At 39.2% G+C, this 144,179-nt stretch overlaps 1 protein-coding gene across 1 annotated transcript; it reads right to left on the reverse strand.

Moving 5' to 3' along the window:
* Nucleotides 1–13,165: 13,165 nt before the first annotated feature.
* On the reverse strand, nucleotides 13,166–75,893 carry ERICH1 (glutamate rich 1). Its single transcript, XM_041477451.1, has 6 exons — nucleotides 75,836–75,893; nucleotides 60,837–61,031; nucleotides 46,628–46,762; nucleotides 21,170–21,547; nucleotides 18,262–18,456; nucleotides 13,166–13,750 (listed from the first exon to the last, which is right to left on the reverse strand). Exons 1-6 carry the CDS (start codon nucleotides 75,855–75,857, stop codon nucleotides 13,677–13,679), a joined length of 999 nt encoding a protein of 332 aa, XP_041333385.1. The 5' UTR covers nucleotides 75,858–75,893; the 3' UTR covers nucleotides 13,166–13,676.
* Between the last annotated feature and the right edge of the window lie 68,286 nt (nucleotides 75,894–144,179).

Here is a 144,179-nt window from a genome sequence, read left to right on the forward strand (position 1 = left end):
TGAGGGTCAGAGCAGTGAGCATTTGCACTTAAGTAGGATCCACTGGACTTAGCCTGGAGTTCTCTCTTCAGAGATCACATTTCCCAGGGCACAACCCTAACAGCTCACTAGACCAGATGGAATTTACCTAAGAGCTCTAAACCAACTGAAGGATGAAATAACCCCACTGGGAGCCGCAGTGTGTAACCTGTCCCTGGGAATCCTCTGGGTCAGGGGATGGGAAGGTGGGGAAATGACTAATTGTACAAAGGATTCCAGGGGTGATCTGAGGAACTACAGATGAGTGAACATGATGCCCTTGTTCAGCAAATCAGTAGAAGCCACTGCAAGGAAGAGAATGAGCAGACACATGGAAAAATATATTGGGAAACACTCCATTAAGCATCCCTAAAAGAAGACACACTTCACAAACCTACTGGCTTTTTTTTTTTTTTTTGAGGAATTGGAAAATAAGCAAACAAGGTGTATTAAAGCACATTTTTACAATTGGATGGAGTAAAAGAAAGCTCTTAAAAAGGAAGTGTCATGAGCTAAGAAGATCCTAATTTAAATTAACGAGCAATTAAAAAATATGAAAAAAAAGTAGGAATATGGTTTTCCCACTGGAAAGAAATCACCAACACAATCCTTTGGGACTTTTTGGCAGGATCTGTGCTGCTCAGCAAAGTCTTAAATGACCTGGAAAAGGTGATGAATAATGGGAGAACAGAGACTGCTGATTCCATTACAGTTATCACAGGGATTAAAATCAAAAGCTGACTGTGCAAAGCTGCAGAAAAGCACCATGATCATGCACAACTTAAGATAAAATGGCAGATAAAATTCCACATAGGATATCGTGAAATGGTGGACATAATTACATAAACTGATAAGATCTGTTCATAAATTTAAAAAAGATACCATGAAGATGTCAGCTCCTTACTCAGTGAGGGGTCAAAAAAACAACTAAATTATTTGAAAAGGACTAGAAAACAAACCAGAGCACACTTCAACAAATATGTGGTGAACCAGCAGTTTTAATAACATGGGCAATTTTTTTTCTCTCATCTTTAAAAGAATGAAGAAGATTTAGAAAAGTTACAGGAAAGAGCAAAAAAGGTACAAAGAGAAGTAGGAAAAGTTTCTTTATGAAGAATCTGCAAACAGGCCTCTTCAAGTTGCATGTGTCCTTCCACTCTTCTTTCCTGATTCCCTCTTTCATCTGGATGGAGTCCTCTCCCTCTCATGTTACTGTGTTGTTACCAAAATTTCCATAGTCTTCCCAGACAAATCAAGGCTCAAAATACAAGTTGTTGGGATTTTCTCTTCTAACTCAGAAGGAAGGCTTCTTCCATCTTCCCATATTCCTTCTCCAAAGCTGAAAATGAATGTGGATTCACTGCACTAAGATACAAAGGTTAAAAAAAAAAAGATATCCTCTGAGATTTTACCTCTTTCCTGCATCACAGACTTGTCGACAAGATTTTTGCGGATTATCAGACATTGACTTCTCCAGTTTGGATGCAGAGACTGCTTTTAGAGCAGAGCTTCTCCATGAGTTAAGAACTGCTGTGGCAGATTCTCCCACCTGGAAGTTACTTTCAGAGCTGGCTGTAAACTGCCCCTACTTCACTGCTCAAAGAAATCTCAGTCCTCTGCTTTTCCCCGATGGTGAGGTGGTAGTACTCTTTAAGCATGTTTCACTCTTGCCTCTCATGTATGGGAAGCTGGAGTCAACTTCATTTGAAAATCGGAGTACAATTGCCAAGGGGTGCACATGCCGTGATTGCTTCATCTTCAGACTTACCTCTGACTAGTTTTGAGTCGGATGGAAAATCACTCCATCTTCAGAGATGTGTTCGTGGATTTCCACTCATTTGAGTGGGACAGACAGTTACTGAGCAAGCCCCTGCTTCAGTCCTTGGATCATACCTATTCAAAGACCTGAGCATTCAGTTCAGGAGGAACGGGATTCATGGGCTGTGGATGGGAAGCTGCCCTTTGCATAGGTTCTACAAAGACTTTCCATGAAGTGCAGATCAGTGCCTTCCTATGAACTTATACACAAAAGCCTTTCCCTGCTAGAGATGATTTGTTTTTCACAGTGTCTGTAGAAGTGTCCAATTATACAGATTACACAGATTTCTCCTTTGCTTGGTTCCTCACAGCCTGAAGCACTCATCTTCATTAACTTAGTGTCACATATTTTAGCGAGCATCAGAAACCCAGTGGAAGGCTGAGTGTAGCACTGTAGAAAGAAGATTGCTAGTCACTATAAAAATGCAAAGCACAACCAAGAGAGGGTGCTTTAATTTCAGATAGACAGCTGTAAAATTGCTTAGCAAAGATAGTTGGAAATTTGCGTGTACTTCTTCCCAATTGCAATGCAGAGGTGAATGGCTGTGTACTGATAAAGCCATCTGTCTTGTGGGTGCCTGGAGGAAGCCTCTGCACCAAAGCAATATTGCCAGTTTTACAGTTAATATCCTGGTGCACAATACTCTTGAGCTGAGAGCTGGATTGCAGACATTTCTGCCTTAGGGCACCCCAGAGCACAGCACCCCCGTTGTAATGACTCTTGTTCAAAAGCTCAGGCTGCTGGATTGGCAAGGGGATGAGGAATGCTGCAGGGCATAATGCATTGCCAGCACACCATTCCAAGCACTGAGATAATACTGAGGTCCATGGACTCAGACTTGAAGCCAAAGAAGAGAAAGAACAACTATCAGTGGAATGCTTTGGTTGGGTAGGTTTATCAGGTGGTGTGCATATCCTGGAGTGCTGGTTTTGACTGGGGTAGGGTTAATTCCCAATAGCTGCTTTGGGGCTGTTTTGGATTTGTTCCGAAAGCAGGGTTGATAATTGTGTTGGGTTTGTGTGGCCATGTTCTGGTAATGCAGGGGCTACAGCAGTGGCTTCTGTGAGCAGCTGTCAGAAGCTTCTTCCATGTGCAGCAGAGCCAATGCCAGACATCTCCAAAATGGAACCACTGCTGGCCAAGGCAGGGCCAGTCAGGAATGATGGTAACACCTCTGTGATAACATAGTTAAGAAGGCAAAAAAAGTTATTGCACAGCATAATAACAACAAGAGAAGAGCAGAGTGAAAATACATAAGAGGAACAGCCCTGCAGACACCAGGGTCAGTGCAGGAGGGGCAGGAGCTGCTCCAGGCACCAGAGCTGAGATTCCCCTGCAGCCCATGGGGCAGCCCATGGTGAGGCAGCTGTGCCCCTGCAGCCCATGGGGATCCACAGGGATGCAGAGATCCACCTGCAGCCCATGGAGGAGACCCACACTGGAGCAGGTTTGCAGTGGGACTTGTGACCCTGTGGGGGACCCCGGCTGGAGCAGCCTGTGCCTGAGGAACTGCATCCTGTGAAGAGTGACCTGTGCTGCAGCAGTTTGGGGAGGACTGGTGCCTGTGGGATGGACTCACATTGGAGAAGCTCATCGAGAGCTGTCTCCTGTAGGAGGGACCCCAAGCTGGAACAGGGGAAGGACTCCTTTCCCTGAGCAGTAGGAGAAACAACCTGTGATGAACTGATCACAACCCCCATTCCCATCTCCCTGCACTGCTGGAGGAAGACGTAGAGCTGGGAAGGATGGAGGGGTGGGGAAAAGTGCTTTTAAGATTTATTTTACTTCTCATTATCCTGCTGATTTTCTTAGTAATAAATTCATTTAATATCCCCATGTTGAGTCTGTTTTGCCTGTGATGTTATTTGATGAGTGATCTCTCCTGGTCCTTATCTCAACCTGTGAACCCTTTGTTATATTTTTTGTCCCCTGTCCAGCTGCGGAGGGGAGCAAGAAAGAAAATTTGGTGGGTGCCTGGAACCCAGCTGGGGTCAACCCACTACAGTAACACAAGGATATTTCCACTGTTGCTGAGCATTGCTCCAACACTCAAGGCCTTTTCTGTTCCTCACCTCATCCCAGCAGTGAGGTGACTGGAGGTGCAGTGTTGGGAGGGGACAGCTGATCCCAGCTGATGCAGGGGATTTGGGGTCATGGTCAGTGTGCAAAGCTGGGGGAAGGAGGAGGGGACCTTTGCAGTGATGGTTTGTCAGTGTTACACATGAGGGAGCCCTGTTTCCCTGGGGATGGCTGAACCCCTGCCTGCCTGTGTAAGTGATGAATTTGTTTCTTTTGTTTTCCCTGTGCATGTGGCTTTTGCTTTACCTATTAAACTGTCTTTAAAGTGTCCCTTCTGCTCTTCTGATTCTTTCCCCTGTCCTGCTATCGGGCAGAGGGTGCTGAATGTGGTTAAACCACAACACCTGCACATTCACAAAGAATGACAACAATTTATGAGCTCAGAAAAAAAAAAAAAAAAAAGGCAAAATCTGGCCTAGTTTGGATTTCCAAAATATAGTTTATGATTTTTGTATAATTTTAGTCTTTTTTCCTTTGGTCAGCTTCAAGCGAAATACCATTCAAGAGACTGCTGTACAAGGCAACTATGAGTTTGGGACACCAGTGATTCCTGTGATCGCCTTGTACAACTGGAGCTGCACCAAGGTTGACAGAGAGAACCCATAGTTACTTCTCAAAAGACTAATGATCCTTTTGGAAATACTTGCTCAATGTCATCTCATCTTTGTGACTTTTACTTCCCAAGTTTTCCACTGCTCTCATTTGAAATTAAAAGTCTCAGGTTACCCATGAGAACGCTGTCAAGCACAGAGCACTGTGGGTCTGTGGCTCACCATCACAACCTACAAGGGAAAAGCTACACTTGTGTCTCCTCCTCTCCTGTTCACACCACCTCAGTAAGCCACTGTTGCCTGCTGCTTGCCAGGATCTGCCCATGTTCAAATTCTCACCCTGTGCTACCTGCAGGGTTGTTTGAGATCACTTCTCATTTTGCAAGGCCTTGCAAGTTATGGAAAAAGTTCACGGAGAGGGGACTTTTAGAAACACAACAGTCAGAAAAGTCTTCATGACTCAGGCAGCCTGACAAAGACACCTGAGCGGATTTGGCTTGATAATGAACCTTGATGTTTTTTGCTTATGGAAAAAAGAATCAGACTGCAAGAAAGGATAGTACCAGGACATTTTGACAGAAATACTGCTTTTGTCCCCCTAAGACTTCCAGGGTAGGGGAGAGTTAAGGAACCTTTTGGAATCCTGCAAGGTGTTGTGCATTAGCAGTGAGCCAGCTCCTGGGAGCTGAAGGTTCTATGCTGTTTGTCTGCAAGGTCTTATACAGCCACAGCTCAATTAATAATTCTGATAAATCCTTACATTGATCTTATCTTGGGGTTTAGATAGCCAATGCTGATACTGACATTTAACATGCCTGTGCTGCAGCCTAGGAATCTGCTCAGACAACTGCTTCTGTAAGGAACTGAAAATTTACATATCCCACTATAAAACTGTGAATGCAAATTCACAATCACACTTCTACATCTCAAATCTCTTTTATTCATCAGCAGTTAATGAACTCATTGCAGGGATCTTTCCTCAATTACCAGCCAGAAGAAATGCAACACAACAGATAATACAAACAATAGACACCTTTGTAACTGAAACTGTGGATCATGCCTTGCAGGAAAAGAAAAAAATATGAATGTTCCCTTGATGTTTAAAAAGAAGGAATCTTACACAACCACCATTCTTAACGAATGCAAATCATTCCCTGCAGAGCAACAAATTGAAAACACCTAAGATAAATTTGAGAGGCTATTTACTTTGAATATTTTTCAGCTGTTCTCCTTCCCCCTAAACATATTTTAAAAGACAATTTTAGAGGGTTTTTTTTGTACAGTGTCTTTAGTTTGGGTTCTTATCCTTATCTGAAAAACACTAAATCATGTTTTTGAAGAAAACTGAAGAAACTTAAGTTGTTGACAACTATTACATCTAGTGCCACATGACTTTCTGATCAAAACAAAAAGCACATAATATAATAAATACATGTTAAATACATTAGAAATCCACTAAATTATTTCAGTTTTCTGTTTTCAAAAAGAAGGCACAAATATGGAATCATGACTGAATAATGTTATTTCTCTTTGAATCCCATAAAGATTAATACTAGAAATGAACATGTTTAGCATTTTTACTGATGATATGGAAGAAAATGTAATCATTGCTGGTAAAATCTGCAGCTGTCACAAAGATTAGCAGATAGTCAATACTAATGAAAGCAGTACAGGCACACAAAATGATCCATCATTTACTAATCTAGACATACTAAGAAAAAAAATTCAAGTTAATACAGCCAAACAGAAAAACTAACATTTACAAAAATGAAGTATGGAACCAAGGACTAAAGGATAACAATAAATTTCATGAGTACTTCTCTACCATTAAAAATAATTTAACATGGTCTTCCTATACAATCCTGTGTCAAGAGGTTGATCCAAAACCAATGAAACAGTGAATACAAAAGTCAGCGCTTCTGAGATTTTAAATGAATGCTAAGTTTCTGTGCTCAGTTCCAGCAGGCTTGTTCCCTAAATTGTGGGGAAAAAAAAGGAGAGAATGTATGAGGGAGCCACAAAACCAAGCTGGAAGCTACAGAAAATGCTTTAAATCAAATAGTTTAAAGAGATAATACTTACAGTGACAAAAAGAAGGTTGCCTTGTAGCTTGATTAAAAAACTTTAAAACTTTCACAGAAAGTAGTGGCTAGGGAGGGACTACTTAATCTAGTGAAGAAAAGTATACCAAGAACTAATAGCTGAAAGTTAAATCTAGACAAATTGAAATTTAAAATAAGGCACATGATTCTAAGCATGAAAGTGATTGAGTACTGGAATAAATGACTAAAGAAGTGGCTAAGTCTTCATTCCTTGATGTCCTTAAATCAAGCTGGCCTGTCTCTGTACATGACTTGCTTTAGCAAAAACCACAAATTTTGCCTTTGTCAGACTGGTCTTCATCCTGAAGTAAAGGGAAAATTTATGACCAGAGATCTAGATGGGGTCAGAGAAGATAATCTCATGTCCTTTTCAGTCTTTCCACGAATCTATCAATTTACTGAATGAGTATAGAGAAAAAACTTTCTGACTTACTTTTGCCATCTGGATAACAACGTGATCCATAGCAAATTGTAAATCATATAGTAATAAATGTATGTCAGAAGCCATCAAGATGAATATATTCTTGCAATGCCTTCTAATTTAGAAATTTAGAGTTATTTAATATTTTACACATTAATTTTATTCTGGGTAATTGAATCAAGGTGAAAGGGTTAAGTAGACAGGCTAAATGAAACACTGTGCCATGTACTTAGTTTAATATGGTGGGAAAAATCAATGAACTTTGGTCTGTCAGCTTGCAATCACAGATTTAATTGAATAACATGTCAAGTATTTTAAACTGTTTACTAATGTAAATAGAATCCAGCACTATAACCATGGTAATAAGCCAAGCATCTTTCCCTGAATTCCAATCAGATTTGAACATGACCTTCATTTTAAGCTCCCACATGCCAGAGATCAAACAGTTATCATTATGTCTACAGAGTTCAGTGATTACTCCTGTGATTCTCAAGAAACCATATTTGGTATTGATTCCTTCTGTAGCATCCAGGTAATGGTTGGTCAGTTTGATATTTCTAGCAATGGTTACTCTTTCTTTGAGCACTTATAGTCACTTCCACTTGATTATTATCACTGGGAGGAGGAATGAATCACACAGCAAACTTTTACTGAGTCTGCCTGAGAAATGGTGGAGGCTTAGTGTACAATCCCATGCACAAAGGGAACAAGAACAGGAGAAGCATCTCCTCAGCTTGTGTTGTGTGAACTCCAGGCACAGCTGTACAACAGCTCCTTACTCTTTTTCTCCCTTCCCTTTTTATCATTCCCAGGCAGTAGCTTCCCACAAGAAGACATGAAAGCATGAAGGAGAGGGGGTCATGGCCCTGTCCAAGCTGAAAGAGCTTGCCACTGCAGACCAGTGTCAGGAGTAGGTAATGTTGTGGCCAAGCAACATGCACATTCCTGTCCTTTTCTCAGGTGCAGTAAATTATCTGTTTTTCAGTCATTTTTTCTTTTTCTTTTTTTTTTTTTTTTTTTAACCAGACCCAGATGCCTGCAATGCAGATGTTTTTATGACTAACCTATTTACGCTTTCATACAAGTCAACAAAAAGCACTAAGTTCTCCCATTGGTACTATTGTTCCAGTTCTAAAATAGATGTCTAGCAGCAGTCAGTTATATCCAGCTATTTAATCCCAGTAATTAGGAAGTTCTTTAGGATAGGCAGTTCAGATGGTAAAAGCTACACTGTAGACATCTGAAGTCAGGAGGAATGACTGCATGTTTCCAAGCTCTCCTTAGCAAGATGCAGAAGAACACTGCCTCCAAAGCACCTGCTGGGGAGAACCAGGTCCTCACTTTACCAGACTGATCACGTGTGCAATGTAAAATTATGAAGCCACTTTAAACTATCAGCAGCCTTGCCCACAGGTTCAATCACGTTCTCCATTGTAGACAGCTCAATTACATTTCCTGAGCACACTGTCATCTCAGAGGTGATGGAACTGGCTGCACTGGTGCTGTGCAGCAGAGCAACCCTGCACCAAACTGCTACTGATTTAGGAATGGAGAAAACAGCAGAGAAAACAGGGAGATTGATGTGGGAGTACACAGACAATAAGGCAACATTAGTCAGCACAACAGGCAGTTGTCCTAGCACCTTACTGAGCAGGCTTGGGGGTTTGGCAAAGGTTTTGAGCAGGATCACAGCAAAGCAGAGCTTTAAAGAAGGAACAAAAGACAATGGAAAGATTGCGCTGTACAGTTGTGGAAAGGACTATGGGGAAAAAGCACAAATGTGTAAATCTGAAGTATGGCAAATGGGTGATGGAAATTAATACCAGAGGCTGACAGGGATGGAGGGATCATCTGTGCACTGAATGAGGGATGGAGAGGACTGGCAAAGATCTTGAAAGTGAAGAAAAGCAGCCCCTATTTGATGCAACCTATAGCAGCATACAGTTGATGCAAAAGAAAAGTTCCTTCTGTTTTTGTGTACTCCTCTTCAATCTTAGATTACACCTTTTTTTTTGTCCATTATGTATCCCCAAATAGGATGTAGCCTTGCAGTAATGTAAATAATGTAAAAGAGAACTACAGCTTGCTTATAGACTTTATCAGAGTATGGAGTTCATTAAAATGACTACAGACTACTAATTATACAAAGTTAAGCACTCAACTTAGAGAATAGCCTTATTAAAGCTATATATTTAACCTTCATTGACTACGGTCCATATGCAGTTTCAAATAATCATTGAATATATAGTTTTTTTACTAGATTCTTAGAGACAGTAAACAAATACAGCATCTAAATTTCTCTTTTCTAAAATACGTACAAAATTTACTCAGATGCAATGCAGAGGATATAGCAGTAAAAAGTGAAGCTTAATTAGCTGCATAACCACATGCAATACAGCCCTCCTTAGGAGGAATCCAGGCAGGGCTGATGCAATTAACTACAAAACCTGCACAGCTAAAACCTGAGGTTTCCCTAAATTTTAAATTTAAGACATTTTCCCAATCCTACAGATTGCCATCTTTTGCACTACCACTTTCAATTATTATACCAAATATGCAGCATACTGTACATGCACAACACACACCTCTTTTCACTCCATGTCTGTGGACTGGTTTTATGATATACATGGTATTATTAGTAGGTGAAATAAGTTTTCTTTGGTGAAAGGCAGCTTAAAAATCTTCTGTCTTCATGCAGCCATTCACCACTTTTTCGTTCCTTGTTTTTTTTTAGTTTTTTTCTAAAGTTATTTTTTCCCCCAGATTTCAGACATTCAGCCTATTGAATAGTAACTTCCTACATGAGTGCAGGAGAGAAAAGCCAGCTGTCATGGAAAACACATTAAGGAATTTATAACTCTGCATGACTGTAAAGCACTACCTAAAATATTGCACCAATTACAAGGCAGTAAAAATCTGTAACATTAGAGATTGATTCCCATATTATATATCCACAAAGGAGAAAAATTTAGGTCTTACAGGCAATTTTAAGAATAAAACATGTACCTATACATAGAGATAATGGCTTTGAACTCAGACTCTTGCATACAAGTGCACTGACCAGCTTATCCACTACTACAGACGTCTCAAGTGACTTCAGCCCCTGTGGTCTTCCTTGTACATGCTGGTAAGGGACCACTGCCTCTCAGAGCAGATTTCTCTCCCACTGTGCTGCTGCTCCTTACTTACTGTGCACTGTTCAATAATGTAAACTAGAAAGTCAACCCCTGAAGATACATGCAGATTACTTTCCACCTTATCCTTAAACTCTTCTTACTCTTGGAGTCCATGTAGGTTTTAAACCCAAAATTTTGAAGTTCTGTCTTCACAGAAGTTTGAAATATGCTAATAACAGTGTATGTGCAGTTTAGCCAGAAGCATTCTGATGCAAAATCCACTTAAAAAACTCTTCTATGTTTCAGTAATTCCACATGATGCAGCACATTCATTAAACGGAATGATGCTGAAGAAGAAAAAATTCAAGGCCATCTCTTTTACCATTTATAAGTTTAGCATGACAGTCTAAAGGGATAAATATTTCATTGCTATGCTGAAGGAGCCATGTATAGTGAAATGAAAAACAGTGTTCACTGGTGGATATTAATTTAAATTTTTCAGTTTTCATATCTCAGCCACATTGTGATACCACTGCTTAAATAAACCTGAGAAACTGTAAGGAGATTGAGCACCATTTCTTTAGAGAAGCCATGCAGAAGAGTGACTAGGTATTAAAAGTGTGATGTATGAGATCTTTTTGTCTGCAAATAGAATGTCAAATATGCACCTGCTGCCATTTTTAGTACACTGCCTAATTTAAATTACGAGTAACGTCCATTTCTTTTGCTTTTAAACTAGATCTTTCTGCTGTGTTCTTTTGTGCATTGCTTTTAGGTGTCTTCATGCATGTTGCAGATCAGCACACCACTGTCTGACGCATTTGTTTCAGAAACAAATACACTTACGCAACTGCATTTATCTACAATGACAATCTACGATTTATCTTCTTGAATTTGGTCCAATTTTCTAAACTCTTAGCATACTTTAACCTCTTCATAATCCCTGTTAGTGCAACTGTAGCAGGTTTGGTAAGTGTGAGATTCAGCTCCTCTCACAGGTCATGTGCAAAGACACCAGATATCACTGACTAATTGGCTATACTCAGAAAATGCTCCTGGGCTTGCTTAGCTGGGGCCAGCTGGTTTCTGCACAGAATGTAAGGCTCTTAGAGTGGTGAAAGCAAAGGGGAAAAGACAGACCGAAAGTAATCTTTTATCCATTATTACCTGGTTCAAGCAAAGTACATTTTTGACCTGTGAACTTTTACTCACTGGAATAGTACAAAATTTTTCCCTGCTTTAGCAGTGAGGCTGCACCAGATGATCCCACTGTGGGATCATCTTACCCATTCTGTGATTCTGTGAAAATATTTCTGGTTGGCAAAGATATCAAAATCTGTTCATCTATATGTAGCTATTAAAAATTCAGTTTAATTTTAAAAATCACTTTATTACTGATCAATCTGGTCTAGTAGAAAGTGTCCCTGACCATGGCAGGGGGGCTGGAACTTGATGACCTTTATATCCTTTCCAACTCAAACCATTCTCTGATTATGAGAAATAGCCAAACACTGAAAGAGAAATAATAAGTAAGAGAAATTAAAGCAATAAACAAGGCTGTGACATGAGTGCCTGTGAGATGAGTGTGTGAATGTGTGGCAGTGTTTTCCAGGCTGGACTTGCTGGTGTGCAGGAGAGCCACAGAGCAGGCACAAGGGCCCAGGACCCAGGCAGGGACAGGACTCTGGCTGTCCTGCTATTCAAGGGATCAAAGGGCTGTGCAGTCACATCTGAGTGTTGTGTGTGTGTGTCCCTGAGCTATGTGCTTAAGCATTGCTACTGTCTGAACCTGGAAATGTGGAAACTGGAGTCACCCACACTGACATCCAGATCTCCAGGTACACTAACCTGCAATCCAGATGAAAAAGAGGAGGAATCTCCAGGTCTTGGGATCTACTCAAGGCAGCAGCCCTATAACCTCCCTCAGCACAGTCACTCAAATATCAGGAAATGCAGACACTATAGTGATTTTTGTGGTCCTAATTTGATCTCTTTTGTACTTACATTTCAAAAGTCTATCTTTGATTACATGACCTTGTTCATTTTTTTCATGTTCAGTGTTTAGGACAGATGATGCTTACCTAATGAGTTGCTGTGTATCCTTTTTTGCAGTTTCTAGGCCTCATTTACTCTGTGACATTCAAACCTTAAAGTGAGGATGAAGTGATTAATTTCCCATGAGCCAGTTAAGAAGAGTGTCTAGGTGCTTCACATTCAAGTGATGTTTTCTTCTTTCTCCAGATGTGGGACTGAGGCACACAGGATCTCAGTGAAAAGTCACAGCTACAGTTCAATTGTTCCTGCAATTCAGGAGCATTAAAACAGGGAACATACTACTAGTTTCTCCTCTCAAAGTGTGGTTTATACACCTTTCCTACCAGATACAAACCAAACTCAAGTTCTTCAGAGCTGCACAAAGCCCCTTAGCCATAAGAACGATTTTTCTGCACCTGAAATCATTTGGTGTATTACCAAACCCCTTTTAATTTCTTCAATTAATGAGGAAGAGTTATGATTTTACTTTTGTTACAAATTTTGAGCATCACTAAACCAATGTTTTGCAATGGGATACATCAGGCAATATAATGAAACATTAAAAACAAAGCAAAAAAACCCATATAATGTTTGTATAGTCTCATCAGTAGTGTTTCTCCAAGCACATGTCCGAGAAGTTAAATATGTTGCCCCTATCTTACTGATGACAAAGCTAACACACCTAGATGTAAGACACGGTTTGCTCTGTATCACCTGTCAGATGAATGACACAGCTGAGAGAAGAGCCTCTCACAAAGCACTTTTTTCTTCATTATTCCAAAACATGTTACAACCATGGATATTACTTACTGTAGTATCTACACTTGGGTAAATTCAATTGCAGAAATATTAGACAGCAGTAGACAGATTACACAGTAATCAGGGAGAGAGAACCCAGTACCACAACTCTGAAGTCAGCGAAACCCATTGGATTGTAACAGGCTGAGCCACGGAGTAGTTCTGAAAATGCCTTCCAAGTTTTTGCATAATTCCAAACAGGACCTACATGACCCACACGACACACATATAGAAACGTATCTATGTCCACAATTTAGCAGTTTATTCAGCAAAAATACATTCCTCAGACATAATGTTGCTTAGGTTTAAATATAAAAAAATATAGTTCTGTTTTCCAGGCAAGCAGATATACAAAAAAGTCAAGAAATATAACTTTCAGAAAGGAATGATAAACTTACAAACAAAAAAGATAATACTATACTTCTTAAACAAAATACCAGATAGAGACTTTATAATTCCAGTCAAGTTCCTTATCCTAAAGGGAAATGTACATATTAATGCAGCTGAAGACTCAGGCCATACTCTTGACTAACCCATAACAAAAGTCACACTGTAGTTATACCTTTATTGTCTTCTGGAGTTTTTGTTCATTTACCTTTACTGTCCTTTGGAGTTCTTGTTCGTTTACCTGAAGGTGTAGAATGTGTATTGACACTGCTCTTCCTGAACAATTGCTAATTGGTTAAGAGTCTGTATATTAAATTTTAATCCTGTGCATATGGACACATGGATAAGGCTTTATTTCCTGTTCTTCACAGGAAGTATATCTGTAATCCAGTAGTGAAACAGAGATGTGGCTACTTTGGCATGATCTGAAACAGAGAAAACACATTTCTCCTGAAATACCTCCATGACATTTCTGAACACTAAGAAAAAGACTGGTGCAAACAGCTATTTCCATTCAATATTAATATTTTAGTAAAACCAGTGCATATGCTGGACCTTAAAGACTAATACCTACAAATTTCTATATAAGCAGGTGCATTTTAAGAGGTCAGTCATTTGTATGAGACACAATTTTGCTCATATACTTTGAAATTTCCTATTTGTTATGATTCAATAATTCAGAAAAAATGAGATTGAAATGACATGATCATAGGGGCAAGGCTTCTTTCTGTCTGGACAGTAGTTTCACAGATCATTATTTAACCTACAGTAGTACCTGGAAGCCCCAGTTAAGAATGAGTCATATTGTACAAATAGCTGCATTAAAGCCTCAAAATGCTATGACTCCTGTCTTTGAATTCAGAGATTACCTATGTGACTTTATTAATTTTTTCATTATAGGATTTTCTGCAGTACTTATCACATAATAATCACATTTAAGATGATTCTATAATGATTCTATAATATTATACTAATACAGTTTTCAAATTTCCTTTTCTTTGAATGCTCATTTATTAAAAAAAAAAAAAAAAGTGTAAATTTCATCATTTTGCGGTCTCTGTATATCCAGCCTCTGCATTGTTGGCACACAGTAACTATATTAATTCTGGTCAGCAAAATGTACTTCCCCCTGCAATGAAGACTTATATAAATGACAATTCTCGAAAAAAAAGGCAGTTAAAAGAAGATTCTAGCTCTGCCATGAGTGATAATTTCCTAGGCAACAAGGGAAGAGTATGTTTGAGATTTGAAACCAACCAACATAAGAAAAATGTTAATAGATAACAGAACGAAGTTGATGAGCAGAAGTTCATAAATGAGTTCATAAATTAAGAGACAATGACTTTATTTTTTAATTAGATCACCTATGCTTTAATAATTGATGTGAAATGGGAATTAAGCAGATCTCATTTGCAAAGCCAGTTTCCAGCCAGCAAAGGGAGCATTACTTCCAGTCACAGCTCTTCTCCTTTGCCCACTGCACTGTGGAGGACCATGAAGGTCTCTGGCTTCCTTTTGCTAATGGCCATGGACTTTCTATCAGAGCTCAGCAAAGCCCCCATCATGAGAAATCCATGTCTATGTGACTTCTAAACATTCTCTTCCATGCACATACGGAAGATTTTTGGTAGAGGTAAGTACTTTTTGTTAACGACTACCAATTAAATGAAACCAGTAACAGGGCATTTTGTTCTCTTTTACAGCTGAGAACAATGACACTCTAGATAACCATGCTCACATGAACATTCTTGACCAGCCTCAGCTTTGTCTGGTCATTCATGTACAAGGTCAAAGGCAACTTGACAGAGCATTTGAAGCACAAAGTACAAGGTAAGTTGATGGAGGATGGCAACTAAACAGAGCAACCAGTACCTCTGAACCACAGAGATTTTATTGCTTAAGTATTTTTTCTCATTTAAACGAAGAGTTAAAAGATAATAGCTAATGTTAATTATTTGTATGTCTGAATCTCCTTAGTATTTCCTTTTCCTGCAAAATTTATCCGACCCTACCATCACCCTTGATAAGAATTTCTTCGATACGACTGCAAAAATTGGGATCTAAGAGCTTAAGATAAAATAAAAATTTGTTTCTTGTTTCTTTTGGATGCATTGTGATTTTCAGTCTGAGTAACAGCTAAGAGATGCAAAGGAAATACCAAATCACAGTACTGAACTAGTGCTTTTGAATTTGTAATCTGCAGACCTGGAACAGCCCATGGCTTTATTCTAAAGCACCCTTATCACCGTAGGCATAAGCTTGCCAAGTGGGACTTGGTAATCCCAGTGGACAGTTGGATGAAACCATAACATCCATATAGGAGGAAATAAAAGACATAATGGTGGATAATTTGTAACTTTTACTAGTGGAGAATCTGCACTTATATGAAGAGATGCATTACTTCTTATTTTTTCTTATGCTTCCCTTCCTGGAATTAAAGATAAAACTGAACAAAACATAGCACCCATTGCCTCCTTGATGATGGCATATAAGTAGAATCATAACCATGGGAAAAAGGGTTAACATACTGTTTCTTGAACTACAGGGAATAAAATGTTTATTTTGTAAAAATAATGCAACTTCCTAAAATCAAGGGGTTTTTTTGTCATGTTAATATGGAATGACAAAGATAATAAGACAAAATCACAAAAAAATTAGAGAATACTATTATGTACTGTGCATTTTTAACTTCATAAACAACCCTAACTTGTCTTTCTATAATAAGAACTTGAATTTGTTGATACAACAAAGGGTCTATTAACAAATTCAAGTTCTTATTATAAAAAGGTATTATATTACAAAGGTCTTTGTAACCTCTTAACTTTCATCACCGGCTCATTGGGAGTGAAAACTAAAATATAAAAAACCCACACTGGACAAGATGACCTGATTTTGAGCCAAATGTACAGAAAAAGAAAAATAGTATAATTAAAGGTCTAATTCAAAGTCAAATTTCAGAGCATTGTATTTTCATTCACTAAACTTCTGGAATTGCAAATAGAATGTATTTTTTAAAGTCTGCTGAGGAAACTTAATGACTAGCAGGTGCTTAATTATCCTTTAATAATTTATAAGAATGTATTTTTCCTCTTTCTTATGTTGTTGTACCTCATGGATATCAAATAAACTACTATGGTTACACCACTGTGAACTTGGAATGAGATTAGAATTGAGCCCAGAGTGACAGCAGTTACTAGGGAAAAAATCAACTGGAAGAGTAAACAATTCCAGGCTGTACCAGCAGAAACATTATTGAATTTTAAAAATCACTCAGAAAATTTTCTTTTGCTTTTTCAGGTGATGAATACATACATTAGAAAATTAGGGGTTTTAATTTGCTTCTGTTTTTTCTCTTCATTTTGACATTTCTGCTATACAAAAGTAAACAGAGCAACTTTTCTCAAGGCTGCAAAGCCCGAAAGAACTCCAACTGTATTGTACAGAAGTTAGATAAGGCCTGTAAAGAATATCCCGAATGTTGTCACTTCAGTTCCATTTGGATTTAATCAAGAAAAGCTGAACTAGTTCATTCAATAAAGGGTAATAACATTTTCACGATTCCTGCTGAGTTCTACTTGGTTTGCACACATGTATTACATCCAATGAGACTGTGATTGTAATTAAGATCAGAGATTGTAGGCTTGAAATGCACAGAAGGATTTCACTCCATGTATACATGGATACTTCACATCCATCAGAACTTTAAGGGTTGTCATACCTCATATATCTACTCTTAATATGTACTTCTCTAAGACCATCCTTTTCAAAATGTATCAGATCTGAACTCCACAGGCAGGAATTCTCTCCTCTCTCTGTCCAACACACAGCACCCAGGAGGCTCCAGTCTAGGTGAGGATCTTTAGCCACTATCACGCTGTGAATTATTTAATGAAGTTACAAGCAGATGTCTCTCCTTTGAATGCTGTTGCTAAGCCTCTGATGGCTACAGTCTTAATTACACTGTTACCACACTGCTACCATCTCTGCTGTTACTCTTCAAAAGACAGAGTACGACCTAAAATGGTTGAGATTCTCTCATGCTGTAGCTAACTGCCCTCAACTCTGATTAAATTCTTTGGGAGGCAAGAAAATTCAGCACATCTTGTAGATTTTTGTTTGATGCTGCAACACAAGTTCTAATGACTGGTAGCAATGACTGTTTAAATGAAGACTACATGAAAAATGAATCATTATACCTCATGTGGACTACATGCTGATCCCACACTTACTTGAAGAACTATTAACTGTACAAGAAGAGACTCTACTAAAAATTATAGGGGTTGTAATAGAGAACAGAAGGAGCCTGTGCCTCAGGCATGAAAAAATTTAGTAACACAGTAATTTTTCTTTTTATGAATGACTTCAGAATAATATTTGTTATAAAGAGTAAATTTTTGCATTATCAAGAGTATTTTTTAGAAACTTAAACCAGATGTTTATATTTAAACAAAACTAAACGGTAAATCAAAGTTTAGCTTGCAAAGTCTGTGTATTAAAGAAATCACGTGGTGACCAGGAAGAAATAAAATAATGAGTTTTATTGATTTTTATGCATGTAAAATTAATCCTTAGCTGGAGGACTGAAATCTCCACGATAAACAAGTTAATTCCTGCAATTTAAAAAGTCTGCCATGAGAATGTATTAAAAATATGCTTTAATTATGATTAAATCTTAAAAATATTGGTTTAAACCCTCGAATCATGTCATATTCTGTAGTTTCTGCAAAGTGAGAAAAGCTTCTATATTGATTGTAAACAAATGGGAAATAGGGATATCACTGTATTTTTGGTGGGAATTATGTCTTCATATCTTGTATAAGCATATATTTACTATTACATCATTATTTACAGCTTCCTAATTAAAAAAAAAATAAAGCTGTGTGAATTGTAATTCACACAAAATATCAGTGTGTGAACATGAGTGAATAGTACCTACCAGGAGACAACATAGATTGTTCTTGGAATTGTTTCAAAGCAACCTTCAATCTCTCAATATCCTGTAGCAATACAAGGGATTTCAGTCGATGCAGATGAGTCACATCTGAGGAAGAGATGGTGCGAAACTCAAGACATTGTAAGAGCTCTTGGGCAGTTGCTGAATTTACAGCAGCATCTCTGCATTGTGATTTCTCTGCAAAGACAGTTAGAAAACTATGTTAAAAATATTCAGTGAACTCAGAGAATTTTCCTAATTACAATTTTTTTCCTAAGACAGCATCTTCCTTTTTAGCACAAATTACAACTAAATATCAGGTACTAAAGAGTAACTTGTTAAACGTTTTTTGTTAAATATTAAAACAATGGTAAAGCAAAAACAACAAAAATCAGTAAGTAAAAAGGACAATAGAATTCATAATGACAGGACTGCAAGAAGGATCAAATTTTCAAAGTTAGCAGAGAAAGAAGGTGTGAAGAAGAAACTGTACTGTGGCCAAAGCACTGTGTTTTTGCTTCCTACACACTGTATATTATGAACTGCACAGACATTTGGTGAAAGAAACAACTCTGTGGAACTACTGCAAAGTACTTCTGGAGGCAAACCACTACTTTGTTATTCCCCCTTTATGTTTTTATTTAAAAAGCAACTATTGCAGCATGCAAGACCACAGAGAAAGTGACATGTTGTAATGGGTTGACCTTGGCTGGATGCCAAGTGCCTATCAAGGTGCTCCATCACTCCCCTTCCCAGGTGACAGGGCAGAGAAAATGAGATGAAAAAAGCTCAAAGATTTGAGATAAGGCAATTTGCTAAAAAAACCCAAAACCACCAAAAAACTCAACCAAAACTACCAGATGTTTGCAGACACATAATTAAAGAGGAAGAAGGGTTTATTCTCTATGTTTCACCAGCAAGTGATGTTCAGCCACTTCCTGGGAAGCATGGCTTCAGCCCATGTAGTGGCTGCTCTGGAAAGCAAACATTGTAAAAGAACAAATGCCCCTGTTCTTCCTCCCTCCCTTAGCTTTCGTATCTGAGCTGATGTCATCTGGTATGGAATATCCCTTTGGCTAATTTGCATCAGCTGGCGTGGTTGTGCCCTCTCCCAGGATCTTGTCCATTCCCAGCCCCTTGATGGAGGGGAATGTTGGAGAGACAGCACTGATAAGATGCCAGCTGCCCAGCAGTAGCCAGAACTCTGGTGTTTTATCAACACCTTTCCAAAGCACTCTGAGGGCTGCTGTGCACAAATGAGCTCCAGTTCAGCCACACCCAATACAACTGTTTATACAGCACTAAACCATGAATTCACTCTTTCATTCCATTGCCCCTTTAACCAGACTCCCTTTAATTCTTTTTTTTACCAGCAAGACACCTGAGAAGTACAGAATTTTCCCCATTCAGATTTTTAACATATGTACTAGAAGTATATTCCAATGTGACCATTTGAAAATGCAGCTAAAAGCAATGGCTTCCAATTTTATCTAAAAAAATTTGGGAGTGTTAAAGTCATTCAACTAGAAAAGGCAAACAGCCTAATGCCAGGTCTATATAAAAACTGGGATTTGCCTAACAAGAAAGTTAGTCACACTCTGATTTATAGATGTCATATCTCATCTGTAGATGAAATTCCTTTCAACTAAGAGTTCCCCTCTGTGGATTCCAAGGTCCTCACTGGCTCAACACTCCAATCTGCTGGTTTGAAACTAGAGCCAGTCAGTCAAACACTACCAAAACCTGAACTTGACTTGCAGGAAAGCTGCAAGTTCAACAACACTTTCTTAAAAAATCAACATGCAACACAGCTGTGGACAATTAATCAGGTTTCTGTTCTGGGTCATGTACTGACAGCAGAACTTGAAGAATTTGCAATCTTGCTTGGTCACTGTGGGGTTCCACTACAGCAAATGCAAGTAGCTTAGCTTGCATATACTTAGCCATATGGTGAAGTAGTAAAATTCTTAATTTTGGTGATGGAAATACCTTAGCCAGAAAGTAGGATAGATTTCAACTGCTAGGCTTAGTATGAAGACCTGATGCAGCAGGAAAATTTAACGTTAAGCAAAGAAAATTCTATGTATAAATCTTGAAAAAGTTAGCATGAAATCCCTGATGTCATCTTAACAAGGTTTTTACAGTAATTCTGTAACCAAAAGATGAGTTTTATGGTACTTATAGACTGACAGCACTGCCTCAAGATGTACTAATACAGGTAGGTAAACTATTTAATATTCTCCATTCAGCTCCACAGTGACCAATGAACATTGGATAGACCATTAGGGATAAATCCATGCAATTCTTTCAAAAAAGTACTAGGGAATGTGCATTGAGCATCAGTTCCCATTCAACTTGTTCACAAGCATTTTATGCCCATATACTTTCCTAGTGCCAATAGTATCTTCCCTGTTCTTGTACATGCTGTTTGTCTAGATTTCCTTATAGAATTCAAATAATCTCCTGGGACACAGAGCATTCAGAAAAGTAGATTGGTTCAGAGATACTAAGCATGAGATACTAGTTTAGGATAGCAATTGCCCTTATTTGAAGTTCTCTGAAAGCAAGTAATCATTCTGGATGTTTGCTTGCAGAGGGGAAAAGGAATTTTAACCACCTGTCCCAAGTGCATTTGAGTGTTTATGAGAAGAGTGAGGAACATCATGTATATTTTTAAAGACAGAGGACCACAGGTTTTTTCTATTGATGTGAATTCTTGCATATTCATGTACAGACCAGAAAGTGGGACAAATACTAGGTACTCACATGCCTTACTTCTTCTCACGTGCCTCTCTTCAAGAGAGACACTTCTTTAGTAGATTTGTCCCATTTTACAGCGGTAATAAATGCATATCCATTTTCCCCTGTGTGGTAATACTCATAAAAAGAAATGAGAAAGAGTGGTACATACTGTCAGTAAAATAAATTTGTTGTGTTGCCTGCAGGAAGTCCAGAATGCTATCTGCCTTTTCACCTATGTCTTTTAAGCCTGCTGCTTCTTCTTTGTTGCTTTTGTCAGGCTGATATGTAAAATCCACACTGGTAGTTTTTGTTACTAAGCCAGCTGCTTTCTTTTTTTCTTTCTGTCGCTTCTTTTTCATTTTCCTCTTTTTGTTTTTGCTTATTTTGGGACCGTCTGTTTGCTGCAGCTGTAAATTATCTTGAACAACAGTCTCTTGCATTCCCAAATCTGTTTGTTCTCCATGGAAATTACTAGAGATTTGTGAACTGCTCTTTTGTTTCTTCCTTCGAATGCGCTTTCTCTTGGTTTGCCCTTGATATTCCTCTTCTGCAGATTCAAAAGAGACATGAGAGCTGTAAATAAGAAGATCTGTAATAAGCATTTTAGAGCTGCATACAATGAAATATGACACCCTTCCAAATTCTGGGATACCTGAGTGGCTCTAACCTTACTTTTATGCTTACAATGTCTTTTAGTACTACAATGTCAAAGTCAACTTTTCTGAATGCATTAAAAAGACATGCTATTTCCCCTTCTGCTTTCAATAAAGACTGCATCCTCCTTCATGCTACATACTTTACATCCCATTTACTTTCTTAAGGCAGATAATATGGTTCTATACAGAGTGAGGTCAAAAGAATGCCCAGTGCAAAAAACTAGTATGGGCAGACTGGGTGACATAACATAAGAGAGCCCCCCAAAAAGTCCCACATCACCAGTTGGTAGAGTTGACCAAGACCACAAGAAGAATGTGCATAATTTAGAATGAAAGATGATCGTGTTTATATTGATGATATCCATTCATGACAGTGCTGTGCTTTAAAAACACCAGGCATATTTTCTGACTCATCTCTTTTCTCCTCCTTAAACATTCTCCTCCTTTGGGATATCTTACTGCTAGCTCAGTTTTGCACATCAACTTTATAGGAAAAGCATGCAAGGCAACAGTGACCTTGGCAAGTAATCTCTAATCTCTTTAACAGCCCGCCTTAGTTCTGTTCCCTTGCTACGTTATCATTTCCTTACTACCTAATTCTTCAAAAGCCTCAGATGTCACAGGAAATAAGTACCTCTTGCTCTTCAAGACAGCTTTTGTGCTTCTTTACTCAGACCTTAACCCTATATACAAAGCCCAAGTTCTAAAGTAATCTTTGACCCTGAACTGATTACGCCTCCCACACACTCACTTCTGACAATTAGCCCCTCTAGCACTAGCCAAAGAAGATTTGGCCAGAAGCAAAAAACTATCTTGCCTCTGAGTGCACTGCTGCTGAAGTCCATATTCATGTCTATAAAAACTGCTGTCTAACTAACTGGAACTCCCTTATTCATGTTCTAACAAAATCCCCACACATTTAAACATCATGGATTGCAGAATGCCAGTTTTCTTTTATGTATTGAGTTTGCATGCCAAGATTTTGGTCACAGGGGCTACAGTGGTGACTTCAGTGAAGAGTTGCTAGAAGCTTCCCCTGTGTCCAGAAGAGCCAATATCAGCCAGCTCCAAGATGGACCTGCTGCTGGCCAAGGCAGAGTCATCAGTGATGGCAGTAATGCCTCTGGGGTAACATAGTTATTCATATATATATAAACATATATGTAACATATAGTTAAGAAGGGGAAAAAAGTTATTGTGCAGATGCAATTGCAACTAGAGAAGAGCAGAGTGAGAATATGTGAGTCAAACAACTCTGCAGACACCAAGGTCAGTGGAGAAGAAGTGCTCCAGATGCCAGAGCAGATTCCCCCGCAGTCTGTGGTGAAGACTATGGTGAAGCAGCTGTGCCCTTGCAGCCCATGGAGGTTCATGGTGGAGCAGAGATCCTCCTGTTGAGGACCCCTCACTTGAGCAAGTGCAGGCCTGAGGGAGGCTGTGACCCCATTGGAAGCCACACTGGAGCAGGCTCCTGGCAGGATCTGTGGTCCTGTGGTGATAGGAGCCCACGCTGGAGCAGGTTTGCTGGCAGGACTTGTGACCCCACAGAGGACCCAAACTGTGCCTGAAGGGCTGCATGCTGTGGGAAGGAACTAACGCTGGAGCAGTTCATGAACAGCTGCAGTCCATGGGAAGGACTCATGCTGGAGGACTGCCTCCCATGGGATGGACCCCATGCCAGAGAAGGAGAAGGACTCCTTTCCCTGAGGAGATGAAGAGCCTCATTCCCCATCTCCCTGTGCTGCTTGTGGGGAGGAGGTAGAGAACTGGGAATAAAGTTAAGCCTTTAACTTTAGATTAAAGATTCGGGGGAGCACAGAAAGGTGCTTTTAAGATTTGATTTTACTTTTTACTATCCTGCTCTAATTCTGATTGGTAATAAATTCAATTAGTTTCCCCAAGCTGAGTCTGTTTTGCCCATGACAGTAATCACTGAGTGATCTCTCCTGGCCTTTATTTTGTGAACCTTTAGTAATATTTTCTATCTCCTGTCCAGCTGAGGACAGTAACAGAATGGCTTTGGTAGATGCCTGGCATTCAGCCAAGGTGAAAACACCACATTCTAATTTTTGCTCTAGAAAGTTAAAACATTAATCCTTCCCTCGACCTATACCTGCATTCTTCTAAATTCCTTACAGTGCCCTGAGCCTAGTACTCTTATTTGGATTTACACCATTCTCTTAGGGTCAAAGCAACCTTGATTGGCTAAGGCTGGTGTGATACAGGAGAAACATCTGAAGTCTAATGCTTGTTTCAGAATGATATGCATAATCTCCTGAACTGTCTCAGACATTCTCAGCGTGTTTGGCTTTCTCATCACTCCTCCCCCTAACCAGCCTTTGTCGCTATTTTCTCCATGGTTGGAGGCCCTCTCTTTAATTTCTGTTTCTTTTTCTGTCTTGAACTCTGTCAGCTCTGAGCCACTTTCTCTTTAAATATCACTACAGACTTTTAGTTCTTTAGCTGTCAGATGACTCACTGCAAAGCAATTTTCCATACTTTCAATGAAGAAGGCTGCATAAAAATAAATTTGCTGTATTGTAATTGAACACCACAGCACATTAAAGACACGCCAAACGTCACCCTGGACCCACAGTGTGGAATGTTTCGCACCCATGGTATTTGAGCTAAATATCTTTATATGTGATTTGGACATATGGGATGTGGGAAAAATAACGTCTGTGTCATCCTGAAGGCATAAAATATCAGAACTGAAGGCAGATATGAATGGTGAAAGATGCTATAAACAAAACATCAGTGTTTCATCTTGAGATCTAATTTGAATTTTCATGGAAGTATTTGTGTTAAAATAGGTGAATTTCACTGCAAATATATATACATTGTTTTGCAAAATTTCTCAGCCCTCTGTTGACCTGAACAGCACTGTTTGTTAATAACACTACTTTAATCTATGCTTCAGCAAAACAGCCTAACTTGTTCTTTAAGCATCTGAGATCCCCAAATCTCAGTGAAATTACAGCATGGTGTGCAGCCAAGCACCCTTCTTTGGTTTGAGATTACTTGAAAAAAAACAGGGCAGAAGCCAGGATGGGGCTTAAGATAACCAATGCTTTGAGTCAAATCCAAAAGTTTCCTTATCCTAAGTAGCTCAGGAGAGCAGAAGGCCTGAAGAGACCATGGTGAAGCTGTCAAAAGGCAGAATGAATATAGTCTTCCCATGTGTAGGTATTGAGATAAATGCCTGACTGGAAGGAAGCCAGAACTATGCTGACTTTCCTCCAACACAGGAGACAAATACAAGACTCTACCTAGTTCTCTTGAGGAGCTAGAGTGGCAGTCCTTTAGCAATTTTGGTTATTCTTTGCCCTGTATTCTAGTATCTGAGTAGTATCTACTGTTCCATGTGTGGGAGCTACCAGTGATTCAACATCAGGAACAAATGCAATTAGATGCTTATGAATGCAAAGCAATGCACACAAAAGGGATTAATTCAAACAGCTCGCTGGTAGGGGTAAAGTGAGCTGTTATCAGCTCAGGAAAAACAAAAGCCATACCTGTGCATTGGCATGGAAAGCTCAATGAAAACATTTGCTCAGTTGGTATCAGTGATCACAACAGCTAACACCTCGTTTGCATACATAAGAAAAGAGATGGAAAATAACAGGAAAAATATTCCAAAGCTATTACATAAACCTATTGTACTGTTCAAGCTTGTAGTGCTGTGTTTCTTAGCATAATTCCAGAACAGTAAAGTTTTGGCAGGCAAAAGGAGGACTCTCACAGAAGTTAGCAGAGAAAGAAATTCCAAAAAGATTTGTATGATTTGACTTGAAAGAGTAATAAAATAGACTTAATTTCTGCCTCCTCATGTGAAAACAAGATGATATCTGAGCTGTTTCACAACCTAACAGAAGAAAGTAACACTTTTTTTTTTTCACTAATGGTACAGTTTGCTATAGATTTCCCATGCACGTGGCATGCAGAGGAGCCAAGAGAACTGCTTGTTCATATAACCAGCAAGGCTACCTGATTACAACAGCCATGCTAAAATATAAATGAAAGTTATAAAAGAAACATACACCATAAAGTTTATGTCACAGCCCACACAATGACCTTAACAAATGACATATTCAGTGGGATTTGCCTCCCACAGCTTTAGCTGCCTGAAAATACTTAGTGCATACTTAGACCTATGCTCCCTCTGATAACCCAAAAGACACTTTCTTCTTCAGAAAGCAGTTTATCTCATCCTAAACCAGCAGGGATAGAAATGCAATCTGAAGGACTTCATCTCTCTCTCTCCCCTTCCATTAACCACAAAGGAAATGGAGATGATGAGCTCTGACTAGATGCTTGCAACACCTGAGAAGAATCAGTCTCTTTTACGGGCAATATTGGTACACAGGAAGGTGTTTCTTAACATGAGTCTGCTCATCAGATGATTTTTACTAATAAACAAAATCCACTATTTTATAGAAAACCCCAAACAAGACCCAACTTTTGAACTTTTCTCTACATTTCAAGTCAGTAGGGAGGCCTGATAAAATTTCAATAGATACAAATTTGGTTCTAATAATTCTTCTCACTGACAGAAAAGATTTGTTATGACAAAGCCAAGCAATTCTAAAAAATGCAAGGAATATACACTATGCAAGCAATCTCAGTATGTTGAGTAAGTACTTATGCAACAATGATAGGAATAGCTTTTGAACTACACTAACTCTAGCCACAACTATACCTACAGCTTGCTCTAATTCCACAAGAGCTGACGATACTTCTCCTGTTCCATATTGGTCTGTCACCTCTCTTCCTCCTAAGACCTACCTCTGCTCCACAAATTGCTTAATTGATCACATAATCCAATTAACCAGGAGCAATTGACTCTAACCTGTTTAGTCTGCACTTGGTGCTCCTTCAGACTAAGCAAAGTGTCTTCCAGATGGAATGCACATATACAATTTCCAGTCACAGTCACAATTTCATAGGCATTTCTTTCAGCCTTAATAAGAACCCCTTCCTCAAGGACTGTTCAGAGTTCTTCCTTTTTGGCATAGATTCCTTTTTGGATGCAGTTTACCATGCAGGTGGACAGTCACACTACCCTGACTGATAGTATGATATGGAAGCAGGGATGAGCAGCCTCAGAAGGTAAGTTAGAACAAAAAGAAAAAGTAATTTTCTAACAGCCTATCTTATCTTGTCTGAAAGATTTAAGTGTTTTCTCCATTCAAACTCATGTTTCTTTAACAGAACAGAGGTAGAAATATGTCAAAAAGGAGACTTTAAATGAAATAAGAAGACTCTGTTTATACATGCAGCTTACTGAACTGTGATAATAAAAAGTCAGTGCAGCCAGTTTCTATCTTCAAAAAAAACCAGAAAACAATGAAAAATAATAAAAAAATATTGTCAGGAAGACACCCAATAAGCTAACTTTTATTGAGTTCTATTATATTAGGAAGTTACTTTGTATTCATCATCAGACCAGCACAATGAAATTAAATATGAAACTTAACACAGACTAAGAGCTGACTTCCTCCTGACTAGACTAACCATCAGCATGAAGACACTGCTGGCAACTCCATGATGGAAAATACAAGCTTCCTCGAGTTTATCTTTACTATTTCAGTTCCTTCAGACAATGACAGATGGAAACATTGTGAGACAGCATCCTATAAGACAGTGAAAAATGGGAGGTTGATTACTTAGGTGTCTGCAAGTCTAAGGGATATGAAGTTCTACAGTATGCAAAATGAAGTTTGCCAATGAGAATAAGCTGGGATTTTTGAATGCTATAGATTTTTTTAAAATCAGGTCCTCCCTGAATATTATAAGAACAAACTTTTAGAACAGGGAAAAAAAAAAAAAAGAAAAAAAATGTATCGCATACTGAGGGAAACGGAGTCAAAGAATATCCACTCAGCTTGAGGAATCCATATAATGTGCTTATCATTACTCAAGTATGGCAGCTGGCTCTCCTGCTTAAGTCCCACAGTTGGCTGTCTGGATGTTGCTCATGGTAATTCTGTAATTCTGTTGGGTTTTGGTTTTTTGGCTTTGGGTTGGTTTCTCTTTTCAGATGAAACAGGATGTACGCCCTTCAGATTTTTCAGCCAGTTTAAGCTCTTTTCTTCTCCTTGATACTGGATGAATCTTCCATGGTGTACCCCGCAGTCAAAGCAGAGGAGTTTAATTTTGGTTTAGGATCTTGTAAGGGAAAAACCAAATGTTATTTTTAGTGCCAATTAAGGTATTTGTAGCTGCAATTTGACCAAGAGCAAAAAGTTGTGGCTGGTGAATGCAATAAAATGGAATGGTTCATTAGAATAAAAGCAATACTGCAAAGATCTCAGGACACAAAATGATGTTACTATTTTTTCCATTCTTTTTTGGGGAAACTGCTTCAAAGAATTTGATATCAGAGAAAGAAAACCCATTTAAAAACTTTAGAACTTCTATTAATGTGCAACACTTGTAATGTTGTAGAAAACTGCAAAAAACTGGAAGCTGTTTATGACTAGGACTCTCTTTTATTTTTTCATTCATACTATGCTTGTGTGCTGACAAATCAAAAATTCACATAAAACTGGGAAATATGCATAAGTGTTGCCTACCACAAAGGAGTATTACCTCCTGGATTTTAAGCAAATCCAATTAATGCTAATGACAATAATCACTTAAAGGCAGATACCACTTTCTGCATAAGTCTTCAATCATAAATGTTCACCTGACTGTATATACAGACGAATTTCTCTTACTCATAAGTTTAGTCAAATTCCTTCCATAGGACAAACTGTACTTGGTCACATCAAACAACTACCTACTTCTATATAACACTGCATTCAAGAAAACATGAACTCTGGACTTACACAGAGGTGCAATAATGGTTGTTCTTTTGCACTTTTTACCCTAATAATTGCCACAATTTTGCTTTTTGATTGCTGCTGAGTGCTAAAATGTTGTTTTCATGGTTATTCATCATATTGTAAAATCTTACTCTTGCTTGGTAACAGTCAGTTCTGAGCTCACCATTTTGCAGGTGAATTTTGACTGGTTATTTTTTCCTAAGTACATCACTTGACAACTGTCTAAGATGCCTGTCATTTTTGACAAATCACTCAATCTAGGATTACACTGCACCCAACTCTAGTCTTTAATGCAGATGATATCCACGTAGCCATCAAGAAACCTTCGGATATCACTTCATTCTTCTTACCTGACCATCTATGGAACACAAGCCTCCAGCTGTGACTTCTGTTTTGAGAACTGCTGCATTCTCTTCATCTACTTATCTGTTCTGGGGCTTCATCTTTCATGTTTTGTCTATGTGCCCCTTTGGAGAGGAGCTTTATCAAAAGCTTGGTGGAAACTCAAGGAAACCACATCAGCTGTAGCATGATCCTTATCCATGTATTTCCTACATCTTCAAAGATTCCAAAATGTTTGTATGCTTCCTCTTTGCAAACCTTCTGTTTATCTGCCCCATTCAGATCACAGGTTATCAAGCATCCACAAATATTATTTTGCATCATAATTTGTGCTGAACTGCCTAAAACAAACAACAGGATAAGAGGCTTGTGGTTCCCTGGATGATTTAAGAACTGCTTTAAAAAACTGGCTTCACACTATCTAACCTCAAAGTCTCTGACCATAAGGCAATTTGAAAAGCATGTAGCTATGCATCATTGTCAGTAATATGGACAATTTTTTCCCTTAAATTCTTTTAGAAAGTTTAGGTGAATAAAATCTGGTACTTGTGACTTTATTTTATAAATTTATTTTGTTGCACGACCATTAAATCACTTCAATTTCACATATCCTTTCAGAAAAGCCAGGAAGAAGTGCTGCATCATGGGATTCTCCATAGTATTTTTTCCACAGCTAACACCAATAAAAAGGATTTATTTAACTTCTCTGAAACAGGCCTCTCTAAATACTCATTCTACACCAAGATCATTGGCTCAAAAGAGTGACAGACACATTGCTCCTGGTGCCTCAAAAGTAAGACCTATTCAGTTTTAATTCTATATAACATTTGCTCAAACACTCCTTCGCCTGTCTCACCACATTCTTACATTTAAATATGTTTAATACATCATCTGGGTGTGAATTCAGTTTTTAAAAAGACACCTACTACTTTCTAACAACTTCCTTTACTCTGTTGTCTGGCTCTGCTGTCTTTCTCTTGCTTTTTCTCAAGCCTGTCACGACAGGTGGTGGGCGATGGCCTTGAATATCACATATGGTGTCCTTAAGTAGCTTTCATACCACCTGCTATAACTTCCTTCTCTTAGCTGACCTTTTTTAGGCTCTTTTTAGTAAGCATCTTTATTTTTGTTTAGTGTTCCTTCTTGAAGTGTTGTGGATTGCTGTTTGTTTCCTGTTGTTTTTACAGCATGTTGAACCCAATGGTTGCTGTTGTGATGTGCATCTTGTGAACAAAACTCTATGCAGGATAAAGTCAAGGATGTAATTTCCTCTCACAGCTTCACTAACCAATGTCTTGGTTATTTTATTGACTGTGTCTAAGATCTGAAATTTTTCACAACATCCTGATGAGACACTAAGGGAGAAACTGAAGATCCCATTACTGCACTCTGCTGCTTCTCTCCTCCTTCAGCAGTGAGTGTACCCAATCCCAGCTGGATACATGATGAACCAGAGTCTAAGCTTGCTTTGCTTTTTGGTATGTACAGTCAGTCCACACACACACTGATCTAAGGCATCCAGGAGATATATGAAACTATTTTAATGCATAAATTAATTTTAGCAGTAATGTTTTGGGCCTTCTGTCACTTTATGCAGAAAGCTATCCTTGATGAAGCCCCCAATATTTCTTAGCTAGAAGTATTTCTGATACAAATTCTGTACCATTCAATGACAGAATTTTTAAACAAAAGCAAGTACTTTGACCTTTTAGTGATCCTTTATTGTTTTAAATTTCAAACTCACTGTGTTCAGTGATTTTGGCATTTTGGGGTGATGTGCAAACAATCAGACTCAGTCACCATTATTTATAGGCATATACAGCACTTCTTCAAATAGGCTCAGTTGTGGTCCCCAAAATCACTAAGAAATATGTTGACTCAGTGAGGAAAATAGAGTAAAATCACAAAGCTGAGCATACTCACATACAAAAAAAAAGACAGATTCAATGACAACCAGTAACTGTTTTGAAGGCTAGTAAATCAGAAAGGCTCAGCCACAAAGACTAATTGCTACTAAATAGAGAAATCTTCTTAGTCTTTGGCTAAATAAGATTACATCTCTGTATTAGAACAGATAGCACCACTATGAATGGGAGGGGGAGATTTGTAACATTTATATTAAAAAAACTGGAAACATTTTACACACCTCATGTCACATTTCTATTTGAAGCAGCTCTGTTTTGATTTTTTCCAAAGGATATGCAAAATAAATTATGAAAAAGTGGAACATTTTCTTATATACCAGTGAAGAGCAAAAATAAAAGCAGAACAGATCTGATCCAAATCCACTTATTTAAACCAAAAAGAAAGTCCAAGAAGTCTGTAGTAAGGTTACAAGCTGCCTGTACGTCTTATTAGCAAATTCAAGATTCTTAAGGTTTCACTGGAATGCTGGGTTTGAAATCACAAGGAATGGTTGTTCAGGTCCACTCCTGATCCCTTCATAAAAGTAATCTTTCATCAAGTGGGATAACAGGCCACACAGTACAGGTTTCTGTCTTCTCAAAAACCTGGGATTGTGACTTTGGTAGGCAGTTCCTGTGTTCACAGGACTTTTTTCATTCTGGAATACTAAAGAGCTCACAAAAATCTTGCAGCAGGTGAAATGATCAACCTCAGGAATGGCTTTAGGTTCTGTGAAGACAAGGGCCAAAGCACTGGCCTCTTGGAAAGCAGTTCTGGGAATGGGGGTCCTCTGGATGGAGACAGCAGGTGTCTGGCTCTGTAGTGGTGTTGGCTACTTCTGGCTGGGCAGCATTAAGGGAGACTGCAGGTGGTATTTTACTACTCACTCACCCGCTACAAGGGGATACATGCTATTTAGGACTTCACACAAGATTCGCTTCTGCCATTAAATTACACTGAAGCCGGCAGAGAGAACTTCCACTGTACTAGCAAGTATGGTGACACAAAAAGTTGACAGAAGATCACCAGAGAATAGGCTGCAAACAGCTCAAAATAATTCAGGGCTTTCCATTTACTTGGCTTTTAACTTAAGCACTTTACTTCAAGCAAGTTAAAGTGTACAAAATTACTGCCATTAAAAGAAAAGGTATAAAAAAGGGAAATATAAAAACCTTGTAAATACATTTGAACTAACAGATATATAATCACAATGGAAGTTTATACTGCTTGTAACATAACTGCTAGAGGCACTTCCATTTAATAGAATTTATATATTACTATAAGAACGTATTTAATACAAGAGAAGTGCCAGAGTCAGAGCAAAAAGGAAAAGCATTGTAGGTCACTAGAGAACACATTCAAATAATTTAATCATTATACTTTTACTTTGATGTTTTTCTGCATGTAAGTTCTTTTTGCCAGAAGAACATGTAACAACACTATCTCTAAAACTTTTGCTGAAGTTCTCTATGAAAGTACATATGGTTTTATACTAAACAAAGTGTGAAGATTATTTCAAATGCTAACATTTCTGATTATTAGTGAATGTTGTATACCATTATGATTTCTAGATATATGTCAAACAAAATACTGCAATGGATTTTTTCCTTGAGATGACTAATTTATACATCTAAATTTCAAGCAATCAGTAAACCAATTTACAACTTGAAATTAGAAAGACACACATAAATATATGAAATAAGGAAACACTGCACATTGTCTTTGATAATCTTTCATTTTTCTTTGATCTATTCTTCTTCCCTTTCAGAGGAAAAAAAAGAATATCCATCCAATGCTGCACAATCTTTAGCACTAAAGGTTCCACCTGTCAATAGCATATTCAATTATATTTATAACAATAATATTTATATTATATTAAATATTTATAAATTAAATATTGTTTGATTAAACACACAAAGCCCAAGAGACAGTCAGTAATGGAGTGTATTGGGTTTGCATGGCCAGGTTTTGGTAGTAGAGGCGCTACAGGGGTGGCTTCTGGGAGCAGCTGCCAGAAGCTTCCTCCATCTCCAGCAGAGCCAATGCCAGACAGCTCCAGGATGGACATGCCCCTGGCCAATTAGAAATGATGGTAACACCTCTGTGATAACGTAGTTAAGGAGAACTAAAAAAAAAAAAAAAAAAAAAGCATAGTCACAGTTGTAATTGTAGCCAGAGATAGTGGGGTGAGAACTTGAGAGGAACAGCCCTGCAGACACCAGGGTCAGTGCAGAAGGAGGGGCAGGAGCTGCTCCAGGCACCAGAGCTGAGATTCCCCTGCAGCCCATGGGGCAGCCCATGGTGAGGCAGCTGTGCCCCTGCAGCCCATGGGGATCCACAGGGATGCAGAGATCCACCTGCAGCCCACGGAGGAGACCCACACTGGAGCAGGTGGATGCCTGAGAGGAGGCTGTGACCCTGTGGGAGGCCCGTGCTGGAGCAGGGTCCTGGCAGGGACCTGCAGACCTGTGGAGAGGAGCCCACACTGGAGCAGCCAATCCTTGAAAGATTGTACCCCATACTAGAGAACTGCTACCCATGGGATGGACTCATACTGGAGAAGTTGATGAAGAGTATCTTCTGTGAGGGGAACCCCATGCTGGAGCAGGGGAAGAACTCCTCTTCCTGAGCAGCAGGAGATACATGTGATTAACTGACCATAACCCCCAATACCCGTGTCCCTGTTCCCCTCTGGAGAAGAGGTAGAGTTCAGAAGGAGGGAGAGGTGCGGGGAAGGTGTTTTAAGGTCTGTTTTTACTTCCCACTATCCTGCTCTGATTTTTTTTAAATAATAAACTCAAATAATATCCTCCGATTTGGAGGATGTTTTGCCTATGACAGTATCTGATGAGTGATCTCTCCCGGTACTTCTCTCAAACTATGAACTCTTTGTATTATCTCTCCCCTGTCCAGGTGCAGAGGGGAGTGAGAGAGAGACTTTGGTGGGTGACTGGAATCCATCTGGGGTCAACCCAGTACATGGAGGTAAAAGCACAATTTTCGTTAGAAAGTGCTACAAAGGAGAAGAATACCAAGAAAGTCTGGCATTTTTTCTCAGGAGGAGAAAAGCTGGCAAAAAAAGACAAAATTAAAAATACATCCTGAGATGGAAGAACTCTATCACTGGTTTATTACTTAAAGTCTATCCCACTTATCCTTATTTTTATTTCTTAAGGAGCTGTAACAAATTAATATTTCTCTCCTCTACAGTGTTCATCTATATACTAAATAAAGTACTGAACAAAGAATCAATCACTTCTTTTCTCTGGCAGATGAACAAGAAGGAGAGACATTATGTTCTTTCCAGTAAAAATGCCACAGTTCAGCTAAGGTATTTAACTGCTGTGTAAAAGCTACCATAATGTTCACTCCCCTTCTGGGTTCACATAAAAAGAGACAGGCTCCTCCAAACAGAAAGTTTGATCCTAGACAGACTTTATTATCATCACTTACTGTAATATCACTAGGTGCCTCGCTCTTCTAATTATTCAAGCAGTTTAGTAGAGTATTCTCATATGCTTCAGTGAAGAGGTGGAAAAAAAAAATCAGATCTATGCACTAATGTGCTGTACTGCAGCAGTTCAGGGTATAAAGTGTTACAAACCTGCAGAGCAGCCCTGGAGCCTGAAGCAGTTGCTGTCTCTCTGTGCTGATCTATTAGCACTGGCTCAATACCAACTACATTACTATATGCAGATTTTTGTTCATATCTTTATATGCTTGGGCTTTCACAGCAGAATCTTTACTATTTTATATACCTTGTGTTTGACAAGTGCCTAGATCTGAGCATTCAATAAAGTCGAGTTCTCTGAGGAATGACTCTTAATAAAGGTGCACATTTAATTCTGATATCTTGTCTAAAAGTTAATGGAGAACTGACCTAAATTTGTCAGTTACAAACTAAGGTTTTTAGTATACTGAATGAAGGCTGGAAAAGACTATGTGCCATACTTGAACACTGAGTACTACTTAAGATGTCTTCACTGTATTTGCTGGTTCCTCTGGAAAGCTAGCTGAGTAACTAGATATACAGTTCCTGTATTTATTAATAGCCACTTTGCATAAAGTTTTACAGCAAACTGTATTTTTTATCAACTCAATGTTGCATGCTTTTTTAATTTTTGGAAATTTATCTTACATGCTATTTCATAATGGGAATAACAAAGCATTCTATATGTGAGAAGACATGCAGTAGACAGTATTAGCTTTTAACTTCTCATCTTCAGACAGACAGTGACCAGAAAGTAGAATAGAGCTCTTTATTTCTCCAGACTCACAAAAGATGTGTCCATTTCTAAGTACTCAAAAAAGCTGATATACTACTCAAATAATTTGAGTGCATACCTAAATTTAAAAAGATTGGAATGGTTGGTGAACACACTGCAAACTTAAGCCATCCAGATAAGTACTTAAGTTGAATTTAAGACAGAAGCATGGAAGGCATTAAGCTCATTGTGCATTAAAGACTCATCTTTTTTTATTAAATGTATGTTAGGCTCTCCTTAAGGTGTGGCAACCATTGCAGGTACATTATATTTCAGATTTTTGCATCTAGCTAACCTACTATTCAAGCTACCAAACCAAATATTTTATCTAATATTATACCTGGCATCGTGATAGTGCAATGGCTATTTGCCGCTGAAAAGAAAATTAACAAAATAAATTCAATTGTGTGGTTAGCTGTGCCAGGATGCTGATATCCAGTACAGTGTTGCACTCACATGGTGGACCTGTTCCAAAACCACCACCAACATCTGCTGAGAGTAATATACTAAAAAATATTTGAATGGCAGAATTCCTTTCTAGCAGTCAGAACTTTAGGTTATGTGGCATTTTTCATCCAATTTTTACACACCTTAAAGTTTGACTTATCAGAAAATTAGCTTATGTTGTGTTTTCTCAAAGTTCCTAACACTTATGAATTCAGCTTTTAAATATTCTTTTTAAAAAAAGGCAACTTAAGAAACCTTTTATTCGTGTTCATTCAATTAGATTGGTAAAAAACTGGTATCATCATCCCAACAAAGCAAAAACAGTTGCATAAAAGTGTTTCTGCATTCTCTCCTACTCTCGCCACAGCAAGATGTGGAGAGAGTTAGTCAGAAACAAAGAGCTTTGAGAAAGTAAGGTCACCCAGTTCTTACAGAATAGTACAGAAGCAGGCAGAACACAAAACTTCACCTGTCATTAGACCAGCTACACCAAGACCAGAGGTTCAAGGCTATTGTTTAAAGTATCTGCATCAAGAAAAGAAGTGTCAGATGCTGGCAGTGTCCCACAGGTCAGTGAAGGCCTGTTCCCCACTACAGCCCTACAGAGCTGAGCACTCAGCTCACTGCAAACTAGCAGACCCAATCATGTCTGTGCTGTGCTGGTTACACCAGCCCAGAGGATGAGCACATTCAGATTTCAGGAGAGGAGTCTGTGAGATACAGCACCATCAGCTGGACAGAGCCAGAGATGCAGCTGTTGGAAGGGATTTGCTTTCTGTCAGGGGAGACTGCCTGTTGGCCCTAATGCCTCCTCCACACCTGCACACGGCCGATGCAGCTGGGAAATGGAACTATTGGTACAGAGATGCAGCAACTTCGTTCAATCATCAGCTGCTCAAAGCAGCTGGGGATCCTTGGAATGCAATTCAGATTGTCTGCACTACATTTTGGCTAGATTATGGTAATAGATTTGTGTACACTGGTATTTCTATCTTTTGCTATAGCAATATCCATTTTCTTCAGCCCTACACAGGTGGCTGGAAAGAGGGTGAGTGAGGCTGATGCATGGCATGGGCAACACACAGTCTGTAATACTGAACAATGCTGAGCCTACAGTGAAGGCAGGAGCTTCCTTTCTCTCCAACAGTTCACAATACAAAAGGCTCTGGTGGAGTTTGCCCTGTTAGTGCTTTGAACTCTACTTATAAGCCAATTTCTCCTTGCAGGGATAAAATGGAATGAAAATAGAATGAAACTAACAAAATTATTTAGCAAAGCTACTGTGAATGGGAGACTGATGGAAGATGATTTTCAAAGCTTCCTTGGTACAGGTTATAGTTGCATTGAGGGTTGTTCAGTACTTTCAAACTGCTATCTGTAATCTTTGCAGAGGGCAGTAATCAAAAGCAAAGGATATGAGATCAAGAAATTTCCCCAGTGGAGACTAAAAGCAGACAGCCTACTAGAAGCTATATCAATGTGTGGCTGTTATGCCTACAAGTTGCCATAAACTACAACTACTGCTATAAAAAAAGAAAAACAATAAAATGAAATCATGAGGTATGCCTGATTTTGACTTTGAACATGAGACAGCAGCATTTTACGTATGTCATACAAAATACTTGCAGAAAGCTGTGTAAGAAAATAGAAAATACATGGTTAATACTACACACATTTTTTTTACTGTCTTAATTTTCCTTGTCCACTCAGCCACACTAAGTCCCTTCATGCTAGAAACAAACTTTCTACTCTGTTTTTACAGTGTCCAGAGTATTTGAACACCAGGGTAATATGAACACAGAGTTCCTATTCTTACAAAAGGCTTTCCTCTTCCCCTGCTCTCTATTTTATTTTCAATTTAAAAATTGAAAATATTGCATTGAAACAAGTCTTGTTAGAAAGAGTAACATGGGTCCTCACAGCAAGAGGATGAGCCAGGGTCACCTTCGCACACATAATAATCAGTAAGTGTGTTGCCTGTCAGTGGATATTTGGCTCTTAACATGAAGGACAGCAATATTTTGCTGTGGTTCAATACCAACAGGTTCATAGGCAATAGCAGCAGCAACAGAGCAGTGGAGGTTAGAATTTCGCACGCAACCAACTACACAACTGATAACCAAAATTAAAATATAATATGATCAGAAATTTCCCAAGATCTACAAACCAATTAAATTTCCAGCTTTAACATGTGAGGAACTAAGATTCAGAACCATGAAGCACTTGCAGACAGAAACCCAGTTGTCTTCTGCCCTTCTCCTTCATCTAGCCCCATAATGACTTCATTCTGCTGCTCCATGAAGATTTAACTACAAAAGCTTAGGTCTTGATTACATTTTTATTATGAAACAAGGAGGTGAAAGTAGTCAAGCAGTGTCAGATTTCCAAAGTGTTGGGTTTCTGCTCAAGTGAGGCAGCAATTATATCAGAGTTGGCTTTTTTGCTGGGGTCTAAAGAGCTTGTTGGTGCTGTTCTCTATTTATTTTCCTTGCCCATCAGTTCCTTACTGTCACTATGACAACAGAAGCCTGTAACACAGCTGCAAGGAAGGAGAAAGGGGGAGTATGCTCCAGCTGAAGGGGTGAAGTGACTCTGCCAGTAAGGAGCAAGAAGAGGAAAATGATGTTCACTAGGGAAAGAGGAGAAAATAAAAAGCCACAGTGCCTCTTCTTTCTCTGAGACTCCTCTATTATAGCACAGGATGCTCAACAAAAATATTTGTCATCACTGTAATTTGAAATAAAACAAAAAGCAAGAAAACAAAAGTCAGAGATAACAGCCCTAATTCCATCTCCTCTTACTATGAATACTGTCGCCTAAATTCAGAGCCTACTTTAATCAAATTACATTCAGACTTACGGATACGTAACGAGAAGAGATTCCATCTGAGATACCAACTGTAGCACAAAGGAAGAAGAAAAGCTGAAGGTCAAAGAACTACCACAGAATGTGAAGGAAATTACCTGAGTCAACATGTCTCATTAAACATGCACTTGTTGGTGAATTCTTACCCTGCTTAAACACACATCTCTCCTCTGGGATCCAGCCCAGCATCCTCATTACTTTGTTAAAATGGAAAGGCATAAACCTGGTGTATTGGGTCTGCATAGCCATGATTTTGGTGGTGGGGGTGGGCTACAGGGGTGGCTTCCATGAGAAGCTGCCAGAAGCTCGCTCAGTGTCCAGCAGAGCCAATACCTGGATATGGAGCCATCCTGATGGTCAATCAGAAATGGTGGTAATGTCTCTGTGATAACCTAGTTAAGACAAAATCAAAACAAAAAAGTTGTTGCACAGGTGTAATTTGGGCCAGAGAAGAGCAGGATAAGAACTTGTGAGAACAGCTCTGCAGACACCAAGGTAAGAATTCATCCATGTTGACTCAGGTAATTTCCTTCACTTTCTGTGGTAGTTTTTTGACCTTCAGCTTTTCTTATTTCTGTGTGCTACAAGTGGTGTCTCAAATGGAATCTCTTCTCATTACATGTCCAGAAGTCTGAAAGTAATTTGATTAAATTGCAGAAGGAGGGGCAGAGGTGCTTCAGGCACCAAAGCTAGGATTCCCCTGCAGCCTGTGGTGCAGCTCAAGGGGCTCCACCTGCAGCCTGTGGAGGAGCACACACCAGACCAGTTGGATGACTGAGAGGGGCTTGTGAGCCTGTGGAGAGAGGGGCCCTGCTCCCAGGCTGGAGCAGCCTGTCCTTGGAGGACTGCACTCTGTGGAAGAGTGACCAATGCCACAGTAGTCTGAGGGAAGCTGCTGCCCATGGGATGGATTCACTTTGCAGCAGTTCAGAGAACTGTTCCTTGTGAGACGGACTCACATTGGAGAAGTTTGTGAATTTCATATCTCTAATTCAAGCCTGTTTAGCCTGTGACAGTATTTGATAAGTGATCTTTCCGGGTCCTTATCTCAACCCATGAACCCTTTGTTAAATTTTTCTGTCCTGTGTCCATTGCAGAGGGGAGTAAGTGAGTGGCTTTGGTGAATGTCTGGCATCCAGCCAGCAGCAACCCAGGTTGCTATGCCAAGTTTAGGGGTATGTTATTTTCTTTATTACAGCAACATATAGTAATGAAAGCTTATTTCAAAGCTAAATTTTGTTATTGAAATACTTGAGGCTTTTTTAGAAGCATGCAGAAACTAATGGAGGATCTAAATATGTACTTTATTTAGTTACAAAAATATAAATCAGGGATCTTTAATAAACCATTAACATGCAGCCATGGCAAAAGTAAAGCATTACCAGTGTATCACATTGCCATGTATTCTGTTTTCCTTAATACATTTTCAGCATTTACACCCTTTCCTATCACCACACACAAACTTGAGCTAAATATCTGGGGCAGAATTCTTCGCCATCTAGCCTTCAAAGCATCTTCCAGAGGGTTTTTTGGGAGTTTGGGGTGGGGGGAAGCTGTGTGTGTATGCTTGTTTTGTTGCATTGTTTGTTTGTTTTGATGAGGTCTACCAACACGTTAATGTTAATGTCAGAAACTATCACAAGAAATACTGAAGACTTCAGTGACATTAAAAACTCATGATTTGTATCATGCATTCTGTAATAGTCCCATATGCTTGTGAATATACTGGCATTTGGAAAATGTAAATAGTTACAGATAGTGGTAGTCAGAAATGACTGGTTTCTACATTGTATATAAACCTAAATTAGTGAGTCATCCTTACAACTTCAACTGATAGCCCAGTCCCATGTTTAAAACTCTCAGTGGACAGCAGTGATTTTCTTGGTAAATTCTACACTCACCTTCAGGAGGTTCAGACTTGTTTGCTATGAAACCACGAGAAGTGATTACTCCATTCTAGCTGGCTGCTTGATAGAGCACAGAATTTACCTGTAACACTGCTCCAGGACACTGGTAGTCTGGAGATGTTTTCCTAAATGCCTACCCAAGTTACACCTTAAATGTTTATAATTTGTATCACATTCAGTACACTAGAAATATTTCCAAGAATATGGCATCACACTAGTCAGCTTTTGCAATGCAAGTACATCAACAAGCATCTTCTTGCAAGCATACACTTAATTCCTTAAAATTAAGTATGATAAAAGTTAAACTCATAACTAGAATTCTTGACAACTTTTAAATCAGGTATCACTTTAAAAAGGAAATCTTCTCCTGTTCAGATAGAAAAAAATTTAAAAATTTCCAAAGCAGTATTAGAGAAGTTGATTTAGATCTTTCCTAACTTTTAATATAATTCCAGTGAAGCAATCAACCCACAACAATGTCAGTGTACATAAGAACATTAGTGGATCTAGACTTTTGTTTTTTCTAAAAATTAAGCCAGATTTAACAAATTATTAAATACTTTATCTGGCCTCTGGAAATAAAAGTAGTTATTTAATCCTATTCAATTTCAGAAAGAAAACTGTTGCGATTATGTCTATTAAGGAATGTTATTGTATCTATCAACAAATACAAAGTCTGCCTCAAGGTCAAGAGGATATTGAAGATAAAAACATCTAAGTACAGAATTCTTCAGCTATGGCTGTCCTACATCTCTACTTGTTTGTGGCATCTTTCACTGTAACTGATTCCAAAATGTCAAGTGCACTTAAGCTGAAGAAGAAACAGACTGTAGAGAAGAAAGTTTCTTAACCTCACAGACATCTCTCCTTCCGAACTATTGATTAATCTCTGAACACCACAACGTTTTGAAAAAGCTCATAATAACAACCTCAACAGAGGTGTCATTGTTACTACAGTTTGCTTTCTGATGATGACATCCACATGAGAATTCCTGAAGCTGTTGGTGGCTCAGAAAAATCTGCCATTCACAAACTGGGAGCAATATACTGGTTTCTGTAAGGACAAAGCTAAACTACAGAATGTTACCACATATAATTTTATCATGCAAAGATATATTGTTTTAATACTAAACAGTGACATCCAAACTGGCTGATAGTTAAAATCGGAACCAAAATTAACTAGGGGAATTCATCAATAAAAATTAAAAAGATTTAGCCTAACTATTAGAAATACAAAAAAGCCCAAACTACCATATACTCCTTCCTTGCTGAATTATTGAAACAAATTTTTTGAAGTAATAACTCTTTCACAGTATGTTTTCAACCTGCAAGTCCATGCCACCCTTACTAGAAATGGAAAGACCCATGCTAACAAATCTAACAAGAGAAGGAAAGACAAGTGAAGCTCAAAGTAAGAGCTGTAAAAGTAGCTGAGAGCAGAACAGTAAAACTTTTTTTTTTTTCAGCAAGTTGTAAAAAACAATCTACACATCTGTATATCAATCCCTTTCAGTTAGTTATGCTATGACTTGAAATATGATTTGGTTCACCTGTGTAGCAAACACTGGCTATTGTACTAAGAGCAGTACTGTAGCATCTTTCATTATTCAGGTATAATTAATGACGTAATGAATTAGACAGGATTTTTGTTCATAAGAATCCTTTAGTAGGCTTGTTGTTCTATTAAAATAAGAACAAAACTGGAAAGAATTTTATTATTTTTAGTTTGCAAATGCAGAATACTTACTCTGAAACTGCCCGAATTCCCTCAATTAATCTTGTTATAAGCCTTGGATATTCTCACAGAAGTTGCCACAAGACTCTGGACAGCCAATGCAGGAGCAGCTGACAGAAGACATTATAAGACAACCAGATTTGCAGGAGGTTTTTCATAGCTTTTTCTCTCAGATATAAGATTCAGAAAAGCAATTGTAAATGTTCTTAAACTCCTTTGTTTTCAAGAGAAGTTGAGTTTATTTCTAGTTGAGTTCTTTCCTGAACTCTTTGGTTTGAAATAAGTAACACTGAGTACTGTTAAACATTTTGATTTACAGTTAAGAAGCCCTACGCAAACAATATTTATTGTAATATCACTAAGATAACTGTATATAGGAATGAGCTGATTTGGAATTAAAGCAGAAGACTTTTTAAATTAACTGTTTCTTGTAACTTTTGTCTACTGTCACACCCTGCGATTAATTTGGAAACATATCTAAAACATTGATACTTCATTAGTTCAAGGGTAAAAAACCATAAATACTACATGCAGTAGTGGAGTTTATATTTTTAAAAAGATGCTGTGAAAAGTGTGATACCTAAAAGGTCTACAAATGTGACTTGAGGATTGAAGTAAGTATCTTAGAGCAATGCACAAGTGAACATGCTTAATCAAAAAGATTGATGGTGACTTGATTACTGTGCTTCTTTGTGGGAAGAAAATACTGGTTAATAGAGGCCCATCATTTTAATGGAGGAAGGCAGAAAAAGAAATTTTCAATTTTTAAAAAAAAAATTTGTTCAATAGAGTGAGACCAATTAACTGTTAGTGCTAGAAAGCAGTGGAGCTTCTGTGACATCTTTGAAATGTGAATAGCTTTTTTTTGTTTGGTTTGGTTTCTTCTAAACTCAAAGTGCTGAGTTCAACACAGGGTAAGATCTCTCCAACAGGTACAGAAGATTAGGTTAAATGGTCTAATGATTCCTCTGGTTTGAAGGCTACAAAAAGATTCATAATGTTAGAGTTTCACAACTGGTGCTACCTATCAGTGAAAAAAGTTTGCTGCTGACCTTAGCTGCTTTAAACATATTGCTCCCTTGGTGTGCTTCTGTGAAGTATCACATTCCCAACCACTTGCCAAGAATGTAAGTAGTCAACGCATGATTCATAATAGCATCTCCTTAAAAACAAACACAGGCTTAAGCACCATTAAGTCTTTCTGAAATGGCTGCCTTTAAGCGAATCAAGATGCTACAGACATGTAAGAGACTACCTGAATTTTCTTCTCCCCTTTTGCTCAGAAGCTATTCGGGACATCATTAATTTCATCCTGACATAAACCTTAATGGAACTAGCAGTTTAAACAACAATAATAATGGAAAAACCCAAACTTATTTTAGAGCTGATGAGAAATTATTTTATTTTATGGTTTTAATTAACTTCAATTTTTACACCATTTCTCAAAACCAGTTAATGTTGAAATACATATTTTACTGACTGAGTATTTCAGTCTTCCATACAGTAATTTACCACAAAGGAATGTCAGCCATGGCACATCCATTCCTCTTGATGATCTTGTTATATTAATTCAGATAGAGTCATATTTGGCTTCTTTAATTTATTGAGAGGACACAGCAAAATCACAATGATGCATAACTGAAAAATTATAATCCTAAAATAGAGTCATATTATTTTCAAGAGACAACAATGAAAATTTGATAAACAATGAAATTAATTTTTGAGACAGATTATTTTTGGTTGAATTTCCACATCATTAATTCCCCTTAGTTCTGGGTTAAAAAAGGATGACACAGGAACCTTTTCTTACCCAGTACATAAACAATACGCTTACATTTTTAGGAAACACAGTGGAAGATTATCTGTTGCCATACAAAATATATCATATAGATAGTATCAGGATTAAAACACCAAATCTCCACTTTATGGAGCTGATCCTTTGGGAATACCTGGGACAATTCTAAACATAACACATTTATTTTATATATATAAAATATTCATACATACAGTCATGCATGCACCCTTTTTTCTTCAGTGTCAAAGGTTCTCATTAGAGCTTTCCTTTATCCCTTCAAAAAAGATATAAATTTGGGAAATACAACTAAACCTAGGTGAGCAAAGTAAGTAATCCATAGTGTGATTGCTTAAAATGCTCCTTTAATATTTTATGAGCACTGCCCGAAATCACAGACTTCATTCTGCAATAGATTTTGTGTATGCTTAAATGTCATACACGAGTGAAGTGAACCATGTCCCCTTACCCTTGAAAGATTAGCACAGATCCCCAGTTGTGCAATCCTTATTTAGAAAAAACAAATAAGGGTCTAAACTGCAGCAAGAAAGATCTATCATTAAAGGGTTGTGAAACACTAGAGCAAGTAAAAAAGGGAATGTAACAAAAAAAATCTCCCTATAACGAGGTTTTAAAAAAATAATTAGACAAATACCTGGTAAGACTAACATCTGTAGTATAACATCAAACCTACCTTGCAAAAGAAGCCACAGATTAAAAACCTTAATTTCAAATTTGTTTTTTCTTGATTCTATGAGAGTGCAAAGCCAAGTAACAAAGCAATCCAAAAGTAAGTCTCCCAGAATTCCAGATACTTTGTTAACTGTTTAAAATGTGGTTAAAACCCAAAACTCACTCTTCCTGAACAGTGAAACTGGGATCAGCTAAGAACATTCTCCATCCAACAGTTAATACTATCACTAAGCAACACCAGAACTCTAGTTACTGTTATCATGGTTGAGTACATTTGTTTTGAAATACTAATGGAAAATGTTAAATCTAAAAAATGAGCAAAAAAAGCCATTTTTCAATACTTTATCCACTGTAAAACCAGCCAGGTATTTATATGACTATAAAAAGAGACAATATAACTCAATCCTAAATTCTGTTCTGCTTAACTGCTTTGCAATGTGTCTAGCATCTAATTATGTATAATACTGTATCACTGCAACATCTAATATGCACCACACATAATCTGATTTATTCATAGATTTTAAACAGCAGCTGAGTAAATTTGCCACAAAAGTTCCATGCTAATGCCATAAGGATAAATCTCGGTTGCAGCAGTGTTCAGTATGTATGCTAGTGTTTTATTTAAAAGCAACTTAAGTTCCTGCATAAAACTGAATTTACCTACAAAGTATTATGAGACTTCATTTAGTCTTATCAGCAAAACACAGAAGAGGAAGAAGCATCCCTCTAACATCTGAAAGAAAAGTACATGAAATAAAAAACAGAAATTATATGGCATGGAAGGAGAGAAAAGATGTTTCAAGATCAGAATAAGCAGCTTGAATCTGACATGCTGAGAAAGAGAAACCCAGTGAACTGTCCAAAGACAGTTCTGCAACTAAACAAAATTAAGGGTAACCTAGAAACAGCTTCTGGATTCTAAACATGAATCCTATGTAACTGAGAGGAGCGCAAGCTAGAAGCTCTAAATTAGAGCATCTTTCCATTCATAATCCAAAAACTATCAAGATCTACTCTTATCTTACTCTGATAAAGTTACTTCTTTGTTACTCAAAAATGGTCTTTAATTTAAACCACTGTACCCCAAGGAAGAACATTGTTGATGTGCCCTCAGTCACCCTGTATTTTGCTTCAATCCCCTCAGCTACTTTGGTAGCTTTCCTTGTATTCAGATTCTGACCGGAGCTCAGAACAGACTGTAGACCAAATTTCCAAGCTCAAAATTCACTCCTGTGGGTATTGTGTGCAAAGCCAAGCAAAATTTGCCTTTCTATATCTGCAAGTTATATTTCAGGTTTTCCTTGCATTTAAGGCAATTTCCAGGCTGAAACTGACACTGTAGTTTAATAACTGCTGCTTATCAGGTGTTTTACTTTAGTTGCCTTACCTGGGCATTTTCTTTGCTATAGAACATCCCTAGTGGTCAACAGGGATACACAATTCTGGACAAACATACATCTACAGGAACACAGTAAGTAAAAAAACTAAGTTAATTTGTCTCGTCTAAGCTTGGGACTCTTCTAAAGAAGACAGAATCAACTGAATTCTGGTAATGTCATTCAGAAAACCATGTATTTAACTGAGGTCAACTTAGAATCCACTTTACAGATTCTGTGCTTCTTCTCCTGTATCCTTTGACAACATCAAGTATTGTTTCTGAAGTTATATGGTCACAGGTTCGCATCAGAAACCCTTTCAACATTAAAGGATTGGTATGTCCCCCCTACAAACTCCAATGATGAATACCTGTTCTGAGAGAGGCAAATTTGAAAGGTTCTTAAGCCTTTACTCAATTCCTCAGCACATCAAGGGTAGATGTAGTAAAACAGTTTTATCTAACATTTATCCTTAAAAATAATATGACTGTGAGCAGGCATAATTTGAGTATAAATGTCACTTGAGTGGGAGGAGCTAAAGACTTTGTCCTAAGTTAGGTTCTACGTAACTTCAGTAAGATCTGTGGCACTGCCTGGCTATCACCAAATATTGAATCCAGTCTAGAAACCCCAAATGATGGAAATGAACCCATAGGGATGTACATCTTCATTTTGCATCTGTTGCAAAACAGTGACACCCACTGGCAGCAATGGTTTAAATACTTCATTGTTGCAGTCTGAATCTACTTGATAAGACCTGCTAAGAAGTTTCCCTCCTCCTGAAAAATTAATCACAGTAACAACCATAAGAACTCACCTGTTGAGTCAGCACTACTGCCAGAGTTTTCAGAAGCTGCATTACTAAGAGCATCTGGAGTAACTGCAACATAACCCTCTGGAGGAAGATCCACTGTGTAAACTCTTCTTGGAGACATAACTGTATCATCATTATCTACAAAAAAGAAAATCCAAAGTATCTGGCTCAATATTGGTCTCACTACAGATTTTCTCAAATGTTTTCCCAACTAGAGAAATAGGTGATCTTGAAAATCCTTACAGAGGGTCAGCTGAGGAACTGACCTTATCCTATGACCAACAGAACAAATCTTGCAGCATCTACAAATAAACAAATACTCCATGGGTTAGTTCTTTACACCAGAAGCATTTCTTTTTCTGTTGTATCACGCAAATCTTCTCCCCTACCTTCAAAAGAAGCTTCCACTTACAGTGATCTTTTAAGAGAGACTCTAAACTTTTTTTTCCCATTCAGCATGAGCAGACAATTTCTTTAAGAGCTGCTCCACAAAAGATGATGGCTGGCTGGCTGGCTGGCTACAAGCTTATTAAGAAGTGACAGAAGCAATAGGAAAAGAATCACAAAACTGTGGTTTGTCCATTTGCACACTGGTTAGTCACAGCCTATACTTCTCTGAAGGGTGCAAAGATAAAGGAAGTTTGAAAGTCACACTTGACTAAGCCTCAGCAGTGCCTGCCCCTGAGGGCTCACCTCCTCATCCTGCTCTACTTCTTTCTGGGGCAGGAGGGGAAGTGCCAAGGGCCAGCTTTCTAACTATTTCATTGCACAGGAAACTATTTGAGTTGATGGCAGCAGTCTGGTTTTGTATTTTGAAAGGTATTTAAAAGTATCTACAAGAGCAACAGTAGAAACCTCATTTGTTCACCAGACATGAAGTGACAGACACATCTCTGCTCCATTTACACAAAGTCAGACCATACTTCTGCGCAGAGTAGTGACAACACAGATCAAAGATCAACCACAGAAAAAAGCCTTTCCAGAAGGCCAGGATTTCAGGGTGTCTCCAGATGTTGCAATGTAGTTTTAGATGGCTCGGTGTGAAGTTTTTTTAATATTGGATTGTTGGGCTTTTTTGGTTGTGTTTGTTGCTGTTTTGTTGGGTTTTTTAACACTCAGCCAGCTCCATAAGTCAGCAGAGACACAGCACTAGTATTCCCTTTTCGAGGGCACTGTGTCTCTTTAAAACACAGAGCAAGCTATTAAAATCATATCCAATAAAAACATTTTTGGCAGGTGGACACAATCAACTTCCTTACACCACAAACTTGTTAGAAGATCCCAGATGATCTAAATCAATCACTGAGGTGCAGCTATGTGCAACTACTGTTGGACTAACTCGTAAATATTTAAAATGGGGTTGCATCTGATAGATCCCTAATGAGAATTACTTCTTAATTTTTAATACGGAATTTAACTATGCACTGACGTGCCTCAGACAGCCTACTTTGAAAACAAACTATATTTCTGAACAGTCAAAGTACTTCTGAAAACACCACTGTTGTTTTCATCATGAGGGAATAAATTTGTTTTGAAAACACATTATAATAATATAATCTTTTTCTTGAACGAGCCAGAAAGTTTCCAGTGTTGATAATACTTACTTAGAGGGATAATAAAGGGAAAGAAATAAATAAGAGAGGAAGATGAAGAGCAACTATGAGCTTTGGAAAAAATCCATTAAAAATTAACATGGGATATTTCTTCAGCAGATCCCTTCCATGCAGATGATGCCAAATCATTGAACTAGCAGTACCTGCATTGACTTTTTTCTCCCCCATCCAGGTTGATTAATGATGAAGTGCTAATTAGTGACAGTTTAAAATTATAAGGATGTATAAATGTTTAAGTTATTCCCTTCTGAAGGATTTCAAGTATGCCCTTTTTTCCATTTTTATTTAGGCTTAAATATTTTATTTATTTTTTTCTATTTATATTTAGGTTTTTATTTTAGGTTTTATTTAGGTTTTTGTAAAACAAAGATGATCAGGAAAACACTAAACTTAATCTACAATAGCCTTGAAAAATTCAAATCTTTTAATCATATAAGCAGTAACTATACTGAGATAATAACCTCCCAGACAAAATAGTTACACATAACAGAATTTGAGGGACCATCTGTAACACACAATCCTACAAGGAAGAACAGTTACAAATCCTTCTATGGAAATGAATGATGACTCAAGACTATTTTTTATTTTAAACGGGAATATTATTTTATATTCCCTCTTTAAACGGGAATCTCCAAATTACATATTTATTCACACCAGCTGCATCTTTAACAAGCTTGCAAGCTCATAAATCAAGAATTAGTCTTCGCTACTCTTGTGCAAGTGTGTCAAACCAAACTGTTACCATATCTACATCTGGATTTTTGCAGCCTGGGGCCAGAGTCTCCTTGGGCCAAGAAGAGATGGGTTGGTCAAACATAAAGTCAAACAATGATGCAAAGAAAATGGCTGAGCTTATAAAACTGTGACATAAAGAGGGTTTTTTGATAAACACAAGTAAACAGATATTAAAGAGTGCTCCCTTTTACCAGTTAAAAGTCATTAATCAGATTTCTGAAGTTTTATTTTATGAAAAAAAAGCTTCAACAGCTAAAGTTCATTTACAATGCCCCAAAAAGAGCAAACCTTTTTCTTTAAGGTAAACCAAGAATACAGAATAATTGTTTTGAAACTGTCTTCTAGTCATGCTCCCCACACAGAGATCCACAGCATGTAACTCAGTGTGGTGGTTTGTGCACAGAGTAGGGAAAAGCATCTACAACATGCCATTACCAACATTACATCTCCAAGCATGTCAGCTGCTTGGCCAGCTACGGTTATCTCTTACTATCTTACTACAAACCAGTATCAGATCTTTTTAGAAGGAGCTGAAGATAAAGCTTCCACCCATATAGAATTGTCAACTGCCCAGTCAGTCAGGCATCTCAGGTAGCCACTGTATTTTGTTAAGTTTATTTTTCAGCATTTTTAAACTATCCCCTACTTGTAGCTCAGAATGATGGCACATAGCACTAGCACAGTTTCCAGATTGCCTGAACACCAAGCATGCTTAGGCACACCTCAGACACAGCCACGGCCAGAGCACACGTTCACAGTCTTGGTCCCTAGCTTGCTGTAAGACTAAATCTTGGACAGAGACTGAATCACTGTGAGGTTCTGGGCTGGGCTGGCCCTAGCTAGCAGCCCAACACCCAGCCAGATACTCACTCGGGAGCCTCAGCAGGCTGACGGTGGTGTGGCATACAATGGGGCGAACAGGACTGAGAGAGGTGATGGGACAACAGCAAGGAGATCACAACTACATGAATCTTTCCTCACTGGTTCTTTTCACTCCCAACTTCACCCCTATTTCCTCTCACTGCAGGTTAACTCACCCAGTTCCTCCAGAGAGACAAAGCAGTACAAGGAGGTAGGGGTAATGTTTTGAAGTCCCTGCTGTTCTTTCCTTTTCCCCCCCACAGGGCTGCCATCCTTCAGGAACATTTATTCAACAACAGAGTACCTTCTCCTCCACTGACCCTAGGGTTTCCACTGTTGCCATTCCTTTTAGTTCCCTCCTGTCTTGGGATTGTTTTCTCATTTCTTAAAAAAAGTGTCCCCTAGGGTGCCCCTGCCTCAGCTGTGGGCTCAGTTGTGCCCTGCAGTGGGTTGGCTGGAACTGCCTGTGTCCAGCACAGGGCATCCCTGGCCTCCCTTCACAGAAGTCCCACTGTCAGTGACTGGACAGGACCCTGTAAAATTTTTCAATCAAGACAAAAATTTTGTCTTACCTGTGAAGTGCTTCTCTGTAACTCAGAAAGCTTTGATACTCACCCAAGTTAAATTCCCACAGGGCAGAACTCATAAGAGCAAACAGAGAACCCAAGTCAAGCTAAAAAATCCTGCAGCTCCCCCTTCCCCACAAACAACTGTAAATTAGTCCAATTTTACCAAGATTGTGATCTTTTCCACAAAATTACCCCTTGGAAACACCCAGTTATCACTTTTTCAAACAGATTGAAAGAGTTCATCCCCAAAAATAGGTCTTTATAGAAAAGTACAGTGTCCTAGTTCTGGCCAGGACAGTTAATTATTTTTACAGCAGCCAGGTGCAGTGGCACATGCCTGTAGTCACAAGCTGCTGGGTAGGCTGAGCCCACCTGAGTACTTGATCCAGGAGCTCTGGACTGTCCTGCGCTGTGCCCAGGGGTCATAGCCAAGACACCAATGTTACTCAGTACCTCCTTAGGTCACTTCCATGGGCTGGGGAAAAGGGACTCTTGCTTCCAAGAAAGGTGCTCCTTTTCAGTCACAGGGAATGCCTGTCAGGCAGAAGAGCTGTTTGCTATTGTTTTTCAGTGTCCTGGGCTGGGGTGAATATTTTGCATGCCAATCACCCTCTCTTTGTACATTATTGTTATTAGCATTGTTGCTGTTACTGTTTGTTTTCTTATCTCATTGCTATTTCCAGTAAACTGTTCTTATTGTCACCAATGATCTCTGCCGTTTGTCTCCCAGGGGAGAAGGAGAGGGCAGCAGCTGATGGTTTTCTTTTTAGTGGGAGTACCAAATTTGAGAGTACCATTCCTAAACCATCCTACACAGAAAATGAGGAATTGATGCTGAATCAAATACAAAGTCTGAGTAGTTCCGTGTCCTACCCTCTACAAAAGTCATTACTGGTAGTAGGCATTTTCTGTGCAGTGTTACAGTACAGATGACCAGGAAAAAATAAGGCTTGAATGAGGTCTGTTATTTTCCTTAAAAATTTTGTATTAAAGTATGATTTTACTTAGTATGTAAGCTAGAATATGACCCTGTTATAGCCATTCCTCATTTTTATTGCATACAAGTGAGACTACAACCCCAAAACTCTGACACTTCCGAAGGAACATAAACACCCAGTTATCTGTACACAATAACCTTCCCCTTCATTGACTAGTAAGACAAGCATCTGTAAAGACAGGACACAAACCCTGGGCAAGAGTCATCTCCATCAAAAACCTTCATAAACTGAAGTGTACTAGAGGTGGTATCAGTGACTATCTGAACACACCTTGAGTGTCCTCCTCTGTGCTACTGAAAAATAAATATTTTTCCTGTTGATCAATGTGAACACATCAAAATGTCCTTCAATAGCATGAACAAATCCAGTGAACCTAAATACCCACTCAATGTATACTCATACCCACAATGTATACTCATTTTTATTCAGATAATATCCAAGTTCCTGGACATCAAGCTATTTCAGTCTATAAGGTACAATAAAGTAACCTCAGGGACATGAGGTGCTACATTATGTACAAACAAACTCAGTTCCCAGACTGACTTAGCACAGCCTTGTTTTCCAGCCTCACACACGCTAGAGTGCTTTACACAAAGACAGAAGCTTTTAGTCTTCCATGCAATTGGAAAGTATGGTCCTTTTCCTTGGAGGGTGGAATTCTCTACTGCTTGACTGCAGTTTTCAACAGTATTCTCTCCCTCAATACTAGAGAAGTCACACTGGGTGGAAAACAAAAAAAAAAAAAAAGAACAGATGCTACCAGTCACTATAGACTCTACCTCATTATCCTTACTATATTGGAATAAACAAGGGCAGTCACTCATGCCACTTGGCAGAAGATGAGATACATATTCCTTCCAAAGATTCTCCATAGTTTTCTAAATACAAAAAAACCATTTTCTGAATGACTTTCGGATAGCCAGTTATCTCAAAGGCACTGTTATTATTGTCATATATTTTATTAGCACCGATATACGTAACAGAACGCTGAAAAAGCTTTTTCTTCTGCAAAGTTCAGAGGTGTGGAATTTTATAATTCTGAAGATGTCTGCTATTCCTTATGGAAGGACAAATTCCCCTCTTTGCCAAGTAAAAGGTCAAAGTTTGTGCAATTTAGAACAGAACTTCAATTACATACATTCAAACAATAAAGTGTAGAAGAAAAAAGTCTTCTAATTAAAGAGATACATGTTGTCCTCCAGCTCAGAGAATCCTTAAGCAGCAACTGTTGGAGAACATTGTGGGGAAGCAGTACAATACACTTATTCCAGTCCTCTTTTTTTATAATACTGACAGTCACAACATTGTGCAGACAGCAGTACTGAATTTTTTGATTTACCTTAATTTCTGATACTTTATTCAGTTATGTTTACACAAAACCAAGTCCACTGTCCTTTGATATTCAAGCAAAGCATGTTTTCACTTCATTCCCAGGGTGTTATTTTTTAGAGTCCTAGCCATATTACAGACAACTGCTCCCAGTTCTTAAGGTATACCACTCGTGCCCGGCAGCATGTTCAAACTCAAGTTAGTTCATAACTACTTCCCTTCTGACACTTCACATTCCCAGAAGTTCTTCAGTTCATTGAAAAGAGAAAGTGTAAATTACAGAGGATACTAGACTAGAGCACTGAAAGAAGAAAATGAAATGAGAAAATCCTCAGAAGTACTTCCTCATTATGGTGTTTTCCTTCAGCTTGTTGAAAACCAAAAATTTCAAAAGGAAACTGAGGTCAATAAAGACATTTTACAAGGCCCAAACTTGGGATGGCAAATTAATAAAAAACAAGGAACAAGCAATTTCCCATTCATTTCCCTCACTACCTCCCATATGTACACTAGGGTCTTAGATTTAGTTTATTTTTTAGACATGTAGAAAGGCTCTATTATAGCTCATTTTATTGGAGACGGCACTTACCATTATAACTCAGCTTCAGTTTCACTACATTAGGAGTGGCAGATATTTTTTGTCACAGAGAAAAAACTGATTAAGTACAAATCCTTCTTACTCTTGCTCTCACTCATGATTTGGGGAAGACATTTTTGCTTTTTACCTATGAGCCATTAAAATATCTACATTTCCTTGGAAAAAGTAATGAAAACTAAGCATAAAAAAAAGTGAGACTGAAGCATGGAAGTACCACTGATCGAGGAAAACAAGCAACAGAACACTTTTCAGACATGAATCTGACTACAAGCAGACGGTGGAATTAAAATTTTGCTGTTTTGTTTTCTGAAAGTTGAATATAGGAGGTAATGATGAAACAAATTATATAGCTAAATGGTATATGTGTCCCATATATGCCCTGGTATATGACTATGCAATATTTTGATTAGATGTCAAAGATTTCTAGCTGTATAAACAGGAACATAAAGATATCTTAATGTTATGCTAGTACCCAGCTCAATTACTTCTCCTACTGAAGATCTTATTTGTTTAACACACTTCTCAAAAGCCAAATATATCCCTGTTAATCAATCCTTAAAAAAAAAAAAATAAAAAATTGCAACAACATTGAATCTAAAAGGCCATGCCTAAGTTGCAATTATTTAATTATCCTCACTGATGAAGTGATTATGTTATTACTGGAACGTACCTGAAACAAGACCAGAAAATAAATAGATGTGCTTATAAGAGTAAAAGCATACAAAATTTAAAGTTTTAAAGCTTTTGCCCCTCTAAACTCACATTTTCTATTCCATAACTAGAAGCTACTGGTAACAGTCCCTTCTCATTTGTGTAAAAAACAATGCAAAGCACAAAATATTATAGAAAAGTATTTGCGCAGAACACAGTTCAGTACCAAGCACACATTATGAACATTTCCACTTTTCAAATTGTTAGAAGGTAGAGTTGATAGGAAACACAAGCAGAAAGTAAGCTCGTGCAACAGCAGAAAATATGGGATTTGACTCTGAATAACTATGATTTTGACAAGAGCAGCTTAAGTGATAACCTCCCCAGTGTAAACTGGAGCAGGAGCAGTGTCTCACACAACCCGTTTTGTCACCAATGCATTGAAGATGATTTCTAACAAGGAGTCAAGGCGGAGAGCAGGAATGCTAACACACAATTATTATGCTGCAGTTCAATTCAATTTAGTCCTATTAGCCATCTCTAGGTGAAACAAGGCTATTTTATCAAGTTCTTAAACAAGCCATTTTTCTGTTTCCTTTACCAAGATAATTCATTTTCCTGCAGTTGACTAGTTTAGGTTTAAAGCTTGTTAACACTTAGAACTAAAGCTGGCATTTTATCCTCTATGCAGGCAACTGCTACACAGTTAGATGAGCTACTAGATGAGCTCAGTTAGCAGCTTACAGAAGCTTCACAGAGACCAGCAACTCTCCCTATGACAGCTAAGCTGCTTGCAATGAGCATGTAGACGAGGAGAAGGAGTTAACATGTATACACAAGAACACTGGAAAAGGAAGGAATCTGTCAACCAGCAGCAAACAACCCCTCCAAAACCTAGGAAAACATTGCTATAGAAACTGAAGACAACAAGAGAACTGCTTCCATCACAAAGAGAAGTTACAGATATTATACACATAGCCCACTCTGAACAGAGAGAAGGAGGTTTTTTGTTTGCTTGTGGGATTTGGATTGGTTGGGTTTTTTAGGCTGGGTTTTGGAATTTTCTCCCCTTCTCTCCTAAACCCCAGATTTCTACATTGCCCTAAAGCACACAGCTATACTGGCTTGTAAAACTGGCTGGGCACCATTTTTACCACAGCCACCAGGGGCTGGTATCTTCAGTCAAATACTCTGCTCCTGGATACATCTGTCCCATTTGCACAGCATAATAGCACTGTAATATACCATGCAATGAGAGAATTTTTAAACCCTTGAGAAAAGACTGTAAGAGCATGTGACAACACTTTATTGTATAATAATTATAATCTCCATTGCTCTTTAGCTTATTCACAATAGACAGCTTTTCAAAGCAATTAACCAAAGCAAAGCTGAATTGTTTAACAAGTCTCTAAAGTTGTTTATTGCATTAAGTACTGCTAGAATTTAATTTCTCAACCATGAGCACTTCATCAATTTGATCAACTAAAAAGCAGGGCAGTTCATGCATATTTTTAAGACAAGTTTTGTCTTCTAGGCATTTCTGTCACTAGCTTCAGTTTTCTACAGTAAAATGGCTGCAAGAAGACAAGATTTGTATGATGAAGGACACAGTCCTGGTGTCCTAGTGATGATTTAAATGCAGTACACTGTCAGCATCTATAACTTCAGTGGAACAAATAAGAAGGAGAACACAAAATATTCACACAGCTGCACTGAATTTTGACATGAATTCCTCACATACGATAACAGTGCTGGGATAGGTCACATTTGATAAGACATTCACATTTTTATTTAATGAATAAGTAGTAAATTGTGTTTTGTCTATTTATAGAGCATAACATGGAATCCAGCTTTTTTAGAAAACTAAAACCTATTATTACCAATAGCTTAGTAACATTCCTCACTATTTCTTACTGAAATAACTTAAACTTTCCTTCTCCTTAATTTATCTCCACAAGATCCAAAACTCTGCCTAGGCTCTCTGCATTTCAAATTCCTTTTTCAGAATTAGGGAAAAAGCAAAAATCAAAAGTGGCACAGTACAATTTATACTGACATATATCAAACTTGAATGCAATTATCATCCTTCAGCAACTCTGGAATTTTCATTTTTAGATGGAAGACGCTAAATACTGATCAGTAAATTCCAAGTCTTATAAAAAGTAGTTATAATTCTGACCAAGAAAAAGGTCAGAGACTAAGGAGGCCATTTCCTCATACTAGGAAAGGCTGAGGGAGCTAGGCCTGTTCAGCCTCAAGAAACGATGACTGAGAAGGGACATCATCAATGTGTGTAAGTATCTAAGGCATGGGGTGTCAAGAGAACATCTCCAGGCTCTTCCTGGCTTTGCCAAGCAATAGGACAAGAGGCAATGGGCAGAAACTGATGCACAGGAAGTTCCACCTGAACATGAGGAAGAACTTCCTTACTGTGTGGGTGACTGAGCACTGGGACAGATTGCCCAGAGAGGTTGTGAAATCGTGTGCCATGTGCTCTAGGATGACCCTGCTTGAGCAGGGAGGTTGGACCAGATGACCCACTGTGGTCCCTTCCAACCCAACCTATTCTGTGATTCTGTGAAAAAGCCAATTCTACAATTTGCAAATCTCTAGTTAGAAGCATGCATGTTACTTTTGAATATATACTACAGAAATATTAGAAACAATTACTGATGTTTTAAAATATCAACAAAAAAAGTAAAGAAATCACAGAACTGCAGACCCTACGAGAAACATTTTTCACTACATTAATCCTTGTTGCAAGTAGATCTGGCCCTGACAAAAGCCAAAAACTAACAAAACCAATTCTCGGGACAGAATTTAGCCAAAGCCCATAACCTTGTGAGCAATTTGTATTTTGAAATGCTCAGTCTTTTGCCAGATACTTTTTTCGTGATACAGCAAGTTTTAAAGCATTTTTAAAACAGCATATTCACAAAATATCCTTTGTTTATGGAAAATTTGTCTTATTTTAGGAGCTTTCAACTCTCCATTTGCTCTCTTTTAACGCTCTGCCTTCCACAAGAATCAGGTTCATTACCTGCGTGGAATTTTAAAATGGTTTAAGGTAATAAAGATGGTAATCTAGATCCTCTTTAATTTTATGCTGAAGTAGGAAAAAAACCTTTTATTACATCTTTTGAAATTATAGCTCTTACAATGGATTAATCAAGTTTCTCAAGAGGCGAAATATTTAGAAAGTATTTTCTTATTGTTCAGGGGGACAGGAATCTCTGCTTTGATTACGTTTATTTTCTTACTAAGTATTTTGGTACAAAAGGGAAAAGAAGTCTGATTTAGGACAACTATAATCCAAAGGGAAGGTATAACTTACTATCTATGCCCTAGAACTAAAATTCTGCACACAGGCAAGTGCTTTGCTTTGTTTTGTTTTGGGTTTGCCATTTGTTTGGTTGGTAGGCTTTTTGGTTGGCTTTTTTTTTGTTTTGGTTGGTTTGTTTTTAAAAAAAGTCCAAAATTTTTCTTTTCAAGTAGAAAAATATAACTAATCTTCTTCTTTGGAGTCCAGAAGAAGCATGACACCTCCACATGTTTTCTCAATGCCTAACAGAACTACCACCTTCCTGAAGAAAACAAAAATACCATTCAAAAGGCCTCTCTACAGTTACAAAGGACAGTGTCCCTCAGAAGTTGCCTTCCACCTCCAGTTATTCTGGGTCTTATTGTAAACTCTGGCTCCAGAACTATGTGAGGAGCTTTATGGGATAACCTGTTCTGATACCGAATTGTTAATTATCCAAAATTAAATGAGAAACAATCATTAACATAGGTCCTGATGTTCCATTTTCTCTAGCATCTGAACTTCAATCTGGTCTCAAAAAAGGCATGTAAATGCAAATATTTACAGGCTATAAAAGTATGGTCTTAAAAGCCTGCATCTGGAAGGACAATCGAGACATGCCCATAAAATTTCAAGGCAATGCTGCAAACTGCATTCCAATAAAGATCAAAATCTCACAGGTGGAAGGTTGGTGGCAGTTTAGCTCAGACAAATTGGTTATGGTGTTTTCACAATCTGAGAGTAACTGTTAAAGGCAAATAAGGTCATTTTGATGAGCTTTACAGTAAAATCTGTTATTTAATGCTAGAAAATACTTAATACTAAGTCAGTTTATTTTAAAAGAAATCCTCAACTTTTTATTGACAATAGATCATTTTTAGTAGCATTTTGTAGAACTGAAATAATACATTTTCAAACTAGGAAAGAGTATCTACAAAAAACCAAATCCCTTATTTTCCACTGTTTCTTCCAATTAGTCATCTTTGACTACTGCTACTTAAATCATCAGCTGCCTTGCAGTTATGCCCACAATCTTTGGTCTGTAAGTAAGAAGTCACTTAAAACAGTTTATGATCAAAAAATTCAATCAATGCTTTTATGTTTTTCTTTCACCAAGGCCACAGAGTTTATAGCTTAAACCTTCTACCTATCTCTAAACATGTACTTTCAGTGTCCAATGCTATAAAATCACCACATGTAAGTGCAAGAGTTTGTTCAATTTAAATAAAATCACAATCAGAAAAGAATGGCTATGTGTTGGTTTTCCAGATGGGTAACTGATTTATCTTTTTTCTTATGAGTTCATCACTTTAAGGCTTTTTTAAGTACTTATATGTTGAACTTGAAACAAGGCAGAACCCTTTCTGTGCTATTGTGGCATTTGCATGACTCCAACAGATAACAAACTAGGTTATAGATAACAAACTTAGTTATAGTTTGCTGTTAATTTCAAGAACAGCCTTGTTGCTCTGCTGTGAAAATCCTAAATACAAACCTGTTCTTTTTACTCCATGTTTCCTATCCCATAAGCTATATTTTCCCTGTATTAGGATTCTGAATAAAAATTCTTTCATTACCTTGAAGAATATTGCAATAGGAATCAGTTATAAACAAATCAGAGGAGTTATAAATCACAAAGTAAAATAAATGCTCCCCCTTACCTCCCATTTCAGTGGGAGTTTTGCCATAATTTATAAGGGATTGTATATATTCACTACAAACAAAGACAGTTTTAGCTTAAGAAATTACTCTATAGTTGGGTATAATTAGGACACTTTTATCATAGAGCAAATAAATAGCCTGCTACTTATTTTGAAAGGACCATTAGTTACCAATGCTATCACATATCATTGTACAGAATAAGTTTAATGCTTTATCAACCTTTTGAAAATATGCTTTTCATTATTGACTACACAAAAGAAGTACCAGAAGTACTAATCTTGAAAACTGAGTATAAAACGGAGAACTACAGAAGTTAGAATTTCTATGCAACCTTGTATTACAGTAATGGTGTGCTGGTTTCACTTGGGGTAGAGTTCATTTTCTTCCCAATGGCTGGTACAGGGCTGTGCTCTGGATTTGTGCTGAACACAAGGCTGATAATACAGACATGTTTTTCTTATTGCTGAGCAGGGCTTGGATGACCTTTCCTCCTTTTTATACTGCCATGCTGGTGAGGAAGTTGGGAGTGAGTGGAAGGAGAGACAGCTGGGACAGGTGACCCAATCTGACCCGAAGAATATTTCAGAAGGATATTTCAGATCAATTGATGCACACACTGACACATAGACTTGGCGTACTGGCTTGACTTCAGACCTGCCTTGTCACTATTAACTTGCCTGGTGTCACTGGACTGTTGGGTGAACCTGGTTACTGTGACCAGACCTTCTGCTGCTCTTTGCCAGGAACTGTGGGACTGCTTCCACAGTGATGACACAGCTCCTGTGCCTCTCTTGTCCCAGCTAGCCTTCCTTCACCTTCACTTTGCTGCTCTCCCAGACACATCTGAACTCAGTCAGGCATCCTGCCACATTTGCTTAGTTTTCTGCATGTCAAAATAAGCCATTCTTGTGCTTTGAGAGGTTATTCTTAAACCAGCTCTTTAGAGCTCCTTTGCAATTCAGACTAATCCTCTCATTAATCCTACCAAGCAGACCCCTGAACAAGAAAAACATCTGTTATTATGTAGCACACAGTCCTAACCCTACTCATTCTGCTCACTTCTTTCTGGACATTACTCTCCTGCCCCAGACCACATCTACAGCCAGATGATCTTCCCTGTGAGCAAGTAAGGATAGCTGACCATCTCCCCCTGAGAAAGCTTTTCATACTCTTGTCAAACATACCCTCATATTTCAAGCCAGTTTAACAGCATTATAGTTATGGCAAAATCTGGTTTTAGATAAATACAAAGCAATTCACACTCATTCTATACTTGTGCACAGAGCCTTTTACCCAGAAGTAATACCACAGCAACCTCAATTTCCAGCTCCATCTTTTGGCATACCATTCACATTCTACAACTTTTTTTTTTTTTTTTTCAAATAAGGACTTTTACTTACCTGTTCAAATATTCATGTGCCATGTTCATTGCATAAACACACACATATCATAATGCTCTTTTCCAAGGGACTAATAGTCTGAATGAATATTTGCCTTCTGAGAGATCTGTGTTCCCCATGGGGTTTCTGTTGCAGCAGGAGGGCAGGATCATGTATTCTCGCCTATCTTCATCTGCATCTCTAACAGCTGAGCAGAGCTATACCAGTAAAAGTCATTTTATCACTATTTAAGAGACATTATATCAAAGACAGTTCCAGCTTACCCTGAACTTTCATATTTGCTACTGCTAAATGCTGCATACAAGCATATACATCAAGACTATTTCTTGACTTTCATAGGACCTCAAGTACTCCGGGTATTAAGTACCACTAGCCCTAGTACTCAAATTCATCTGTTGGTATCAATAAATGAAAAAAAGGACATACTATACTGTTCTGAAATAAAGCAGCTATATTTAAAAGCATATTATCAGAAAAATGACAACACAGTCTCACCTTGAAATGATTCGCAGGATGTATTAGCTGATGTGCTAGCATCTGCTGATGAAATCTGAACATTATCCAAATTCTTTTCTTTAGATTTTGAGCCAAGATTTTCAAGAACCACCTCCTCTTCTCTACTTGAAGTCTGAACAAGAGAAGATGATGAAGTTTCACCATAGAGTCGTTTCAGTAATTTCGCCAAGAACACTGCAGGGTAAGAAAATTTTTTTTAATAGGCAGAAATGCAGTGTTTTAAAAATACTTCAACACTTCAGAAACCCCAACAACTAATTGATATGAGACAGTTTCCCTCATGTTCCATGGAAGGCTGTTTTGAGTAGTCTCTACCTCTCACAGGTGAAACTGAAAATGAATATATTTAAGGTCAAAACTTGAATCAGAAAAACAGCTTTAAAACACCAGAATTCACTCGCAAGGTTACATTTAAAGCCTTCTATTTAACAACATTTTGGCAATAAATTAACAGTACATTTACAAACTAAACACACATTAATTTTTAAAACAAGAATCTTTCTATGCAAGTGTCATAAGGCTGCTTAAAATGCAGGTCTCTTCTGGCACAGAGGCACCGCAATTGGATTACTCATTAAAATCAGTAAGCTACAACGATTTAATCACACAGAAAAATCAGAAGTAGACAGCAGCAGAAACACATGGTAACCAGTTATTTCTACAGAATTATCAGTATTCTTATACGCCTCTTCTTCTTATGGGCCCATTTCTGACGACACTGACAATCTGCTACAAGTTAGTCAAATGCAAGTATCATTTGATTAAAGAAATACATGCAAATAATCTACTCATTAACAAAACCATTACCTTTTTATACATACATGTACACTTCAATAACTTAAAAAAACATATTAAAGTATTAAGTATTACTAAAAATTTTTACCTATTGCAAAGCAACATCTCTAGTTTCACAAATTCTATTCAGTCAAGGGGATACGGAAGTATGTGGGGGTGGGAAAAAAGACATTGGAAAAAATGTTATCTAAACTGCAACCTCAGATTTAATATACATTCTGTGGACACTACACAAGCAACCTGCTGCAGATTCATAATAAAATAATTCTGCCAAGAGAAAAGAACTTAAATTGTTTTAAAAAGAATGCATCCCAGTGCAGCTTAGCAGAAAAACATTTTATCGTCACATAACTTGTGAATAAATTACTTCTCAACTGAAAAAAACCCTTCATCCTTGAACCACCAGTCTTTGATAGACAAACTGTACCTCCAGTGTACCTTGGCAACTATGCTTTCTCATGTAAATGCTCAACTACTTGAGAGAATGCTTTGCTATGGGCGATGATTACAGTTTCCAGATATACAGACATGAACGAGTGACTGTGCATTTTCGTGAGGTTCCCTTGCTAAGCTAGTCTACAGCCAGAAAGACAAAAATCCACAATTCTCTCCTCTGCTAAAGAAAGTAGATGGAAATAAGCAGCGTAATGAGACAAAGTTAACTGCCTTTTGCAGATCTCTGACTCCTAAACAAGTTATCCAAGAGGTTTATCCTGAATCCTTTCCCCAGGTGCTGCTACTGACACTACAGCATTTCAATAAACTACAGTACAGCCATTACTAAATGTCATGGTTTAATGCCAGTAGGCAACCCAGCTGGTTGCTCACTTTCCCCCACATGGAGTCAGGGAAAGAACCAGAAAGATAGGACTGAGGCCATACATGGGTTGACACAAAGATGGTGTAATAGGTAAAGCAAAAGTCATGCACACAAGCAAAGCATGGAATTCATTTGTCTCTCCTACAAACAGAAGCTTTCCAAAAATGGAAGAATCAGGAACTTCTTCTAAAACCATCCCATGTGCAAGATGTGCTAATATGCTATTTCTGCTACAGCAGAAGGAAAGATAGTACAGCAGAATGGAAAAGGACGGAAAGAGCAGACAGAATGATAATCCTCAGGCAGAACATATGGACAAGGATTCATTAAAATGTTCAGTTCATCTCTGTTAGTGAAGAATTGCTCTCCAATATTCAAATAGATTTTAATCCTTGAAGTCTCTTACTATGCAAGTATCAGATCTCCTATGAAGGGCACAACAGGACAGTTACTTTATAACATGATCATAAAAATCACAGAACTGTTAAGGCTCGAAGGGACCTCCAGACATCACTCAGTCTAATCCCAAAACTCAGAACAGGATCAACTAGAGCAAACTGTGGAGGGCCTTGCCTAGTAGGTTACAACTATCCCATTGCATGGATCATCTCCTCTTCCCTAATCGTGGCTGGACACTCTTGACCAGAGATCTTCAAGGAAACCACCTGACAAAGAGTGACTCTTGAAAAAGAGATGACTGTGTTTATCAGCACAAAGCATTTTAGAAGACTGCTTGTCATGGTTTGACCAGGAAGTGAGGTTTTGGGAAATGGAATTCATTCATCACTTCCCGTGGGCAGGCAGTGTTCAGTCATTCCTGGGAAAGCAGGGCTCCATCACATACAATGTTGACTTGGGAAGACAAACATGCCCCACTTCCTCCTTCTTCTCCCAGCTCTGTAGGCTGAGTATGACACCATAAGGTGTGGGATACCCCTTGGGTCAGCTGGGGTGAATGTCCCAGCTGTGTCCCCTCCCAGTTCCTTGGGCACTCCCGGTCTCCTCGCTGGTGGGGTGGGGTGAGGAGCAGAAAAGACCTTGACTCCATGTAAGCACTGCTCAACAATAACAAAAAGATGCCTGAGTCATCAACACTATTTTCACCACAAAACCAGAAAACACAACACCACAGTAGCTGCTATGAAGAAAATTAACTCCAGCACATCCACAACCAGTACACAGATTAATATTCAAGCACTTGTACTGAGAGAACTGGTCTTCCAAAGCAAATGATCATTGATGTACTGATAAATCTAGATATGCAAATACATCTCCAAATCTGCTGAGAAGAGCAGCCTCCTCATAACTACACTGTATTTTATGCTCCCCACCTTGAAATCTGATTTCCCTAGTCATCTCTTCCCCCCAATTACATCACCATTTCCATCCCATTTTTAAAATTGAGGGACTATATTCACACACAATAGCATTACTTCAGTAAGCAAGATGAGACCTGCTGTGATACATTGATTCCTTCTAATTCCCATGGGGAGCTCTCCCCATCTTTAATTCCTTTGCTTGAGAAAGGAAGCTGACAGAATGCCTGCCTTGGAGGGTATAAATACTGAGGAGGTTATTCTTGATAAAAATCTCTTTTGCTCAGAAAGAAGTATCTAGATCAGGAACAGTGATAGATTCACCAAAGCAACATCCACTTGGCTGGAGTTTTCAGCAGACACTGGAAGAAGCAGCAAGGTGCAGAGTGAGGGAGCTCTTTACTGCCACAAAGTTTTCACATCTGTGTCAGAGCATCTCAGCACTGACATAGGTCATCTCTTAAGATTATTAGTTAATTTCCAATAACCATAACAAAATAGAAGTGACAAGTGTTGACACGTAGACATTACAAGGACCTAATCTGAAACCTGATGTATTTCAAGCCTTCTGAAGACAGCAGGAAGCAATGAATCCCACAGTTCATCTTCCTCAGGTGAATGAAGAATCACAGAATCAGCTGAGTTGGAAGGGATCCACAATAGTTGTGTGTGTGGTTTTTTTTGTTTTTTTTTTCCCTTCCTTTTGTGTCTATGTAGATTAATAAAGTGTTGTTTTTTTCCTCCATTCCCAAGTTAGAGCCTGCTTTGTTCTGTTCCCGGGTCACATCTCACAGTAACCATTTTGGGAAAATACACCTTTCATGGGGGCACTGGCACTGTGCCAGAGTCAATCCATGACACTGCTACAGACAGAAAATGTTAGCTAGACTGCTATTCCTACCAGCTAGCAGGTGGAAGACTGATGATACCTTCAGGCCAGTAGTCATTCATTCCTTTAAACAATGCCCCACAAAGCTTACTTTTCGTTTAACCATACAGGATAGTTTCATAGTTTGAGTCTTCTGGATTCTTTCTGAAAGAGTTGCTCAACTGGCCAAACTGATGAACAAAGGCCTTTGTTCTGTGTTTATCTGGCCTAACACAGTGATTCTTGGGTCACGGCTCTGCAAGCCTCACAAAGACAAAGGCATTCCGTTTGTATTTCAGCCACCAGGGAAAAATTTAGTCTGAAGTTATGATGCCTGATGGCATGCAAGGTATCCTGTTTGGCTGCAGATTAAACACTGCTCCAGAGACCTCAATGTACACAAGAAACCAGTTCTGCCAATGAGTCTCCAAGTGCCCAAGATGTACTCAGTAGAGATGACGGTGCACTGAGTACAGGCCCCTGTTATAGTAAACAGAAATCAATACACAGAACCTCCAAGGATAACTGAATTTATTAACCTTGACCTAAACCTCCCAATACAAGCAAAAGACACACACACACACAGGATCGCCGAGTCCAACTCCTGTCGCTGCACAGCACCATTCTCAAGAGTCACATCAGTTTTGTCTAAATGATTCTTGAGCTCTGTCAGACTTGGTGCTGTGCCCACTTCTCTGAGGAGCCTGTTCCAGTGCCCAAACACCCTCTCCAACTTAATCCAACTTAAACCTCCGCTGACACAACTTCAGGTTATTCCCTTGGGTCCTGTCACTGGTGACCACAGAGAAGAGATCAGGGTCTGCCCCTCCTCTTCCCCTCACAAGGAAGCTGTAACTGCAATGAAGTCCCCCATCAGCCTCCTCCAGCCCGAACAGACCAAGTGACCTCAGCTGCTCCTTGTACGGCTTCCCCTCAAGGCCTTCCCCATCTCTGTAGGTCTCTTTTGGAAGCTCTCTAATAGCTTAACATCTTTCTTATATTGTGGTGTCCAAAACTGCCCCCCAGCACTCGAGGTGATGCCACCCCAGGGCAGAAACAAAACCTCTAATCATCAAGTCTCACAGCCAAAACAGCACAAACAAAACAAAAAGGAATCAGCTGAAAGCTCAAAGACCCCACACCATTGCTAGAAATGGCAGAGACCAAATGCTTGGATTAAGTCAAGAGAGCTTGTGTATGTGCACAACATATTCTAGTCCTGAGGGAAATGAATAGCTATGAATAGCTAAATCCTCTGAGCAGGATCACTTAGCTGCAGAAAAGATCCCCAGATTTGGGATACCAATTCAGCAACTACCAAAAGATCAAAATCAAGGAACAAAGAGAGTAATTAACCACTATAAAACATTCCATGGCAGCTGAAGAGGGTATCATTTCCTCACTCCCCTTCATTTTTACCAAAAACATTTGAGCTATGCAGGGATATGAGAAAAAGAACAATGCAGTGACATGCAATTACATTTTGTGTAGCTTGACAGTTCAGATCATCTAAAAGGTGTATCTAACATCTAAGATGGGATGCTCGTGTTCAAGTCAGGAGAAAGAAGCAGAAAATGTGATTTTCTTGCTATCAGCAAGGTCAGTTTTCCCAAGAGTGACGTATTTCCATTTCACCATGGATAGTGCATGCAAACCAAAGCAAAGCACTGTAGCAGTATCATGGGAATAACAGAACTGATCTTTCCAACCGGGGAAAAAATTCCCAGTTTTGTATTGTCTGCAGATTTGGTTAGTAACCCTAAAATCGCCAGAAAGTGCTGAAAAAACTGACTTATTTTGAACTATTTGGAATCCTAAATATATTCTAGTCTGAATAAAAAATAAAATAAAAACCTGTCTGCAGCCCAAAACCTGAACAAAGTGGTCCTTAGTATAAATGAACAGAGAAACTAGACTCTGAGGAATACCCATTTTGCTATCCTCAGCAGATTTACATGCTCCAAAGCAGCACTCCGTGTTGCAATTAACAGTCTCAGAACTGAGCTACCAAAACATTTTTCAGAGGACAAAAGAAGCTCTTTCCAGAAGGTTTTATCGCTGCAATTGAAAAAAAGATATATTGTGTGATATCCACAAACATTGGTTCAATCACAGGAGAATAGTCTTGCCTGGTGTTATGGAGCAGCTCTTGCCTATTGAAAACCTCTCCTTAACCTGATGTCTCTGGTACTATTCAGCATCAGAGATCAGTCCATTTGGTAAGAACTGCTCAGACCCTTAAAAATAACTACCCCTAAAAAGAAAATTAGCAATAAAGGAAATTCAAGCAAAAATATCTACTACCAGAAATGTATCTTAGAGTCTCAAAATGGAGTAAGACTTACTCTCACCATAGCCATAGCATAGTCAACTTAATAACCATATGGTTATTTCTTAACAATGTTTTCCTGTCAACATAACTGATGGAGGAACTGTACAGGTTCATCTAGTCGTTTGATTCTGATTAAGCTTTTCATTTAATTACTTTTTTTTTAAATCACTTTCCAGCTGAAAATGTGCAGCACTGTTAAAATATTCCTACTGCACATTGAGCTGAAGAAACACCATAACCCTTGATTTTCCAGGAATTCTTCAGTGACAAAAAGGAGCCAGTATTTTCAGACATGAGAACAAGCTGCAATAGGTACCAAACAAGTTCCATGGCTAATTCTTGACAACTCATGTCTGGAAAGAGTGAAGTACAAATACATCAGAAAACTGAAAAAGCACCAGATGTCTACAGTTTGACATCACATAAAGAAAGCAAAGTGTAACTCCAAGAAATACAACGCAGAACACATGCTGGCTACTGATACAAACTGTGAACATCCATGACCTTCCTACTACTAATTTTGCAAAAAGAATAAGGAGCCTCTTTCAAATAGATGCATTTTTGGCACCTATGTATTAAATTGACACCTTGACTGAATTAATATTACATACCTAAGCAGACAATTCACAAACACACTGAAATGGCACTGCAGATTTACAAATATTCTGGGGTTGGAAACAGGACTTAGTATGACTTAGAACTCAGTTAGGACTAGACTGTAACAAAAGCACACTGAATAACTAAATACGTTAAGTTCTGAACAACATCAGAAACGTTCCTCTGCAGCAACAGCTTCCTCAAAAACATTTCTGTGGAGAATGCTTGCCACACACTTTCGGGTACTTGTCATCCATACTCTAAGTACCCCCACCACATTTCTCAGTTGGTTGTCTCCTGCCTACTTAAGTGGAAGCTGGGCAGCAAGAATGGAATCCTAGCTGTGATCAAAGTACAGTTTTACGTACACAGGGACGGGTACAGTATTTTGCTTTGTCTTCCCAGTCTGCAAGCAGTCCTCATCCTGCAGGCGAAGCTATGGTAACAGGCTCTTACAACAGCAGCTAAAGGATAAAAAAAGGATAAAAAAGCAAGGACTGCAAGATCTGCAGCAGAAAATTCAGGCTGAGGCTGACTCAGTCTTTCAAGAGGCACTTGTAGACAAACATAGAAGCTAACAGTTTACAAGATCTTGTGTTTAGTCAAAGAGGAGGCCATTCTGCAGATCATTGACAATATCTTCAGTCTCCATTCTTCAGGCTAAAATGCATCTATCTATGAATTTATAGTCCTTCCTTCCAAACAGCATTGCAATTTTATGACATGCTTCCTTGAGGAAGACACCAAGTAATTTTTCAGCTTCGTATTTCAGGACAGAATTCACTAGCATCCTAACATCAGAAAATGTACTACTCCATCTTGTCTGAAGTCTGAATGACTGGGAGAAGTACTTTTACACACCTACCTACACTGAGACCCAAAAACTTGCATCTCAATACTTTTAATACACTTCAAAACACTCTATGAATTATGAGGAACTCCATAATTCATATCAGGGTTTTTTTCCAGTGTCTTATCACCTTTGGCATAAGACATACACACAGAACATGTTTGCTATTTAGATTTGAAAAACTTGACTGTTTTCAGGATTGGGCCTTTTTCTTCCTCTCCTTACTAGGTTAAGGAATCCTACATTATATAGGAATGTGTTTCCCATTGGAGACTTCCCTACAGGTTAGAAACCTTGATTCTGAAGTCTCTTTTGGCCCAGAAAGCAGCCTCTCAGCCTCACACACCTTACTTTTAACTATCTGCCTTTGTCAAGAGAGCACTTTTTTTGAACAAAGGCTGTTCATCCCATTTCTCCCGCAAGCTATGATGTTGTTTGATTGTTGTGAGGTTTTCCTTGCTTTGTTTCTGAACTACAAAACTCCAAATTGAGACTGAGTAGAAACACCATGGTGAAATGCTGATATCACAAATCGATTATTTTAAACCTGACTAGCTCCTTAGACAATCTTCTAGTTCTACAAGACTTACAAAACTTTAGTGACATCTTAAACAGAAAAATTTGTACAGTTCTTTACAGGATGTCTACACAAGGTGGTAAAGGTCCTCTTTACAAGTTTACAATTGGTGTCTTTGACATTACACATAACAGATGGTTTTAACAGCTAAAGTTATTATTACGTATTTAATGGTTAAAAGAACCCACATGTACTATTTGGGAATGAAATAATGGAAGGATTTAGTTGTATCCAAGGTCCAAAAATCCTGTGCTTGAACTACTAGGTATCAGCTGCATCTCAGTACGGTTGTTAACCAAAACGTCACAGGGACCTGCACAAGAAACGCGGATGCTATCATTTTATATCTACTGTGTAATAGTAAACTTCACAATAGCAAGGCTTGTCTCAAGACCACTGACATTATTCTCACTGAAACAGCATCTATTAGTCTTCAATATCCCATTAGACAAAAAAAACAGATGCTAATTGCCCTAATTTTACACCTGTTATATTCTTTATTACAGGTTTGAGAACCACAGTGAGAAAAAAAAAATCCAGTTTTGTGCTCTAAAGTAGTAGTTGATAAAATATGTCTCCATTTATCTTTTTACTTAGCATTACTTTTTATAGCACATGGAAACCCACTTTGTTATCTAAAACTCAGTAATACAGAATTCTCCTGTCTGTGAGACAACTTTTGAATAGCTGCAGCTTATTTATCATATATCTTACTGATATATATCTTATATATCAGTAAGATTGAAAGGTAGGAAAGGAAAATAATATAGTGATTAAACACCCCATATCTATGTTTTCACCTAAATTAAGCAGTTCTTACAAAGGGAGAGTTAGTACAAGAAGAGATTGACCAGTGAGCTTCCAGACCAATGCTGTTCATAGCAATTGCAGATACAAAACAGTAACTTACTGCTACAAAAAGCCAAGATGTATTTTCTCTTCTTAGCTTAAAAGAAACTTACTCAGCTAGACCAAGCACAGTCTCTGTCACATTGCAGTTTAAAATCAGTAAGACTGGTGTTACATCTGTCAGCAAATTCTACATGACTGTGTAGTTCAACAAGAATCTGACTAATAGATCATGCTATCCTGTCGCAACAAAGGTTTTAGAGATCTGTCAGTAGGCCACCTTAATTACAGCTACAAGCTCCTAGACATCTAATAAACTTGACAGGACAAAGATGATAAGAAGCTACATAATCACAAGAACACCAGGATTTTGTTCTGTTGTTCATAAGAACCTCATCTGCCTTGTAGTGAAACCCTGCAAAATGTGTGCTACTGCAGTCCTAGGAAAACAAGAGCATCTTCACTATAGTTTCAATTTGTGCACGCTATCCATCTTCTACAAAACTTAAAAATACGTTTCTCATACTGCACCATTATCTTTTTCTTACTTGGCACAATCAAACAGACCTCACTGAAAACACCTAAGGATATCTCATACCCCCTTACCAAAGTTCAACTTTGGTGACTATTGTTATTAATAATCATAATTCTGGCCACTGAGTTGAGCCAACTGTAAACTACAGCTGCACAAGACAGGCAGCCAGGAGGGCCCACTGTGCTCTGGAGGGCATCAGGCACAGCTGGGCAAGGGAGGGGAGTGACCCGCCCTGCACTGCTGCAGCCCCATCTCAAATCCTGTGTGCTGTTTGAGGGCTACAAAATATAAGAAATATACAAAGCAGTTGTATAAGGTCAAAGGTTGTTTGTAGGTCAAAGAGACCTACAAAGATGGGGAAGGCCTTGAGGGGAAGCCGTATGAGCAGCAACTGAGGGCACTTGGTCTGTTCAGCCTGGAGGAGACTGAGGGGAGAGCTCATTGTAGTTACAGCTTCTTGTGAGGGAAGAGGAGGGGCAGACCCTGATCTCTTCTCTGCAGTCACCAGTGACAGGACCCAAGGGAATGGCCTGAAGCTGTGTCAGAGGAGGTTAAGGCTGGGTATCAGTAAAAGGTTCTTCACCCAGAGGGTGTTTGGACACTGGCACAGGCTCCTCAGAGAAGTCTGACAGAGCTCAAGAAGCATTTGGACAGCTTGGACACATGGTGTGATTCTTGGAGATGGTGCTGTGGAGGGACAGGAATTAGACTCCAATAATTCTTGTGCTCCCTTCCAACTCAGTGTACTCTATAGTTCTATGAGACTTTTTTCCTCTCTCTTCACAACAGATTTGGGCAAGGGAAGGGGGAGGGCTGTGCACGTATAACATCACTGCTCAGAGACCAATCTGAGGCCAACACAGGTGTAAAGTTTCAGAAAGTTTAAATCTTACGTCAACCTAAATCTGGATGCAAAGAGCATATGGCTAAAAGTGAAGATCGAACTATGCCACGCACTGGCTAAAGTTAAATGTTACAGTAAATTATAGTGGTAATATGGAAAACAGCCATCAAAACAACTGAAAACAGTAAAAATCAATACAGCAAAACACAAAAAACCTGCAACTCAACTGAAGAGAAAAAAATTGCAAACACATGAGAAGAAGCAAGCTAAAATGAAAGGCAATATACCAGTATTTAAAAATCAAACCATGAAATTGGCAGGAGTGGTATCACTGGCCACAAAGAAAAGTCCAACAGATTTGTACATTAAGTATTATTCAAAAGAAATCTTCATAAGGTCATATTATGTAAACCAAAAATTTAATTGAATTTCTAGACAGCTTTCTTCAAAGAGTAAATATATCACTCTTTGAAGTGATTTCAACATTTGATTATAACAAAATCAAGCAACTTCTCCAAGCACCCCTAATATACATGTAACAGAAATCAGTATTACACCAAACATCCCATCATGAAAAAGTTCTGGAAGTTCCAATGCAGCTGAATTTGTCTTTTCTTTCTAGACATATATGGAATTTTACTTTAAGTCATTAGCCAACCCATAGAAATCCAAACTTAATGAGAATAGTTTTCAACCTTTTGATCTAAGCACAACTGAAAACATAAGAAACCACATATTGCCATAACAATCTGTGCTGGTTTTGGCTGGGATGGAGTCAATTTTCTCCATAGTAGCTGGTATGGGGCTGTATTTTGGATTTGTGTTGAAAACAGGGTTGATAATACAAGGATGTTTTCGTTGAGCAGTCTTAAGGCCCTTTCTGTTACCTACCCCACCAGTGAAGAAGGCTGGAAATACACAAAGAATTGAGAGGGGACACACCTGGAGCAGCTGACTCAAGGGATATGCCAAACCCTACGTTGACATGCTCAGCATATACAGCTGGGGAAAAGACGGAAGGGGGGAATGCTCAGTGATGATGTCTGTCCTCTCAAGTCACCATTACAAGTAAGGAGCACTGCTTTTCTGGGGAAGGCTAAACTCCTGCCAGCCCATGGGAAGTGGTGAATGAATTCCTTCTTTTGCCTTGCTTGTGTGGATTTTGGTTTCACCTATTAAATTGTCTTTGTCTCAACCAAGTGAGTTTTCTCACTTTTCCTTTTCCAATTCTTTCCCTCATCCCAGTAGTAGGTGAGTATGTGAGTGGCTTTGCTCTGAGGTAGTAAGTTCCAGAAATCTATTTTACAACAAGAGCAAACCTAGTGTTGAGTGACAGACATTACACACTGAATGTTTAAAAAGGCAAAATAACTACAGACACACATTAACAGCACACACCACCACTGCCACCACTTTTACTAAATAACACAGGTTCATACACCTGCTCCTAAATACTGTTACTCCCTAGCATGTCTAAACAGTCCCACCTACCCTTGTGGACCATCCTATCTCAATGCACAGTATGTAAGAATTGCTTGAACTTCCTAAGAACAAACCAACCCTACACCAACACACTCAATCTCCTGAAAAAACCCCAAAACCCCAAACAGCCACTCACACAAAACACAGAACCCTCAAGACCACATCATGTCAGGCTCTGCTCTCTGGGAGCACACGCTCCCCTTGCAGACTTTCTAAATAGAAGGCCATTGGGTGTATAATTTCTGCTTCTTTCGCTACTTTTTTGGCATTTCTCCTTGACTGCATTTCTCATCCAGGCATAACACCAAGGTCAGCAACAAAAACTTTTTTTCCCTGCTTCTATAAAAGGTTTCAATGGCAGAGTCAAGTACACTTAGTCTAGTGTAACTTCTACATTTAATCACAAAAAAACCCAGCTATTTGTAATTTAGTCAACTACAATCCAAACAGAATTTACATTTTGGTAAGCTGTAATAAATCTCTGGTCACATTTTGGGGGGGAGAAACAAGATACTTCTCACAAAAGAAAAAAAAAATAACAGCAGGCATCAAACTCCATTTGTAATTAATATTTCCCTTACTGATAATCATATATGATGAAAGAAAACACACCCACTTTAAAAAAAGGTGTCTATCTTTTTTTTTCCCCAGTAAAACATCAAAGTATTTGCCAAAAAATTATGTTGAGTTTGAAAAACAAAAATAAGAAAAGGATTTGAATAACCTCAAGATTTCTAAAAATCAGTGCTTCTCTGAAATTAGAAAAAGGGAAGAAATGGCATGCTTTTCTGCAAGAATTAAGATGTTTAACATGTGATAGAGCCATTTTAAAAAAAAACCCAGCAAAACAAAAAAACTCCAAAACTAAGGAACTGCAATCTCATTTCAACAGCCATTATAATCCTGCCCCAAGTCATCTCAGAGATGAAAATAGCATTCCTTGAAGCAATATTCTCTATGTAAAACCATTTGTCACTGACATCTATCAAGTGTCCACATTTGCTTTCCAGTTTAATCTCTCCAATAGGAAGTCTCCTGTTGTCCCACTAGATCATCCCTTGTAGAGCACAACTTTTCTATCACTTTTTACTAGCAATTATATCAGTAATGTACACTACACATGCATCAATACCTTAACTCTACCCTTCAGCAGCTGCAACATGAGTCTCTATACATCCCTTTACGAAAGCGTTATTTTGGGGTGGCAGAAACTTTCAAGAATGATTACTAAAGCTTTCAAGATGCAGTTGTCAATGTTTAACAGACACAAAACAGGAGTTCAGCTGTCCAAGACAGGACAAATCACTGGTACATGAGCAAGTGAAATACAAAAATACCCGCAAAACTAAAAAGAAACAAAAGAGACACTTTCTCAACTACTTCTGTCACACCATTTCCTGGCAGAGTGAAGTGCATTTCACTTACCTGCTCTACTGGCTTTTCACTATTTAGATTCTCTTCCCTGACAATTAGACCCACGACCTACAAGCTGTTGACCATCCATTTATTCTGTATTACAGCCCAGTTCCAGGAAAAAAAAATAGCTTCATTGTTTCATTGTTCTAGTGTAATGCAGACAAAAATCTGACTTCAGCATTTCAACATACTCTTACAAAAAGCCAGCAAAACTAACCTTAAGGAGAAGCAGCTAAACCTTCTTTCCCAGCTCTTTTATAGGACACCTGCCCTTTCAAAAATACATATAATTTCACAATAGAAAGTCAACAGTTTTCATATATGCTATGGGCTGCAGAGGTTGATCAGACAAGGTTCTAAACTCTTCCAGTTTTCTTATTTCCTCCCAGGGGAGCATGTGACATTCTTGTATTTGTCACTGTATTTTCTTCCCAATCTAAAGTCAAAGCTCCTTAGAGTGGCTGAATAAAACATGAATGATTTCCGACTTCACACAGTAATGTCAGACACTCAGCATGATCATTTTAGCTTTCTCTGACACGCTACCAAAACAAGTAGCTCTTTATCTGACCTTCAGTTTTAAACAATTTGAGAGCTTTAGAATTCAGTTCTCCCAGTCTCAGCTCTAGAGCCATGCATTCATTCACAAGTGCATGAACTCACCCTTCCTAACTCACTTTCTTCCAGAAAACATCAATTTGTAATTCACATCCCCAAAGCATAGAAGCAAAACAGTTACTCCTTCTCCCTTCCTCACAAGGAATCTGTATCTAAACCACAGAGAACACTACTGTGTATTTAACACCTCCTTCAAACGATCTCTACTTGCATTCGGCCAGCAAATAGCTCCAGCTATCAGTTTCACTCTCAAATTGTTATCCTCCCATGAAGTATTCCAGTTTCAGGATGCTGGAACTGTCTGAAAACGCAAAAGCCAAGCACAGGATGCAAGCATTCTGCTCTCTCACAGCTCAGCTCTACTCGATACCCCTTAAGAACGAGATATTACTTATGGAACACCTGTATTTTGATTATTGTGTTCTTCCTGTGCCGTGTCTTATAAAACATTTAGATAAACAGAATAGACTGAAGCTGTGCTTGGACAGCAGAAGGCTTTTATTTTATTTTTTGCAAACACAGTACCAAACCTATTTCAGAGGCGAGCAAAGTCACTTCAAGCTGAAATAGAGGGTCACTAACAAGCACGCATGTATGTGCGTATTGAGGAAAAAAGCTGTCATGATAAAATACTTTTTGATTAGAGAAGTAAATTTTATTTACTCTCTCCCTACCCCAGGCAGGAATACGCGGCAATAGAACCCGCCCCGGCCCCTCCGAGCCAGAGCAGCTGGACTGGGGGTCGGCAGGGCTCAGCCCCGGAGTCTCCGCGGCCCCGCGCACCCAGAGCCCCGCCTGTGCCCGGCCAGGCTCCGCTGAGGCCACTTTTGTCCACCCGCCTCCCCCGCTGCCGGGCTCGCCCGGCTTCTCACCACCTTCCCCCGCGGGAAGGGCGCCGAGGAGCGGAACAAGCGAGTTCCGCGGCGGCAGCGCGGTGCGCCCGGGCCGGAACACACCTCGGCTGAGGGCGGCTGAGGGCAGCCGCGCCAGGGGCCGTCACCGCCGCCCCCCGGCTCCCTCCGTCACCAGCCCCGGCGGCAGCACGGCGGGACCGACCACCCCCCACGGCACAGACTCACCGCTCCTCCTGCTCCCGGCCATGGCCCCCCGGGCCCTCCGAAACGGCCCCACGGCCCCGCGCCCGCTCCCCTTCCTGTTGGCCGCCGCGCCTGTCGGTCCAGGCGCTGGGCGCCGCCATTGGCGGAGGCTGCGGCAGGGCGGCCCCGCGCCGAGCGTTGGCCCCGCCCCGCCTCAGCGGGCGCGATGCCCGTGGGCTCCGGCAGGGGGCGCGCGGCTGCGCAGAGCCGGCGGGGGCGCCCCGCGGCGGCCCCGGTGGGTGAGCGGCGCCGGGGGACGCTGGGCGCGCGCCGCTGCTCCCGCTCGCGGCGTCTCCTTAGTCCTGACCCGCCGCAGCCCGCACCCGCCGCGTTAATAATGCACTAGAATGTCAGCGCTGAAAAAGGTAGGGAGGGAGGTAGGGAGGGAGGGGAGGCAAGGGAAGGGGCCGCCGTCGGGGCGGCAGGCGCGCCGGGCTGCTCGCGGGGCGCCTCCGCACAAGCAGCGAAGGGAACGGGCGGGTGCCGGTGCCGCGGGTCCGCGCGGGGACCGCACCGTCGGGGACGGGTGCCTGGGCAGCAGCGGGGGGCGAGGGGGCGCCAGCCGCGCCGTCGGTTGTGGTGTCATCCCCATCGCCCGTGCGTCCCGGCGTCGCGCTGGCCCCGGCGCGGTGTCGCCGTGGCGGGTGTCTCGCCTCGGTACAGCCCGGGCAGGACGGCTGCGCGGCGGAGCGCCCGATGCCTGAGCGGGGTGGCCGCGGTCTGACACCCTCCCGGGTGGCCGGTCTGGTCGGAGGGAGCGGCGGGGAGGGGGATGCTGCGCGTGGAGCCGCAGTGCTGGGGCGATTTAAATTTTGGCAGCGCGTGATTCTGGGGCTGCCCCGCGAGGAGGGGCCGGGGAGCCGGGGCTGGCGGCGCACCGCCGCCTGCTCCGCTCCCCCCTTTCCCTTCCCGGCCGCCGTGCCGCCCTGGGGACGGTGCGGGTACGTCGGAGGGGCCGCGCTGCTCCGCCAGGCTTGTCCCAGTCCTCCGGAGGGACGGCCCGGCCCCCAGGGGCGGTGGGGCGGCAGCCCAGCAGCCGAGGAGGGGCGGGCGGCAGGTGAGTCCCGCACGTTCCCCGCGCCGCGGGTGCGCAGGGCTCGGCGCGGCTGGAGAGTCCGCGGGCGCGCAGCCGGAGCGCGGGGGTGGGTGCCCGGCGCATCTGCTGCGCTGCCCTCCGTCACCGAGGAGCGATCACGGATGGCTCTCGCCACGCAGAGGGCGGCGTTCGCGGGCGGGTTGGCTGAGCGCCTCCGCGGTCCTTTGAAACACCGTCTGCCGGAGAAATAAAATAATTACCCAGTGTCATAATGAGAGCGCAGCGCGCCCCAGCCCGCCTCGCCTCCCGGAGCGGGGCCGGCAAACCGCCCGGCGTCCGCCACCGTCGGGGCGGGCGCTCCCCGCCGACCCGACCCGAGCCGCTGCTGCGAGGCCGGTACGGATCGGTCCGGGGCGCGGGACTGGGGAGACCCTTCCAGCCGGCGGAAGCTGCAGAAAAGAGACTTTCTTTTACCGCCCCGCTTTCTGTCGCCTTCGTAACCTAATTCCTGCCGCTGCTGGTGTCCCAGTTCTAAGATCAGTGCCGGTGCCGTACAGCTTGGCGTTTAGCCATAAATCCATTTATAAGTGCTTCGGCCTCAACTTCCCTCAAACTTAAAGGGTTCTAATTTACGGCGACAACCTACTGTTTGTTTCCAATTTTGCTTCGTTACGGCACATTCTTACACAGGAGCAGGTGATACTTGAATCTCTTCCAGATTAAAGCGCTGAGAATGGGACCAAGTGCTCCCGTCGCCTTAGCTGGTGTGAGCCCAAGATCACGGCTGTGAAAGCAAGTGCCCTTCTTAGCGCTGGAGTGTTTTGTAGCTATTTCTCTCTGCTTCACAGCAGCAACACAAGCGGAGCGCTAACAAAATTTGAAACACTGGATACCTCTATCCATTTAGGTAGTAGACGACTGCAAGCGGGCATCCTGTGAGGAGCAGTGGTCACCTCAATGTGACCGAGTGCAGATCCAAGTGCAGATGATGGAGAAGTCTCATGTGGAGTCTTAGTAACTGAATGTTTTGTACTGTGGGATGTGTCAAGGGGGCATACTGATGGTACTGGACATTTTAAAAAGCAGCTCCGGGGTAGACCAGAGGATGAATGGTAATATTTTACAATGCACGTGTATTTGAGGTATCAGCCATTCACATCTCTAATTTGCTACATTTCCATCTTTGTGTTTTATCTGGAAACCAGGTAAAATAGGAAGAGTTGAAGTTTTATATTTCTGTGCTTTCAGCAATATAGCAATACTTTCAAGTAATTTCCAGATGGTTTGCATAAAACCCTTTATTTCACAACTGCAAGTTTTAATTTTACTGTGTGCAGCTATTTTTAAAGTGCTAAGCTGATCATATCATTTATGTTTCAGAGGTTCTTCCCCCATCATTTTGCATGCTTTTCAAAATGTGTATTATGTGGTTAAAATGGACCCAGACAATGTTTAATAGTTTTATGAATCACAATGTTATACATTGGAGATCTAATTCTGAGTGCTCAAGGCAGACCGTATTATGACATAATATTCCTAAGTTAAAGAATGCGTTTATTATGCCATTGTTCAGTAACACACGTACTAAAATCTAGGATTGTCAAATAAATTTGTTTATTTTATTTTAGATTTCTTTTTAGCTTTTCATTTAATACTATAAAGTGCTACTTGCATTTAGTTAGTCATATATCTAGTTTGCACTAGAATGGTATAGGGCATACCTATAATAACTTTTTAGAATTTCCAGTCCCTATGAAATGAGTTTAAATTCCTGGTGCAAATTGAAATTACACTTAGAGTGAAGTCATAAGTGCTTTAAGCAAGCATTTAACAATCAGCAAACACAGACTGCTCTTGACAGAGGTGTTGAGGAGAATGTGTTTTGTATGTGTTTTTTCTATGTAACACGTAAAATCACAGTCAAATCCAAGACTTGCTGAATCAATGGTAATAACCACAATGACTTAATGGGATTGGGATTTCACATTTGTGTATGGCAGGATCCCACAAATATTAATCGTGATACTATTGGCAATGCCAAGCTGTTGAAACAAAAAGTTACCAAAGCAAGATAAAAATTTCAAGGTCCATTGTGGCGAACCAATAGTTATAGTCTAAATTAATTCCAATACATGAAACAACTTATTTCAATAATAATTGGTGCATATGATATAAGAAACATATCCCTGAATAGAGGGATTCATACCTGATCCCGAGGAAAGCTTGCATGTCCAGTTTCCATTGTGTCTGAACATCAAGCAGTATTCTGCCCAGAGGGTGCCCTCTGCAAGCTCCCCTGAACATTGCCTGTCCTTGTCCACTTACCATGTCACAGTTATGAAAGGGTTTTTTGACAGCAGATGTTCTAATAGGAAATATTTGTAGATGCAGTCTGGATGACTGAATTTCAGCTTGATTGTGAGCTTTGCCTGGCTAAATTGTGGACTTGTGAGTAATTATTGGCATGGTTTTTTGTGCCTTAACAAGGATAGTAAAATCTATTTTACACCTGCTTTTGGCAAGAACTTTTTTTCCCTGTTTGTAATTACACATAGTCAAAGCAATTTCCTTGTATAGCTACGATAATCCTATGAGAAGTTTTAGTAATAAAAAGAACATAGCCCCTCAAATAACCTGCTGGTTTTTTATGAGGTGTACCACTGGGGGCCCTTTGAATCTGCATCAGTCAAACAAAAACAGCTGTTTTGGTTCTACTCCATGAGCAAGACAAGTCTTATTTGCTGCTTCACTTAATCCGTACAGTGAATTTGTTTATATCTAACCATGCATGGTGAATGAGAGGACCACTAATGCAGAAAGTCAGTGTTAGCCCATCAATTGTGATTGCATTTAAGGAAGACTTTCAGTTCTTAGAAATGTATTACATGGGCCAAAATATCCCATTGAATTGAAAATGTTCTGTTTGCTAAATGGGTAGTTTTGTTTGAATAGCTACAGGAAAAAAAAATATACACATATTAGTTCAGTTTGCCTTGCAAAAATTCATAGTCATCCACGAACCATATGGCTTTCTACCTCTAGTAGAGAAATAGCTCTCTGCATGGCAGATACAGTATGTCAACAGCTATGATCAAATATAAGTAGAAGTGGGCATGGATGAATCAGAATCTCTTTTAAAGTAGACTTGTTGGAGAACACAACTTCCCATATTTCAGTCCATATATATCTCCATTATAGAACTATATTTCCCAGAACAGATTATAGTTCATCACAACTACTTTCTGTTGGAGAGGCTGAAATGATTCATTACAGTAAAATAAGTACTCTTCCCATGATATTTATTTAGAAAATGTCAAGTAGCAGTTTATTCATTTAGTACACGCTCGGTTGTGATGAGAGGATGGAAATCACTGCAGTTAGATTTCTCAATCAGTGTTTCCACGCATGCATATATATTTGGTCTCACTTTGCTTTTATCTGTTTCTCACTGTACTCTCTTAAATACTTCTTTTGTGCATAAAATTTACTTATCTTCCATGCATTTTCATTCCACGTTTGTCACATTTCTCTGTCCTTGCCAGTTTTGAAAATGAACAGCAAATAACTTCCAAAATGGCATTGGCCTTGAGCCCTCTAATTTTTTTGTGGCTTTATAAGCATGTATTCCTATGACTAAAAGACTAAAAAGACTTTCTTTCTATTTTTGATAGTAAAGGTAGCATACACAAGCAGTTAGCAGAAATACATGAGGTATACCATAGATGAAGGCTTTCATCTCACAAGGGGAATTAGTGTCTGTTATCTTCAGGAGATGCTGCAACCACTGTGTGTAGATAAATTGACAGTAGTGGAACATCTCAAAAATATGATCAAATGCATAAATCCAACAAGACAAAAATCAGTAATTTAGAGCTTTAGACTTTGCACAAATAATAGAAAGAGCTTAAGTATACTCTAGAGCTTTCTGTCTATCTATAGCTCCCCATCTTGGATCCTTCATTGCTTCTCCTTCTCCATGCAAAATTCTTTTACCACTCTCAATTTTGCATCTTCCATCTTGAATACTCTCTTTAAAAAGTAAATTTGTTATGTCAGAAGAAAGAACAGCATCTTAATGTTGTCAGATTGACCTGATCTCATTTTGAACACAAAAGTTCTTGCATTTTAAAGTGTATTCTAGAAAATGTAAAGGTTAAATCTTGATAATGATATTGAAAGCAGTTAGGAAAGCATAAAACTAAGGCACAGATTTAAGGAGAAATTGAACACCACTCTAGTGTAGTGGTCAATTAAGGTGTCTCTGATATGTATTTCATCTTGGAAGCAGAGAGGCTGCTTGAGCAGTGTTCAGCCTCTGGCATGCTGCCTTTCAGAGGAAACAAGTTCTCTGCATTGTCCTGGAGAGGCAGCAGGTCAGTATTGAGAAAAACAATCCAAAACTATTTTTATTATCTTTCTCCTTTAATTGAGGTGATACTGTATTTTCAGTAATCCCTAAGGTGTCATGAGTATGCAAATTAATTGTTTAGGCTTGTCTGGAATCTACTTTGCCGTAGCATGAAATTTTTTTTAAAAATGCTGATTTTTCATGAAATTTATTTTGTGCATTGGAGGTCAACTGAATAAGTTTCCTGTGATTCTTTGCTTCTTGATGGCATGGCTTGTATTGTGAAACTTTTAAATGCCCTAATAATGTTATACAAATTACATATCATAAAATATCACCGAAGTCTCCAGCAATTTTCCTAGTTTTGCAGCTGGATAAGCTGGTGACTTTTCAGAAAAAACAGACCCAATATTATTAATGATGCAGATAACCAAGTTACCCTTAAAGGAAACTTTGTCCAAACCATTTCACTCTCACGTGGTGGCTTTTAGAGCTCATGCAGCTGCAGGAATACAGAAGTATGCTATTGTATTATTCTGTGCTTTTCTGGCAATGAGGAGTAGAATGAACTTCTCAGCTTTCACGCCTGCCTTCTAGTTTCACAAGTAGCCTATAAAAATAACACTGAACAAATAGCTTCAATCGCCACAAGTGGGAGGTTACTTTTTAACCTCTTTTTTTCCCCTGAATAGCAGACCATAGTGAAAGAATCTCAAGTAGTTACTACACCTTTTATTTCTTATACTCTAAAACTAGGGGAGCAAGGAAAAAAACCCAGAGGATCTTCCACTTCCCCATTCTTGTTGAGTTATGGATTAATAACTCATTGGGATATAAAGCTACAGAGCATAAACACTCTTATTCTCTTGAATTTGTCTAAGCAGAGTCCAAGTAAGATAAAAGAAAATGGTTTTGCCTCATTGATGCAGAGTGAAATTCATTCCAAAGAGCATCAGTATAAGGCCACCTTTATCCTCTGTGCAACAGCAGATTTCACTTAAATGAACAAATATATTCTTTAGTTTTAGAATTTGATAACAATTATCTTCCCTGATCAGCAGAAAGGAGGACAATGCTTGGTTTTATTCCTTTCATTCACTTCTGTTGATATTGCAGCATTTCAAATCCTGCATAGTTGAAGCTTCATGAAAAATCTTTTTTTAATGCTAGAAAAGGAAATGTATGGAAAAGGAAAAGTATGTCCAAATGTCTTGAAAAAATGATGTGTCTGTGTCAATTCTTAACCAGGCTTTCTCATGATAGCACAATGCAGAGGAAATAACTCGTAGACTTAAGAATGTGTGGGTTTTTTTAATTGGGATATGAAGACCATCACAGAAAGAAGAAGCCGAGTGTCAGTGAGAAGTATTAATATCCTCCAGCTGGGAAGATGATGGGCTCCCATTGGTAAGAATGACGCGACTTCACCTTCCCTCTGGAGGAGAGCTCAAGCCCCTCTGATGTTTCCAGCCCTTTCTGGAAGAAGGACATGAAACTGATCTTGTCTTTGATGGCAACTTGTGGCTTTGTTATCTAGCATCTGGCCTGGTTTTGGGCTATTTTGGGATTATCTTTGCCATAAGTTCCTGTTATGCATTGTATAAATGATAACATTATTTTTATTTGAGTCTGAGATTTTGATCTCACTCATTTGAGGTTCTGTTGACAAGTACTGTCACTTAGCTACTATAACTTATATTCATACCACAAAACTCCAAATATAGTTTTCAGAGCTAGATAAACTATTGGATTTAAGAGAATAGCTTCAATATATAATAGATTCATTTTAAACAACTAGTGTAAATGATTTTTTTCTTAGTAACTTAGCAGAAATTTAAATACATTCTTTTCCTTTCTGGAATTTAAATAAATGGAATAACTGGAATGCTCTTTCCTTCCCCTCAAGTTTTAGTAGGCTGAGAAATCAAAATGTTACATGTAGCTTAGGCATGGCTCCTTCATAACAGTTTATTCAAAATCCAATTTACTACAATTTCTAGACGAGAGTAATTTTGTCACAGGGTCCTGTGGTTTATAGCATTATATGCAGAAAAGGCTGCAGTACATATAAGAATGCAGCATTGCTTTTGTTGCCAGTCCTGAAATGCATTGGATTCTTAATGTCTTCCATTTCAATATATGTCAGTTCTTACTCATTATGCAAGCGGTGAGTATAGCAAGTGAGGTGTTTCAGAAGAAATTACTTTTTATGAAGTTGAAAAGGGATGCAATTAGTTATGATATAGTGTACTTTTATAATAATATAGATGCTAACTATTTTGATAACAGTTTTCTTAAGTGATAATTTGTAATGCACTCCTCAAAAATACTAACATGACACTTCTAAGGGAGAAATCATTTCTATGATACTTTTTAGTCTCATCTCCTTTAGTAAAATGATGCATTCTTATATTGTACTGACCTTTCTCACGAAAAGTTTGAGTTATCTACACTGGAAAGTTTCAGCTGCAACAAGATTTAGAAAGTTATATGTTACTTTATGAATTCAAAGGCACATAGTGACATTTGAAAGTAAGGAAATAGAGGACCAAAGTATTAAAACAGATCTAAATAGTAAATTAAATATTTTAAAATTGTTATTTTTCTTTTCAAATTAAAAACTGATAGATTAATTTTGGATGCTTCCCAGAGTTTTTCTGTTTTTCCCCCATTAATGTTTCTCTACAGCTAAAATAATTTGTGAAAGGACAAATCAGTGGAAATATTCTTATGTTCACCAGTAAAATACCTCATATAGTAATGTGTGTTAAGTCTCGAGGTAATTTATAGTGCAATTAATGTTCTTTTATATTGTTTCATTTTGAATAATCTTTTTTTACATGTATTTTTCCCCCCTTAATTACTGTATTTCAAAATACCATTTTCATTATATGGTGCTTTTTGGTACTATGCATACCCAAGTAAATGTCTCATCTGATATATTATTATTATTTTTATCATACAGTGCTTATGATTTAGAGCAGTGTGGAAGTCTCTCCAATGCTTTTAGCTGTGAATAAGTTATGCAGCACACTTACTTTGCTAACCAGTGTCAGTCTCTGATCAGTTCCCTGGGATTTTTCTATTTCTTTTTACTTTCCAAAATTGTCATGAATTACTGTTCTAGAAGTGATGCAGAAAAGCAAAATACAGAGCTGTGAAGCTCATTGTATGCTAGGCTGTAGAATAATGCTTTGATCAATAAAATGGAAAAGTTTCTCCTATATAAGCATATCACATTCAGATGGCATTCTCTTTCAGGAGCTTTCCTGGCATGTTTGTGAGTAATCTTCTATTTAGTTGCACTCCTGAGTAATGTAATGCATTTTTCTTTTTCATTTTTTTTAAGAAAGATACAAATGCCATTTCTGAACTTTGTTTAATAGAATATTTTCTCTGCATTTGTTAATTTCTTTAAATTGCACACCATTATTTTAAAAAATTTGTGGTATGCTTCCTAATTGGATGGAATTTTGTTTAGAATTTACTACACAAATGTCCATTTGTTACTCCAACATGGACACTGAAGCTTAGCAAAGTAGTGTGATGCCTGATAATCACAAGAATGTGTAAAGCCTTACACTCTGATTACAGCCTGGAAATGAAATCTAACACTTTGCTTCACTGCTAGAACAATCAGTGCTCTAGGTGCAGCTTGTTAACATTTGTGCTTTCCTGCGCTTCATGTTGCAGTCTGTGAGCTGGAGGGTGAACAGAACAGGAGCAAGCCCAGGTTAGTGTTAAAAAAAGGAGAGTATCATGGAGGGGTTTAGGGATGCATGTGGTACTGCTTGGCAGCAGAAGAAAAGAATACAAATGATCAAGAATATAGATTAAAGAGTCAGAATGTAGCACTGGAGAGATCCTAATAGTGCAATACAGGGGATGACTGTTTTGGTTGCCTTTTCTGGTTATATGTAAGGGGAAGGAACAAACTTCATAACATCCCTTTCCTGAGGTATCACACACATTTTAGGAACTGCATCATGCAAGATTGACAGACTTTAATGTTTTCATTAGTATAAGAAAAAATTGCATGGACTATAGACACGTACATGAAATTGCATGTAAATAGACATCAGTATTGCATAATGTATATTGATATATAAAAATTGATAGAAAAGGCTCAGCTGATAGGAGGTAGCTGCCAGGATACATTTGGATTGTTCTTTACTTGGAAAACAGATTGCCCATAAAATAGGGTAACTTATATTAAAAAAACCCGAACAAAACCCAAGAAGACATTTACTGAAAGAAAATATTATTCTGCTATTAACTTCAGTTGCATAATGCTACATAATGATAAATAAAATTTGTCTCTCTTTTTCAACATCTTTCATGGGACTGATCCAAGTTACCCTAAAGAAATATCTTACTTATTGTTATCACTAAAATTAGCCATGAAAGTTGTGCTTCTCTTGACCAATGGGACAAACTTTTCCTGTGTTTCTGTGTTTAAAGCACAAGGAGCAAAGTATTCTTGGCAGCCAGGCTGTTCCTGTGTGAATTCTCTTCTGAAAGACATCAATGTGATCATTAGTTGTCTTTATTTTTTCAGAGCAAAACATAAAATCCTCCAGCCTTGTACTCCCTTCATAAATATGTCCAGCTCTTGTAATCACTACTACTGGTGAAATCTCATCTGAAATATTTGCAAGAAGTACCAAAATAAAGAGCAATGTATGTGCATGCAAGATGTCCCTTTTATGAAGGAATGATAGATACACTGAAATACTGTTCCAAAAAAACCTTACTGATGCATTTTATTAAAAACTGTATCCATGAAAATTTACTCTTAACTGTCCAGTACTACTGTTTCTTTGGCTGTAGCTATTAATCATGTAGTTTGGCCTAGAGGATTTTCTGATATTCTTTTTGATAGATTTTTTTCATGTATTGTTTTAACACAAATCTGTTTCAATCTTTATATGCCATAAACCTTTTAGAAAAATTCACTGTATATATAATCAACAAATTGTGATTATACCCAAACATTTATATATGTTCCACAAAGGAGAGTGGAGAAAGAGAGAAGATTGCAGACCAAACAGTAAGTTTTCAACATCTTTAGTGTCCTTAGATTAGAATTTTAAGAGTAACTATTCCCACTGAAAAAAAAAAGGTGATTAAAAGTATAACAAATAAAAGTGGAAAGCCAGAATATAGAATTAAAGATACTGCACAATAGCAAAGTAGTATTGGTATAGTCATTATGAAAATGAAACTAGTAATAATTTCACTTTTTTCATATGGAGGCAGTTAATTGTTCGTAAATATATGAAGAAACTCATGAACTGAAAGATGAAAACAGAGTTGAACTGATTCCTGTAAAAAATGAAATATGATAAAAGGTCATTTAGTGGTTATGTAGTTTTTTCTTCACTTGTGACTTGAAATTTTTATTTGGAGGTGAGTGAAAATAATTTCCTGGAATGTTGCCTGTTGTCACCAGGAAACAATATCTTTCAGAATTTCCTTGATATTAACTTTTGTTGTTGTTGTTGTTGTTTTGGGTTTTTTTGTTTTTTTTTGTTTTTTTTTTTTTCACAGTGGGCAACTTGGAAATTTCAGCTGGTGCTGAAGTGATGTATATTTGTGATTTCACGTAAAAATATCTTCCATGTGTGTTTGTGGCTGAACCTGGGCCTTCATTAAGTTTCTTGATGCAGTAAAAATGCTGGCTGAAACCTCCTGTTCCCACTTGTGGTTTGGTCACTATGGATATTGCATGCTTTCTTTTGCACAATGGCCATTTGCTTTACCTGTGCTTGATTCCATGGCGTTTGAGTGTGTTGGGGGATGAGGAGAACACAGCATCCTCATTTTTGACAGGAGGCAGCAATTTGATAGCTCTGGCTTACACCTGGGACTAAATGCAGCTGGGCTCCCTTTAGTGCCCAGCACCACTTCAGGTGCTGTAGCATCTCCAAGATTCCTGCACAGCCCTGGCTGAATCCAGGTCAGGGGCACCTGGCACTGCCCAGGGAGCACCAGCTCCCCAAGGTGGCCCTTCCCTGCCACTGGGGAAGAGCTCAGGGCCATGTTAGGGACTATAGATAGTCACACTTCTGCTCTTCTGCCATGGCTTCAGAAGAGTCTCATGTAATCCATGTGCTCTATCTGCCAACGGATACAAGTCTGCACACCTCAGGTAACTCAAACTTTACATAATAATACCAGGTGCCTGTTTGCAAGTAACTAAATCTTGCCCAACACTTATGTTGCCATTGCACCAAGGGGAGCTCTTTAAGTGGCAGTACCTGGCTGTAACCATCAACTTTGATGAAAAAAACTTCAGTGGTAAGGCAAATTTAAAACTAATGGATCCTAGAGATTTAGATGTGTTTGTGTTTTTTATTTTATATAATAAATGAGCACATGTAAAGTGCTCTTCAGATATGCTTGGAGAGCACTGTGCTGGCTATGTGCAAATTTGAGCTGTCAGTTGCTCAGACTTCAGCTTATTTGTATTTAGTTTTCACAAAGTAGCCTACTTCCCAGTGAAAACTAGCCATCTGAAGTATCTGAAATGTTTTAATTCAGCCATTTGATTTATGAGTGAACAAGGAAGGTTTTGCCTCTGAACTCAGACCCAGTTTTTAGGTTCCAGCTGGCAAAGGCATCCCTAAGCACACACCTTGCTGTGAGCAGGGTTTTGGGTTTTAGCATTGCATTTGGGCTGTGTCATACTTCAGTTGTTTTCACTGTAGTCTTCCACAGAAAAGGTGACTTCTATATGTTAACTCTCTGAGCAAAATTTTGATGAGCATGGGCATTTTCAAGTCATAAAGATCAAAAACTGCCTACAAGAAAAGCTGTATTTTTGCCTTCTCTCTGTTGTTTACAAACAAATTATCCATGTTCCGATCTTTTCTTCTAATGTGAAACTGGGAAAAAGCATTTTCTTTCTGTTGTTGCTTCTGTCAGAAAAGTAGCCAAATACACCAAAACAATGAGGCTGATGGCTGAAGAGAGAGCATCACCAACTTATTCTGCAGTTACTCAAGCTGTGCAGTGCCCTTTGTTTGATAGCCTCTCCTTCCATCGATGACCACTGATGGTGTGCCAGCTGCCTGAGACCAGAACAACACTGCATGGAATGCCACAGTGGCTCTTCCCCTGCCACTGCACTGCTGATTAATGTGCCATCTTTGGGGCTTGTGACTAGCTGTAAGTGGGGAGGTCCATTCTTCTATGGTGTCGGTGAGTTTTCCATATCTGAACCTTCTGCAAGCTGCCCCAGTCACTGGCATGAGAATTACTGGAGTACTTTGGGCCATTCCTCTACTGGCATCAGAAAACCCTGAAGGAGAGGCCTGGGAGAGAAGTGGCACCTGAAGATCTCTGCTTTCTCCATCCAAGATGATGTCTTCAGGCCATACTGAAGCAGGGCAGCATATTGCATTTTGCTGCCAAACCACAATTACCAGCTCCAAAGCTGCCTGGAACACTGACCTCTCTTCTGCACAGTGTTCCCTGCCACTGGAACACTGACCTCTCTTCTGCAGTGTTTGGGAAGAGCGCAGTCAGCAATCCTCTGTGCTGATCTCCACTAAGGACTGAGAAGGGGGACAGATTTGGTGTTTATCCTGTACAGGGCTGCATGTGCTTTTCCATCATTTTTAGAAATTTCCTTTGAAAGAGCTGACAATACGTGATCTATTTTAAATAGTGCTTCAGAAGATTAAATTATTTTTGGTCTAAGTGAAATCAATAAGCAGTTTAAAATATAAGACATTGTTTTAATAAGCAAAAAAATATCCAGTGACCCTCAGTATTTATTGCATGTCTTAGGCCTGCTATGACAACCTTTATTAGCTAATTAATAGCCCCATTCTGTAGAACAGCTTACTAAAACCACAAAAACCTCACTCTTAAGTCTTTCAAAACCTCACTCTGAAGTCTTTCAAAGGCATGAGTAGTAATAGGTACAGGTGTGGTGTTGTCTCCTTTATTTCAGGCTTCCCTTTCTCCTAGGATACCTTTTCCTCTAAGTCCTGGACCTTGTTCTCCCTGTCTTCCTTGTGTGCATCAGGAAGTCTTCCAAGTCCTGCTCTGTGTAGCCCATTGTTAAGTCAGGTGCTGGGAAAATCTCAGTTTGCATCTTCCTTGCCTGCAGGTTACAAACTCCCCTGTCCTAGCAGTACATGGTTGAGCTCTGCACATGCTGGGCTGTGTAAAGCGATGCTCCTGCCTTGCTTATGGAGATCACCATTCCTCTGCCCCTGCTCTTACAGTTCAAGGTCTCAGAGTGGATTGGGTTTCCCAAACAGGGAAGCATTTTAAAATTTTTTATAAAAATTAATATAGCTCTCCCATGCTAGCTTTTTCCCACTAATGCTCTCTTTTTACTGTCTCCTTGCCTACTGCTATAATTTTAATGTTGGTACTTTCATTTGTTATGTTGAATATTTTCTGAAATAAATATGAACATTGCTTGATTTGTGGATAATGCTGGTCCCTTATGTATAGTACTGGGAAATGTTGCCTAGCAAATTCTGTGACTCTCAATGAAATATATTAGTTTCTTCTTGTAATTTACATCCATTATTTCTCACAGTATTTGATGTATTTTACGTGCTTTTGTGATGCTGACTTTAAAGGAAAGTGAGATGGGGTCAAGCAGACTTACAGATTCAGTTCTTTCCTTGAGACTTTGTTGCTGGGTATGAGTTTAATCTGATTAAATGTGCATCTTGTTGCTGCTCCATTGGGACAGTAACTAGTGATTAATGGAACATCTTGGTTCCCTTGGTGTGGAGAGTGGAGTAGGTTGGGCAGCCCTAAGTGGAGATGTAGCCTTGCCCTGAGGCAGGTTTGCTGCATCACACCTGGAAAGTGCTGCTTGTGTCAACACCAGAGCTTGGGATGACTGGCTCAGAGGTGGATTTCTATCATAAAGGATGTATATAAAAATATGGTGAGTTTTGTCAGGAAAATCTACAGGTAGTCTTTTTTTCCATACATTTAGGGAGAATTTTGCCATACTATTAAACAGGTCTTGAAAGAATGAATCTCATGATTGTAGTTTCTCACTGTTGCTAAAGATGCTTTTAAAATAAGCAAAAATATATCAGAAAGAATTGATTTCTCATTAATATGAAGTTGCAATTGAATCAGCTGTTCTCATGCCCTGAATTCTGCTGAAAGTTAAAAACTGTGTCCTAACACTGCATGAACTTTGAGTTGCATGCCCCATCTCATGCACACTTTCTTTTTTGTTTTTTTTAATCTTCATAGCAGAAAAAGTCTAGTTTAGTGCAGTTCACACTGGAGCAGGGCTGGGGTACCTATCTTCTCTCTTTCTCTCTCTCTTTCTCTCTCTCTTTCTCTCATCAGTAAGTAAATTTTTGTCAGATCTCCTGAGATGGTTGCTGATTCTATTCCTTGCTCAGCAACAGGAGGTTAAGACATAGAAAAAGGCTGTTTTGGAGTCTATTTGAAACATGCCAATAATAGCAATTGTTGGTAATGAATCTATTCCTTGTAAGTACATGACATGCTCCTCCTCTCTTGTGATAGAAGCTTTAAATGTTGGTAGCCAGGAAGTGCCAACATTTTGATTGCTGCCTGTAGTTAAATACATAAAAATATCAGAGGCATAAAATGTTTTGGAATAAAAAAAAAGCAAATGACTTGAGAGATGGGGAATATAAGGGAGAGGCAGAAGTGTCTGCTTGGAATACTTGCTATTGCCTTTCCTTCAACTATTGCTAAGAGCAGTTTAGCAGTCGCATAAGAAATGGGTTTGTGTTCCCTCACCAGATATGTTTGAACTGGGGAGTTTGATCTCTAAGTTGGTCCTTGTAGCAAGATTTTTCATGTCTAGATAGTCATGGTGCTCGTTTTAAAATGCTAAAAAGTGGGAAGTTCTACAGTGACATGGAAATGCTGGCTCCATTCATGGTGTTCTTGGAATGGATGTGTTCTGCATTTGCTTTGTTGATCTACTGTCAGTTTTTGAAGAGGCAACTCTGTACTGTACTACCTTTAACTTATCCTAGAGTTAAAATAACACAACAAATTAAAAGTAACTGAATAATCTTTCAGAAGAACAATTCTTGTGCATTTTATTGCAGCTGAACTTACTGTGGCATTTTTTTGAATCAAATCTGCTGCTGACCATTAGAATGTTAAACAGAAAATTGCCATTGAAACTGAATGTTTAGTCAAAAGTTATACTCCCATAACTCTGCTAGCATAAGAGATAAATTGTCAGTATACATAATACACATCATTATACACACATTCATTCTCTTTTTCAGTAGCAGATATTATTTTAATTAAATGAAACTATTATTGTTGGGATTTAAAAGCAGAACAAGCAGTTCTGTTTGCTGCACACACAGCTATTTTTAGAAGCAGTCACAGAGTTTATTTCTACCTGAATCAATGTTAGAAGATTTCAACTGAGAAAGCTGGTAATGATTCAGGGTAAGACTTCAATTTATTTGTATATAAGAGTAAAAAAATATGCATAACATTCTAAAATGTAATACTTTTAATACTGAAAAAAGTCTTAATAGATATTGGCATTGCTCCATATGAAACTTCTGTGAGCCATCCTAGTCCTAGTGAGTTCAGCACCATAAATAGGCACATGTTCATGCATTAAAGAAACAGCCTCTCTGTTGCCCTGTAAGCATGAAATCAGATAGATTTTTTGTGGTTCTTTATTCCAAAGACTTTACAATGGATCCCTAAATACTTTTATTAATAGAAATTTAGCATTTTTTGTTCCTTCAAAGAGCCTGTATGCTTTGTGTTTGAGCCACATAGGTAGGTTACACCTTTTGTGTTCAGCTGACTTCTAAACTGTTTTCTGTTGCTTTTGATTATTGAATAGTTAGCTTACTCTAGCTCTGCAGGACACTAAGGAAAAAGAAGATAACTGTTCAATGCAGATATGGCTATTCTCCCTCCAATTCTCATCAACACTCTTGTTATTAGTTGTGTTTTAAGGCTGTATAGACATGTTATACATTCACAATTTTCTATCAATAAAATAAGATAAATAATTAGTTTATCAATTACCTAAATATAGATGTGGTACATATCTATAATAATCATATCAATATCTATATCATATTTAGGAATAGATAAATAATACATTGTAGGGAAAATGACCATAAACTTTTTTCTTCTGAACACTGGTAGCCTGTGTGCACTGTCACCATTCAGGCAGCATACTCTTTCATTAAAATGTTTCACTGCATTTTTATGAAGTTCATGTGCAACGCGTGTTCCTGTTTTCAACCAAGCTATAAAACACCAGTGCCAGCTGGGGTTGTGAGCACCACTCTTTGCTTCCATCACACTTCTTTTCACTTCACTGCAAGCTTAAAGGGTTACTTTAAAAAATTACATTCTTTATGACCTATTGCTCTAATCAGCTCTACAATCTAGCCACCAATTCTTAGGGTAGCATTTATGTCAGAATCTACAGATGATACTCAATTTGGGATTAAGATATCTGAATATAGTTTTCTGCCTCAATCAGACATCTAATGCCTTTTCAAAAACTTTTAACTCTCAGCTACTGCACTAAAAGACTCCAATCCTTCTTTGGTCCTGTGTGATATCTCGCAACATCCGCAGAGCTCTGAGTAAACAGGTAGCCCCAGAAGTCGGGGGGAAGGCAACAACAACAACAACAATAATAATAATAATAATAATAAACACAGTCACCTCTATTTATGTACTGACTCAACTCCTATAGTGGGATCTCCATGCCTAAGATCCCACTATAGTGCATAAAGATTAATCAGTACAGTGACAGCAGCTGAGAAATTCAGCCAAACAGCCTCTGTGTGTGTATTTCAGATGCTTGAGGTTAGCTGACCCACCTGCACGGGGTAGAATGTGTGTTGTAGGATGTACAGAGGGTGTACGTTCTTTAGAAGAATGCCTGGAGGTCAGGCACTGCATCTGAGAGCACCAGCAGTGACACCAGGCACTGGTATGCAAGCTGATGAATTGAGCCTCAGAGTATTTATTATCAGAGGCACCACTGCCTGTACTGGAGTCATAGGCACTTTGGGAACTGTAGACACCAGTATTTGTGCCTCATGGATCTGTGAGCTGAATTCTGCCTTGTGGAGGACCTGGATATTAATTCAGCATTTTCTTTTTTTGCTTGGCTTTTTGCCTGTGGTACCTCAATGCTTCATTGTCACATATGTACAAGAAATTACTAGTCCATCAACTAAAGAGACCTGTTCCCGTAAACTAACATTCTCTGCTCTTTGGCCTCTAAGTCTTATTCAAGGCTTTGACTTGAAATCCAAATATCCTGTTTGCAACACCTTCTGTGCCTAATTAAACCTTTGAACAGTCATCACTGATTTTCATGAACCAACATCTGTGTACCTTGGACTAAGATTGGCAGGTCATGTCTACATGCTTTTTAATACAAGCTTTATTGAGCTTGTATTATCAAAACATTGCTTCAGTATTATGAAGTTCAAATGCTTGAAGTGTGCAGCAATCTTCCCACCAGACCACATCCATGAAGCCTCAACAGAAGTTGGGGGCTGAAGTCAAACTATGTAATAATCATAATAAGACCTCACAATTTTGGATCATCAGAGGCTTTAAATATGTTTTTCAAATATTTAAAAAGAATGAAGTTCATATTGTTAGTTTGTGCCCGTGTCTGTGAGGATAAGTATGGGATTAAAAAGAAGCTATGAACTCTTCCTGAAACCTTGGGTAAATGATTCAGATTGTCATCTCCTGTCTTAGGTGGACAGTAGTGCTGAATTCAGTGGGGAGCTGGGGAGTGATGCTAGCTGTAGGTATTGCTATATGAATTGACAAGTGTAGGGGTGTTTTTACAGCCAAAAATAATGTGAATTCAGTGGGATTCAGTGTACAATTCATATTGACGTTTATCAAAATGTGTGGAATTCACAGAGTTGCAGATGTCTCCATCTGAGCTTGTTGCCCTTGCATTTCTTTACAGTCATTGGAGGTCTAGTCAGTGTAAAGTGTAACTAATCTCATTCTGAAGTAGGTGTCTGAATAGATCAGACTGACTGCAAAGGGTGCAAGGAGGTGACTAGTTCAGATGTAGGAGAACTGAATCTCATCCTACCTGTTCCGTGGGCAAAACTGCTATGATTTTGCCTTTAAAAATATACATTCAACTTTACTGAGCCACAGTTAGCATACCAGATGTATATGTGTTTCAGAATAAGTCTGTTTTAAGCATTCACCACAGATTGTCATATCAGAATTTCAATTATAAATACAAAATAATTATTTATCACCTTACACAAATACAAGGGCAACACCTATTATGTTTGTGTGGGTCATCTGGAGCAGCAAGCAAGGCAATGAATAAGGTTTCACAGTGGAGGGCTGAAAAATTTTCTAGGACTCCTATTTCTAGGACTTCCTAATTTCTAGGACTTCTACATTCTTCCTTAACATGATCTCTTGGAACCTTGTTCAGATTTCTACAGATCTGATGCAATACTTGGTAACCATACGTAACCATCCCTATCTCCAGCTGGTGCTTAAGGAAGGTGTGGTCTTCTACAGCTTCTGTGTCTTACCTGCCACTGTGCAGGTGACTCAGGTACCTGCACACCCGAGTGTCTCAGAATGGCACTGGACATCATATATGGATATCTTGTGTCAAGCTTCATTTATTTGTCAGCTCTTTACTTGCATCTCTTACAGTTACCCTCATCTTAAAGAAAATCTTGTTACAAACAGAAATTGGCTGCATTGACAATTTCAGAGCAGGCATAGATCATCCACACTGGAACTGCACACAGTTACTGACCTGAGTTCTCATTCTAATTATATGTATTTTTTTTCTGCTCTGTTTCTTTCACAGTCGTGGATGATTTCCCTACTGTGAAAATATATTAATCTTCTATAATAGAATATTTATTCTGCAGCAATAACTGGATATTGACGTTCACAAATTAATCCAAGAATTATCTTAGTTGATTTTGACAATTTTCAAAAGACTTGGAAACAGCTTCATATTGGAAGAAAGCAGATCTATATGAGATCTTATAAGGAATGGTAATTCTCAGCCAGCTTTTACTGGTAAGGAAAGTCTCAGTAATCAGCAATACAGCAAAAATCACCCACTTCCAAACAAACAGATAAAGGAAAATACACTCCAAGCCCCCTCAAAAAAAAAAAAAAAAAAAAAAAAAAAAAAAAAAAAAAAAAAAACCCAACTCAAAGCACTAAGAGAAAATCTATTATAGTTTAGTAAATATGTATGGGAACTGCATCATTGTTACTGAAGTGAATAGGTAGTTTGATGCTTTATTTCTTACATATTTTTTAAAAACAATGCTATTCACATGCTGATCACACAATGTACTAGGAAATTCTTTGAAATTCCATTCTGTACTCAATGCTAGATTGTTTAAATATGAAGAAGAAACAATATGTTGCTAATTCAAATTAAAATCAATGAATATTTAAGCCCTATGTTTACTCTGAACCTACAAGCTGGGCACTGTGGGCTAGCCACAGCAGCTGGAAAAGAATATTAAGGGATTCATGTGGTGTTTTTCCTAAGGAATAAATATCCTAGTGTGGCCAGTCAGGCCACAGATCTCAGATATCCAGAAACCTGCTCAAGTGCTACAAGGCACGTTTCTAATATCTTAATTTTAAAATTAATCATAAAATTTTAATGCCTAAATTTAGGAAAGTTCAAAGCTATGTTATTTGGGAAGGGGAAGTTAATTAGTTTCAATCTGGATTTAGTACTGACTAGACTGCCCTTAATCTTGCTAGTGAAAATGCCATGCAAGACAAAAGGCCAGGAGTGTTAGCAATCTGCCAGTCAGGAACTCTGCAGGGAAGTGAAATTATAAATGGTGGGAGTTACAGAAATAATGTGAGTCATGCTAAGAAACTGTGTGTATCTAAGAGGAGCAATGGACAAGAGTGTATTTGCTCTACCTGTAGCTACAGCACAGCAGCCTCATACTCACCATCCCCAACAGGAGCCAGTGTAAATGGTATAACTAAATAAAGGGGTGGGAAAGCAAACTGGAAGCTGGAAGGGCATATCTCCTCTCATCCAAAAGCTGTGAAGCTACATGAGGGTGATGCTCTGCACAACCTAATAAATCCTTGCTGTGTCTGTGAACAAATGTGCAGTTTTTAATTATTTTTCTTGCTCCATTTGCTGATGAGCATAAGGGCTTGGCCAGGGTGTATCTTAGAAAGGTAACTCATCATGCATATTCAGAACTGACATGACTGGCATTTAAGAGATAACTGTAGGAAATTAGCTCATGTTTCAAATTGAGCATGCAGAAAGGAACCTTTCTGTTACATTTAGCACCGCTCTGAAATATTTTGTAAAACTTCAGTGTCCGTAACATCATTGAGGCTTATTAAAACTTCATATACAAATGCCTTTTTTGATTAACCTATCTTCTCAATTCAGGCACTTTGATTTTTGCAGGAGATTTCATCTTATGTTTGTGAAGAAGCTTTTACTTGGTAAAGGGATAAATACATTGGAATTATGGTATATATTAGAAAAGATGTAAGTAAATAACTAAACAGAGGGTAAGCTGAGTTGCCTGTTGTGTGCAATCTGTTGCAGTTCAGTAGTTTCTCATGCCATTAGTGAGGTAACATAATGCTATGATGGTAGTACTCAAAAATACAAAGAGGAGTTGTGTTCAAAGCCACAATCCTGTTATTTATTTCAGTGGGAATCTTATTATAGTCCATATATGAATGTGGTTTGCTCTTTCATTTCTTAAAATCTGTCAAGCAGTGCTGTCTCTCTTCAACAAATATTTTTAGATCAGTCTTATTAAGTGTTTTAGTTGCTTTTATGTAATTGCTTTTGAATCAAGGCATTCCTGTCCTAAATGGAGAATGAAAAGTAGCCTAGCAGTGAAATCCTTTCACTCGCTACTCAGATTTTCTTTTTAAATTTACATTAATATAATAAGAATATAAAATGCAGATTTTATAATCCAGAATGAATAAGAGTGTGGTAAAAAATAATTAGAAGTGTGAATAGCTATTGTAAAAATCAAGAGTTGACAAAAAAACCTCACATTACATGAAAGATAGGGAAGCAGCTCAAAAAATGATCAGATTATTAAAAGAGCTTAATGCAGCATTAAGCTTCATCAAATGAGATCTTCCATTCTCTACAAAACCTTTCATTGTGGCTTCTGGATCTGTTCCTCTTTTTGCTCTTTTCCATTTTTGCTTGTTTTACTTTATCATACTCTAGTCATGCTTTTAATCATCTATTTGCACTTCCCTGCTCTCATGTCCACTCCCTTGCTTCTCAGCCCTCAGGGCTGAATTGTGCCTTTGCTTCTGGGAACTTCTCTTTGAGCAATGCTTCTCAAAGAGCCCATGTGTACTTCCAGAATCCTGACTGCTGGAAACACAGCTCACTACAGGCCTAGTATTTAATTTGTTTGTGACCAGCTGTAAAGTCATGTCAGCTTTAAAAGAATGAGAAATTGACTTGAGAAGGAAGTGAGAAGCCAGGAAAGTGATGGACAGACATAGCTACTTTCAGAAAGGCTCATTCTACTGGCCTAGGCTTTGAACGTGCAAGTGATTTCATTCATACAACACTTGTATTGATTTCTATGTGTTAGCTGATCAAAAAGAATTACTTTCCTGAAGTAACATAGAAAACTGAGCTCTTAGCACCTATTTCACAGAGTGATCAGATGCAACTTCTAGTCAGGAGGATCTGAAACCATTGACTGCTAAAAGCTGGGAGTGTGCATCCAGAGAAGGGGCATTCAGTTTCTTCACTTTTCTAAACTATCTCCTACTGACTGTGGGTGAAAGCAGGGCGCTACTGTTACATGTTACATGGGCTGTGGGTCTGAGCTGGTGTAACTATTCTTGGCTTAATCTCCTAATGTTGTGCACATTTGACCAAATCTCTAGTAAAATTCTTTATATTTGCATTAGAGAAACTGCATTTCTCTTGTACTGTCTTGGATTTCTTTGAAAGTATCAATTATGTGTAGGGGCTTACAGAATTTAATTCTAGTCTTTAAGAATGACTGATGTAAAAGACTATCAGCTTCCCAGTCAATAGCTTTGAAAACTGCTCATCAGCAAGGCAGGTAAATTATCAAAACTACTTTAATTAATGTATCCCATGTAAGCCTTTGGCTATCAGATTTTTGCTGTCTAAATATGTAATTACATATCACTATCCCTTTACAGATTTAAAGGTTATTTCTGCTTTTAACTTTTCAGGTGGTTTTATGGAGCATAGATTTGATTTCCCTGTTAAATTTTAGAGACTGAAATAATGTCTTTTTCTTCCCCCTGAGAAACATTGGAAAGTTTTTTGCTTGCAGTTTCAATCTCCTCTTGCACTTTGAACTAAGGACTTGGTGAATCTCTTCTGAACAATTCTGAATGGATCTTAGATGTTGGATGTGCTCGTGTTGTTTCATTTATCTTGTTATCTGAAGTAATTTAATGTCCTCTTGGGTGTATGTGCAGCCAGAAGTATGGCTCCTATTACTCTTAGCAACACTGGAGCTTCTTTATTCATTAACATGACTTTATGTACAAGGTGGTGATTTTTTTTTGCACTGAATGCCTGAAATGGGAGCCCTTCTGGTCATCAGTCAGTCATTGTGTAATTTAAGTTTGTATCATAATACGTATTCAGAAGTGCCAAATAAAGACATTTCATGTTTCCTGACTTCCAACTGCCTGACGTGACAACCTCCATTATTTTATTTTCATTTACATTTTAGAACCTTCTTAGATTTTAAAGTGGTTTTATTTTGAAGAAACGTTGCATAAATAGCACAGTTATTAGCTACCATATGCCTCTGTCACTCATGCCTAGAAATTACATTTATCCAACCAGTCTAATTAGACCAATCATGGGGAAAAGATGATTAATAATTGGAAATGGTGGAAAGGACCTTCAGCAGTAGCAGTACACAGGTACTTGAGTGACTTTGAGAGACAGTGTACCTGTATGACATAGTTTTACTGTGTTTCTTTTATCCTTATTTATTCTTACTGCACTAGTGCGTAAGTGCATATGGAGAAAGGTCCTGATGGCTTTTGTTTCTCACAATCTGTGTAACACTGTCAAAAAACAAGTCCCTCACAGAGAAGTGTAGTGTCTTGTCTGAGGTCACAGAACAAGGGCCTCCTCCATGAGACACCACCACGGCTGACAAGGCTGCACCGCTCTGCTCCAGCACACGGCCCGGTGAGCGGGCGGGAGGCCGTGGAAGCTGGAAGGAAGGGCTCCTCTGCTTCCCAGAGGCACGCAGCTGCCTCCGGGCCAAGGGGCAGCCGTGTGACTGCCGTAGTGACATGCTGGAACACACGTGCTCCATGAACAAGAATGCAATGAAAAATTACTCTTAGCAATACAGTGTTTAGGACTGAAAAAGATCACTTGGATCATTGAGATAATGAGGACATATATCTTATTGGACTGATTTAAGTTCCAGTTCTGTTTATTGTTAGTTATTTTTATTTTGTGTTCTTATTTTGTATTCTGGAACGCTTTCCATATCTTTGCAACTCCAAGGGTTTAAAGCAATCTAAATTTACTTCTTACTATATCAGTCAGCACTCCCCTTCCTCACCTAGCCCAATATTCTCAGGATGTTGAAAGTCTTTGTCTAGGAAGAAGACCAATATTAAATTCTTACTGTGCATAGATTTAGTGCCTTAACTTAATTTGTCTTTTCCACATCACCGATCAAGATAAAAGACTATTAGCTCTTTTCCCTATTCTTACGAGGATATCACTCTTAACTTGAGAAGTGTTTTCAGAAACTGAGTATTGTTCCACATAAAATATCTATGTTATCAAGTTGTTCCTAGCCAATATTAATTCTAAAGCAAAGTACACAGAGTAGAAAGCAATTGAAGAGTGTTAACAGGCTGACAACATTGCCCTGTGTGGTCTGATACATGGGTAAGAAATGCTGTAATACAGTGATCTTCTCCAAATATAACTGGACTTTTTTCAGGGCAAGGCAAAAAGTACCTTCATGATTTATATATCTGTTAAAGTTTGAATTCTGCAGAAAATTGTAAAGAGAACATTTCAAAGGAAATGACAGGCATTTTATAGTGGAAATTAATAATACAATAAGGTTTGTTGCTTTTTCCTTTCCAGTGTATCTCAGAATCCACAGAAAGATAGCATTCCATATAGCCAATACTTCTATTTGTGAAATTGCCCACTTACATGAATGGAGTTACCTCTCAAAGTTAGTGGCATGTTCCGTGTCACACACTCAGTGCTGCTTCAGCTTCCTCAACTTCACAGAGCACCTTTTTATTAACTCCCTCAAGGTTTTTCTTGCATAAGAATTCCTCTCCTGGACATCATGACTGACACCTCAGAATCCTCCATCCCTTTTTATCTTTACAAGCAGTTTTGCTGGTAATTTGACAGGCCTAATTCACACTCTTATTTCTCTTGGGCGGGATGCATCACTATCAATAAATCCTTGTTCCTCACATATTCAGTGTAGTGTCTTGGGAAGTGCAGTCTTGTAGTTCTGTCATGGGAACTTGCAACATTTCCAAAATCTTTTGGCTTAACCTCTTTTCTTGTAGAACTATCCCCTCCTATTTGAAATATCCTCTCCTATCTACAAATACTCCATGTGGGATGGTTTTTCTGTTGCATGTCACATTGCATCCACCACCTGTGAAAGCGTGGGGGTGGCACAGATAGTGGCTTGAAGCGCTGCAGTGAAGCAGGTGCAGTGACCTCTTGTGCTTATGGTATGGGACATGGTTTAGGAACAGCACTGTGGAGTATAGAGAACTTCACCGATTCATGGAATTTCAGGCTAAAAGTGCTACTGTGAGTATCTGAACTTGATTCCTGAATGTTGCTGCTGAGGAACCAATACACCTCACCCTATTGTTGCTCATGGAAGCTTGAAATGAAGAAGTCTACAGTTGTGGTTGACAGAGCAAAATAAGGTATTTTCTAGAACTGGTTACCAATGGTTGCTGTCCATTGGTCAGCAAAAAGAAGGAGCTTCCTACCTGAAATTTCATCCAAGAATCCCTGTCTCAATCATCAACTTCTTGAAAGAAAAAAGCAGTTACTATTCTACAGACATAACAGGAAAACAAATAGAAATAAAACAGGGGTAAATAAAGAAGGGAAATAAAAGAGATGTTTTGCTTTTTCTAACAAATCAAGATAATAATTTTAATAATTATTAAAATAATGAAGGAGTCATGCAGCGAAGACAATACTGTTATGAGCAGAATAGTCAGATGAATTTCCAAGCTCCATGTGGCCTGTGCTGATTAGGCACGTTTAATAACTGACCAGTCAGCACTTTTTCGTCACCTGTTCTACATCCTCCTCTCCATGCATAATCTACCATATAGGCAATGCAACAAGTACAGCTGTGTTCCACTTATCTTTTCTATATGTTACACACATTAAATAGTGCCAGAGGACATCTCATGAATATAACATTTTCCACTGCTTTTAGTTTGTCCTTGCACTGGAGCATAAGAGGAGTTTTACAGTACACTTAGAAGGTTAACAAACCTGAGTTTTCACAAACCCTGAGGGTACTCCAAACTCAGTTTCCCATCACAAAAGAAAGCCTTCTCACTTATACCATAAACCACAATTGAACATCCCTGCAGATCTTGACTGCAGTAAGATTTCACAGAGACAAAAGCAATTTCTCAGGTAATATGGTCTCAAATCACACAAAGCATTGGAGGTTGCAGCCAGCATTTGGCTCCCACCTAGAAACCTACTGTATTTTCATTATGGTATAGAAGAAATTCAGGTGCTTCCTTTCATTTTATTTGAAGTTTTGAATTTAGGGCACATGGCTCTTGCTATAAACTCTGAAATGTGCCTATTTGCTTGTGTAAGAGTTGCTCTGCTTGTGAAGAGTTTCTTCCAGCGGGGAAGCAGTAAAGCAGGGTATTGGGATAGCATAAAACATGGTCAGGTATTTATCAGACTTTTGATTCCAAGCTGCCATTTCAAGCAATGATTCATAGTCCTACCTTCTCTCCTGTGCCTCTCCTATTTTATTCTGCTGCTTTGGCTGTCGATCTTGGAGAGGGACAGATGCTGAACTTCTCCTCCTAAAGGGCTGTTTGGTCAGACCAGGAGGTCTCAGTTGAAGGCAATATCCTTAGCTTGGTGGCCAAGACACTGAACAACGAATTTTCTGCTGAACCTGAAGTCTCAAGTGTGCCATGCTTTGGACCCAGCCTAAGGCTGTGTGACAGGACAGTCTTCCATCAGGAAGTCATCTGGATGACGTTTGGATCTGGCTCAGACCCATCAACCTGATCTATCTGAAAATGTCTCTGCTTATTGCAGGGGGCTGGCATAGAGGAACTTTCAAGGTCCCTTCCAACCCAAACTGTTCTGTGATTCTGTTATGTAGCTATGTTTTCATAAGCAGATAATTAGAGGTTAAATATTCACAATTATATGAAAACCTAATAGGCCAAATTATTCTCTGGGGTAATTCTGTTGTTTTTCAGTTGAGTTATATCAATACATGATTTGACCCGATATTTTGCTAATAGAAGGGCTTATGAAATGCTAATTATGTTGGTCAAATTAGGGAAAACCAAACAAAGACTTCAGCTTTGTTTGTATGGTTAAGCAATGTAATTATGAATGCTGAAATTGACAGCTAGGCTTAATGCAGAATATTGAGCTCTGACTAAAACTGTAGAAGTGAAACACTTTGTTGGGAGTACATACTGTACGGAAACTGGAACATGTTTTTGGACAGCATCCCTGGCTTTGCAAATCAGATGCTAAGATTCAGCAAAGATGAGTCTTGAAGGTAAGGAATGCTTTAGCAGAAGAAAATTATAATATGGGTGTTAGTCATGGGTTACATTGCCCTGTGAATGAAGGTTCAGCTGGAATTATTTAAAATTGTTAATTTGTTAGTATATGAATGACTCTAGTCTGAATAAAATTGCCCATGTTAAAGGGGGAGCTGTAACTGTGATTCATTTGGTTTTGTATTGCCCAGTTTGGTCAAAGCCCAATCCTGATACCATATCCTAAGACATACCTATAGAAGAGGAGATCCCACACAGAAACAGCATTTAACAGCATCGTACATAACAAGATCACATTATCTAAGTTCCTATCCCTTCTAAAGCTCTTTTGTCAACAGTCAGTGGAGAGCATATAATGCAGTATATATAATAACATTACATGGTTATTTAGCAAAATATTTTAAAATAAATCACTATGCATTTCAAAGGAATCCTCTCAATAGAGCAAAGCATAATTTTCAAACTGTCAGTGCTTGATTGCAGGTTTACATTGAGATGTTTTTGAAATTACTAGAAATACCAAGAAGGCAATAATAACTAGCTGCATGAAGATCTAGATACGAAATATGGAATGCCAAAACCTAAAATGTTTACTCTCTTTTGGTTCTTCTGTACTTACTAAAATGGGAAGGAAGGCATTTAACAGAAGCAGAGGTGCTGCACTAGATTTTGCCAACCAACTGAAGAATTGTGTTTTATGCTGATGTGTGGCTCTGCTGTAAAAATCCCTACAACACTCACCAGAGTTGCTAGTGAAGATGAATTATGTGACTGCTCTTCTGGGTAATATCCATTAAACGGAGTAACCACATTTCTCCTTACAGATTCTGATATACCCCTCATAGGTGGCAGTTACATTCACCCACTGAGCCTCCTACTCACTCATAATGCACCTTTAGCTCACTGTCAAAAATATCTCTGGACTTCAAGGGATTTATTTTTGCTCAGAAGGTATTAAGAAACAATTGGGATTCCTTTGTTTTTATTACACAATTTTTGTTAGAAACCAGTGTGGGGGAGAAAGATTAAAATACTAACCTTTGTCTCTTTTGTGAACAGTTTAAAGTTTAAGAGCATCTTTCTCTCATGGCATTATTACAATAATAATAGCAACAATAGTAATAGTTGATTTTGAATTACTTCATTTGAACCTTCACTGACAAGGCAGTGTAATCCATGACTAACAGCCATATTACAATTATTGTTAGTATTATTATTGTTCCTATTGAGAGTTTTTCAAGGACTGTATTACCATACCACAAAAAGGTTGGTGTTGTTTTATTTTTTTAACAGATGAAGGTAGTCATACATATATATATATTATATAGACAGAAGAGTAGCAACAAGAAACAGGCTTTTATAGTCCTATGAAGTTTCTGGCCATGAGTCCTTGCTTAAGACTGGTGACACAGTTACGGAATTAATAGTATCTCTGTCCCATTTCTGGTCCCACTGGAATGAGTCCTCCAGGTGTCAAGTCTGATGCCTAGTCCTGTGTCTGGATGTAAGCTCAGCCTTTAACCTACATTGTGACCAGAATCTAGGTGCCATTCCAGCTCTTACTGAAGTTATTCAGCTTTTAAACAAGTTGTGTGTGTGAAGGCTCCAGCTTCTCCATTTTGCTGTTCTTTAGCTATGTAGGCAGCATTTATCCAGTGAGACAGATAATTAGAGAAAAGCATTTTAAAGCCTCAGCCAATTTACATGTTTATCTGGTTGTCCATTGTCTTATGCTGCCCTGTGCAGATAAGTCAGTGACTTCTTTACTGAGGGATCAAGGCAAGTAATTTTAAGAAATTAATTATTTTTAGTGAACAGTTCCAAATGTTTTATGGCATTTCTCAGTGATTTTGCTTTCTCCTCCTCTCAGTATCCTCACTGCTTCTTACCTCTGGGCTTGAGTTCCTTTGGAGCTAGTCCAGCTCGGCTCCTTCCTGACTCCTTCCTCCTCTCCAGACCTCTCCCACTTCCTCCGCAGTGCCTGTCCCTTCTGAGAGCCAGCCTGGGAAACTCCACTTCCCGCTTTTATTCCTGGTACAGCTGGGACTGAACTTAGTTCAGCTAGTGGTTGTCCGTTCAAAAGCTTTTATTTTGTACCAAATGTCTCTGTTCCCAGCCAGTTGGCCCAAGAGTACACTGAGAAGGTGATGGCCAAGAAGTCTGCCTGCTACACCCATTTGATATCAAGAGCTTTTAGCTGCTGCTTGGTGTCCATGGGAAAATTAACTGGAAGTGTTTATTGCACTCTGGTAGTCCAACTTATCAAAGCTGTAGTTTGGGTAAGAGTCAACATTCCTCTTGGACTATGCTTGCATTTACCACCAATGACTCTGCTATCACAACACAAATTTGACTGTTTGGTTGGGAAAATGCAATATTATTTCATTATTGCAACCATCTGATTTAAAGAAAAGTGATAAATCATTGCTGTACTTTTGAAAGAGTCAATTTTCAATTTTTTGGATTCATAAACACATCAATTTTACAATTTCACTATGGACTGCAGTCCCTTTACTCCATTCCAGGAAGGACTGGTGCTGGTTTTTCCTGTAGGTTGTTTTAGGCTGTTTCTTAAAGTCAGCAAGAAACTGGTGCAAGTGGCATCTTTCAGCTGCCACTTAAGTCACAAGCTAAGGTACAGGAGGACAAGCTTCAACTGATCTAGATGTTATAAGGCAATTTCCCAGCAAACTGGCACTGCAGTGAAGTGCTTAAAATCCCTTTCAGCAACAATATTAAAATCTCAAGGGTGCCATTGCATTGCAAAAATGCTGGTAGAAGGATAAAGTTCCTCTGTGTTTTTTTCTCTCTTTGTTCCTTGCGGCTTCTGGTAGCTTGTGGAAATTAACAGGCTGGAATCGAGAGTATTGCTCCTTATTCTGTTGATACAGAGAGATGTGTCCTTTCTTTCCCAAGTCTCTGAAGAAATAAGAAAGGCATAAAAAGCCCACACTTTAGTGGGCTGGCTAGATTCAAATACCAGCCACTGTTGGCCTTTCATTGGTGTACAGCAGCTTTTGCAAGATTGTTTTGGGAGCCCCTCCAACACACAAATTTGCAATCTGCTGATACATATGCCATGGAGTTGAAAGTGTTTTTCGTTTATCAAGAACCTTTCAGAGCATCCTTATGCTTCCTGCACTGATTCAGGCTTTTGTCAGAGTTACCCCTTACATTTCATCAGTCTTCAGCAGCCAAGATGAGGCATTGCTAATGCTAGATACCAAATTCATTCTACAGATGAGCTTGCTGCATGGAGATATGAAATATTTTACTACGTTCATAATTACAGTGTCAAAAAATTACTGTAAAAAAACTTGTCATTATATCTAACCCAGACTGAAATGTAAGTACAAAGTTATGCTGCTACTTTAAAATGTTGTCTTAAATGAAGCATTTCCAAACCATACCAGGGGCATGGCCTCCTTAGAGTGCAGAAGACAAAAACTCTATGGTGGTTATTAAAGCCCCAGGTACTTTAAGAGTTAAAAGTTGGTCTCATTTTTTTCTCAGACAAGAAAAATAAGATAATGTGAAGAAGTTTATCTTTCAAGACCCTCTTCCTCATCTTCACTTTTCTTTCATTGCAAATAGGAACCATCTTTGTTGTTTTCTACAGAGTAAGTTAGAATTGTGGTGGTTTTGTGATGGGAGACCATACCCATTGCAGGTGGAAATCTACACAAGAAAACGTTGCTCCTTCTCCCTTTCTCTTATTTTTCTTAGAAGATCTGCATTCATTTGCTTTCCTGAATAAATGGTCCCAGACATGACTTAGCAGTTGTACTGTATCAGTAATATGTAATTAAAGTTTTCTGTTGAATGTTTTACATATGAATAAAACAATACTAATGAAGCCTCGTGAAGTACTATCAAGTATATTAATACTGAACCCTAAACTAAAGAGACATTTTAAAGTTTTGTTCCAGACCTGAGAGGTGCTGAAACAACAAACAGAAGTTTATAGCTACAAGGATGAGCATCTTCCCTGATGCAAAGGGATCTTTCACAACGAAATAAAATAGTTGCCAAAAATATGTTGAATGTTTGTGAAATTCAAATAAGCAAGGAAAGCCTAAGCTTGTAAATTCTTATATTCTCTAAGTACCTCATATACAGAAAAGATTGTATATGAAAAGACTAATTCTATTAATTGAAAGGCAAGATTGCAATGACCTGATATTGTAAAAATACACTGTACTTGCTTTATTATTATGAATTTTTACATTGTTATGGAAGTATTCTCTGCAGTAAATTTGTTGTAAAGGAACATTTTCAGTCAAAAGATGGTGGCTGTCCAGCATTCCCATCTGCAGCAGTGTTGCAAGCTCACGGGATCTCAATTGTGAGCAATAAAAATGTGCCTTAAAATTTCCAAGATGCTTACTAGCTCTTTTTCTAAGCTTTTCATCAATAAATCAATTGAAGTGTAAGATGGTTACTTGAGCAAATGAGAATGTAATGACTCAGTTTCACTGTATTGCTAAGAAAATTTTTTTTTTTTCAATAATTAGCAGTTTATAGCCAACATGTTTCTCACACCAGCATGCTATTTCTTTCCAGTTTGGATAACTTTTGCTACCTGATACTTCTTTAGCCCTTGGTAGACATAGTGCTCAGTAAACAGAAATGAAAAATATCTTCTGGCTTCTCTATTAGCAGTGAGAGCCCCTTTCAGCCCCTTTGCTACTGCAAGTTATCAAATGGACAGAAAACTTTAGTTCACAAAGGCAAACATCACTGTTCCTTATTTACACTTCTCGTTTCTGACACACATTACCAAAACCACCCAGAAAGACCCTTTGATTTGTAGTTACACTTCTGCTTGAGCCACAGTCCAAAATAACGCCCAAATTACTCTCTGGTTTGAAAACAAGGCGCCAGACAAGGCTCATGTAAAAAAATGAGCTTAAAAATATCAGTAATCTTTACATTAAATCTGGTGGTGGCAAAACCCCATTTAAGGATGAGATGCTTTGCATTCTCTTTCATCTCTTGTATTTTCAACTTCAAAATTTCTCATGCTTTGTGTTTCAAGGAAAAGTAAGCAATTAAGTAATGTGTCAGCTTAAAGTAACATAAAACCACCAAATTGGTGCATGTTTTAGGGTTTAGTTCTTAGATGCATTGGTTGTATGAGTTACTACATATTCTTTATCTTCAAAGAAAACTTTAAACAAATGACCCTCTAAAATTACATCTGTATTTTCTTGAATCAGCAGGGGGTTCAGTATCAAGCAAAGAATGTACACAGGACTGAATGCTCTCTTTGATTTATAGGTTTGTTCAAAAGCTTTGATATAAAAACTGTGGAGGAATTCATTGAAATCTTGACAGGTTGAAAGAATAAGAAAGTTCAGGATGAAGAACTGGCCATGCAAATGTCTGTGAGAAGTCATTCTTTATAATCTTGTTGAATTTTCCTAGTTTTTGATCCAAAGATTAATAAGTTGAAGTCAAGGTAAAAGTGGCAGGATTCTCTGTTACAGGAAGGAACTGTGTGCTACTCAGATAACGTAAATTAGCACACTCACTTTAAGTCATCTTTACCAATGAAGTACTGAGACACTTCAGGGAAACATCTGTGAAAGATGTGCACACTCCCATCCCCAGCACTGCTGTGCCTCTTTTTTCATTCTGTCTCCCAAACGTAGAGTCTCCACTCCTGAGAAGCAGCCCATAGAAACTTTACACATATACCTGGGGCAAGAGAACAGCATTTCAGAACTGGATGCTAAGTAGCATGGTGAACCAAACAGCTCTTCAAGTACCTCAGTGTGAAGCCATGTAGAACTAGCCAAAGGGGATGCTCAGTGTCCTAAATAGATGTGACCTACATTTTAGACCTTCGCAAGATTTAGATACATATGGCAGGGACCTCCCTTTGCTCTGGATTTGGAAATATAAACTTCTCATATGGCATGATTACACCTTTTCTCTCTTTATTTTATTGTGAAGTCTTATGTTGAAGCAAAACCATCATGCTGCTCTGTTATTTGGTCCTGTTCTGAATACTGAAGCATTGACAAAAGGCATCATCTTTATTTTCCCCTCATGCCTGAAATTGGTGATTGGTCTCAGCTACTTCCTGTGCTGAGTGCCACGATGAGTGGGGAAGCCCCAAAAATAAATCCAGTTTAAATAACCCAGTTGATGCAATCATATCAAAGTGAATCCAGTTTATAACTTAAAATAATAAATAATGATATAAAAATAATATAGATAAGAACATTTGAAAATTTAGCAGGGAATTACTAGTTTTGCTAACATTGCTCCTTGTGCTCCGAGCATGTCTCCAGCAGAGACAGGTAGGGACAGAGGTAAAAGAAAAGGCTTCCACAGGTGGGAGACATTCCTCACAGGACATGGGGAGCAGGAGAAGCTGTAATTGTCCTGCACCCCCCTTTCTGAGGGAGGCTGCAGAAAAAGCAGGGCTGGCTGTGGTTTGAATTGCAGCTGCCTGGGGCTGGGTTTTCTCACTCCTTTGCACAGAAACAGTCTGAGGAGAGTGTGAAATGCTGCCTATGAGACAAGAGGAGGGATGAGATTCTGCAACCCAGGGGCAGCCAGGTGCTAAATGAGCCTCTGATCTCTTCTCCACCACCCTTTCAGCCTGTCAGCCCCACTTTCTCTACACTTAGGTGCATTTTCTGCAGTGATTTGACCTAAAATCTGGTACTTCAGCCCAGCATGGAAGTCATGCAGTACCTGGGGGGCGTTTAGGTGAGAGGCTGGTTGCTGCCACCTGACAGAGGGGTCGAATCCACCCTGTTGTCAAGTCTGCGGGTCTCTGCACTTGGTGTTGCAAGTGTGGGACAGGCTGAGCTCACCTAGATTGTCCTCCAGGTGAGCTCAGCTTCAAAGCTGCAGTTTCTGTACTTCTGAGCTCGCCTTGGGCTTCTTTTCCCACTGCTAGTAGACATGGGTCTGTGGGCAGCACAGTTGGTTAATGCTACTTTTATGATTTTCTACCCTTTGGGGTAGAACATTGCTATTAGGCATCAAATCCTTTGATATGTGTGTTTGATTTTTGCCACTTTGAAGCAAAATTCTGAGAAAGCTGAATTGTCTGTTTATCCTTTAATCCTGATTGCTCAGGTAAGCTGATGCCTTTTCTCTGTGAACCAACAGAGGAAAGCAGTGGGGAAATACACATTAATCAAGAATGTAGACCACCCTGGATAGATTAAAGTGGTGTTGAATTCTCCAACATCATACAAGCTGAGCTGGTATCTACAGTGTTTATTATGAGGGAAGATCAGCTGCAATTCAGTGTTGAGTGCTGTCAGGCAAGTCAAACTAACATTTAATTTCCAAGTGGTACGAAAGAAAGTATTTTACCAATTTCCGAATAGGAATTAACTTGTTTTGATTTGATTTAATTTCATTTTGCTAAAGTAAAAGAGCCATACTTCTACTGTAAATCAAACTAAAGAGCTTGGCTGGGATTTAAATGCCTACATATCTACAATGAGTGTTTTTGGCTGTGTTTTTGGCAGTTGCTACACTGTTGTGTGCTGCTCTTAAGAGTAGAACAAGGCTATCATTGTTGCACATCCAGAGTTCTTGCCTGGAGGAGCCTGAAACCTTGTCTGGTGCAGTATTTTGGGAGGAATGAACATAAATGCACATTTATTGTAAGATATTATATATATAAATATATATATACATACATAATAACACCCACACACCCCTTAGGGTGCCCTTACCTCAAGAGTGACTGGTTCCTGATCTTCCGTGGTTAGCTCTGAACTGCATTTGGAGTACTTTGAGGTGCCCTCAGTAAATGGAAGTACAGGTTTACAAGGCAGTTCTGTCCTTCAGGTAGCTCTGTCTACAAAGGATATATGTAATGAGCTAAATCTTCTGAGAACTGTAGGCAGGAGACAGATGTACAAATCCCAAAAAATTTAAAGAGTTTCTGTTGGTAAGGCTCCACCTGTTCCTGTAGTGAAGTGGCCCTATTTACAGGGAGAATTAATTTTCTGGAACCCACACCTGGCCACTACCAAGTGGAATTTCTCTAGGCATTTCTTGAAAGAGACATTTGCAGTTTTTGAAAGAAAGAAAAGTATTTCCTAATGCAGCTCTGGGGTTCATGGATTAGTGCTTCAATCCCTAAATTAAAATAAGTTCCTTCACACCATTTTCTCTTGAAAGTTCTTGAATTCCAGAAAAAAAAAAAAAACAAACAAAAAACCCCAAAACCAAACAAACAACAACAACAACAAAAAAAAAAAAACAAAAAACCCACAAACTAAAAAAGAATAAAATTCAGCCATTTCCATATTCTTCAAGTGTTTGCTGTAATATGCTGGCTTATGTGGCACCTACCCTTAGGTATCTCAAATTTCTTTAGACATGGTTTAGGAAGCCTAACTGCTGGACATTCGATGTCTTTGATTTGGACTGTCTGGACCATGAGTTGGAGTAGAAGTACTGCATTGCTTAACACTGTGGAATAAAGCCAAAGTGTGAATTCCTTGAATGATGTAAAAATAATGGCAGCTTATTTCCCAGCTGTCTGTGTGATGTAAGGCCTTGCCATGTCCATGGGTCAGCCCTGTGGGGCACACTCATATGGGGTCAGCTCTGTGGGTCTGATGCATTTCAGATGCCTCAGATTCTCTGTGAATCTGTACCATACCTGTAGTTTTATCATGTGAATTTCTCTTTAAGAATTTCCAAACTGCAGTTAAACATCCTTCCTAAAAGATGTACCTTTATCCTTTATTTATTTATTTATTTATTGGGTTGTATGGGGGATTCAGCATAGTAATACGTTGCATTTTCTACTCACTTGCCTTCTGATTTCCTATACTGCCTTGCTGGTTACCCTGTATTGCTATGCTGACTTTCCCAAACAAGCTCAGATCTTTTTTTAGTCTGTTCCTATGTAAATAATGTCCATCCTACCTGGTGAATGAATGACTAGGTGATTCAATTACATTGTCTCTTTTTCTTGTATTTTGCATGTAAAGAGTAAAGGGGCTGTTAATAAACATTCTCAGTCTGTGATGGCAAAGTCGAATATATGAAAAAGCTTTTCCATAGTATGGTTGTTAACATGCGTCCTTGTGTTCCTTGGTACATACAACATTTCTATGCTTAATCAAATTAAAAGCTTCTTGGAGTTATGGTTGGAGTTATGATCTTATTTTTGATTTATGTGCACATTGCAAGAACTTAAAACCTGTTCCCTTCTCTTTCCTTTTTTTTTTTTTTTTTTTTTTTCCCTGGGGGGGGGGGGGGGGGGGGGGTGTCCTTTTGTATTTTTGGCATACTTCCCCACTGCTGTTCATTCCTCACCTTAGGGTTACTCCTCCTCTGATGCATGAGGAGAGCCCCCACGGCTGCTGCGCGGTCTCTGCAGGGCTGTGCAGGGTTCAGACACGGGCACAGCTCAGGCCTGCTCTGGGCTCAGGGACAGCAGCCTGTGTTTGTGGGGACAGTCAGACCCTGCTCTGGGCTCAGGGACAGCAGCCTCTGTTTGTGGGGACAGTCAGACCCTGCTCTGGGCTCAGGGACAGCAGCCTGTGTTTGCAGAGAAGACAAAGGGCTGACGGCACACAGCCACATCCAGGACTCGGCGCCGTGCTGTGGTCCATGTGCGATACTTCTAGGGCGGGGAGAGCATCCTGCGCTAGTTGCTCCCGGGCTGCGGCACAGCCCAAACCTCCCTCAACTCTCCTTCGCCCTCTGCCATTCAGCGACAGCCAGGACAGCCCCAGGCCTGTGACCCACGTTCACCGCTGCCGCGGGCCGCGGCTGAGGTGGGGAGACCTCCCGGCTGGGCAGAGGTGCGAGGTCGCGGCTCACCGGGGGCCGACTTGTGCCAGCACAGCAGCCCCGCACCGGCCCGGGCCGCTCCGCACACCGCCCCGGCGGCGCGTGCAGCGAGCGCTCTTCAACGCCGGGCGCGCGGCGGGGGGCGGGGCGCGGCCGCCGGCGCAGCGCGGTGCTGCCCCCTGGCGACCGGAGCGGGCCCGGCACTGCAGCCCCGACCCGGCCCGGCTCGGCCCGGCCGCTCCACCTTCCCCTGTCCCGGTGTAACCCCGGGCCCCGGCCGCTCCATCTTACCCCATCCTGGTGTAAACCCGTGCCCCGGCCGCTCCACCTTCCCCCGTCCCGGTGTAAACCCAGACCCGGCCGCTCCACCTTCCCCCGTCCCGGTGTAACGCCGGGCCCCGCCCTGCCCCACCCCGGGTGGAGGAGAATCGTGAGGGGAAAAGGTAAATCCCGGGTCTGAGATAAGAACAGTTTAATATTTGAAGCAAAATGAAGTATAATAATTATACGGATCATAGTGATGATAATAATAACAAAACTAGTAATAACGATAATAATGATAATAATTGTAATGAAAAGGAGAGAGTGGAGTAAAGCCCAAGAGAAATAAGTGATTCCCAATGCAATTCCTCATCACCCACTGACTGATGCCCGCCCCGTACCTGAGCAGGCGTCGGCAGCTCCCAGCTAACTCCCTCCCAGTTTAGACCCTGAGGATTGCATTCCCTGCTCTGGAATATCGCCTTGGCCTGTTCGGGTCAGCTCGCCTGGCTCTGCTTCCCGCTGGCTTCTTGTGCCCCGGCTCACTGGCAAAGAAGGGGCCACTGCAAAGTCCTTGACTCAGGGTAAGCACTGTTAGCAGCAACTAAAACAGTAGTGTTGTAACGTTATTCTCAAAAAAGCACTGTACCAGAAACTAGGAAGAAAATTAACTTTATCCCAGCCCAAACTAGGACATCCTAGTAGGAAAATTTTTACCAGGGGATGGGGGTCGGGGGAAAGGAAGGTGTGTGTTTAGTTAAATACATGTCTTTGAGCTCTTGGGTTTTTTCGAATGGATTGAACGAATCTACAAAATTATAATAAGTTTCTGCTGTAAGTTTTGCTTTTTTGTTCCCCCTGGACTCACATTTCAAGAAATAAAATAAGCCATTTTGAGCCCTAAGTCCATTTTAGGTGTTCATCTTCTGTTGGGATTTGATTTAGTTTTATTACATTGAAAGAATAAATATGTTACCGTAATTCAGAAAATGCTTCACCTGAACTAGGTGTAAGCATTTTATTTTTATATTTTCATTTATTTATTTATTTTACTTAGTATTCAGTTAATGGTGCTGTAAGTAGGAAAGCAGTACCTCAAGTATAATTTTGGATTATGGTATCTGAAGTGGATTATAAACTACATAATCTGTAAATAAATTTAAATATCATACATGGTCCATACAATAGATCTTGTGCAGCTCAATATTTTCTATTTTCTTTGTTTGCCATTTTTTGTTTGTCAGTATTTATGTAGTCTCTGTTTATGAACATATAATTATATCTAAAAATGTAGAAGAGAAGTTATCACAGTGTTATTTTCAAATCTTTTTTAAGCCATTTGTTTTCTAGGTGTTGACTTTGTTTTCTGATTATATATAGTAACCATACAATGGTGAAAAATTAATTGCAAAAGTGAAAATGTGATGCAGTAAAAAAAATGCAATTTAAATTATTTAGCACATATACTTTTAGAATATATTTTGATAACAGAAGTGTTCCTGGAGGAATTAAGGTGGCAAAACAGGAATTTTATGGAAAGAAACTTGAATATATCAAAGGAAATTAATCCAAGTCTTTATTTTCTAGATAAATGCTTCAGATTGGGCAAAGTTTATTGTTTCCTTTGTATTGTAGATTCAGTAACTTAGAAATACTGCATTAGTTTTAGGGTCTCAGTTCCTGTTCTGCTTTGTAAGTAAACTATTGCCATTAGCATGAGTGGGCTACTTCTCTTTGCAGTGATTTCAAGAATTAAATTACCAGATTAAATTAAATTTATCTACGGGTTTACATTTACAGGCTGAGCCTGAGATGTAAATACATCTTCCTTCCTTATAAGGAGGAAGATACACATTATCCCATGCAAAGTAATCCCGTAAGAAATACATTATGAATGATTCATAAAGACCATGACCTTTCCAAGACCAGCCATTTAAATATATTTATTTGAATATAAGGTAGCTGTAATCTTGAAAGTAATTTCTTTTATTCCATTGAATTTTTTTCTAATATTTCTTTTGTAGCCACTCTTGGTGGCCTGAACAAAAATATTATTATTTTCAATGCTCTTTTCTTACGTGCCTAAGCACATAACTGCCAGATGTTGTGGTTTCTCTGGAGCAGACCAGCTGCAAACATACAATGACCTCAGAAGTCATGCTTTCAGTTCACTGTTTGTGAATACGTGGCCCCAGTGTGCCTTTGAATGGTATTTTGTACTGTTTGATCTTTCAGCTTGTAATTATTTTCAGCATCGGATACTTTACTGCTACAGATCTAGTAACTTACTTGACAAAATATCTGGCACCTGATATGAATGCATGCAGTTATCCTGATGCCCAGAACCCACTGCTAACTACAAGAGCTATGCAATGTAAGAAGCCTGTGTGTTTGGAGGCTCAGGGTCCAGTCTGTGCTTTGTGAAGGCTTAAGCAGAGCTTAATGTACTCAAAGGTCTTCCATCCTCACCATGCCCAAAAACCATTTAAGAACCCAAGCCAGTGGTTCTGAACCTTTTCTCTGTGTCACTGTATATCAGGGAATCTCCCCATGGATATTATCACCTTTGTTAGGATACTCCTAAGGCTGAGGAAAGGAAATTGATGTGGGGGAAGAGGAGAGGGTTAGGGTTAGGGTTAGAAATTAGCCTTAGAAATTAGAAAATTAGCCTTAGAAATAATTAAAAAAAAAAAAAAAAGATGAAACCCCTGAAAATTTAGTAACATTGTGTTTCTTTAGAAAGAAAAGTACCAAGTAAAACTGGGGACAGGGCCAGTGCATTGTATTTGCTTTTGGCAAACATGATACGGAGCCTTTGTATCGCGATCAGATAAATTTACTTTGCAAGAGTCAATTTTTGCTGTAGGGGAAGGGTGTGCACATAACAGATTTAGTGGAATATGTGTTTTCTATTTAAATACATAAATTAGAACTGAGTGCAAAGTGCTGTTTGAACATCAATAATTGCTTTGTGTCCAACTGCCAGCCAGGCTTGACTGCTCAGCAAACACCAAAGAGGGGCTGATTGCTGTCTTCATATCTGCTCTTTGTCCTTGACTACTGCATGCAGTTTTGGCTTGAAAAACGTGTTTTTGCTGCAGGATAACTGATTGACACAAACCATCCTGAGGTTCAGTCACTGTAGGGAAAAACCACTATGGGTTTTTCTCAAAAATTGAAGTATCTTGAGGATAAGTGACATCTCTGGAGTGGTTGGTCTCACATAGTTTATGACATGGTGCAGCTAAAGTGCTTTTTCTTCATCATAGCTTCATGTTACACAGCCTATATGTTAGTTACTTTCCAGGGTCATATTACAGCTTTTTCTGACCAGAGGAGTAAAAGCTTCCAGCAAAGCTCCACAACAGTTGATAACTCCACTGTCATTGGAAGTGGAGCATGGAAATATGTCTCATTTTGGTTAGGCAGTTGGACTGTGACAGTCTAAATTTCAGGCAAAAACAAGTTGTTTCCAGGACTATGGACATGGATGTTATTTATCCTCATGGCCAATACAAGGAACCTTTTCTCTTTGGTGTGCATGCCATAAACTTCAATGACAGATCCCTATATTTACTTCTGTTGTATTTTAATCAAGCCACACAGAAATTCACCACAGATCCAAATTACAGAAAGGACTAAACCCATTAGTCACCCATTTCTTTTAAAAATAATAAATGGCAATCAAGCTTGGAGTTACTCAAATAAAAACCAAGCAGATATTTTTATTTTCCTTAAGCTGGTTTGAAAAAAAATCAGCAGAAGTGGGCAAACAACAGCAAAGGGAAAGAAGGATAGAGAAAGATCTGGAATAACTTCTGAAAGGTTGCATAGCCTGGAATGGGTCAGGCTGGGAAAGAAAGAACTGGGAGAGATTTAAAAGCTGCAAGTAATAGGAAAAAGGTGAGCAAGGAAACCTCGCATAGAGACAAGGAAACAAGGGAGCATCAGCTCAAACTTGCAGGTGGCAGGTTGGAGAGGTGCAAGGTGAGGGCTCTGCCTGCGGTGGATAGATAAGTGGCAATACCTCTTGCTTCAGGATTCTTCGGGTACCAGGCAGAAGTTTTAAAGCATTCCAGTGGGTGAATTCAGGGCAGGGTCAGTTAACACAAGGGCTCTTAAACGGAAATGGCTGACCCCAGCTGCTGATGTCTTCTGCATGAGGGTGTCCGCAACATCTCCCCAGGGCTGGGGCAGGGTATGTGGTGGAGCTGTACATGCCAGACAAGGGAGCGTGAGGTCTGGTGGGGTGTCTTTGGGCACCTGGCGCTGGGAGCCTGAGGGTCATGGGTATCCCAGCAAGGCATGAGAGCTTAGGCAGGTCTAATGAGATGTGATAGGTAATCTTAGCTGGTGTCGTTCTCAGAGGACAGGTGAAATGCTTGTGTTGCTGCAGCATGGGAGGCAGGTAGAGGAGGAGAATGTAAACAGCCTTAAAATGAGGTAAGAGCTGCCTTATGTTATGTACCAAGAGAAGCTATTTAATTTTGTGTCTGAGCACTAAACTAGGAGAAACTGCAGGTTTTGATTTCCAGAATATCTCTTGGGTTGCCAGGATGTGTCAAATCTTTGAAACATTTTACTTAGGATTCACTGGCTTTGTAGGCTTAGGGCAGATTGTTTCCATTTCTCATGGTAATTTCAGCACAATTCTGGGCCTATTCTAGGGGCTGTCACTGGTGGGTGCAGTCATCTCTGCTGGTGTGCAGCTCACCCTGGCCAGAGCCCTTGGCTTTGCTGGTCCTGAGGAGCAGCTTCAGGGCACCACGGGGGAATGGGAACCCCATTTTTTTAGCAGTGAGCATGAGGCAAACCAGCACAAGGCTCTGACTGCTCTGCCAGAACTGTAGGACACACAGTGACAGGGTGGGAATGACCTCAGTAAGGCAGGAGACAGTGGCTCTGGTTCTCTGCAGCCTGCTGAAAGCCTTGCATGTGCTTTATGTTCAGCAGCTGAGGTAAATGTAGTCAAGTCCTGTGAACTGATCCTGGGGCTGGTCCTTCCATCAGGGACGGAAGCCAAACTTGCTCTCTAAACACCAGCCCTTCCTCTTGAGCTCATATGCCAGGAAATGGGCTCTAATTTACTTCCCAGATCTTAGCACACAACACTTTGGCTTGCACAAATGTTCCCAGAGCTGCACAAGGGCTTTGCTGTGCTCTTTGCTATTCTCTGTCTTTCTGCTGGTTGTGTGGAGAAGAGCATGGATATTTTCCATGCCATTGCCCTGCATCAACCATTGCCCTGTGCCCGAGAAAAGTAGAAATGCCCTGGAAGAGTAGAAATGCCCTGGAAGAGTAGAAGTTATGGATGGATGCACAAAAGAACAGAGAGGTAATGCTGCTTCAGACTTGCCTTGCTGTTACTTATCTGTTGCAGTCAGCATATTACTCTTTATGGTGGCCACATCAGAACTTTCCATTACAAAACCAGGAATGCATCTGTCTTTGGTGTTTCTTTAAGCCAGTCTTTCTCCTTATGAGCCTCAAATCTTCTCTTGCAGTTATTAATCTATATTTACTGTGGATTTTGTGAAGTGCTGTCTGAGGACAGCACAGGCTGTGAACTGCCTTGGAGAGCCACGCATTTTGACTGTGGCAACATTTTCTGAAATGAAGCTCATCACAGACTGCAACTAGAGCCCACAGATACTGGTACTGTTTAAATGCAGTTGAAATAGATTGAAATTAGCAACTCCAGTGATATAGGAGTTTAACTGATTCTTTGTTGATTCTGACTGATGCTTTATAAAGCAATACCTCACTTGCATAATGACCCTACTTTGCAATCTGTGTCATGCTCCAAAATTTTGATAAACTGTCTTGTTGTGATCTTACACTTTTTTTAGAAGTAACCACTCCTGTATAGTATGCCAAACCCCTGTGATATACACTTTTGCATAAAGACAGGATCTTAAACAGATACCAAATACAAAATGCCTGAAAGACCAGAGATTTCAAATGTCTGTTTCTTCTTAAACACTTAAAATAAGCATAGCCTTAAAAAAAAAAAAATATATATATATATATATATATATATATATATATGTCCATCAAGTTTTACTAGAAAAGTAACTTGCTGATTTTGTCATAAATAGTCAGGCTGTATCCTGTACTCAAATAATATAATCTAACTCAAATGTTGTAGTTCCTTGTTGCTTACTTAACAGAATTAGACTGCATGTTTGCAGAGATAGAATCACAGAATTGTTTAAAGGCCTTTAAGATCATTGAGTTCAGCTGTTAACCTTACACTGCCAAGTCCATCACTAAACTATGTCCCTAGAGTCTAGCTTTGCCTCATTAAATTCCACCTAGGTAGTCTGAAGTTTTTAGGATTTAGGGTCATTTAGTTGGTCCAAATAGCTACTGCTACTAGACTTTGTAAATGTGTATACATATGTATAAATGTATGTCTCCTCTTGCTAAGGTACCTGCTGCAGAATTCACCACTACTTCTTACCTATTTCTATGTGAGCTGTCTTCCCCCCACCTATTATCCAGTCAGTGAATATATGATATCATATGGATTATGTGCTATTTTCTTAATATTCAAATAAGGAAATTAATTCTGAGTGGGATTTTCCATGGTAGATTTAACCTAGAGTATGAATAAATATACCTCATAGCCTGTTTTCTTCTGAGTTGTGTTTGCTATATATGATGAAAGATTTGTAAAATACAGTTTTCTATTGGTTCCACTTAGTCTTCCTTTACAGAGTACTGTGTTATACCACACTAGAAGTGCTAGCTAGCTCGTGTGCAAAGCAAGGCACAGCAGATGATAAGACCAGGCTATTTCATCAGAGCCTAGATGAAATCAAGCAAGGACTATACTTATTCTGAGCCCTGACTTAGCAAAAACTCTCATAGGCATTTTAAAAAACCCTCCAACAATGATACAAAAACCCCAACTCACTTCTGACTCTCATGGGAGTCAGAAGACCCTAGTTCCTTCATTCATTTGCTGAAGGGATACAGCCTTGTGCTAAAAGAGATGTCTCTCAAGGGAAAGGAGAAAAACTGCTATGTCATTTTGATTCCTGGGGCTGTTGGGTTTGATTTCTGCACTACCCTCTTCCTTCTCCTGTTTGGATTATGAGCAGCAAACCCCACAAAACATGTTCCAGCTGTGCTCTTCAAAGACAGTTCCTTTCTATTAAAGCTCAAATTTCTCTGTACCTCAAGGAGATGTGATAGAAGTAGGAAGTTATTTTGCAGCAGCTGTGATCTCCTGCCTAAATCCTAGAATTTACAAGATATACAATTATTTGTCTGTGGGGTTCATTCTGTGAAACTGCTTTCCCACTAGTACTGTGCACAAAGCAAGCATGCTGGAAAGCAGCCCAAATTCCTAGCAATTAAATAACAGCAGCATTCCCAGCTAAATGTAGAGGTATTCAGTTCCCTCTCCTGTCGAAAGGGGCTCAGTCTTCTGTCTTCTATTTTACCAGAAACTGGTCTGAGTGTCTTAGTTCATTCTTTTTGGTGAAGTCCTTTGGAGTTTCTCCTTTTGCAAAAATAATTAAATCTTAACGGGGCAAGATAAAGAAAAAAAAATTAAAGCTGGTTGTTGGGGGTATTTCTCTGAGGAAGGGATTGCCTGTGTTCTGAATGCTTAGTGCTCAATACTCACTGAAACAGTTACATATGCACTACAAGAACTAATTTTTAACTATCCCATGCTGTGTATTTTTCCTTCTCTGGTAAAAAAAAAAAACAAAAAAAAACCAAAAAAACAAACAAACAAACAAAAGATAATGCAAGGGAAAAAACCCAACTATTGCACATTGAAGACAGAAGAGCTGTAGTAAGAGGAATCAAGAAGTTAATGAGCATTCACCTCAGTGACAGATGCTGGTTGCTTGATTCTAGTCAGCTATGGAAACAACTTAAAACCCATTTCCTTACCTCCTGTCAGTATCTGAAATGTTCCAGTGTATTTTGTGAGAAAGAGCGTAGGCAGGCACGTGTGGAAGAAAATTCCAGCTGGGGAAGTCCAGGAGATTGAAAGTGAGTGCCTAAGGGAACTGTGCTTCAGGTCACATTGCTCACTCAATTATTTCCATAGCCAAGGCTATGCCCTTGTTCACTACAACGATCTCAGGATTCTCATTTTGTGCAATTGTTTTCATGAGAAGATGCATTCCTAGTTCCCTAGTGGAGTTTTTCTGATTACAGTAGGTAATCTGAGTAGAAAGAGGACTGTTGAGTCTAGCAGCACCTGCGCCCATAAATGTGTCCCATTTTGCCTCCTGTCAGTGAAACATACAGCGCTCTATAATATGTGACTGTATAATATCCCAGCTATGCAAAATATAGAGTTGCTTATTAGAGAAATTATTCTAAACATCTGCTTGATCCATGTTCACTGAGGGACACTAGAGCAGAGAAGGCAGCAAGCATGACACAAGCGTGGTGGAGCTCTGACAAGGAATCTGGAAGCCAAACCAGGGAAAAGAGAAGAGAAAACATCTCTTGTTATCTACAGGGCTGGCAGCAAGTGGCTGGGCTTGAGCACATTGGCCTTTGGTAGTTTCTTTCTAATGTCTGTGATCAAAGCTGTACACAATAATCATCTGGCTCTTCAACTCGGACAATGGTATTTCAGTCTAGACTTTGTAAGAAACTGTGTGGTTTTTATGAATTTCAGTCTCTGCCAGATTCTTTTGCATTAATCATCTACTTTGCATCTTGCAGGGGTTGCTGGGAACATTTCTCATCAGATACTCCCACATCAAGTGGACTTCGGAGTACCGTCATTCTATACTGTTTGTTACGATTGATGCTCTTCTGACCATTCTTATGTGCTAGATTTTACTTTGCATCCCCATAAAATAACATCATGAGGATCTTCTGGAAAATAGTAATTGTTTAGGAATTCAGGTTTATTTTTAAGAAAGCACTGTTCATAAAGGTGATTTGACCTCTCTCTCATTCCTGCCTAAGATTTCACATTTTCATCTGTGTATACATCACTCAGCTGTTCTGTCAATAGACTATGATTATGGTTGTTGTTCCATTTTTTTTTTTTTTCTGATAACAGCTCCTTTTAAAAGTAAAACCCTGGACACACTGAATGAAAGGTACTAACTATACCTTTCATTGTCCATGCTCTCAAAGCAAAGTTTTATCCCGTTAGGAACTTGGCTGTTAGTGCTTCACACATTACCTTCTGCCCTGCTGCATGGAGGCTCATTGTCCCACTGGCTTGCAGATGTCCTTCCAATCCCATTTCCTTTAAGAGATGTCACAAGAATGATTTAATGGGAATTGATCTGTTCAGAGGGAATGAATGAAATGTTTTATAGGCTGGCTACTGTCTTGTTAGTGAGAACATTCTTAAAACAGAATGTGATGACAGCTCAGATAGTCAAATTCAACTGTTTGAAATGCCTCAAGCATTCAAAAAAAAAAAACACCAAAAAAAAACCTCCCAAAAACCACACCAAAACAAGTTGTTTTTGAAAGAATATTTTTGGAAATTAAAATGAACTTTTCCCTTTGAAAGTGAGCTAAGTATTGTAAACTCTGCAAATTTTCCAGCAAATTCTGCTGTGCTTTTGTGAGTTCTGTCAAGACTTGGCAAATGAAGATAACCTGAAATGTGATATACTATTTTTAGCTTTTACAAAAATAGTTTGCTTGAAATTTGAAATGCCATGTTAACAAAATAGTCTTTAACTTTACAGAAACACTTTAATGGAATACAGAAACAAGAGTTATTTCCTTATTTTCTTTCATAATGGAGATAAATTAAGAAACTAATTAAAATGTGGCTAACTTGGCCACAGTTTGGGAGTTTTTGAAGAACAAAGCCTTTTTTCACTTATTTAAAAAACTGGCATAAAGTATAGGAGATTATTGTAAACAGAAGTGCTCTGAGGTAATGAATTAAACCAAACTAGTCTTAATTTGCTCCTTTATTTTAATTGTATTTCAAAATTCATATTCTGCTTCAAGCAGAGATGGTATTTACAAATTTATACTCTCTGAGAATGCAGGAAAAACCATAAATTGGAATTTGTACAGTGAACCATCAGTAAAATTTAGCTTTGTTCGGAGATTTGGAATAAGAATTATACTATATGTAAGTCACATTAAGGCCTCTGTGGAGGATGAGATTGTACAACTCTAAGATAATACATAATTGATTTTTTCTTGGAAGTGTATGCTATTGCTCTTCTTTGTATCAGATGAATGAATCTGACAGACAAAATACTGCATTTAAAACACAAAAGGCAATCATTATCCTTTGATTTCCTCCCTGTCCTTATGATACAATCTGAGTTCTTTCTCCTTATTTTCTCCTACCAGAGCTCAAGTTAGGTTGCCTCATTTTCTCCCATTGAATTGATAGTTATTTAGGAGGTGTAGTAGCAATTGTATTACCATCAGCATTTCACCTTGAGAAACCCATCTGGAAGTGTGCATGTTCTGCAGCAATTTCTTGGATCTCTTTGCATAATAATTACACTAATTATGATTGTATTCAGAAGAAAATGGCAAAATGGTAATAAAGGTGTGCATACCCTGTTGAGGAAAAGTGCACAGGAGAAACACAATGGGCACAGCAACCTTGGCTCTTCAGGGCACTCCCTGTTTCTTCAGCCCACTCTCCCTTTTTGTGAGGTGGCTGAGCACTGCTTGTTGTCTTGGCAAAAGGAAGACAGTTCTCTGGAAAGCTGTGACCCTGCCTTGGGTGATGGAAGCCTTCCAAGCTTTTCCAGGTTGTCAGTTCTGAGTAACCCCCCTACAAAAGCTATGGAGGAAATAGCTGAGGCTGCTTCTGAACCACTAGTGTGAATCCTGGAGAGCTAAAAAGACTGCAGAAACTTTAAAAAGTGCTATAATAAAGTTCAAATGTCAAGGGTAGAAAATGGGATCTAGAACACATACACAGTCCCCTCTTACATGAATCTGGATTCCACTGCAATACTGGAACAGTTACCCTGGAAGACTCAACAGAAAGGATAGGTTAACAAACATAAATAATGCCAGTCAATATGGTTTGACAGCAAGGAAGACTTATCAAATAAATCCGTTATGTTTCCTTGACAGGACTATGGATTGGTTGATGGAAACAACTGCTTGGATACAGAAGCAATTTCATTTCTCTGAAGTATTTGGCTTGGTATCACAGGGTATTTTGATTAAAACCTACAACTGTGTTAGAAGGAATAAACAACTGTCTCATTTTCAGGTTTGACTATGTCTTTTCCTGGGGGGGATCTGCAGAGACTGGTTATTGACTGAAAGCTGCTCAGTACTTTGGCAGTGGTCTAAATGAAAACATGGCTGCTAAAGCATGCAGAAGGCACATAGATGCTACAAAATTATGTAGATTCTTCTCTAAATAATTTCTGTTCATTATTTTGCTTTGTTAATTCAAGTGCAATATAACGAATTGAGAATGAAGACTGAAGGCATAGGAGCAAGGAGTATGAGGCAGAAGTTGAGATGAAGCTTTGTCCCTGATGGCAGGGTGGCAGTCTGAATGCTGCAGGGTGCTGGTGGCAGTCCCAGCAGACATGGGGGTGCTGGGCGGGTCCTGGGGAGCAGCCCACAACAGCTGAGGCTCAGAGCTCTGTGAGGGGCATGCCAGCAGGGATGTCTGTTCCTGGGGAAGGGACGGTGGGGAGGTCCCCAGACCACTGAACACAAATCTAGAGCAGAGTGAAAGGATCTGATAGGAGCATGCTTTCCTACCTTGCAGGCAAAAACACAGCAAGAACCTGTGGCTGAAAATTAAGTTAAATTAACATCAGTTTTGGTGAGGGACTTGGGGATTTAGCCTCAGCTCTCTAGGTAGAGCTTGAAATATGAACATCAGCCTAGGTAGAAGTGGATGATACAGAAGGATGAAGCAGATAATAAGCCTGAGGTCAGGCACCACATTTGCTACTCCTTGCTTCCAACCTCTCAGTACCTGTGACTTTTACAGCAATTACAGGGTTTTCTTTCCAAATGTGTGTTTTATCTCTCCAAACATATCTTCTCAGGTGAGGTGTATGTAATTTCTCAGAGTGACAGTGCTATTACTATGCCTTCCAACTTAGGAAGAATTTTAAAATAGAAGTAAACTGGGCCACTTGTCTTAATAAGATAATAGGAAGTCCAGTCCAAAGCCTCTTGAAATCACTGGTAATTGATTTCTCTTTCAAAGGTTTCAGAAGAATCCAGCAAAATACGGAATAGACTATGCCCAAGTCTACTGACTAAAACAAGATGTGTACTATTATATGCACTTGAGATGCAGCATGTGAAAGCATACTGTAAATTTCTAGTAGCACACTTTCAAATGTAAATATTCATATGAATGCTTTTAAAAACAGCAATGATACTTGACAGTGAAGGCTGAGAACAATTTTTTTTTTAAATCTGCATTCACATGTTTATGTGTAGGCTAGATAAACGTGCATAAATATGCTTATAAATATTATAATAATAATAATCTTTCATGTCTATTATCATACGATATAAAAGAAGCAAAATGCAAAACTGACTGGTGAGTAACTTTAGTATTTAAACCAGCAGAAATAAACAATTTATTTTCAAAATTCACAATATATATAAGTCCTAGATAAGGTGTATACTTGAAAAATAGAGTCAAGCTCACTGTGGTGCAATAATTTTCAATTTTTTGAGCCACAGAGTACACTGCTGTGGATCCTGTGTAGTCAGTCTTTGCAGTCAATGGAGAGTACAGGCTTTCAGAGATGGCTCATCTGTCTGCCATAGAAACCCATCTGGATGTCTCTGTCAGGGTGCCTGCTTCTCTCTGTTGCCTATGGAGAGTATGAATATGATTCATGTGAATCCCATGCACTGTATGTACAGCGCCTTCATGGCTGTGGTGGTTTGGCTTTTTGGTACTCCCAGCCTCTCTGGCAGCTCTCTGTGGCATTGGGGGTCCCTGCTATCTGACCAACAGGCTCCTTCCTGCCCACAGCCCACTCTGGTCCCCAGGCTTCCGGCTGCTGTGTGACGAGCTCACCATCGCAGTCCTGGGCCCAGAGCTGCTGCGCTGCAGCCATGCTGGTTGCCTGCTTTCAGGTGTGCCTTGGGGACACAATCACTCGCTTCTAAACAGTCTGTTAATTGTGCATCAGGGATCTAACAGCATCATCATCAGTGGGGGAGTTGTGGATTATATCCTGGCAGTTCTCAGAGATCAAATGTACCCAAGCAGTACTGTGAGACAGCTGCCTGTTTTCCCTTTCTCTACCAAAAATCACAGATCTGTTGGACACTAACAGGTCTTCAGTAAAGGATTCTACTTACAGAGACTTCAGTGGTCATCTGAGAGGCTGCAGAGGGAGCAGAGATGTGAGCATGGAGAGTGAAATGAGGTGGATGTGCTGGTGGATATGAGGCAGCTTTTTGTTGGATGTCATGCAGACTGAAATGCAAGAATTCATGTTCAGGCATAAAGCACTGCCGATTTTTGGGTTTCATTGTCATCATGCATCCACATTTTACCGTTTTTCAGGGAAGAAATAAATTGTTCAGATAGAAATACACAGCTGCAATGAGCTAATGAAGAGCAGAGCAGTTCCCTGAGATAAAGGAGTTTCTGATACGGTTTCAGTGCACTACTGGGAGCCTCCTCTCTGCAAGATGACTCCAGAGCTTGCTGCATCAGGCATTGCTGTTGGACTGCAGTTACTCTAGTGGAGGCATCCTGCTGTCCTGATCTCTTCTCATAACCATCCTTCTAAAGCTGAGCAGATCTTGATCTTCCAGAACTCCCTGACTTATGTCCAAACCCTTGGTTGCTGTGGCCTGACCTTTAGCAGTACTCGAAGACTCCTGTCAATATAGAGGCCAAGGCTGAGGTCTCTCTGGAGGGCTGAGCTCGGGGTGCTGTTCCTTTTACCCTCCAGAGCTGTGTCAAGACTCTGTCTCATAACAGCTTGTGCACAATCGCTTTGCATTTCCCCCATGCTGCCATTTCATTCTGCAGAGGCTGTGACAGTTTCAGTCAGGGACAGGCAGGCTTCTGGCAAAGCCCTTAACACATGAATCAGACTTCATTCTTAGGGAAAATAGAAGAGAGAAGCACATGCAAACTACTCCTCATATATCAGTATCTCCTTTCCTTGAAGGAAGACAAACAATTCAAGGTAGCAATAAAAACCATAAACAAGTGTATAAGCTTGCAAAGTGTTCATGAAATAAAATAGAAATGTTTGAGTTCCCCAAGGCAATCCCCAAAATGTCATATTTAATGTCTATTGTTAGATCAGTATGTTAGTTTATAAGCATCTAGGGAGAGGTACCTTTATAGCAACTTTTGTCCACTTCATGTACATTTCATAGAATCAAGAATCATGGAATATGCTGAGTTGGAAGGGATCCTTCAGGATATTTGAGTCTAAATCCAAGCCATGCATAGGACACCCCAAGAGTCACACCATGTGCTGTTCCTGAGTCTTGTCCAAATGCTTTTTGAACTCTGTCAGCCTTGGTGCTGTGACCGCTTCCCTGGGGAGCCTTTTCCACTGTCCAAATACCCTCTGGGTGTGAAATATCTTCCTAACATTCAACCTAAACCTCCCCTGACTCACCTTCATCCTGTTTCCTTGGGTCCTGTCACCAGTGACCACAGGAAAGAGATCGGGGTGTGCCCGTCCTCTTCCCTCACAAGGAACTTGTAACTGCAGTGAGGTTTCCCCTTGGTCTCCTCTTCTCCAGGCTGGACAGACCAAGTGACTTCAGCAGCTCCTCATACAGGTTCCACTCAAGGCACTTCACCATTCTTGTGGCTCTCCTTTAGCTTAGTATCTTGTATTGTGGCCCCCAAAACTGCACACAATTTTCAAAGTGAGACAGCCCCAGTACAGAGCAGAGTGGGACAATTCCCTCCCTTGTTTGGCTGATGATGTTCTTCCTGATGCACCCCAGGTACACTTCTCCATTTTTTTAAATTTTTTTTTTTTTGCATGAAGCATTTTTTGGACTTTTTGTCATAGACATTTCTGTTACCCTCCCCAATATATTTATGTAAATACTTCTTCCTTTGTGTGCTTGCATGCCTTTCTGTAAAAATATTTATATTATTGAGTGTATCTCATACTTACAGTTAATTAAGAAATTATGCCAACAGAGGCAGAAAGTTGTCACCAAACAAGGGTCTCCTGTAGTCAGAGTGCCATAGCTAATGTTAAGGCATTTATTAAAAATAAATGTAAAAGCAAAGCAGACACGCTCTGAATGTGAGGCATGCATGCAACAGTGTCCATTCAGTGACCCCTACCTTTCCTGCATGAGGGGATTAATTATGCTGATGCCCCCACTGCCTTTCCCAGTACTTTACTGCAAGGTGTTCAAAAGAGCTACATTGTACATGCAACTCATGAATGAATCCCCACATTTCAGTCACTCCCTCACTCCCTGTGTCCAAATGTGAGCTGCTCTCCATCTGGAGTAAGGACTGGAATATCTTTCCTATCTAGATGACAGCTGTGAAATATGTCCCTCTGTCTTTCCAGTTTAGTCTGCAATCTTCCTTTGAATTTTGGGATCCACTCCAATTTTGCAGCACTTTAGATGTTGCAATGATGGCTGATCAGTGACAGCTGCTATAGGAAGTCCTAATACAGATGAATAATTTTTCTCCATTCACTCCAATTTCTTGTGTTTTCTTGCTTTTATTGAACCTTCATTTTCAAACAGTGTGTGCCATCTTTTCCTTTTCCCAGGGACATATGGCCTTCCATGCAGGATCAGATTAGAGATCCTACCAATGTAATACCCTGCCTAAAACAAGTTCTTCAAAAGAAAGCAAAACTCCCATTTGGCAGACTTGTAATTAAATATGCCTTTGTGGGCAAATTTTGTGAAACTACTAACAGCTCTGTTGAATTTTAGATAAAGAGAATATAAATTTTATATAAAGAAGACATACATTTTATATAAAAAGGCACAAATTTGTGGGCCAATGCTGCACATTCTTTATATTTTGCAATGAAGTAACAACAAAAATACTAATTCAGAGAAATGTGTAGTGTTTCTTTTCAAAATGGTTTTGTTTTCTGCCTTTGCAAACCAATAAATTAAGTTCCACCATATTAGCTGTATTTCTTCAGTTCGTCTTTGACTTCTGAAAATTAGAAATCATCCTTCCTTTTCATTTTTACTTTAAGGGAACTAGACTGATTGAGCAGCTTCAATATGTGTAGATACTTTAGCTTCTGACAGCATCACTTTGCTATGAGCAGTTTCAGAAAAAAAATCCATCTTTTTGTTAAGAAATATAACTGGTGCCAAGCACATGCTACATATACCTCTTTCTGCTGTCTGCTTACCTTCAGATAAGATAAAAGATAGGAAAGAGCCCAGCTGAGAACTACTGTGTACAAAAAATTGATCTAATCAGAAAACCCACCAAGAAACCAGGAGTCACCCCTGTTGCCTCCACCTGTCTGCAAATGATGTTTTATCTTCTGCTTTCATTCTCTTCAGTCTTCCCCATAGCCATCTTCCATGGACTGCATTTTGTTACTAGATTTAACTCTTTGTTGCCAAAAGATCACTTCTCTCCTGACTTCCTTTTGTGCTTTCCTCCCTCCTTCCCCCAGGTATGTTCTCATCTGGTGTGCAGTGTAATTGCAGTCTTACTTCAGACAGTTTTTACTCTTGCATTTGCTTGCTGAATTCCATCCACACTCCCCTGTTCCCTATGAATGCAGTGCTGAAGTGCTACCCTGTTATTCTCTCCATTTCATGCTCTTCCCTCTTCACACTCAGTACTGCAGCTGGTAGCATTATGTGATACAAATAAAATAACTGATTAACTGATTAGCTCTTTTCTCTCTTTGTGAAACAGTTATATAAACTGATTGTCTTTGTTGTCAATTTATACACAAGCCTTTGCTGAGTAGTTGAGAAACATATTTTCTAGTCTGTGGGTACTTCACAAACTGCTTACTTTGATTATTAGCTTTTCAGTCTGTGATTAGTCATCTACATCACAGGGTATCAGTATTGCCAACTTTAAACATTACAGAATCATGAGTCAGCCCCAAAAAATCATAGGATTGTTTAAAAATTATGTTGGTTTTTCCTATTAAATTACTTTTGCTGTTTGGATTTTACTTGGGTTTTGAGCCTTTAAATTACATTTGCTTTAAATTTCTTTGCAAGTATGGATAAGAACACTTTTTTTGTAAAGGAAATTTATTTATCCTGATTTAGTGATCTGGATCCTCAAGAAGAACTTAGGGAAAATAAAATAAAATAAAAAGAGTTGACAGTGATATACCATATTTTCTGTTATCTTATTGAATGACTGAAAATTTTTACATAGGCAATGAGGAAAACCAAATTAAGATGACTAGAGATATCAATTTTCCATATTTATTTAAATTCAAACAATTTAACACCTCCACACTAAGAAGTGTTAAGCTCCATGTTAATGATGTCCCTGCAGCCTTTGGAAGGAAAACAAAGGTGCATATAGGAGGCTAACTAACTCATATTGGCAATAACTGAAGCAACAGAAAACTCTGTGCCACTCTTACAAAAATCATTAGCTTTTTGTATGAATGCAGGTATTTATGGGCAAATATAATCTTTGCAGAGATAAGCTAACATTCTTGAACAGTTAAAAAACTCAAACATCTTTGTGCTTTAATATAGGCAAAGAATTCTCCTAGATCAGGGATGACCAAACCATGATCTGCTTACTAGAGCAGCTCACATCATCCTCTCCCAGTGGGCTCCTTCCAATGGTGGTTTGGGATTCAACTGTACACCAGATACCCACCTTGTTCCCAGCCATGTCTCTCACTCCTATGGTCCTTGTGGAAAAATGACTTTTGCTGCCACCAGAACCAGCTGTCTCGCTCGTGGCGCCCCTTGGTTTGAAGGCACCAGACAGAGGGTTTCTGAGTTTCTTGGTTTGGCACTGACAGGCAGTGTCTAGGTTTGAAATTTGGAAACCAGATAGAAGGCTACTGGATAAGTAGCCAATTTTTATCTTGCTCCTCACCACTTCTCCAAGCTGCTAATTGCCTTCATCCCACTTGGGTATTAGTGGAGGAGCACAAAAGGGCAAAGTCTGCAAACCCTTTAAATATGATTGTGAGGCAGCTGTCCCTTCTAAACTCTGTTACCTTTTGCTGTTGCTCATCACAAATCATAAGTGCCTCTTCTCTAGGAGGAAGTGTCTATACAAAGTCATCATTACAGCAAGTAATCGAAATAAAAGTAATAGGAAGTTGCATGAAAGCATGGTAAATGTCATGTCTGATTTATCTTACATTCCTTATAGGCAATACCAGGTACAGCTTGGTTAAAGGCACAAAACCTGAGATGAAAAGTTTAAATCCAATGGAAGACTTCATCTTCCTCACTGCTGGTTACCCTGCACTAAGTCCTTTGACTCACACAGATATCTTTCTTATCAAATTCCCCTAATCCCAAACCAGTGATTGTTTCCAAAACTAGTTTTCTCTTCTTATTATCAATGCAGGTTTATTTTGAAGATAGACCTCTGGAGAATTTTAGAGAATGATTAATACTACCTTTGAAACACCTAAGTGCTCTACTTCCTTTAATCTACCTTGGAAACAAACTGAATCTAGATTTTGAGTCAGACCTCTTGCTTCATCACCCTAAGGCTTTCCCCTCCATGCCTTCCCTGTCCCTCGTCCCATCTTTTTTCTAGAAACAGGAGTTATGAGCAGTTCCTCATAGTTTTTGAAGGTATTGCAGCATAGTAGACCCACCCAGCAAAGAAACTCAAGGCAGTCTATCCTAGTAATGAACAAGCCCTCACTATACCTGTATGTAGAAGTATGCCAGTACAGGCCAATATAAGTCATATTGTGATAGATATAAGAAAACAGGACAGTTTATATATTTTGAATTATTATTATTATTTGGCATACCTGTGTCACAGATAATGAAAATTTCAACCTTTTATTTGGTCAAAACTGAAATTTCTGAAGATTTTTTTCGTATCCTGAATGGTAGCCAGTGGAGTATTAATCAGCTTCTGAGTATTCTCTCTCTTCTGTTCTCCAGCAGATCTTTTATCTTGCTGCCATTTACTTTGCTTTAGCAGAGATGTCAGTAGTCCCTGTAGGTAATTCTAGCTAAATCTCACCTCTCAAGACCTTCTGTTTAATGCTGAGCACTGCAAGGCTCAACAATAGCAACCTTTTGGAAGAACTGTATATCCCATTATTTCTGTCATTTGTGTTAGAGCAAATTGTGGTTATCTCTGTGTCCATCCCCACAAAGACAGGCAGCTGGACATTTCTACCACAAATTAAGTGCTCATTAAGGTTGCAGCAGTCATAAACAAGCTACTCTGAAGCTTGAGCAACTTTGAAGCTACACTGTACAAAAGCTGCTGATGCAAGCATTACAGGCAGGGAGACACCTCCATCTGTCTCATCTCTTGGTAGTGGTTTTTAGAGGGCAGCAGATATTATCCCTGTAGCATCTTTTCTCTCTTCACTTGTAAGACATCTGACTAAGGAAAGACAAAACCCAGTATCAGGACTTGGGGCTGTGCTTATACAGCAAAGCCAGCACTCTTTTGGGACTGTGGTCTCCTGATAGGCTCCAGAATTAGCTATTGCTTCCCTGCCCTGTCCACAGATGCCAGGTCTATCCTCAGATCTTGCTTTGTTGCTCAATCTGCTCATCCTCCTGCCTGTTTTACTGTTCTCTGTTCCCTGTCATGTTTTCACCCAGCTCTGAGGCACTCTTGCTGGCTCTGAGAGTGCAATGCCTCCTGGCACACCTTGCCCAGTTGTTTGCTGTGAAAGTCAGGGATTGCCTATGCTGCCCATGCTGCCCCAGGAGAAGAGACAGATTGGCTGCTGCTGTTCTCCTCCAAAGTACCATCAGGTGGTGACACCTGACCTAGCTTGGAGGGAGAAACTTGTACTGTGAATGCCTCCCCAGTGGCTTCTCTCCCTCTATCTTGCATATCAGCTTTGTTTTTCACTTTGCAGCACAATTTATTCCCATTACTTGCCTAGACCAGGTATCTCCTCCAGACTACTCCTTGATGGCATTTGCAAATGCTGTAGTACAATAGCCTCCTATCCACCCCACTTATTTCTTCCCAGTGTTTTATCTCAGCAGCCTTTTCACATGACTTGCATGAGTAACTTATCTGTTCTGTTGAGTTTATGCAGAAGCCACTATCAAAAAGAAGTATCCAAAGTACCTATTTCTAGCCAATATGCAGGAATGGAAGGGCTAAAGATGCTACACTTATAAAAGCATAAGGCCAAAGTGTTCAAAGTGTCAGTACTGAAAGTGTCCCTGTTAAAAGTGTCAGTATGGACTCATAAAATTTCCCTTTGAAATCGGTGTGAGGTATGTGCCAGTAGGGACTGCAAAGGATGCTAAAAGTAAATATAGCCAAGAGACCTTCTTTGGGCACATCTGAACTGGGGAATTTTGAAGCACTTCCCAGTGCCTTCAAGTGAGTACTTAGGCCAGACTATCAGTGTTTGTTGGACAGAAACACAAACACATCAGTAGCAAGTGATCCTCTCCCATCTGGAACATAGGATTGGAACTGTAATAGTTTCATTGAATTTTTGAGAGAAAAGAAGAAAGAAAGAAAAGCAGAGTTCTCTCTGCTCAGTTCTCTGTGGATAAGACACATTAATAGTGCAGCTGCCAGCAGTGCTTTGGATCAGACTGGATCTGAAACAAAGAATTGTTAAAGATGCTTTAAAGAATTGCTCCTCATTTCCTCTTCCAGACAACTATCTAATTAAAAAAAAAAAAAAAAATTAGAAGTGACTCTGGTGGCTCACTTCTAGCACAGACTATTCTGTAATTCTATGATGGCTGATTTTAACCATGTGTTATTGTTCTCTGCTGCCATTTTACACAGGATTTTTTAAAGAAATGGGCACCAGGTACATTAGATTTTTGTAAGTACATTGTAAGGTTCCAGAAAACAAAGCAGCCTCGGGAAAAAAAAGGCAAAGCAATATTGATTCAACTAAGAGTAGTGCTTTTGTTGTACATGTAATGGCTTGTTTCAAAGCATGAGGGAGTCCTGTAAATCCCTGGACATGTGGAAAATAGCGCATTAGTGCAAGGCCATAATGATAATCTATAATGACAGAATGAGAGAGCAAGTATATTTATTTTAATGTGATTATACTTAGTGAAAAATAACACTTCTTGAGGCCAAAGTACAAAGAGCAGAATGTTATTCTATTGTCAGAATTTCATAAGATATTGTGAATTTATCTGCAAATGAGTCCATATACTACAACATCTAGCATTAAATTAAAGAACAAACTGCCTAAAGAAGAATGATTTTCCTGTGTGGTACAAGAACAAGAGCAGCTTTGGAGTAGCTGATTAGGAAAGTTGTTAGGTAAGTGCAGCCAGGGAAATGCAGTTAAGACTCTTGGATCCAGATCCAAAAGGGATCCCAGACAAGACTGTCTCTGGGAGCTGAAGTCAGAGGTATATCTAAGCCCCAGCTTAGTTTGAAGTTGCTTCTGTCCCTGGCAGCTGAAGAAGTCTAATTTTCAGCCCTTGGAGATATAAACATGAGTCATAATAAATCTTGTAACTTTTATGGATGATTTTAGAGTAGAAAAACTCTGCACTGTGTTTCTTTTGAAATTCGGCTACTCTCCAGGAGAAGATAAGGAGCTTTTTCTGTCTGTTCAGGGTTCTCCTCTGGGAGAAAATGCATGTAGTTCTGATCCCTGCTTCCAGCACTTCCTTGGTTATTTTTATTTAGATGGTCACCAACCAAAATCTGGAAGCCATCCAGGGAAATTTCTCTGCCACAAAAGCTCTCTAAATTAAAAAGCAGGGAACTGCCTAGTCCTTATCCTTTCCAGTGTTTCTCACCTATTGGGGGTCTTCTCCATGCAACAGTTTGCTCACTATCTCTGAAGTGGGAACTGAATGACAGAAACACTACTACAAATAGCAGACTTCACATACATAGAGGCTTTCAGTGGCACAACAGTTTTATAACATCACCCACATTTCATAAACTGCATGTGAATTCCTTTGGCAGTCTCACGAGGGACGTCCTCTTTGTCAGACATGACTTCCAAATTCCATTTATGCTTACAAAGCATAAGAGAAATTTTCACATGAAGGAATCATTCATGCAGAGTAGTTTCACTGTCCTGGGGGACTGAAAAATTTAGGTGTGTTTTAAGGAGAAATGACAGCCTTAGTACTAGGCAAAGGTAATTCACTGGAAATTCGATTTTTAGTTTGAAATTTTTGAAAAACCGTTGTTATTGGTTATATCAGTAGCTTGAGAAACAACCTTTGTGCCCATCGAAGTGTAGCTGACAGTGTGAGGACTCCAGCATGGGTTCATCCTGGGGGTGTTTGATGCTATCAGATCCAGTTGCTGCTTTTCATGTCACTGAGTAAAAAGTTTCAGCTGAAAATTCTCCTGATTCTAGTCTCCAGTTCTCACTAACTATTTACCCCTCCTGTTGCATTTTGATGTTTTAAGTTTAAGCTCTCTTAACTTTCTCTCAACAGAAGATGTGCTATTGTGAATCAGCTCAGATAGGCAAGGGGGTCCCTGCCCTGGTCTGCTTCTGCCTGCCTGCTGTCCTTAGCTTGCTACTGAGATTATTGACCCCTCAGTTATGGACCTGTCCTCTCTAAAGGGCTTGGTTTAACTAATAAACATCTAAGAAAACTGTTCACTGTTGAAATTGGCTGTTGGTAAACTTGGGGTGAGCTCCAAAGAGAGCACTGACCTCCTCCATCTGCTGGCATTAGATGAGGGCATTCTGCTTTGCCTCATGTCCCTCTCATCCCTGGGTGTGCAGTTCTCCTCTCTCACTGAAGCCAAGATCTAGCTCAATATGCCAGCAGAAATTAACTTTAAAAAAATTCATATATTTCTGTATTTCTTTTCTGCCAGCTCAGCAAACTGAATGGGCTGGGCACTGGGCAAGGTAAGGACCCAATATGAGAAGGTGCCTGAGCAGTGGGCAGGAGTGGACAGCCTCTTCTGCTGGCAGCAGCATGGCATCATCTCATGGATTTTAGTCACCGCCCAGCTCTCTGTGCTGCAAATAGGACCTGCTTGGCAGCAGCTGCTGCGTGCTCTGATAGCTGAGCTGCCTCCCTTGCAGGTGTGATTTCCGCAACAAGGACACTGTGGGTGATGAGGAGCAGGAACCACAGCAGCCTTCTCAAGGCAGACCATCCCCAAGGCCACATGTGGGCCCCTCTTTGTTTTCTTTAATCCTGTACACCCAATTCACAGGGATGGACATGTTTTTAGTGGTCTTTCTAAAAACAGCGTTCACAGTAAGCCACAAATTACAATGATACATTCCAAATGCTATTTTGGATGAATCAAGATACAGAAGGATAATTCTGTATCTTGATTCATCCAAAGGAGAAGGAGGATGAGCAGGTGAAAACAGTGAAGTTGTAATGAAATTGATAGACTTAATTATAATATTTTCTTCTGTGAAAGCTATAATGTTGTCTAATCAGTTAAAAAATGTGGGAAGATGGAGTTACTGTTTTGTCTATTTACACTACTACTTTTAGGGTTTATTAAATAAAATATCTAGGATACTGTGTTAAATATAAAGGTGTATATATGAGCTAATTACATGTTTGGAAAAACCACATGAAATATAAGAAAGCATGAAAAATTCTGGTGCTTTAGATTGTGCCTTTGCACTTTATGTGCTCCTCTGTTTTACCTAGTCAACTCCCTTTGGAAAAAACCCACCTCTAATCTGTTGTAGTATCCTTCCCCACAGTAAATTCAAAATGTCCTGTGTAAACTGAAAGAACAAAAGGTTTTTATTACTAGCTGTTACTGTAAGAAATGTATACACTAAAGTATTTATACTGTGAAAGACTACTGCGTTACTTTGAATCATTTAGATTAATTTTTGTGCTCTAGTTGTTTTTGGTAAAGACTGTTTTGCATCAGTTGATAGGGCCAAGTGGGCAAAGCAGCAGGGAACAATGCATTTTTTCTCAGATCCCAAGAAAGATGTGCAGGTTTTATTTTCTGTTTTGCATTTCCGGTATTGTTGTAATTCTTCAGAGTAGAGCCAAATTACCATCTCATTTGCATTAGTTATATTATTCAATATAACTAACATTGGTCTAAAAATGATAAATAAGTTAATTGCAACTTCTTGGCCTTTTTTTTTTTACTTTAGTAAAAAGTTTGGAGTAAAAATGATGAACACATGTATGGGAACATACACTATATATTCCTGTATTCCTTTATACCTTTGGCAAAGCCTGTACTCTTATTCCAAACCCACCTGTTCCAGTGTAGCTGAGTCAGCAGAAGAAGTCTTGCTATTGGTGGAATTCCAGAGTTGTGGAACATCCTCAAGGGACTGCTTCTGCCTTAGTGACTTTTCCTCATTCTTTTCTCTAAGCAGTGCCTGAAGGATGAATTTTGCCCTGAGGCACTAAAACATAAAGGTATTGACCAAGCCAACCAGTAGACAATTAGTTGTAACCTTCTGTCTGATATTTCTCTTTCTCAGCAAAAGGCTCCAACAATGTCACAGGTGTAATAAACCATGCTCAGGATACAGCAGGACAGGCTGGGATATACAGTGTGATGCAGGGAACGCCACATGTGTAAACTGCATGGGAGCTGATGGCAGCATCATAGCTATCTATGCAAATCCAGTGGTAACAAACAGGGACATTGTTTACCCTTTGTATTTTGTACTTTTGTGTTAAATTTTTCAGCTGCAATACTCATTGGCTTTGAAGTTATGACCCAAATGTATATTTAGTGAATATTATTAGATTCACTAATTTAAATATTTATAATTTAATAATAGATCTAATAGTGATTATGTCTATGCTGCAACTCAATGAAATAATTAAGTCTATATTTTGCAGTTCAATATGTGATTGAATGTGGACATACTGCTGAATCAGAGCTTGACTTGTGAATGGATATTTATCACAACAAAATACTGAACTATAATAAACATCTGTGTGCCAAGTCAAAGAGCAAACATACATGACCCCATGAGTATTTATTTTATTATTCTGAGGCCAATTAATGCTATTTTGTTCTGTTTCCTCAAGTTATATGTAAATTTTTTTGACTCTTACACTGTTCTGACCTTATTCTGCTGATACCTCAAAGGCTTATTACATTTTTTCACTCCTAATGCTTGTAGTTAAATCTGTAATCACATTCAGACTTTCAGTTTTCCATGGTTTTAAATCTGATTTCCAGCAATGAATGCCAAGTGTTTGTGTCCCATTTCCAATTGTTCAGATTCACAGTTACAAAGAATGACAAGCACACAGTACATGTCAGTGAGGGAGCCAGCATTGAAGAGGTGACCACCATTCATGATATTTTCTTTGTGATCAAGAGTAGACCATGTCATATCCATACATTTGAGGAGGCTTCAGCATGAATTAATTATTTGTTCAAACAAGTGAATACAAAGAAAGTCTTCAAACATATTTTCATCAGTAACACAATGTAAATATTGCCTTCTATTATCATGTACATAAGTTTGCTATTCTTCCTGATCTCATTATTTTAAATATGAAAAAAATATGGGCTGCAAAGAGCAGGTTGCCTTTGAAAGGTAGAAAGCATTTACTTATCTGCCTGAAAAATCAGTATGGAATTTAAAGGAGCATCCTTTCATGAAGATGGGTCAAAGGAAAATACCCACAGGTACTGAAGTAGTAGTTTATTTTATTTAACAATTTTCCCCCCTCATTTGCATTGATATGAATTTCCGCACTATGTCACATAACAATAATGTTTCTGATCTAGTTCACCGATCACAATATATTCTCTTGGTGTTTAAATGAGAGCCACAAAATGAATTGCCACTTTCTCCAAGCGCTCCAAACAGCAAATTAGCTGCAGTTACCTCATGGCTCTTTTTGTGTTTGAATAACAAAAACTCATAAATCTAAGGCAGTCTGAAATTCAGTAGGATATTGCATAAGTTGTACAGATCATTCTTGTAAATAAACAGGCTACTTGTACTTTGGAATCTTGTCTGTGTCAAAATATTTTTGCTAGCTTTTTTAATAACATTTTGGCTAGAATAAGCAATGCAAATGCTGAGTGGCAGAGCTCTTTAGTCTTTCATCACACCAGTGCATCTGGGACAGACTCAGGAAATTTCATTACTAATTGTAGATTCTTGTTTGAACAAAATAAATTGCTGGTGTTTACCAGTCATGAGGTAACATCAATTCTGATGTATATGAAGATAGGATGACCCATGAGAATAATTAAAACATTGAAAAAGGAAATTTTGTCAGTGGAGATGGCTTGTCTTCTAGTCAGGTGCTCATTCGTTAATATTTTCAGCAGCCTAGGCTTGTCAAGCAGACTGATTATATAGTTCAGCATTGTGTGACTTAACCTTTTGTTCTTGAGAGGTGACATTTCCTTGAAAGCAACCCGAATGAAGAATTAAAAGCAAACAAGCTGAAAAAAATCTATTTTCAACTGGATAGTCAAGACAGTAAGAAAAAAAAAGCTTCTAAAACTACATTTACTTTAGCTTGTAGTTAAAAAAATGGATACATAAAAGGTCATTCCAGATATGCATTTACCAACAAAACAATGTTCCTCTACCCTTGCACCAGTTCTTGTGCTTATTTCTCTGATGGTAAATGAAAACTCTAGAAGCATCATTAAAAAAAAAAAAAAACAGTAAAAAATTTGTCCTAGTCAGAGAACTATTTAACTTTGTACAGCCTCATTGCCCCTTGCAAGCCTTACAAGACCCCCCAAAATGTAGAGAGCTAAAGAAAAGTGTTAATTGTTAATAATTTCTTTATAGGGAAGTACTAAGTGTGTTGTCCTGGGATGTAGTTAGCACAGATCCAAATATTCCTCTGATTAATTTCAGTTATTCCCCACTCCAGCGCTCTAAAATTGGGGACATTTTTCTATGAAAGTACTAAAGTACTTCTGCTTTGTACAAAATACTTAAATGAGTATTTCCAAAGAGGCAGGAACTTTTTTTTTTTTTTTTTTTTTTTCCCAAGTCCTCTGACAGCTAAATTTTAGAGCTCTTTGTGGTCTGAGTAACATTAGTAAATTTTTCTAACTGTGCAAAATGAAGAAAATATTCATCAGAGAAGATGAATGTTATCTCACAATAACTGCTCATGGCAGCTGTTTAAAAGATAAGATTCTCCCATCTCCATTTGTCAGATGCTTGACTTGCAGCTCAGTCTCCCGTATTGTAGATAAGCTGTGCCTCTATTGCCTGTCTCTCAAGAGGTGAGACAGCACTGTCATCTCCAGTGCTCAGATTAAGACTATCCCCAAGAGTGTATCGGGTATTTTATGACTGCCAGCTTGGAAACACTCCTGGGGATTCCCCAGGTTTGCCTCACTCCTCCCACTGCACTGGAGGAGCATCAACTGCAGAGAAATAGGCTTGTTTGTGTGTGCTTTACCCCCATCTTCCCCCCTTAACAGGCATCAAAGATACCCTTTCTCTGTGTGCAGCTTTGGATCACCTGATGGTGTGTACATGCTAAACTGATCAAGATAAGAGCAATGCATTGAATCAGCACAGTTTTAACAGTCTGGTATCATCAGCTCACAGATGAAAACTGCTCTACCACTCTTCCAATTTTGTATTCTCAAAAACTGACTGCACAACTAATGATCTCCCTCCTTAAAAATCACCACCAAATGCATAACTGTTTAACTGATACTGAAAAAAATTATAACCTGTTTACTGAGACCTATCCTTGTTTTATCCCACCTTCAGCAAAATCTCTCCAGATGACTGGGGCTTGCAGTAAACTATCATATTGTTCAACACTGAATGAAATGAGTGTAATATTTCTGTCTTAAAGAGAAAGCTATTATTTCCATAAGAATGCCTGCTCATTGGGGAAGGAGGTGTGGGCAGTCACTTTGTATTCTGAAATTGATATCCCCCTGTGCTATCAAACATTTCCAAGGGCATGAATGAGGCACAGGCATCCTTCTCTGTTTGTTCTCTTTGCATGAAAGAATTGTATGGCCTAAATCTATTAAGTAATTATTCCTAAAATTATTCCATCCTTCTCTGGTTTTCTGCTGTCACTTGCAGTTGTCCATCAGGGGTGAAATGTCCCAGTTCTGCCCATGCATGAGCTCTTTAGTCTGCTGCTGCTTCAGTCTGTGTGTTGGGCTGAAAGGTGACTAATGGACTTGACTTACACCGCACAAAAAAGCAGCTGTTGGAAAAATTATGCCTGGTGCCCAATTTTCAGGGCAACTTTCATCTGGGCAGGGAAAATGGCTAGGTGAAATATCAGACACCTGATTCATCTCAGTGGGTCTCTCATCAATGACAAAGTGCTACTTATGTCTAGAGTCTCAACTTCTCCAAAGTGACAAACATATAAAAACCATGTTTGACATGTAATACCAAATAATATTTGCAGACTCTGGTCCCTACACAGTGGAGACTTCAGTTTCCCCCATTTATATAGGTGATGTCTATTTTTAGCTATTTATAAATTTGAAATTTGATTTTTCAAATAGTTTCTAAAATCCAAACTACTAATAAATTATAAACCATTAAGTAACTTCCTGGATAGTTGAAGTAATGATTCACAACTTGATATGAGTTCATGTCACAGTAGGAAAGATCTGTGATACCAGCACCATAAATGCAGATAAACAGCTGGGACGTTTCTTATTTTTGTTGTGGTAACTTTAATACTTAAAACATCCTCTTTTACCTTGTTCGTAATTTTTGAACTGAATGTCTTTGTTTCTATGTGACTCCTACACAGTAGAATAAAGCAGGCCATTGTTGCCAAGTCCTAGCACAAAACCATAAACTTTAATTTTTAATGACAATTAGTTTCTTTGTAACAAAGATGCATGAAAGGACTATTACTCTTTTTTACATGTTTAATGGATTTGCTTCTGCAGTGCAAAAATAGGCATCAAAATATTTAAAATCCACGTGCTTCACACATAAATCTTAAGTACAATTCCAGAGCAGCAAGGAGAAATACCACCTGGTATTCCCTGGCATTTGCCTTATAGATACTATTATTATCTCAATAATCTGTGCATTTGAATCACATAATTTTTTGACATTGTGCATTAAAAAGATCTCTTGCAACAAGCCACAGTAAAAACGTATTTCACAATAATGTCTCAGACTAAAACCTGAGAGGGCCCAAGCCGTGACTGACTTTGTTAATGGTGTGTGGGTGAGATGGAAGCAAGGAAACTTCCCACGTCTCTGACAAAACCTTTGAGGAGTCACATTCTGCCCCGTGAGGTACCAGGGGCATGGGGAAGCTTGGTGCCACCAGGTGCAACCCTCTCCCTTATGGGGCACCTTCACTTCTCCAGCTCTGGTTTTGGTGTGCTATTGGAGACCATTCCTGAGAGAGGAGGAGTTTTTTTTCCACTGTGTGAGTGTACTGCAGGCCATTGCAGCCCAGCTCAGCTCTGCCTGGCAGGGATTCAGCCCTTTGGAGAGAGTTGGTAGGCATGTAGGATCCAAAATGTCCCGTAAAGAGGACTATGACTTCTACGCAGGAGAAATAAGAGAAAACTGTCAGGGACAGTAGCAGAGGTATCTGCAGTGCATAGCATGTGTGTGTGCTGACAGTCTGTCAGACGAGTTACAAGTGTGGGGAGGTAGCCAGGATCTGTCTGCTAAAGGGCTTAAAATTCCCCAACTTGAAAGTATTTGCTGTGGTGTCCTGTAGCCTTGCTCTGTATCGACCTTTACCTGCACCTTTTTGGTGTGTAGCCTCAGAGAATGGCAGTGGCAAGAGTAACACCGAGTTGTCCTTTCCCCACAGGAGGGGTTGTTCCTACCACTGTAGTACCATCCTCTCCAACTAGGTGAGGATGTATAGCAAGCTCTAGAATTTGTATTTGCTCAAAATTCCATCAGATGGTGTAGGGGGTTGACCTTGGCTGGGGGCCAGATGCCCACTAAGTTGCTCTATTACACCCTTTCCCAGTGGGACAGGAGAGAGAATAAGATGGAAAACAAGCAGTGGGTGAGATAAGCCAGTTTTATTACAGAGGAAGGAAGGAAGGAAGGAAGGAAGGAAGGAAGGAAGGAAGGAAGGAAGGAGGGAAGGAAGGAAAGAAAGGAAAGAAAGAAAGAAAGAAAGAAAGAAAGAAAGAAAGAAAGAAAGAAAGAAAGAAAGAAAGAAAGAAAGAAAGAAAGAAAGAAAGAAAGAAAGAAAGAAAGAAAGAAAGAAAGAAAGAAAGAAAGAAAGAAAGAAAGAAAGAAAGAAAGAAAGAAAGAAAGAAAGAAAGAAAGAAAGAAAAAGAAAGAAAAAGAAAAGTGAGAGTCTGCCTGCACATAAGCGAAGGGAAAAGTCAGTCTCTACTTCCCATCAGCAAGTGATGTTTGGACATTCCTGGCAAGCAGGACTTCAGTAGATGTAATGGGTCCTCTGGGAGGCAAACTCTGAAGTGTCACAAACACTCCCCCTCGTCCTCTCTCCCTTAGCTTTCATATCTGAGCTGGCCCCATCTGGTTAGGTACATCCCTTTAGCTAATTTGGGTCAGCTGGCCTGGTCCCTTGCCAGGATCTTGCCCACTCCCATCACTTTGATGAGGGAAGGGATGTCAGAGGGACAGTGCTGCTTGGCAGTAGACAAAACACTGGTGTGTCATCCACACCCATCCAGCTACCAATGCAAAGCACAGCACTGTGAGGGCTGTGAACTTTACCTCAGTCAGACCCAATACAAATGCTTAAAGATAAATCATAGCAGCTCAGTTAAGATTTCATAAGCAACTTCTTGGGCCAAATGATTCTCCATGCCTTACTCTCCCACAAATTAAAAATTATAGCCCTGGGGTGGCTAGTAACTTCTGAGGGAATACCTGTCTTTAGCTGCCTTCTAAAGCTGCTATGATTCTATACGACTTTTGGGTTTTGCAGGTGGATGTAATAAGATTCATTAGTACAAATAGAAATTGCATATATCAATTAAAACTATATTTGAAAGAGGATAGAGGAACTGATGCATTTTAATCTTGTATTTTACTGTGATATTTGACTGTATCAGTACATTAAATCTAATTTATTAA

This window comes from Pyrgilauda ruficollis, unplaced genomic scaffold (genome assembly GCF_017590135.1).
Source record: "Pyrgilauda ruficollis isolate IOZ18807 unplaced genomic scaffold, ASM1759013v1 scaffold40, whole genome shotgun sequence".
NCBI lineage: Eukaryota > Metazoa > Chordata > Aves > Passeriformes > Passeridae > Pyrgilauda > Pyrgilauda ruficollis.

Coding starts and splice junctions, on each gene's coding strand:
- ERICH1 (XM_041477451.1), bottom strand. CDS start 75,857: ATGGCCGGGAGCAGGAGGAGCG. Junction 61,032..75,835: donor GGCCGGGAGCAGGAGGAGCG/GTGAGTCTGTGC, acceptor CTTACCCTGCAG/TGTTCTTGGCGAAATTACTG. Junction 46,763..60,836: donor ATCCTGCGAATCATTTCAAG/GTGAGACTGTGT, acceptor TCTTTTTTGTAG/ATAATGATGATACAGTTATG.